Source organism: Crocodylus siamensis, chromosome 7 (assembly GCF_052110815.1).
Source record: "Crocodylus siamensis isolate JL-2025a chromosome 7, ASM5211081v1, whole genome shotgun sequence".
NCBI lineage: Eukaryota > Metazoa > Chordata > Crocodylia > Crocodylidae > Crocodylus > Crocodylus siamensis.
Window position 1 is genome coordinate 40,004,725 of NC_143401.1, and position 121,896 is coordinate 40,126,620.

Below are 121,896 nucleotides of genomic sequence, written 5' to 3' on the forward strand. Positions count from 1 at the left end.
TCTTGTGGCCTTTCTCTGACTCCAGCCTGTACTGCTGCTACTAGCATTCTAACTTGTCTCTTTTCCTTTTCTTCCTTTCTGAGGGTATACGCCCTGTTTGCAGTCTCCAGGATTTGTGCTACAGACATACCCATTAAGTCTTCCCTTTTTTGTAATTTCCACTTTATATCAGGGGCTGCGCGGCTGGTAAAAATACCTTTTATAATCGCCTCCGTCGCCTGGTCATCAGGGTCTGCATTGGTATTTTGCTGAATGGCGTCCCGGATGCGCTGTAGGAACGCAACCGGACTTTCCTTCGGCTCCTGTACTATTTCATATGGCTTTGCCCAGTTATTATGTCGGACAGCCGAGTGCCTGAGCCCATGAATAAGCAGTTCTTTGTAAGAGGTAAGACGGGTATGATCCACAGGGTTGTTAGGGTCCCATCTAGGGTCTGCTAGGGGAACCACATCTGCCGGACCAGGAACATTGACGGGATCCCTTTCATGCCTCCGCTGTGCTTCCTCCCTTGCTTTGGAAATAACTTGATTCCGCTCTACTTCAGATAATAAGATTCGCATAAGGATATTACAATTGTCCCAATCAGGCTTGTGACTAGCGAAACATCCCTCAAAGACGGAGATAAACTTACTCGGGTTAGTTGAAAATTCTCCAGCCTGTGCCTTAAAAGCCGCCAGGTCCACCGGATTAAAAGGTACACGGGTGTATACTTGCATGGTCTGGGCTGCACGCCCATCTGCCCCAGGCCGGGCTATTACAGTTTCAGTAAGTAAAGGGTAAAATCCCACTGAGGGAGGAATCTCTGGAACCGGGGGCATCTGACCTTTATATGGTGGAGGTGTTAAAGCCGAAGGGCACGCCGACTCTAGCATTACAGTAGTTGTGGGGGGAATGCTGAGACTCAACACTAACAACTACTGATCCTGTCGGAGTCAAATTACACTTCTGCAAAATATCGGTCTTATTTCATAAAGACATAAACAATTGCGCATACAAATGTTCATTCCACTTACCCATCCGCTGACAAAACAGGAGTAATTGGAGGATTGTATTATAGTTAATTGACCCTTCCAGAGGCCACCTTTCCTGATCCTCCAGTTGATATTGAGGCCATTCCACTGTACAGAACCTTTTAAGTTTATTTTTAGTCATTAGATCTGACTTAAACAGTTTCCAATTAGTCAGAATGTATTCTAAGGGTGTACACCATGCCCTGCAAACCATACTCTGTCCCTGCCCAGGTCCTACAGGGAGACACTGGGCGTCCCCAAGTCTTAACAGGCAATGCTCAGACTGCTGAGCTTATCCTACCTTGTCCAAGGGACCGGTTCCACACCGTCGCCCACAATCGCTTCTCCACTATTTGAGCGCATTGCACCATTGTGCCCTCCAGGGTCGATCAAACCACGTCTCTGCCAAGGCCCCCGATGAAACCACCGGTGTGCGCTGGGCGTCGGTTGTTGCTGCAAGTCGTCGACCCCAGGAGGGATCTGGGCAAGGCAAAATGTTAGCCTCGAGCCCCACGTTGGGCGCCAAAAACTGTTGCCAGCACAGGGTGCCCGAGGGAGGCAACAATTGGGTTCGTTGCCTGGTGTGCGTCGCACCAATAAATACACTGGGGGGAGAAGTAGACAGAGTTTATCTGAGCTCAAGTAAAAGGCGCAGGGAGACTGTATGGTCTCAAATCCTGCGCGCCTAGCCCTGCAACAGTGTATATTTATACCCTGGTCACTTTCTGCAGTAGTTTTCCACTAGCTGCCCCCCCCTCCCCTTTCCCTCCTCCCTTCTCTCTCTGAGCGGTGCCCTTGCATTCCACAGATAACAGTTTTTAGGGAGTTTCAGCTTGCCTGCTACTCATCCTGTTTTCCAGTATTACAGGAGGTTACAAAAAGTTCAAAGAAAGGGTTACAAAGGTTCAGGAGGGGGGGCGGCCCTGGCTCACCTGGGCCTAGAGCAGAGGGGCTTCATCGACATTCATGGTCTTCCATCCCTCTGAGTTACCTAGGGTTATGCCCAGTGACACCAACACAGCTGTCATCCTGCTGCCCCTTAACACACACCCATGGCACGAGTTTTGCTTGTCCCCAGCTTGGGTTTCAGTTCCCACCAAACCCCTGAATCAATCTTCTTGAAACTTGTCAGGCTTTGTGGCCTCAGTAAGAGCTATGAGCCCTGCAGTTTTGACCCCCGTGTTGTAACACACAGCCGTGACATGAGTTTGGTTTTCAAGAATTTAGGATACAGTTCCCCCCAAACCCCTGCACCGATCTTCTTGAACCTTGGCAATTTTCATGCTCTCTGTGGAGGCTACCACCCCTGCAAGTTTCATCTAAAGCAGACAAAAAACAACAAAGTTATAGATATTTCATTGATTCCCCATTATACTTATGGCTGGATCTCTAAAGCAGCTCCAAAGCTTCTGAGCTGCTTCAGCTGGATCAAGGCAGAAACCTGGTCCAGAGCTCTGGATCAGATCGCTGCCATCCTGCTCAATGCAAATAATTATGATGTTATAGGGATAACAGAGACCTGGTGGGACTCCACCCATGACTGGACCTCAGGTATAGATGGCTATACCCTGTACAGGAGGGATCGTGTAGATAAAAGGGGTGGGGGTGTAGCTCTCTATGTTAAGGAAAGCTACATGTCCCTGCAAGCTGATATTGGTGACCAGGGTGGATGACTGGAGACCCCCTGGGTTAAAATCCATGGGGAACATGGCACAGGGGACACAACAGTGGGAGCCTACTACAGACCTCTCACCCAAAGTCCTGAGCTTGACCAGCAGTTCGCCTGGAAACTGGCTGAGGCCGCATGTTCCAGGACCATGGTTGTCATGGGTGACTTCAATTACCCAGACATCTTGTGGGAGGATCACTCAGCAAAATCCAAGCTGTCACAAAGCTTCCTCTCATGCATGGATGACCTCTACCTGACTCAAGAAGTCTATGGGCCAACAAGAGGCAAAAGCACTGCTCGACCTGGTACTGGTTACAAGGGATGACCTAATTGGTGACCTAGTGATCGATGGGAAGTTGAGTGACAGTGACCATGAGCTGATCTTCACCATCCACCGTAAAGCTGGCAAGTCAGTCAGCAACACAGAAGTCCTTGACTTCAGAAAAGCTGACTTTGACAAGCTCAGGAGGCTTGTCAGTCAGGCCCTAAGGAATCATGATCCCAGGGAGAGGGGAGTTGAAGAGGAGTGGTTGCTCCTCAAGGGAGCGATCCTCAATGCACAAGCTAAGTCTGTTCCACCTCAGAGGAAAGGCAGCAAGAGGGCACAGCAGTCCCCCTAGCTCTCCAGGGATCTAGCAGACCTCCTGAGGCTAAAAAGAAAGGCCTACAAAGGATGGAGGGCAGGATTCACCTACAAGGAGGATTATTCTGCACTGTTCCGGTGCTGCAGAGAGCAAACCAGGAAAGCCAAGGCTGCAACTGAACTCAAACTAGCTTTGAGCATCAAGGACAATAAAAAGTCCTTTTTCAGATATGTGGGGAGCTGGAGAAAAAGCAAGGGCAATATTTTTCCCCTTGTACTCGGCCTTGGTGAGGCCACAGCTGGAGTACTGCGTCCAGTTTTGGGCTCCATAATTCAAAAAGGATGTGGAGAAACTTGAGAGAGTCCAGAGGAGAGCCACGCACATGATCAGAGGTCAGGAAAACAGATCTTACGATGACAGGCTGAGAGCCATGGGACTCTTTAGCCTGGAAAAGCGCAGGCTCAGGGGTGATCTGATGGCCACCTATAAGTTTATCAAGGGTGACCACCAGTATCTGGGGGAACGTTTGTTCACCAGAGCGCCCCAAGGGATGATGAGGTCGAACGGTCACAAACTCCTGCAAGACCGTTTCAGGCTGGACATAAGGAAGAATTTCTTTACTGTCTGAGCCCCCAAGGTCTGGAACAGTTTGCCAGTGGAGGTGGTTCAAGCACCTACATTGAACACCTTCAAGAGTAAACTGGATGCTTATCTTGCTGGGATCCTATGACCCCAGCTGACGTCCTGCCCTTTGGGCAGGGGGCTGGACTCGATGATCTCCCGAGGCCCCTTCCAGCCCTAATGTCTATGAAAATCTATGAAATATTGGACCCCTGCTGAACCAGATGGGGCAACTGACAACTGATGCCCAGGAAAAAGCCAACCTATTAAATGGGTACTTTGCATTGGTCTTTCATCAGTCCCATGGGATGCCCTTGCCCGCTACGGGACAGGGTGGTCCTGCCCTCCATTAATGCTGACCTCGTGAAGGAACATCTTGAGAAGCTGGATACCTTCAAGTCAGCCGGCCCTGACAATCTACACCCCAGGGTACTCAACGAGCTGGCAAGCATCATAGCCCAGCCCCTGGCATGGATCTTTGAAAACTCCTGGCACTCTGGTGTAGTGCCTGAAGACTGGAAGAAGGCCAATGTGGTGCCGATCTTCAAGAAAGGGAGGAAAGTGGATCCGGCTAACTATAGGCTCATCAACCTGACTTCTATCCCAGGGAAGAGCGTGGAAAAGTTTATTAAAGAGGCCATCCTTAATGGACTGGCAGATGCCAACATCCGAAGGGATAGCCAGCATGGGTTTGTTGCGGGTACGTCTTGCTTGACCAATCTCATTTCCTTCTATGACCAGGTGACCTATCACCTGGACAAGGGAGAAGAGATTGATGTCATATATCTTGACTTCAAAAAATCTTTCAATCTGGTATCCCATGATCACCTCTTGGCAAAACTGGCCAATTGTGGCCTTGGGTCCACCATGATCCACTGGCTGGGAAACTGGCTCTGTGGTTGGACCCAGAGGGTGGTAATTGATGGCAGTCACTCATCATGTTGTCATGTGGCCAGTGGGGTCCCCCAATGCTCTGTCCTTGGACCCATATTGTTCAACATCTTCATTAATGATGTGGACACTGGAGTCAGGAGCGGACTGGCCAAGTTCACCGATGACACCAGACTTTGGGGCAAACATCCACACCAGAAGATAGGCGGGTGATCCAGACTGACCTGGACAGGCTCAGCAAATGGGCAGATGAGAACCTGATGGTGTTTAACACCGAAAAACGCAAGGTTCTCCTTGGGAAGAAAAACCTGCAGCATCCTTATCGGCTTGGCAGTGCTACGCTGGCCAGTACTACGGAAGTAAGAGACTTGGGGGTCATCATTGACCACAAGATGAACATGAGTCTCCAGTGCGATGCTGCGGCTGGTAAAGTGACCGAAATGCTGGCTTGCATCCATAGACGGTTCTCAAGCAAATCCTGGGACGTCATTCTCCCCCTGTACTCAGCCTTGGTGAGGCCGCAACTGGAGTACTGTGTCTAGTTTTGGGCTCCACAATTCAAAAAGGATGTGGAGAAGCTTGAGAGAGTCCAGAGAAGAGCCACACGCATGATCAGCGGTCAGGAAAACAGACCTTACAACGACAGGCTAAGAGCCATGGGGCTTTTTAGCCTGGAAAAGGACAGGCTCAGGGGTGATCTGATGGCCACCTATAAATTTATCGGGGTGACCACCAGTATCTGGGGCAACGTTTGTTCACCAGAGCGCCCCAGGAGATGTCGAGGTCGAATGGTCATAAACTACTATGAGACCGTTTCAGGCTGGACATAAGGAAGAATTTCTTTACTGTCCGAGCCCCCAAGGTCTGGAACAGCCTGCCATCAGAGGTGGCTCAAGCACCTACATTGAATACCTTCAAAAGCAAATCGGATGCTTATCTTGCTGGATCCTATGACCCCAGCTGACTTCCTGCCCTTTGAGCGGGGGGCTGGACTTGATGATTTTCCAAGGCCCCTTCTAGCCCAAATGTCTATGAAATCTATGAAATCCGAAGCAGCTGGATCTGAAGCCAGATAGGATCGCTGCCAACTCACACAGGCCTACTGGTATACATCTGAACCCACTTCTAGAGATGGATGAAGCCAGGTGTCGTTCTTGGTGTCATTCTTGCTGTATTCTTGGCAGGGGAGTACAGCAAGCTGGTGAAAGACCTACTAATAAGCCTTCAGTGAAATTAACCCAACTAAGCTCCACATAGGTGAAAACAGACTTTCACTAACATCTCCGATTACAGGATGGAGTCCCAGCTATTATCATTGGACTTGGTTGGAAGATGCAATTGTACTTCTGAAGTTTCCAAAAATAAAACCATTTGTCCTTCTACAGGCCTTTGCCAGCAATAAAACAAGGAGAAATAAGTACAGACTATGTTAAAATGGGGCCATGTCCAACTGGCAGTTCTCTTAATCATGGCTGTCCTCATTACACAGGCCTGACATTTTGGTGGGGTGAGGGAGAAGAAGGAAAGTGTTTAAGAAAATATCACAAATATGTTAGGTAGCCTGTAATCTGGCAAGTAGGGCTGATTTGAGAGGCTTCTAATTTCATTTAGTTTATTTGGCCTAGTGGTTCATCCAGGCCTGGCCAACCTTGGCCAAGTACTACAGGTCTCGGTCACTCGTTGGGCAGTTCTTATAGGATTGCTCTTTTGGAATTGTGGGCCTTAGTCATGGCAGAGCTAAATATTCTGCCCACCCATTGAAGTCAATATCAATGGCACCTTGGGAATTATGAGAAACTAACAGAAGATCGAAGGCATCACCTGTATATGTTGTTTCCTATTCAATGCCTACAACCTAGTTTCATATTGTCTGTGCTTAATTCCAAAGTTAAGCTCATGCAGAGAAACAACAAATGAGTTGAGCTGCTTTCTTTTTTTAAAATGGATTGTTTATGAAGGAAAAATTGAGTAACTGGATATTTATTAATAAACGACTAGGGAGGATTATAATAGTATTGCTCAGGCATGCAAGGATGGAGTCAGGAAGGCCAAAGCACAATTGAAGTTGTAGCTAGCAAGGGATGTGAAGGTTAACAAGAAGGGTTTACACAGGTATGTCAGCAACAAGAGGAAGATCAGAGAAAGTGTGGGTCCTTTACTAAATGGGGGCAGCAACCTAGTGACACAATGCATAAAAGGCTGAAATACTCAATGCCTTTTTCACCTCAGGCTTCACAGACAAAGTCAGCTCCAAGACTACTTGGCAGCAGTTTGGGGAGGAGGTGAGCAGCCACCAGTGGGAAAAGGACAGGTTAGGCCTATTTAGAAACACTGGACATGTACATGTTCATGGGACTGAACAGGATGCACCTGAGGGTGCGGAGGGAGTAGGCCGATGCAATTTCAGAACCACTAGCCATCATTTTTGAAACCTCACGGTGATCAAGAGAAGTCCTAGATGATTGGAAAAGGGCAGATCTAGTGCCCATCTTAAAGAAAGGGAAGAAGGAGATCCAGGGAACTATACTAGCCAGCCTCACCTCAGTTCCTGGAAAAATCATGGCGCAGGTCCTCAAGGAATCCATTTCTATGCACTTGGAGGAGAAGGTGATTAAGACCAGTGAGCATGGATTCACCAAGAGCAAGTCATGCCTGATCAACCTGATAGCCTTCTATGATGAGATGAGTGGCTCAGTGGATGCAGGAAGAGCAGTGGTTATGATCTACTTTGACTTTAGCAAGGCTTTTGATAGAGTCTCCCACAACATTCTCTCAGGCAAGCTAAGGAAGTACTGGTTGGATGAATGGATTGTAAGGTGGATAGAAAACTGGCTGGATCACTGGGCTCAGATGGTAGTAAATCAATGGCTTGATGATACCAGCTGCAAGCTAGACAAGTGGAGTGCCCCAAGAGTTGGTTCCGAGGCTGGTTTTGTTCAATATCTTCATCAGTGACCTGGAAGATGAGATGGAATGCACACTCAGCAAGTAAACTCAGCAAGTTTATGGCTGATACCAAGCTCGGGGAGTAGTAGATACACTGGAAGGTAGGGCTAGGATTCAGAAAGACCTCAACAAATTGGAGGGTGGGATCAAAAGGAACCTCATGAGGTTCAATAAATGCTAAATCCTGCACTTGGGACAGAACAATCCAGAAGAGGGCAACAAAAATGGTGAGGGGGCTAGGGCACAAGACTTCTGAGGAGAGGTTGAGGGAACCGGGCTTATTCAGTCTAGAGAAGAGAAGACTGAGAGGAGATTTAATAGCAGACTGTGACTACCTGAAGTGGGTTCAAAAGAGGATGGAGCTAGCCTGTTTTCAGTGGTAGCAGATGACATAACAAGGAGCAATGGTCTCAAGTTGCAGCAAGGGAAGCTTAGGTTGTATATTAGAAAGAATTTTCTTACTAGGAAGGCAGTAAAATATTGGAACAGGTTATCCAAGAGGTGGTGTAATCACTGGGATGATCTAGTTGGGGCTGGTCCTGCTTTGGGCAGGGGATTGGACTAGATGACTTCCTGGAGGTCCCTTCCAACCCTAACTTTTTATGATTCAATGATTCTATAATCTGATGCACAAGTGCAGACCGGGGACCAATGGGTTAAGCAGCAGCTCTGCAGAAAAGAACCTGGGTGTTACAGTGGACAATAAGCTGAATATGAGTCAGTGTGCCCTTGTTGCAAAGAAGGCTGATGGCTTACCGGTTTGCATTAATAGGCGTGTTGCAAGCGGATCAAAGGAAGTGATTATGCCTCTCTATTCAGCACTGGTGAGGCCACATCTGGAGTACTGTGTTCAGTTTCAGGCCCCCTCCCCCCCCACTACAGAAAGGTACGTGGACAAAGTTGGAGAGAGTCCAGCAGAGGGCAACAGAAATGGTTAGGGATCTGGGCACATGGCTTGAGGAAAGGCTGACAGAACTGGGCTTATTTAGTCAAAGAGAAAACTGAGGGGGCATATCTACACAAGGCATTTACTGCACAGTAGACTAGTTAGCTGCACAATAAACATCTCAATGTCTACACATGCACCCATCCTAGGCTGGAGTAAACTCCACATCAGGATAAGTAAATACAAGTAAATATACAGCAGTGTGTATGTAGAGATTGCCTCGGCTGGTTGAGGCATGAGAGCAGGGAGTTGGACTAGATGACCTCCTGATATCCCTTCCAGGGTTTGAATTATGGGGAATCAAGGGCAGGGGGCTAAGGCTCCCCCTCCACTCCACTTACACAAGAGCCTCCCTGTAAGATTTGAAAATCATAACCTGGGGGGAATCTCTGTTTCTATTAGGGCATCATGATGTGCAGCCCAGTTTTTTTGCAGACCCTCCCCCGTCCCAAGAGTCAAAGTGTAATTTGAACCCTGGTCCCTTCCAATCCTAATTTTCTATGATTTATGATTTACAGCTGAGGAGATGCAACACATTCTGTCATTTACCAAGACCCATGTCCCCCACAGCCCCCAACCAGATCTTTCCACAGGGTTTTAAAATTATTTGTTTTGCATTCTAGTCCTGTTTAAAAACACAAGGAAGTGAAGCAGTCATCTTGGCATTTGTTGAAGCTACAGCATATGCCAGAACCAATGTTTTCCATTCTAATCACAATAAAAGCCGAACTTTGTGCCTTATTTTTGTCTTCTATTAAAATCCCAAAGTACCTGTGCATTGATGCACTAAACTGAGGCTGTTTGCAGTGTATCAGATCACTGTATGCAATGCCAAAACCATGTGTTGCTACAGTTAGGATTAACACATTCCCAACTCAAGCTTCTGAAAAAGCTAGCCAAAATTTATAGTTCAGAAGCCTACTTGAGTTCACTTCCACTAGTTATTTTAACAGGATTTGCTGGTGCTACAAGTTTGTTTCCTTTTTTTCAGAACTATGTATAGAAATTTAGAATACCTTCAGGATTTCACAAATATAGCCTCTCACTAGATTTACCAAGGTGTTAGGCATTTGAGCCAACTAAAGACATTAAAAGTAAGGACTATCAGTTCACTAAATTCCTTGATGAAAAGTTAAAAAAACAGTAATTTGGGGTATTTTTGGTCCAGAAGTTTCTCTTGCCTCATCCAAACTAAGTCTCATGTACTGTAGAGTAATGGACACTACCTTGTATTTCCTTGGGGTAAGTAAGAAGTAAAGTGTGAATGGTTCTATCATTCCCAGAATGTGGTTTTCCTATGTTATGGCTGACTGCATCTGCAGAGTATACATAAAGCACAGCAACAAGCGAGCATCAGGCTGACACTATTAAAACACTATAAAATCAGTTTATTCAGAAATCATCCTTTGATCCAAATAGACCAATTCTCAAACGTGCTAGGCCACTGAAAGAGAACGATGAAACAAGCAGGGGAAAAATGCTAGCGTCTTTAGGATGCTAATACAAATGCCCAAAAGAGAAACGGCCAGAAAACAGCCATAAAAATAAATTATTTTTACATATTTATTTATTTATTTTTACATGCAGGGATGGAATTTTTTGTTCAGCGATCATGCCCTGATCTAACAGACAATGAAAATATAAGCCTGCCATTTACCACTTTTATTTCTATGTTAATTTTGTTTTCTACTTTTGCATACACAAAGTGCAAGTGCATTTATCATAGAAATGGGGACACAAATATTTCATGTGGTAGTGAAATGACTTACCCTGTGCAGAGTACAATAAATGGTCCCAGTATTATTTAGCTGGAGCTGACTCTTTCCATTGAAATATGAACTTTAACAACAATGAAAGACTTTGGATCATAGTTACTTACTATCAGCTTAACATTACTATCAGCTGGCTGACTTAAGTTGCAACAGTCTTCAAGCATATATAGAGAATATTAAACAGCAAAAGACAATCCACTTTAATGATTTACAAGCATGTTTGCTGGGAAGAGAAGAAACACAAGGCTGCCTGATTTAAAGGGATGATGTTAAGGTTCATATATGCAAATAATAGGCCTACTCAACTTGGTTTTTGATCTTGGGGCAGTTAAGCACTTCAGCTCATTGGCTATCTGCTTTGGACAAACAGCTTTCCATTATCCTGTTTTCCAGGCAGAGTGGTGAAAAAAAGAAACAAATCCTGGGTATAGGTTTATATTGCTGCTTCTGTGAGCCTGCTGCTCACAGCTGAGAACATTTGACAGGAGTGCTGCTCATTCTGTGAATGTGATCAGCTTCTCAAGGTATGGAGAAGCATGTACTTTATTGGACCAGCTATCTCATTGGAGAGATGTTGCACAAACTCTTGAGCATAAGAGAAGTTACCAAGCAAACCTGGCTTCTTACTTATTCCTAGGCCACCACAGGTAAACTACCACAACTGTACTATGATAAGATCTGTAGGACAGTTACAAATTGAGCACAGGATAAATGCTGGTTTCATCTTAGGGATATCACAGGAAATACAAAAAGAACAGACCTTGCCAAAAACCCAAGCATGCTGTTACCCAAGTGACCTCATGGGTAAGCTACTGATAAAAAGACAGAAGCAGGTCTACAGCCTAACATTTCATTTGCTTGCATCTTAAAACATAAAAACAAATATTTACCCCAAAGTCTATTTGGCTACCCATGAGAGCACAACATAGATTCTCACCAATACTGGCTGGGAAGACTCAAGAGGTGGGAGGAAGGTGGCATGCAAATTGGTAGCAAGTCATCTTGAATTTGCTGAGTTCTCCAAATTTCCCTTCAGCCTATGCCCAATATTTATAGACGGCTGGTTTTAATATTGTAATAAAATGATCTCCGATTGGTTTTATTTACATTTCTTTGTTTCACTGAATCTTTTTGAATTGGACTGAACTGGATCTCCTGTGGACTTGGAAGGTGTCAGTTAGTTGGGATTTACATTCCTGGGAAAGAGGGAAGGTTTATCTTATCTCCTTTCATTCTCCATTGTGGAATACTGTTCCCATTTCTTCTATCCCTTAGCTTATGACAGGAGTGGGCAAAATACAGCTCGCAGATCAGATCCAGTTTGCGAGGTGACTGAATCTAGACTGCAGCTGCCGCCACAGCTTGTGCCAGGGTAGCCTGCACTGCTTTCCCACCAGCGCAGCCAGGAGCTGGAGCCAGAGCCCTATGCATTGGGGCAGGAACTACTCAGCTGAAGCTTCCTGCCCACCCAACCAGGATCAGTGCAGCATGGCACGGTGCAGTGCAGCAGGAGTAGGAGAAGGAGCAGGAGCCACTGCTGGAGGCATGAGGAGCAGACCAGCACCTGGCTACAGCTACGCTGGGAATGGCCACACTGGAAGTTGCTCCTGATCTTGCCCCTGCTACGCTGTGTCGCTCTGGGCAGATGGGCCAGCAGCTTCAGCCAGGTGGCTTTTGCCCCGGTATGTGGAACTCCAACTTCAGCTCCTAGCTGCTTTTCTAGGAGCTAGAGCCAGAGCGCAGCACACTAGGACAGGAGCTGCATGGCTGAAGCTGCCCATCCACCTGTACTCCCCCTCCCGGAGTAGTGCAGCAGGGCAGGGACAACAGGGCAGGAGCTGCTGCTGGAGGCAGGGGGAGAAGAACAGAACCTGGCCAGGCTGGGCCTCAGCCATTTGCAGGAGTGCAGCATGGGCTGCCCCACTGAGAGTGGGTGGGTCTTGGCCCCATGCAGAGTGCCATGGAGGCAGTGCCGACTGAGCAAGCTCTGCTGTATGTGCCCCCTACCCCATTTCCCTCCCTCTCCTCACCCACAGCAGGCTCCCAGTATCTAGTGCCCACTTCCCAGTCAGTCTCCCCACACCTCTCTCTCTCTCTCACACACACACACATACCCCTCCACCCCACATTCCCCAGAGCTATCATTGCCCCACAACCTGGCCTTGTGATCTCAGCCTCACCCTCCTCTCCCACTGCTGAACACTGCTCCCTGTCCACCCACAGCCCCATAGGAAGTTTTGGTGAGTCGTTGCAGCAAGGGACAGGGAGGAAGGAGAGATGACTCAGCCCATGACAAATCATCAAAACTCTCCATGTGACCCTTGGGGGCAAATAATTGCCCACCCCTGGTTTATGGTTTTCTCTGCAAAGGCTTTTGACAAGATTTTTGTTTTTACAAATTATCTAAGCATTTTAACAAACATATATCTGGTATAGCAAAATGGAGAGAAATGCTAGAGGGAATGAAGATTAATCAATCCAAAATGGAATATATGCACTGTAATTTCTCTGAGGTAGCTGATATTGGAAAAGTGCTAATTAATGAGAAAACATGCTCAAAAACTTGACAGATTCAAGTATCTGGGGTCAACCATTCAGTAGAACGTCGAGTTAGACAAAGAGTTAAATTATTGAATAGGATGGACAAACTAGAAATTGGCAATGGGAATATTATGTGACTGGAGAGTATCAGTGAAGTCAGTGGTGATGCGTAGGGGATGCATGTGCCCCCCCTGAGAGTGCTGGTGTACCCCCTGACAGGCCACGCTTCCTGCTTAGGTGATGGGAAGGGGGGGCAGGTGGGATTGCCAGTGCCCCACCCTGAAAGCACCAGCCAGGAAGTGAAAGTGCTGGATGAAGCACTGCGGCCACTTCTGGGAGCACCGTGGCCACATCCTGGTCAGCACGATCAGCCACGGTTGGTGAAGTTGGCTGGGGGGATTCCCACCCCCTCCCACAGTTGCTGACTGCTTGCTGAGGGGGCACATTCCCCTCCACCCCCTCGCCAGCTAAGGTAGCACCAGTCGCCTATGAGTGAAGTTGAAAAGGAAAGTCTACACGACTTGTGCATCCTGTGTTATTGTATGGAGTGGAGACATGACCCTGAAGAAAACTCAAGAAAGGAGACTGAACATAGTAGAGATGAGAATGCTCCAATTGATGTGTGGAGTGATGAAAATGAATAAAGTGAAGAATACCTAGATCAGAGGATCAGTGAAGGTAGTGGAGGCATCTAAGAAAGTACAAGAGAAGACTTGGCTTCGTCCGGGCATGTTCAAAAGGAGTCTGGTAGAATACGTAGGAAAAGAATTTATCAGAATGGCACTACCAGGAAGAAGGAAAGAGGAAGACTGAAGAGGAGATGGAAAGATAGAGTGGAGAAGGAGATGGGAGAGAAGGAGTTGGAAGAAGAAGGTACATATGAGCAAAGCCAGGATCTGCAACAGCAACCCCATTTTGATGGGAAAAGTGAGAGAAGAAAAACAATATCTATAATAGCAAAATAACACCTAATACATTTGGTTACATCAATCGCTACTATTACTATTTTAAGATAAAGCTCTGATATAGTGTATGGTCTTTCCTTATCACCCTTCAGGCCTTATGCTTTGTTTAATTGTGTTTGATGACTTCTGTTGCAGATGTGATAACTAATTTGGTAAGCAAGTAAAGTTTCACACTACTGTCACACAGAAACAGGCTTTGGGCCTTCTGCTTAGCAACACTTTTGCAGCTTACCCCAGACCCTTTGAACATGGTCAGGGCTGGAACAGTGCCCTGGCTCTTCAGGCACTGAATCAAAGCACAAGAAGAAATCCCTCCCGCTTGCTTCCTTGGTGTTCAGACTGGTTGCCGCTAACATTTCAGCCCATCAGCTGCCACAGCAACTAGAGAACTCATCTCACAGAGGTTTATCCCCTTGTACATTTATATTTAGTCCCACCCCCTGCTCAAGCAGGACAATCCCTGACTAGATCATCCCAGTCAAGTCTTTGTCAAGCTGGGCCTTAAAAGCCTTCAAGGATGGAGATTCCACCACCTAAGTAACCTGTTCTTGTGCTTCACCACTGTCCTAGTGAGCATGCTTTCCCTATTATGCAATCTAAGCTTCCTTTGCTGCAACTTGAGTCCATTGCTTCTTGTTCTGTCATTTGCCAACACTGACAAGAGTCTAGCACCATCCTTTTTTGGAATCACCCTTCAGGTAGTTAAAGGCTACTATCAAATCCCCCCTTAATTTTCTCTTCTGCAGGCTAAATAAGTCCAGTTCCCTCAGCCTCTCAAGTCATGTGCCCCAGCCCCTGAACCATTTTTGTTGCCTTCTGCTAGACTCTCTCCAAATTCTCCACATCCTTCCTGTAGTGGGGGGCCCAAAACTGCACACAGGACTTAACAATAAGAATAGAGGGGAATAATTACTACTCTCAATCTGAGAGCAATGCTCCTACCAATGCAGTGTAGTATACTGTTAGACTTCTTGGCAACAAGGGCACACTGACTTACTGTTCACTGTAACGTTTAGGTCCTTTTCTGCAGACCTGCTGCTTAGCCAGCTGGTCCCAAGCCTGCAGTGGTGCATGGGTTTCTTCCATCCTAAGTTCAGGACTTTACACTTGTCCTCACTGAACCTCACGACATTTCTCTTAGCCCAATCCTCCAATTTGTCTAGATGACTCTGAATCCTAGCCCTACCCTCCAGCATATCTACTCCCCACCACCCTGCTCCAGCTTGGCATGATCCATGAACATACAGAGGATGCAATCCATTTCATCTTTCAGGTGGTTGATGACAATATTGAAAGAAAAACTGGCCCCAGGACTGATCCCCAGGGCACTCTATTTAATACCAGCTGCCAGCTATACATCAAGCCATTGATTCATACTTGTTGAGCCTGATGATCCAACCAGCTTTCTATTCACCTTCCAGTCCATTCACCCAACCCATAGTTAACTTTAACTTGCTTGCAAGAATGCTGTAGAAAACCGTATCAAAAGACTTGCTGAAATCAAGATATAGTATTCCTGCTGCTTTCCCCACATCCACAGAGCCAGTTATCTCATCATAGAAGCTAATCAGGTTTGTCAAGTATGACTTGCCCTTGGTGAATCCATGTCAACTTTCTAATCACATTCTCCTCTAAGTGCCCCTCAGTAGCAGGGGAAAAAATGTAGTCAGTAGTATTCTGACATTTAGGGTGTGTAGACCAGTGCTCCATGTATGTTTTACAGTGCTGTAATTTAGAGCACTTTTAAAGGCATTATAATAAGTTACAGCGCTCTTAGACATGACAGATGTGCAGTGTTTGGTGTGTGTGGTGGGGAGTGTCTGAGCCTCCTTGCACCATCCAGGCTAGCAGGCAGGGTGTGCTCCACAGCTCTAAGCCTCTGGGACCACACAGGGTCTCAGGGTGTGTGGGGAGATGGGGGGTGCATAGCAGGGGTGTGTGAAGCTTCAGTCCACGATTCAATTCGGAGAAGATTCAGCCTGATTCAGAGGCCAAATCACCAAATCCAAATCTAATCGGGAGAAGAAAAAAACCTCTGAATTGATTCAGAAGCTCCAAATTGATTGGGAAAAGATTCAGAAGGCAGTTTTTCAGGGGAACAGAAACTGAGAAGAAGGAGGGGGAGCAAGAGCGGAAAGACTAACATCTCTAGCTGGCCAGTGACTGTGTTCTTTCCTTGAATCCCCTTCCAATCATAGTGCTCTGGGGGAAGGATGTAAAAACAGCATATAAACCTCTCTCTGCAGGCTTTCTGAACCTTTTATGAGCTGTTTTTGCCTGAACAACAGCGTTTGAAAGGTACTGGATTGGCTTGGCTTCCTATCTAGTCAGTCTCCTGCTACTTTCTGTTCTTAGATGGGATTGGATATAGCTTACTAACTATAATTCCTCTATTTATCCCTCTCCAATCCATTTCTTTCAATTTATATTTGTTCTTGTTTTGGTTCCCCCCTCCCCCCCAACACTTTTTAAACAGAAATCTGCATATTTCCTGGCAGTGTGATCCATCACTGTGCAGGGAAGCACATACAATACACACACTCACACACACGTCATAGAAGAAGTCAGCTGTTATTAAACAGAACACAACACAGAAGAAGTCGGACAGTTATAGAAGAAGCAGCAACGATTATATTATTATTATTATTAGTTATAGTTACATATAAACTAAAGACAACACAGAAGAGGTCAGATAGAGATTCAGATTAACACAAGTCAGAGAGCCATAGAAGAAGAAGAGATATTATTTTAGTTACACACACAACAGTAAACACAACACGGAATAAGTCAAATGGTCATACATCAGAGAAGAAGAGGAGATATGAAGCATGCTGGAAAGGCAGGTGCCAGGTCTTCTGGCAGGAGAGGGAGAACTAGAGCTGCAAGTCCCTCCCCCCACCCCAAATATAGATGCATCCTTTTTCCTGGCAGCAAGGAGGTGGGAGCAGTACCTGTCCCTGCACATTGCAACACCTTCTCTAACTCCATAGGGGAAATAGGCACCAGCAACAGAATGACAGTCTCCTCCCCTGCAACTTCATCTCCCAGTGAGGGCCACCCATGGCCAGAGAAGGAGATGGATTTGGAATCAGGATTGCCAGAGGAGGAACTGGATCTGGAACCAAGGGACCTGCACTCCCTAGCTAAAGAAAATCTGGGGACTGAGAGGGAATCTAAGTTTGTGCTCCACACCCCTCAGTGTTCTACTAGACCCAGATCTCCTTGCCAGGAAGGCACCTCAGAGGAGGCTGTGGATGCAAGTGGCTCAGCTGAGTCAGCTTCTCCTGTTGTTGTGCCTCTGCCTACTGAGGAGGGGGATAATGCAGGATCCCCACCCTCAACCCAGAAATGGAGGAGTAGTGTAGTGTGGGATCATTCTGAGATGACAGATGATCCCAAGTATGCTATCTGTCAACACTGCCAAAGGCAGATCAGCCGGGGCAAGGAGGTGAAACACTTCACCACCACAGTGATGATGTTGCTGCATCCGAGGAGGCAGCACCCCCTTGCCCTTCTTCCTTCTTAGCCTGGAACCAGCATGAGCTTGCAAAAAGGGAAGTCCCCTGCTCGCTCCAAAGCCCCCATCCCCCGCAAAACAGAGGCAGGCCACCCTGGAGTGGTAGGGGAAAGCTGCAGACAGAGCAGGGCATGTTGCAAGGGTGAGCAAGGTCACCAAGAACACTGGGGAGATGCTTGTTCTGGATAGTCAGCCTTTCTCCCTAGTTGAGCGGCCAGGGTTCAGGCGGCTCATGGCACTCATGGCCCCATCCTACCGAGTTCACACACACCACCTTTAGCAGGATGGTGGTGCCCTCCCTCTGAGACATGCAGGGAGTACTTGAGGGAGGAGCTTTGGAAGGCAGGGCCACAGGTAGCCTTGCACTTCACCTCCAACATCTGGAGCAGCTGGGGTGGAGTTCACACCTACCTCTCCCTAAAAGGCACTAGTGCAATCAGTTAGGCCATTTGTGGGCTCTCCTTCAAGCTGAGGTGATGGATGAGTCCTACACATCAAGGGAGATTATGGTGGTCTTAAACCGCATGGTGCAGGGGTGGTTCTTTGGGCAGGGCAAGCTCACCCACAGGTTCATGGTCACCAACAATGGGGCTAATATGGTCAACGCTGTGTGGCACACAAGCTGCACCTCATAGTCAGGGATGCTTTGAAAGGGGACAGGGCTGCCAATGATGGCACCATCGCTACCACCCAGCTGATTTCAAAATATAGGAAGGTGGTGAGCTATTTCCACCAGAGCATCAAGCGGGGCAAGATGCTGTGGGAGAAACAGGCAGACCTGAGCTTCCCACAGCACAAAATTATACAGGATGCGGAGACTCAATAGAACTTCACATACCTGATACTGGAAAGACTGGTGGAGCAACAGAAGGCCATCTATGATATGGCCTTGCTTGGGGAGATCGGGATCAGCAGTTCCCTTAACAGGGCTGAGTGTGATACCATCCCAGATCTTGGTGGTCCTCAAGCCCTTGCTCAAGGCCACCAAGACCCTCAGCACTGTCGATGCCCTCCTTAGCCAGGTGATCCCCATAGTAAGGGAACTTCAGAGCCAAATGGAGAAGTTTCAGGGGATCAGTGTTCCTGGCTGGGCAAGCTGGTGTCACCAGAGGTGCAGGTACTGGTAAGGTGGCTGAAGGAGGGCATCAGGAAATGGTTGGATCCACTGTGGTCCAATACGATCCACATGCTGGTGGCCATGTGTGACCCGAGGGTGAAGGCGAGTGTGAGCGCCAGCAAAACCCTAGATCACTGGATGGAGGTACTGGAGAACAGAGTCAGGGAGTCAGAAGGGCAGAGATGGGGATGTGGAAAAAGAACCTCTGTCCTGTGCCAGCATTCCATCCAGCAGCCAGTCTCCTCCATGACAAGTGCTGCCAATGTGAGCCAAGGGCACAGCATCGAGGTTGGGGTCCAGAGGCACCAGACCACAGCATCAGGCAGGTAGCGCCAAGTCCTCAGCGACTACCTATCTCACTGAGGAAACAGAGCTGCTGCTCTGTGACCCCTTGGCCCATTGGGCAACCTGCAGCCAGATGGAGCAGGATCTGGCCACAGTTGCCTGCAAACACCTGTCCTGTCCACCAACCAGTGTTCTGAGTGAGAGGGTGTTCAGCATTGCTGGGGATGTGTTGTGACACCCCACCGCACCTGCTTGGATCTTGGTTTGGTGGAGCAGCTGATGTTCCTGAAGGTAAACCTCCCACTGTTGGGGTTCCCCAAGCTCCACATGCAGATGGAGTGAGTACTACCCTCCTCACTCTGTCTGCACCTATTTCCATTTTATTTTTTTTAACCAGTTAATGCCCTGCTCTCTGAGCTGGAGGTGGCACTCGCTACGTCACCAGCCAGCAAGGGAAGACCATGTCCCTACTGAGCTTCTGTGCCAGGGTGAACTTGGAAGTATGGACTGGGGCTATCAGGAAGGAGGAGGCCCCAGGTCCTGGGCATAACCACTAAAACTGCACTCTGCCAGGGTAAGGGAGGCCTGGTGGGACTGCTGGTGACGTGGCAGCCCCAGGAAATGCCACGACCGAGGATCCCCCTGGTGAAAGGTGGGTGGGAGGCACCATAACCTCTAGCCATCACATGCACGCACACAGTCCTGGCTAGGGAAAGCCCAGACTCGTCACGTGCATGTGTGTGCATGGTCCCCTGGTGGTGCCAGGGAGCACTAAGGAAGCTCGAAAAGGCCATAGGATATTGGAAGAACTGCCAGAAATTTGACTAGCATACGGAAGTTATTTTAGGTGCTGTAAAAATACAGTGCTTCAAATTTAATACCTCATTTAACAAGGATTAGTTTAAAATGCTGTACCCCTTCTTAAAAGTAATGTAAAGCCATGCACATCTGTTAAGTCATGGCAATAAAATGCTTTAAATGGCAAAAAAAAGCAACTTCTGTATGTTCCCATGTTTTCTTGTAGTAAAATGGCTATAACAAAAGGCCAGTGGTAAATATCTATAGGTATTTAATCCCCTGAGTCCTTTTTAGTGTTTTCCTTGCTTTGGAGAGCAGGGTTATTGTCCCATTCCGCTGCTGCACTGCCTGCAACAACTACAGCAGGGTATTATTTCTACATATCCAAAAGGCCAAGTATCTAAAATTAATTGATATTGTTCTTGCAAGTCTGAGCTTTCTTGGTATTTGTACTGCCCTTGCAGGTCAAATGCCACTTGTTCCAAAAGGTGCCTTTTCTTTCTTTCAGAACTTTTCCCCACCTCCTCCCTGCTCACAAATCGTCCTCTCACCTCTATGATGCCTTGTATCTCCTCCTCTGGCTTCTTCATTCATCCCAATCACTTCAGCTTAGAGAAGAAGCAAGGGGTGGAAAAGAGGTATTCCAGTCAGGCTTGAAATGCTAAAGTGAATCTGTGAAGTCTGGGAAGTAAATTTAGATAGGGTACCAAAATAATGTGCAATTATTCTGCCAGAGTTGTCAGTGAAGATATTTGCAGTTTCACTGCAAGTGATTCTACACCTGCAAAATAATGTTCCTTTTCCAACAATGCATCTCAAAACATAGTTTTGTCTTAAAGCCATATTTAGAGATGAAAGAATCTGCCTTTATCTGACTAAAATATTGAGTTTCAAGAAACAATTCAGTCCTTATCCTAACAGAACTCTTTTTCAAATGAATTTGTTTTCTCTGTGCATTGCACAATGTGCCAACACTGGCATGTAATGCCATATGCATGTTGAATCAAGAGGAAAATAATCCTGCTTTCAAATAAAAAAAAAATCAAGTTTTGATTAAATGAGATGATAATGGTCAGTTTAACTGTAAACATTTTCACTCTGATATTTATAACAGCTTCATATACCTATGAATACCTGAAAGAATCATACAAATCAGAAGATAAAGGCTCTGCCCGGTAGCTTGTTTCAGTCATATTTTCAGTGCTCGATCCCTCAGGGCCTAAATTCATGCTATATGTCAGCTGTTATTACAGACTACCAGACGGATTGTCAAGGATGGTTAATTTTTACATCCATATGTCAGATTCCAAGCTGGTTAGCATCTTAAGGAGCAGATTATTTAAAAAAAAAAAAAAATTTGAACTGAATGAAATCCTTTTTTGCTTTTGGCCTAACAGCAAGTACAAGTCCCCCAAAATGTCTCTCCCTCTCACCTAAACACTTCCAATTCTCTTTTCATTTACAACCAGAGCCAGGAACCAAACCCACAAGTATTGGAATCCCAGTCCAGCACCTTCACCCCAAGCCCAGCACCTTCACCTCAAGCCCATCCTTCCTCTGCTCCTCTATTCCAACTTTTTTTTTTCCAGCCAGTCTTCCTGCCTCACTAGTGGCAGGCAGGCCTTTATTTCTTCATGCTGCTCCATGAGCCTGGTGCTTCTTTACTTTTCTTCACCCTTTACGTAGATTCTTCCTGGGTATGGATTTCTTCCAACATAAGCAAAGCCGACACTCCTGTTGCAATGTACCATGAGACAGTCACTTTTGTGTGGAAGGCTTCTCTATTTAGTGAGGAAGCACTTTAGCACAGGAATCCTCATCCATAGTGCCAAGAATGCTATAGAAGTCAGCTGTTGGTTACCATATTTATGTATATACCAGATGCCTTGCTTTCCCAGAAATTAGCCCACCAGAACTGGGGTACACAGGGAGGCTGGTTTTCTATCCGGGATAAAAGCAAGGAACAACTACGGCTGCTTCTCTAACTTTCCTCTAGCCATGGGCTGCAGAGGGAGGAATGAAGCCCAGTCTTCAACAGCAGCTAATTTTAACCCTTTTACAACTACTACTGAATTAGCAGTATCTTTTGACCAAAAAATTTTTCCATTTCAGCTGTGGCTGTGACAGGGTTAAAACCACAGATTCTGCCTCAGCAGAAAAGGGAAGGTGAGTGCTCTATCACTGCTCTATGCAACCATGACTTGGGAAAACTCTTTTTTCTCTTCATTCTGTCTTTCTAAAAGAAGATGCATGTCTTATGTGTGCATGTGCGGTATAAGAGCAGTAATTCCCCTTAGAGATAGAATTCTTCAGTACAGGTTAAGACAGAAACATGCATCTAATTTTACCATGTCAAACAGCTACTACATTTTTGTCAAAAATCCTCAACCCTCAAGTTTTCTTCCTGTATCATGGCCTCTTTACCCCAGTAGACCAGCCCTACACATGGGGTCAGTCACATACACATCTCCTTATACACACCCACACATCCCAGGTAGCATTTTCTTCCATTCCTTCCTTCATTTCCAGTTTACCCACTGGTTTAGCAGGAAAGGCCTATTTGCAACCTCTTAGAAAGCAAAAACCAATATTCCTAGTAGTTTTCCCATTTTATTTTCTCCTTTGGAAGCAGTAATTGATGATAATGCTATACAGCTGATGGACTGGTGCCTTGAAGTCAGAACATCTTTCCTTCAAAGGCCTCTAGGTTGAAAGCCGTGTCCAGGAATTTTCTGAGTGACACCATATGAGTGTTCTTGTTACCTGTGGCAGAAGCAGCAGCTGGTTCTCGGCCAACATACCTACACAACGCAAGACACAATTAGATGGATAACAGGAGAGGGAAGAGACAGAATATGCTGAAGCTGCTTTAAAAAGTGAACATGGAAACTAGTTAGCAGCATTTAAGTTTGGGTCCGGGAGATATATGCATTCTATTATGGCCCCTCCTGGATATTCAGTGTTATTGCAGGTTTAAGGCAGAAGACCAGATGAAAACTACTCTGTGGCCTTTGATAGAGCTGATCTATACCAGCTTGGAACCTGTCCCAAGAGGGCTATTCAACAGTACGGGTCTATGTGTAGGTGGCTCTTGCTAGCTGCACACACACAGCCTTACCAAGGATAGCCCAAATCACTCCTCCAGTCACCCTACAGCAGTTCAGGAATAAACAAAAGCTCAGAGAAGAATAATCACATGAGTAGATCATGACCTATTCAACAGCTATCTCCTGTGAGACCCAAGACATGGAATGGAATTTCTACAAGGAAAGACTATTCCTCAAAAACAATGGTAATGCAACAGGGCCAAGAAATATAAAAAAGGCAGAGGAGAAGCAGGAGGTTGTTAGCCTGTTAAGCTGCTATTGATTTTTCTGTACAACTGAAAAATAGCTCAGTGTTACAGATCCTGGGGGGGAAGGGGGGGAGTGGAAATAACAATAAAACGAAAATTTCCAGGCTCTTCCTCTTCAGGATATGAGACTGGATTAGAATATTCTTCTCTACTGCTTAAGCATCCACCAGGTAACAGGAGGTAAGCAATGTGGGTACACACAAACTAGAGGAGGGAGTGTGATGTTTATGTATTGGTGATATAGCTGCTGAAGTGATATAGGGTTTTAATCTCTCCCCTTCCCCTTATATCCCAAACTCAGACCTTTTAAGTTTGGAGGAATTTGATTTTTCCACAACTGGCAGGCAGATTAACCAGTAGTGCAGAAGAGACAGCAGTCATCTAATATTTCATACCATATGGGTCGTGTGTGGTTCACAATAGTGCGGAAACGAGGTTTCACATAGTCATAGAATCCACTGTTTTTGTGCTCCTCCTGACACCAAACTAAATCAGCTCCAGGATATCTCTCAAGCTCTTCCTTTAACAGATCAAAGGGGAATGGAGAGATCTGAAAAGGAGAATGGACACTGAAAGATAAATGGCAAAGATCTTTTCCATGGTCAGATACCACAGAGAAATTTTATCTGTCAAAATTTATGTAGAACTGCTACCCATTTATTAGAAACTACACAGTAGTTACAGCTAGCAGACTGAGTAATAGAGGTTAGAACCAGAAGCTACCAAATTCTAATCTTGCTTTTGCCATTTTTTTCTTGATCCCACAATCCCCATTTTACAGATAGGAAAATTGCTTAATCCTCCTAAGCCCCTTGTGAAGCAGGCAAGCAGTAATGTTTCTGAAAATCTGATTTTATATACAACTGCTACATATCATCATCATGCCAGGCAAGTACAAGCAGTTTAAAAGCTAGCTCAGTTACAATCTGTGGCAGAAAACAAACTTAAAGTCTTCTTTTCAGTAAGGATCAGGACACTCACCTGCTCTAGCCGAGTTAGAGCCACTTGCCCTTCCAAATCTTGGTTTTTCCTCTCTTTAACAAGATCATAATACACTTTCCCCGTACAGAAAATCACCCGCTTAACCTCACTTGGCACTTCCACTGCAATTCCTTCCTCTGGAATCACTCGTCTGAAGCTTGCACCTATTAATACCAAAAGATCTTTTAACATTAGTTATTCTGACACCATTTATTTGAACACACTCCAGAAGGCAGCCCATTACAAGATAAGCAGCTTATCCCAGCTCTCCTGAAACCAGATTTTAAACACCAATTTCTCTTTTGGCATGCACTGGACTGCTGTTTTTACCTACATTTCGTGTGCTGTAGACTAGACTTAATAGCCTTTCATTGCTAACATGGATATATTTTAACAGGGCATGCCGTCAAGTAAGACAAATAGCTGTTAATTCTGCATTTAAGTCTGGAATAAAGAAACACATTTTAGAATGCCTTAAGGTACATTCTCCACATGCCACCCTCTATTTTATATTCCAGTGAAATATTAAGACTATGTTACTAGCCTCTTTGTGTGATCAAAGCCTTTTGTTTGAGACATTAAAAAGGATTATCTGGAAAGAGGAGACAAGAAACCAGTAATGGACATAACTATGTAATACAATTTAGACTGTATATCACAAAACTACCTGACAGTAAGATGTATTCTCCCTCTGGACCCATCTCAAGAGACTTGGTTGAAACTTTTGCTAGGGACCCACAAAACTAGAGTGTACAATAGGGGCAATCCTGCATTGGCAGGGAGATAGACTTGGTCTTACAGGTCTTTTCCATCTTTCACTCCTATAAGTGATTACAGCTGTTCCTGTCTCAACCAGCCATGAGGTGGCAAATAGTAGCATTGACCTCCAAGTCTCAGCCAATGCAACACACCCACATATCAGGAAAATAAAGTCCTGTTTGCACCATTTATCTTACAGAGAAGAATAGATACAAATGCATGAAAAAAACTGATTTATGTCCAACTTATCTAGTCTGACTGAGCAGAGTTCATATTTTAAGACAACTATGAATCTGTGCTTTATGGAGCTAGCCTCCTCCTTTCAGCCTTCACACTTTAATAAAAAAAAGTAAGCAAGGTGGCGAGCTAATATACGTAACCCTTTGTGAAACTAGAGTGTACAATAGGGGCGAGCTAATATACATAACCATTTGTGAAACTAGAGTGTACAATATGTTGTCACTTACAGTAACAACATTCAAGTACATTTATTTGAATATTGAACTAGAACCCTTGGCCACTACCATGGATTAATACAGAATAAGTATGGAAAGTAAATAGTAAGGGGACAGATAAACACCTAACTTGGTTAATTTATATTGGTTTTGTATGCCAAATATAAGTAACACCAAATTAGGAATGGGCACACAAGCAGCTATCCTGGGACAGCTCACAAAGTAAGCATATCTTATTGAATCTCATTACTAGGCACAATAGGAAACACACAGTTGCCTGTTTTCCCTTTAGTAACGGGCTTTTCTGAGATAGATGTATACAACTGACACCAGCAGACACTTACTCTAGAAACAGAATTACTGCAGAAGAGTAATTACAACACATTACCCTGGCTCAGGTTTGGCCCACTTATGGTCAAGTTATTCCTTCCCTTCTGAGAGGTAACTGTAAATGCATTTAAGTTAACTTGTTTAAAGGTACACTGGTATCGTGGTCAAGTGTCTGCTCCCCTAGTCAGTTGGTTTCATCTTCAGCTAGCCCTTTACTCAATGTAAACCAGCTCCTCTTCTACCCAGGGGCCAGGCACTGTAACAAACCTACTGCAAGCGGATAGCTTGGAAAAGCTGATCATGCATCCATTCCTTACCACAGAGAAAATTTAATACAGAGTGGGCATATCTATACATTTAGGTGCACCTACATTTAACATGCATCAAGGCAACTTCTGCTTGCATCTAACCCATGTGCACATTAAAGTGTATTAACACTGTGTACATGGACTGACGTGGAAAGTTAGTCCCACATCAGTCCATATACAGCGTTAATGTATATTAACTTTATATTAACTTTAACGCGTCCACGCAAGTGTAAATGTACTTTAGCTATTTGCGCCTAAATTTGATACTTGCTTTTGCAGGTATAAAATTTAGGCACAAGTAGCCTAAAATTGCCATTTCACGGGGCATTAAGGGCATGCACATGTAGTCACACGCCTTTAATGTGTCTTAAGTCGGCTGTCAGACGTTTAATTCTCCACTTCCCCTGGTTAGTACCTTAATTAAATTTGCAACAGGACAGGAGGTGTCCAGAACTGAAAGTGGAAGCAAGTGACAAGTCACTCCTTGAAAGAAAAATAAAGTGGGGAATTTTTTAGAACAAAGTTACCTTATGAGGACTTTATACAGGCAATTATGAGGTGTTACTGAAAATAAAGAGAAGATTCATTATTTGGATCCAGGCTCTTCCAAAATCCTGAGAGATTTCTTTCCCATGCGCACTTTGTAGTTGCCGTAGAAGTAAGGGGTTTTGATCTCCTAGGAAGTTCATTATCTGTGGAATGAACACCCTGGGTCCTGTATTAAGGATTAACTGCTCATAAATGAATGTGTTCACAAATTTTGTAACTGGACCTACCAGATACCATTTCATCAAAACTGGATTTGGCTTCAGGATGCCTCAGCAGTGACTTGGGTGTCAAAATGATCAGCTGTAAAAACAAATTGTTACAAATCTCAGAGGCTGCTACTAGCTTCATCACCTTCCACACACATGCAATATTAACACTACAAAAATGGTTCTTGCATGTGACACCCTAGAACAGATACTAAGTTAACCCAGTGCATAGGACTAAGCTAAGCAAATAAAAAAGGAAACTATATTCTATGAAAGTCCTTTATTCCACATTAGGATTCTTTAACTCTGGGGTTTTCAAAGAGTCACAAAAGACACTAAAGCTGCAGTTCCATGACTCTTTGGAAATCTTAGCATGGATAAATATTTCCTTTGGGGGACAAAAGACAGTGCATTAAAGTGTGTGGATTAGGGTTGAGAGCCATCATATATTTTAATGCTAAGTATCAGAGTGTGTCTTAGTCTTCAAACTGCAGAGAATCTAAATTAATCCAGAAAGATCCATTCAGTTAAAACTATTTTAACATTTCAGTGCTAGTGGGACAGAACTGACCAAAGTGAGTCACACTAGCCACTGGAGTAATCCACGGGGGCATAGAATGGATCTCAATTCCAACTACCAGGCTCTCCAGTGTAGAAAAGCAAGGCAGTGACAGTGCTGTGCTAGCTTGACCTTGTTCTAGACTGAGAGAGTAGAAATCTCAAACTGAACAAGTGCTTTGGACAAATCTTTTTTCAAATTAATTGTAAGTGTACCAAATCTCAATTCTATGGGCACCCAGGCTGAACTTCACCCAACAGTATTACAGCTACACAAATGGAAATCCCTAATGCAGAAGAACCACTAATGTATGTTACACAGCTGTTCTAGCTGAAGTGGACTGAACCGTACTAGTGCATATCACGAGATGCAAGGAAACAACATCTACCCCAGGTGTCTGCACTGGAGCAAAAACATGTCTGTGCAGATCAGATACAAATGAAAGCCAGGTCAGCAGAAGATGGCACTTTCTGTGCAGACAAATGTGCTTTCCAAGCTCCAGCATCTGTGTCCAGAGGTAGTAGAATTTATACACAGAACCCATGTGAGTAATAGAATCCCTGGAATCAGTGATTAAAAAGCATGCCAGGTGTTTGCACACCTGAAAGGAAAGCTGAACAGAAAACCAAACCTTGCCCCAAAATGTCAGTCTCCAGTTTGCATGCATTCAAGTTTCTTGCTGAAGTCCATCTTCTACTGAGTAGTATGTCAATATAAAAAACAAAACTCTAAATTCAAGTGGCTCACTGTAATTTGAAGGCAGGGTAACTGATCACCTACTGGTTTTCTGAATGGCAGTGAGATCTGTCTTCTGAGGACATGAAAATAATTGGCTGGAGTTGAACAGTTCACCACAATCCAGTTGCACTCGTAGAGCTGGGAAACTTCAAAGTGTTCACTAAACTCCTAAAAAGGGCATTAAAAAGGCATCAAAAGTCTCCCTCCCTTTTCATTCCACCCTCTTTTCTACTTCCTTCCTTGCACACCAAAATCCATAACATTGAAACCTAGGAAATACAGCAGTTTTGGAGCATTAGAGGCTACAAACTCTGCTTTAACAAATGCATAACAAAAAACCTGTTCAATACTTTTTCCCCCATCACTCAAGTTCTAAACAAGAGCCCACGGAAGTCAATGAAAAGCATCCCTTAACCACTGATTTCAGCAGGCCTTGGCTCTTTTTATTTGTATTCAGTAGAAGCTTCTTAGGACTTTAATAACAAAAAACTCTGAGGATTACTTCCCTAGCAAACACATTTGAACTTCTCACTGTTCACTACACTGTTCATATGCTTTCCCCACAGAACAACTGATCGTGTTCCAGCCAGTGGCTATAGGAACAAAACTGAACTTTCTCTACTCCCTGATACTTTGCTACAGCACCAGAATAGGAGGACAGAATAAAATTGCACTTAGATGCGTAAGTCCACTTACATGCTTAATAGGTGGAACAGAATCTGGCCCTGGGACTAGGCAAGGAAGCTGCAATTGGCATTCAGGATTTAATGGTGTGATGGTTATAAATGCTCAAGGGAAGTAGGTCTTGCAAGTGGGTAGAGCCACAGGAGTGAATTCCCCAGTGAAAAAGGACTGGGGTGGAAAAGCATGTTACAAAGCACTGGTAAGTTTGCTTCTGGCGCTCCCCATCTTCTAAGTGCCTGAATTTACAACATTGTAAGTATTTTTAATGCAGTTGCATGTGTGTAATTCTTAACTCCTCCTCACTCTCCCTGCCCATTTTTTTCCAAAGGATCTATCTATTGCATCTCATCGTTAGCTGTAGAATACCATTCTAAAGTCCAATATTTCAACAAGTTGTCCTATAAGAACATTCTCCCTTAGCCAACTTTATTATTTTCTCCCAGAACAGACAGTTAAGTGCTATTTGGTGGCAATAAATAAATATCTCATGTGATAAAGCCAACAAAAACTCTGCTTAAAATAAACCTCTGAAAAGCTGAAAGCCAAAGGAAAGTCATTACTGCTGACAAGTCTACTTACTGGATAAGCATCAGGATCATCATTGCTCATCTGCAGAAATCTTTCAGGCCTGGCTGAAGAATGCTCCGGGCCCTGGTAATCACATTTTAAACACAACAGCCAACAGTTTAGATGTCCAACTAGATCACTCATTACACATATGCCTCCTGTCAGCCTAATCATCACAGAGCAGCACTGGACCAGGCTGCTCCACCCTCTCAAGTGGAGAAGCATTGCAACAGCAACAGCTAGAAAAGAGGGAGGCTTTGAAGAAATGAACAAGAGGCTCCCCTCAATAAAGCCATGATGGTAAATGCTTTAAGCAAGGTTTGGATCAAGCACAGGTACCTGATCCAAGGCAGCTACCAATAATTTCTGTCTTAATTCAACATGTTTGAGCAAAGCAGAGGGGTATCTGTGACAAGAGCCTACTTGCCATTTTAGGAGGGTGACGTGTGGTAGTGAAACCAAACTTATGTTCCCTTAAAAACAAGCAGCATGTACAAGGCATGATGTCTCCAGGGCACCAACAGCTGGAATACAACCTGAACCACCAGTTCCCTGAATCATCTACTGCAATTCATTTTAGCATGATTAAATTTTAGCTGGCACAAGTAAGCTAACTATTCATTAGATATCCTTGATAAGGATTTTGCACTGTGCTAAAGTTCAAATATCTAGCATGTGGATAGTGTTTTCAGGAAATGAAGACACTTTACTGACCAAGTAAGCACAATTAGCTCCACTTCACAATAAAGGAGAGGCACACGGGCCAGAATAAGTCAGAATCTATTGCCCATCCAGCCTCTATTCTGCGCCTTGATTTTAATATATTGCTAATGTTAGTCATCTCTCCTTGTATGGGTGCTCTGGTGAACAGACGTTCTCCCACTTCCTGATGCACACCCCTCATACACTTACAGGCTGCCACCAAGTCACCCCTGAGCCTATGCTTCTCCAGGCTGAAGAGTGACAGGTCTCTCAGCTTCTCCTCATAAGACCTGCCCTCTTGTTCTCTAATCATTCACATGGCTCTCCTCTGGACTGTCCTCAAGCATGACCACGCTAGTGGGGGAGGGAGCTTGGATTCTCCCCAACCACTGCTCCAGCTCCTAGCATGGCAGCCAGGGCTGTTAGCAAGATGCTCATGCCAGGAGCTGGGGGGGAGCTTTCCAGGCCCAGACTGGCTCCTCTCCAAGATTCCAGCAGGGGTACCTTCCCCAACCCCCCTCTCCCTCCTTCCCACACTCCACAGGAAGCAGACTGTCCCCTGTGTGACAGCCCCACAAATGCACAGGGGATATAGGCAGAATCATCCTAAATTAACCCTCACAGGGTACCTGTACACAGGTTCCCTAAGGCGCTGTGCTCTAGAGCAGCGGTCTCCAAAGTGGGGTGTGCACAAGACAATCCATTGGGGTGCGGGAAGAAAATATTAGAACTTCTATTTATATTTATTTTTTATCTAAAAGAAATAAGAAAGAAATTAAGCTTTACTAATATTTAATATACGGATTGACACTGGCGCCCTCACTCAGCCTGTATGTCAGACGGTTACGTGTCATGTAGGGTACACGAAGTATCCTGAGGGAAGAGTGGGAGTTCCACAACGCAGAGGGGTTGACAGTGGCACCCTCACTTGTTCATTCACTTTCCACGTATTGCAATGTATTGCAGTTTACGTGTGCCCGGTTAAGTGGATTTACGGATTACATTATCTAGTTTTAACTAAACTAACCCTCACAAAATGGACAAGTGGCTTAAAAAGATTCCTGAAAAGAAACAGCAGATTGAAGATAATACTAATAATGCAAGCACAAGCGAACAACAAGAAAATGGCAGAGCTAACACTTCTCCTACTCCTAGTACGAGTTCTTCGTCAGCCACATTATGAGGTAAAAACAATGACGAGCAAATCAGATCTGACAAGAAGTCGGCCAAAAAAATTAGAAATTATCAAGAAGACTCTTTGAAATATGGATTTACATCCACTATTGTTAATGATGAACCTCACCCTAAGTGTATATTGTGCCTTGAGATATTAGCCAATGATAGTATGAAGCCATCACGATTAGCAAGACATTTAAAAACTAAGCATCCAGAACATGAAGACAAACCTCTACAATTTTTTCAGCAATGTTTTCATGTGATACTCAATCTAGTACTTTACAAAATTTCACTAAACTTAATGATAAATGTTTGGAAGTCTCTTTTGAGGTTTCTTACTTAATAGCGAGAAACAAAAAGCCACATACCATTGGGGAAACACTTGTTCTTCCTGACGTGGTAAAAATGACTGAAATAATACACGGAAAACAATATGGCAACAAACTAAAATACATTCCTTTGTCAGCAAATACTGTTGGAAGATGCACAGAAAACATTGCTGATGATTTGAAGGAACAAGTATTAGAACAAATTACGCATTGTGGGAGGTTTGCTATACAGTTGGATGAAAGTACAGATATTTATAACATGTCTCAGCTTATGGTATTTGCTAGATTCTGTTTCAATAATGAAATACATGAAGAACTACTTTTTTGTGAGCCACTGAAGGAAAGCTGTACCGAGAAGATATATTCTCAACAGTAAATGACTTCTTTAATAAAAACAATGTTTTATGGAAAAACTGTGCAAGTGTAACCACTGATGAAGCGGCTGCTTTGACTGGAATAAAAAAAGGATTCTGGGGTACGGTTACAGAGATAGCACCACATGTGAAATTCACTCACTGCACCATTCATAGGCAAGCTATTGAAGCAAAGAACTTGGAGCCAGAAGTGCACAAAGTGCTACAGGATGTCATTGATGTGGTTAATTTGATAAAAACAAAACCTTTAAATAGTAGAATCTTTACAATACTTTGTAATGAGATGGGGAGTGACCATGAAAATCTTTTGTACCACACAGAAGTTCACTGGTTATCTCATGGGAAAGTGCTTAAAAGAGTTGTCGAACTTAAAGATGAGTTACACATTTTTCTTTTACAAAAAGACAAGTGTTCGAAATTTGCTGACTTTTTCTGTGATGACAAGTGGCTGTCAGTAGTACGCCACCTAGCAGATATTTTTGAAAAAATAAACACACTTAATCTGTCCGTTCAAGGTAAAGGTGACATTTTAACAATGAGTGAGAGGGTAACTGCTTTTCGAAAGAAACTTGTGCTATGGAGAAAGCATTTTGAAAACAGATGTTTGGAAATGTTTCCATCATTATGAGATTTTGTTGCCGAAAACAATGCAAGCGTGTTGGAAACAGAATTTTCTAACCTGTTTAAAAATCTTCCAAACAAAGAGTTTCAGTGGGTTTTGAACCCATTTGTTAAAAATATAAAATATAAAAATTAATTAATTGATTAATTTGCAACTGACTGACATCAGGGAAAATGGAACTTTACTAGCCAAATTTCAACAAAAACCTTTGCATAATTGGTGGACGGGATTGAAAAATGAGTATCATGATTTAGTAAGAACAGCCAATGATGCACTTCTTCCATTTGGATCCACGTATCTTTGTGAGGTATCTTTTTCAGCTATGACAGCCATTAAAACCAAGTATCGAAATAAACTGAACTTAGAACCAGACCTTCGAATCGCTGTATCACAAAGTGTTAAACCAAGATTTTCAAAAATAATGAAGCATATTCAATCACATTGCTCTCATTAAAAAATATTATTATTAACAATAATATTTTTAGTGACAGCCAAAAGGTTTTTTGTACCATTAATAAATAAAATTAAAAAAATATATTGTTTATTTCATCTTTATCTCATCCTTTTTTAATTTCTATTTTTGTGTATGTTTTATAATGTACATAATATATTAGTACAGTAGTACATGCATATAAATAAATATACATATATTTGGGGTGCATGCTCAAAAATTTTTTAGTGATAAGGGTGCATGATCAAAAAGTTTGAAGACCACTGCTGTAGAGCACCTTCATCTAACAGCTGATTTAATGATGGTTTTTTTTTTCATGGATGAGCTATTTTAAAAGCACTCTGCAGCCATACAGTTATGTTACAGCTGTACAGCACTTTCAAGGGCCTCATCACAGGAAAAATGTAACTTCTGTAAGTGTCCAAACACACACACACACACATTTATATAGCAAAAGAATGCTTTAACATGTCAGCACCACATTCATTTCTCATTAAAAAAAATTAAGGATCATGCATCTACATGTCTATTGCAAAAAGGGAACAGTTCTGTAGCTTTTATTCTACAGTTTTATGTTCATGCATGCTTCCTGCTCCAGCCAGTCAGTGAAAGCCTTACCATTCCTTCCATTCCATGTGGCAAAAGCAGTACAATCCCATTGTGACGAACCCACTTTGCCTGCCCTGAGCTGATAAACTGGTCTATTATGCACTGTGCAGTGTTGTGAAAGTCACCAAACTGAGCTTCCCAGCACACCAGAGCATTGGGACTTGCCATGGCAAAGCCAAGCTCAAAACCTAAGAAAAGGACAAAAGGAAAAGAAACGAACACCCTGGTTAGAGCTATGTTCTGTTTCACATAATTCAGCCCAGTACCTTTATATTGAAGCTATATTACACAGATTGTTCATTTGTCTTCATGATCATTGGCCATGAGGTCCAAAGGACAGTTCAGCATCATTGTGTTGTAGACTATTTAGCATAACTCAGGGTACACCATGAAGAACAGTCTACATTCACCTTATTCTTACAACATACATCCTTCCCCACTAAGAAAACACCTTAACTAAACCATGAAGAGAAAAATAGATGGCACTTCCAAAAGAATGGCTTACCACAAGGCGGCATGGTTGCCCCACTTTTATTCAACATCTACATTAATGATCAGCCACTTCCTGCCGGATGTCTGTTTCATCTGCGCTGACAATTTCTGCATTACCACACAGCAGAAAAGTTTTGAGGACACAAAGAAGATCCTGGAGAGGGCACTGAACATGATGTCAGATTATGACCTAAACAAGGTTTTGTTTTCTCTCAAATCCAACCCTAACAAAACTCAAATTTGTGTTTTTCATCTGAGAAACTTAGCTGCAGAATGACACCTGAATGTCATCTGGAGTTACCAGTCTCTTGAACATCAGAACCACCCAAATTACTTAGGGGTAACACTGGACTGTACACTTAGTTACACAAAATACATATTAAATATCAAAGCCAAGGTCAATACATGAAACAACATTTTGTGCACAATCATCCACCCTATGCACTACTGTTTTAGCACTTTGTTTCTCTGTGGTTGAATATGCCTGTATCACCTGGGCTTGCTCAAGTCACAGTAAACATATTGACACTGCCCTAAACTGATACATGCAGAATTGTAACAGGCTGCCTAAAATCCACCCCTGTTCCCTGCCTATATGCACTATCAGGAAGAAAGTAGCAGGCAGCATTGACTGGCAAATACAAGAGTCAGACGATTGCCACCTGCTATATGGACATCAACCAGCGCACAATTGTCTCTCACCAGCAAACAGCATTTTGTCCTTTACCATGCTATTGACCACATCACTGGAATCACCCAGAATTACCTTCTGTTCACCCCCCAGTTAAGAGTTAGCATCCGGCTCCAATTACAAGTGGCATAGATGGCAGAGCCTGAACTGCTTAAGAGCGGGGCCTCTAAGTAAATGACCAATGTGTTTTTTAGGAGAAGCAACCCATGGATCATCTATTTCCTGAGATGCCCTGAAGCACCATAATGCACCCCACCAGATCTGGCAACAACAACACTGGACACAGTGGCCTGTGCAGAATACTGGGGGCAAACCATATAGAAAGGGTGGACTGGAGAAACGACAAAGAAGCCCTCTCTGTGCATTTGATGGAACTCTACTGGATCTGCACAATACTACACATAAGGCAATCAGCTGGCTGCAAAAGTCAGATATAAAATTGTGAACATTTCTTCTTGCTTTTTAATCACTATCATCATACACTAAATAATAAAAAACATGGATTGCACTCCAGTTTTCTTAAATGTTTCTCCAGAAAGCATATATAATAATGGCCAGATGCCAAGAACAATACATAAAACTTGATATGAGTTTTTTCCTTGTACGAACTCTCATTTTCCATACTTCTTCCAATAATTAGGTTAGTGTCCTTTCCTGCTGCAATAGGTCTGTCCTCAACTCCAGTTTCACAAACCTCCTTCACCAGCCCTTTTTTTGCCTCATTTCACCCTCTTATCCTTCTTTTCTTCACGTTGTATTGACGCCAAACAAATGCTGTTCTATAATGTGTTCTTAAAAATAGAACATTCCAGGCAGAAAGCTACCACATGCATTCAAGAAACTTAAAAACCTAAGATTCAGCCATATATTAGAGTACAAGTGTTAAGAACAGAGATGGGCCTGAGGCAAAACCTTCTGGATGCAGTGTATCCATCTAGATATGGGATGTTAGCTTGAACTCCTTTCCCTCCCCACTCCCCAGCAATATTGGAGAAGTGTTGTAATTGTTACTACACTTCTACTAAAGTACAAGTATAATCTAAAAAAGTATGAGATTTTCAACAGACTATGGACAATTAGGTGTCCAACTCTCATGAACTCTCAACAGAAGCCATGCACCTGACTGACCTCCCAAATACTGTCTCTGGATTTTATCCATACACAGCTGCCCTTTAAATTGAACAACCTATAGAGAAGCCATAAAATAAACATAGAATGGAACCCCTGGAATCATGGTTTCTGGCTGTGATCAAACTTATTAATTATACACCTTTAATTACAAAAGTTTTAGGAACTCTGCAACTCATGCTGACTGACAGAGACCAGCTTGGCATCTTGATATTCTCTGCACACAGTAGGCTCCTGCTTCAAACCTGCAAGTAAGTGCTCCCTGACAGGTCTCATGTACTTGTCATTTGTGATTTACACCATAGTGACTGGAGCCTGGAGTCCCTCCAGGAGAACCTATCCTATGGGAATTTATTGGCTAAATAGATTGCTTCATAGAAGGCTAAAGATATACAGCAACCTAAGCAAGGCAAACCTACACCGGTGGGGTATGAAAGGGGATTTTGCCATCTCTAAAATGTTGCATTCTTACTTCTCTTGTGTGTCAAGTAGTAAATTAGGATTAAAAAACAAGAAAACTGGTCACATGGCAAAAATATATAAAAAGCCAAAAGAGAGCTATGTGCTCCACTTGCAGTATTGGACCTATTTTAAGACCTTCTGCACAGCTGCTTGATCCTGCAATCCACCTCCAGGACTAAATACATCTAAACATCAACCCTTTCCCTCCATTGTTTAGCTTTTATTTCACCACTTCCATTATTGCATTCCAGTTTTCTCCTTATTGCTTTTAGAGCACAAAGCCCTCTGGAAATAAAGGAATTACAACAGTGATCTTATGGAAGCAATTACTAGTCCATACTAAGATTGAGCTCCCCCTGCCACTAGGCACTGTGCATACACATAAAAGATAGCTTATTCAGTTTAAATTTAATTAGATAAGACAGACAAAGACTGGAGGAAAAATAGCCTCCTCCCTTTACAAAGGGAGAACTAAGAACCCCATGGGCAAGAGGGATTAAGTGACTTACCCAAAGTCACCCAGGACATCTGCAGCAGAGCATCAATTTGAACTCAGAATCTCCCTAGTCTCAGTGCCGTGTTTTAAATCAGAAAAGCATTATTTGAAATCAGTTGCATACATGCATAATTATATCTTTGGTTCAACTTTGAATAGCTACTGCCAAAGTCTGGGAAGCCCGGGGAAGAGGGAGGTGTCCTTGGGTCTTTTCTTCAATTTAAGGATGGGTACTAGCACCCTGTAGGAAAGCTAATGAATAGATAAGCACAATTTGAATGCAATAACTGGATGGGAGGAGCAGAAGGGAGTTCTTCCAAATGAATCTGTTTATTCATGAATATATGCAGTCTGGAGCCTGCTTTTATAGAGCGTCTGTTTTCACACACTATTCCCTTGCTAGTTTTATTCCGGATGTTTGGCCACCTTCTCGATGAAAGAAATCTTTGAACCACTAGGTCCCTGTGGTGCTGAACTCTGAACAGCCCATCTGTGACTCCAACAGATGCTCCCGTTCTCTTCCTGTCACAAGAAGGCTGCGGGGTTAGGAGGACTGGTCCCTTGCTCTTAAGTGCGCACAACCCTGGTTCAGGCAGTAAAGGACAGGCTGAGCTTCTCACCCAGCTAGCCATACCCCATCTAGGCTATCTTCAAAATGAATTTTATACCACAGCCCTTCTATTCTTTACTCTTGTTGTCTTTAAAAGCCATTCAAAAAGTGGAAACCTATATAACTCCTTCCCTGAAAGTTCCCAAAGGTATTTAAAAACAGATTTCCCTAGATAGGTTTGAATCCCATTCTAATTTTAAACAAACATTAAGGCACCATTTGTGTTGATTGGGTGGCATGGTTGAGAAAATATGCAATATGGCTAATTTGTTCAAGGCTTATTTGCACATATGCTGCTCTGTATTAGGACAGGGATAGTCTAACTTTTAGATAACACCCAAAACTCAGGTCTTTACTGCTTGTGAATCAAAACACTTCACAGAAGCAGAGAGTTTAAACCCTGTGTCCTAGCCAAGTTTTACTCAAGTCATTACATTCTATACATTTCTATTATCCCTCCTATTTCAGATGAGTGCCCTTTTTCACTTCCTGTATTATCATCATTTAATGTAGGTATGTGCTGTTAATCACTGTTGTATTCTACCACAGAAGATTTAAGAGGTAGATGCATCATGTGTGGATTGTGTGATCCTAATGCATATTAACAATGTCACAGGGGAGCTGAGTGAATGATGTACAACTTGCAAGTTTTAGTTACTATGAAAATTGCTGCATCATACAATGCCTCTGTCTGGCAAGGCCCCAAGCACTTCTCCACTAGAACAGCCCTCCAATGGAGAATAGTTAACCGTAACATCTATACTTCAACCAAATATGGACAACAGAGGGAGGAGCTAGTGTAAACTACTCCTCCTACCTTACTGCAGGAAGGCAACTTCTAAATTATCACATACTGAACAAAGAAATGATGGTCTTAGGGGGAAATACATATAAAAAAACAGACTTAGAGGGGAAAGTTATAGACTGAAATATAGGAAGCTCTGGGCAGGAGAGGGTAAGAGATGAGTTATACTTAAGAGCAAATACTTAAAAGAGTATTTTCTTATCTAGATCTGTGCATTTCTTATGCCACTAAGAATATTAGGAAGCCTGTGCATTCAAGAGTGAACTGTAATCTAGAACTCCCACACAAGTAGAGATAAAGGAAATAGGTGTTTCAACTACATGGAAATCTGAGGGGTCAGCCCTAGTCATGGGGCTAAGTAGCAGGACAACAGGTCCCAGGTCCCAAAAGGATACTCAAAGACCCCAAACCAGAAGTAATGCCTGGAGTCGTTTAGACTCTGAAACTTAAAGCACACCAGAACCAGTGGACAGGGACCAGCAATGTCCAAAATAGGAGAAGCCTAATCATCTGTGAATGAGGCTTAATTTTATTCTTTGAAAAGTACTTTGAGATCCTTGGAAGAAAAGCATGGCAGAAGGGCTAATTTATGCTAGCTCAATTCCTGCTGTGCTCTCTTCCTGTTCTTTTGTCACTATGGCAAGCACAGAAGTGTTCTGAAGCAAAACATCAGCTTGCAGGAACCCATTATTCTGTATATTCCCTCACAGCACTGTGTGAGACGCTCACAAATTACCAGTTTTTTCAAGTAACTTAACTAACACTGCAGCTTAATTCAGTAAGATTTGCAGGTGAGTTATGACAAGAAAATTAAACTATAAGATATAAAAATTAAAATATGATATACAGTTTATTACAGGCTGAGAGAAACCATGAAGAAAAGTTCACCAGTACATTTAATAAAAATTTAAAAGTGGGCACTGGTATTGTGCATACAGCCTTTCACTTTCATGTTACCAAATCTAACCAGAGCTCAGGCAAATAACTGAAATGATTAACTTCTAATTTGGTGTCTGGTTCATGCAGTACAGCAATTCAAATGGCTGTGGGAGTGAAGAAATGCTTCTTGTTAGGGCTGTGCGAAGCTTCAAGTGGCTATTCGATTTGGAAGAGATTTGGCCCGATTCAGTGGCTGAATCTCCGATTCTGAATCAAATCAGGGGACCAATTAAAAGGTCCGAATCGATTCAAAGCTCTCCAACTCTTCAGAAAAGTTTCAGAGCGTTGATGATTCGGAAGGTCCCCGGTAGCTGCAGCAGGGAGCTGCAGCCAGACTCAGAGTCCATAAGTAGGGGGTGGGGGAGGGAAGGATGGAGGGGACCATGGGAGGACCCCTGCCAGGCCCCATCCCCTGCATGCTCCCCCAGCCCTCCTGACCCTGCCTGCTCCCCCTGGCTCCCCCATAGCTGCCCCACCTGCCTCAGCTCCTGCTACTTTAAAAAAGAAAGTCCCATTCACCAGGTGCTGCCAGGCAGGGGGCAATCCCTGCTGCCCCCCACTGCCCCATGCTGAGTGGGGGGTCTGCCACAAGCCCCCTGACCCCCCAGCCCCCCCACAGCTGCCCCACCCACTCCAGCTCCGGCCCTTTAAGAAAAAAAAAAAACCAACAGAAAAACCCTGGGACTCTCAGCTCCTGCAGCAGCCTTGGGGCCTCAGGGAGCTTATGCAGACCCCCACGTGGCATTGGGATCACCTCCCCACTGGCAGAAAAGGGTGAGTCTAGGGGGTTTCCTCAGATTTTTTCTTTTCTTAAAGGGCTAGAGCCGCAGTAGGTGGAGCAGCCATGGGGTGGAGCTGGAACAGCAGGCGGGGGGATTATGCAGAGCCCCCCCATGTCATATGGGTCAGTGGGGATTGCATCTGGCAGTACCTGCTGAGTGGGAGCTTTTTTTTTTTTCAAGTGTCGGGAACTGGGGCAAGCGGGGCAGTCATTGCTGGGCTGGGAGAGAGGTGGGGAATGGGTCTGATCTGGGTTTTTTGGGAAAAATCTATTTGGGACAGTGATTCGAATCACTGTCCCCTGAATTGGCCGAATCCAAAGCAAATACTAGCCGTTTCACACAGGCCTACTTCTTATGCCTTCTCACAGCCAAATGTATGCCCCAGTAAAATCCTGGTCTTAATTCTATTCTTTCTACTTTCCTGTTTCACTTTCAGTCAGATAAAAGTAGCAATATCATCATTCACAACACTACCACGTTATTCTGGATCAGTAATACCATCAGTATGTGGCAACCCAACAATAGTGGTGTGGGAGGCCTTTAGCAAAGCAGTTTAACACTCTTCAGGATCTTTCAGAAAGTTTTGCCTTTTCACAGTAAACAGTGTTGTTCAGAAAGCCTATGGACAAACCTTGTCCCAAATCTATTTATTAGGTTAGTTTCTAGAGCTGAGCAATGGACTCAAACTGCAGCAACGGAAATTTAGGTTGGAGATTAAGAATAACTTCCTTACTATAAACAGTAGTTTAGAATTGGAACAGGCTATCACACAAGAGTTGTGGAATCCCCATCCATGGAAATTTTCAAGATCATGTTAGACCAGGACGGTTTAGTCAGGGATAATCCCGCCTTGAACAGGGGGCTGGATAAAATGACCTCCTCCTGAGGTACCTTCTAAGCCTACTTCTCTATGTCACAGAATCATAAAAAAAGAGTTGGAAGGGACCTCTGGAGGTCATCTAATTCAATGCCCTTCTCAAACCAAGGCCATCCCCAAATATCTCATCCCAGTCAAGGCTTTGTCTAGTCAGGTATTAAAAACCTCCAAGGATGGAGATCCCACGACTTATCTAGGTACTCTGTTCCAGTGCTTTACTACCCTCCTAGTAAGAAAGTTTTTCTTAATATCTAACCTAAACTTTCTCTGATGCAACTTGAGACCATTGCTCCTTGTTCTGTCACCTGCTAGCACTGACAGCAGTCTAGTTCCAGCCTATGATCCTAAATCAAAATGCATTTGGAGCTCTGGGTTTGAAATCAATACTTTTCTTCCCATTTTTGCTATTCACCCAATAAACCTTGCAAACTCCACCCTCAAACCTCAAAGTCCACCAGTCTCAGCTAAGTGAATTGTTATTGTTAAATTTTCAATGTCAGAAGACATTTCCTTTATTAAACGTTATGATTTTTACACAACTCCCAGGCTCCAAGATGCAAAGATGGTTTAATTTAACAGCTATTCAGGTTGGAAGAGAGATGGGAGTTTGCAAAAAAACCAAAACAACCCCCCAAAAAACTTTAAAACAGTTCATTAGTATCCTTTTTATATGAGACCTGTAAATCACTTCTGCTGACCTCCTCTAAGTCTAGACAAAAATTGCTGAAAACTACAGTCTTTCTGTCCATATGACTTCACACAGCAACTCTGGAAGCACAGCTTTACTACAGAAAGCATATGAAACATATAATGCACAAAAACTGCTGTTTAGCTACAACTAGCTGCAATAGTTCCCCTGCAGCTAACAAGATCTATCCAGGGACAGAACAGCTAGAATGTAAAACCTAGCTCTCCACCCAGTAATCTAAACCAAACTACATCCTGAATTGCAAGATAAAAGCAGGACACAGGTCTTTGAGGCAGATCAATTTTGTCAGAATATCATTTCAGTGGAGCAGTTATACCCCAGGTGCTCTTAACAGGCTCTTGGTGCAGAGCTCACAGCTCTGAGCAGGTGTCAGCTCTCTGCTTCTGTACCTGCCAGAGAAATAATCGGTAGTTCTGTCACGCAGAGCTATTCAATCCATTTTACTTAATTAGCTCTAATGCAAGGAAACTAAGGAAATTCCCCAAATACTTCCAAGTTTTTACATGTTTACATGGTCAAATTAAATTCCTTTTTCGTCTTGGTCTCCTTCTCAGGACAACTTCCCCAAATGTGTTTTATTGAAAAGGGTGTATAGCAGGGGTGGGGAATTATTTCGGACAGAGGACCACTTACTGAGTTTTGGCAAGCCATCAAGGGCCACATGACAGGCAGCCAGGGGCAAATAAATATTAATTTTATACATTTTTAGGGGCCCCATGGGTGGACAGAATGGCCTGGTGGGCTTCACCTAGCCTGCAGGCTGCATTTTGCCCACCCCTAGTGTATAGTCATCAGGAAAGAAAAACTTTGACTCTACCCACTCCTCAATCTGCCTCTCAACATAGCAAATCCTCAAACCAAAAATTATACTCTTCCCTCCCACCTTTGGTGTATTTTAGGAAGTGGGCACATCCCAGAAGGAACCCTCTAACCTGAAATACTCTGCAGAGAAATCCCCCCACACTCCAGTTAGTAACCAGGAATATAACCCAGAAGCTAACACACACTCAAATTTCAGCCTCTTTAAGTGAAACAAATAAAATCATTGATGGATATTTGCACCAGTTTATCTAAAACAGATTTAGGTTAAAATGGTGCAATTTAGGGTGCCTTAGTTTAGTAGCTAAAACATCTCTTTGGTGACCATGATGCTTATCTTCACAAATGGCCCTGCTGAAACATCTGGAATGAGTATGTTTATGTCAGAGATTCTCCACCAGGGTGCACCGAGATCCTTAAGAGTGCCACAGGGTGCCATACAATATTAGCACTGTTAAGTGTGCAAACATTTACACACGATTTATCAAATAAACTCAGAGATTTGAAACAGGAATCCATAGGGTCATAAAACATTCTGACCTGTTGTGGTCTGAGTTCTTTACACCAGAAGAATTGCTCTATTATTTTTCCGTAGTCCAAAAAAAGTTTTTTTTAAGTGAAAGCTAACAGCTAGCATTTTCTAAGGATGCTTTCAATCTAAAAAGATTGAGAACCCCTAATCTAGGTTATATAGCAGGGGTGGGCAAAATATGGCCCGTAGGCTAGATATGACCCAGCAACTCATTGGAACTGGACCATTGCAGGGTGCCCGCCAATTGACTGGATCTGGGCCATAGCTGCCCCCATGGCACTCTGCACAGAGCTAAGCTCCACCCAGGGCAGCCTGCACCGCACTCCAGCCCATGCCCACTGGCCTGGCTCTGGCCAGTGCGCAGTTTAACAGCAGCGCTGATCCCTGCTATAATTGTAGAGCATGGCTGCAGCCCCCTGAGGTACTGCTTGGTTCCCCTTGCCTCCAGTGGTGGTTCCTCCTTCAGTTCCTGCTGTGCCACTCTGGACTGGGAAGAAGCTTCAGCCAGGCAGCTCCTACCCCAGCACATGGGGCTCCAGCTCCAGCTCTCAGCTGCCTTCCACCCACCCTGCCCGCCTAGCTAAAGAAATCATTCTTCATGATTTTTATTCAAAGCCAATAAAACTTCAAGATAAATCACAGTGGGCACATCTACTTCAGATGCTTAACTGTGTAGTAGAGCTAATTACCATGTAGTAAGTATCATAATCTAGATGTGCTGACCCTTACTGCAAAGTAATTTGCTCTACTTGGCAGTTAATTTGCTACCTGCAAATGCAAATAGCAAATTAATTGCCAAATAATTACTACACAGTACAGCAAGCATAGATGGTCCACCAGGAACAAATTTGCTCCCAGTCATCTAGGCAGCCGGGACCAGGAGCTGCCTGCTGCCACCTGAGCATAGGTGGGGACTATGCTCCCCTGCCCCAGCAGCAGGCAGCTCCCAGCCACTGCTCTACAATTATAAGAAATTGTTCCCCACCCCAGCTCCACAATCATGATCATGGAGCGGGGACTGTGAAATGGTTCCCAGCCCCTGCTCCATGATCCCCACCCAGCAGCTGCAGGCTCACTGCTACCTGCCCCACTGGCAGATTGGACAGAGGGTTGGGACCTGCCCCCCTCCTGCAGATCTTTCCAAACCCCCTGTCCCCAGTCAGGGAGCCAGAACTGGGACATTGTCCCTGCTTTGGCTCCATCACTGGAGCCCATGCCAGCAGCAGGCGGCTCCCAGAGGCAGGGAAGCAGCTTCTCACACCTGCACCAGAAGAGAACCATCTCTTGGCCCCCTACTCCCTGTCAGCCCCTGGCCTAGAGCTCCCCCTGGCTGGTGCAGAGCCAAAGGGGGCAGAAGCAGACTGGTGCCAGGAGCAGCAAACCTGCTCCCAAATTCCTGCACATGTAGATGCCTGCCCAGGGTGGGCTTACTCTAGAGTAAACCCTCCCTGCAGCATTTGCACATGTAGATGTGCCCAGCATGCATCAGTTTTGCACTCTACATCTCCTCCTTCTGCTAACCTTAATAGAGTGGGTTGAGTTTAGCCATTCACCCTCCAGCTGACCATAAAATGTCTAATGCAAGAGTAAAATCTGAGTCACTATTATTAATCCTATTTGTAACAAAGATTTGTGTTCTCAATATATGTAATATATTTGTAATAGCATTCTATTCTTAGGGATAGGACAGGTTTTTATACCCGTATTCTGAGATATCCTTGATTTTATTTATACCTCTACCTGGCACCCAGTTAAATTTTCAGTGCCAGAACCCAGATAAAATACCTTTTATTAAGTGTATGCCTTCTACAGAACCAAGCTTTGAGATGTAGAAACAATTTATTTTAAGGGGTGTTCAGTTTTCAGGACAGAGGCATTCTACCCCTATCAGTCAGTCTTGTTTAAGACCACTCTACATGTTTTCGCTATAATCTCTGATGCTTCATGTTTTCATATGAAGCTCCTACCCTTCTCCCAAATAGTCAGGTTTTAAGATGAAAGGAACAGAGGTATAGGAAGAGAGGAGCTACACGGTATTTGTGCAGATGTGAGCGGTCATTAACATAGGCACAACCATTATGTTAAAAGGAAAAATTCCCCAATTTCACAGATTTTTAAATAGATGTGAAAAACCAAATCATGGTCTGTTATAGAACAGCAAGATTTGGCTTTGGGGTTACATTAATATTGTTTTAAAAACCTATTTTAATCAAAGAGAACAAGACATGACCACCACAGTATTACTCACAAAACCTTTTCTTTGGGGGGTTCAGCGAAAAGGAAAGTCAGCCATTTTAATTTTAATTCATTTTTATACCATCCAATCAGCTTCCATATCATTTTCATTCCTTCCAGCCTTCCAGTCATTTTCATACTTTCCAACTTCCCTGTTCTAATCAACAGTAAAAGCAGAAGTGCCAAAGCAAAAATGAAAGGCTGCACTTGTCCTATTTCCAGCCAGAATGGAAGTGGGAGAGCGCGTTCTTTCCAGTTTACTAGTTTTTCAAACTAGAAAGAAATACAGATAATTGCAAGAATCTGAACATGAGAAGTATACCTGCAAATTTAAAAGTTCTACCAATCATTAGATTAAAAGTATCCTTCTTAGCAATGAGCTCCCATATTTAATTTGAGACATCTTAACACATGAAAACATGCTAGATATTTTGTGAGACCTACCTAAGACACCATATTCTGAAAGGGAGCTGTTACACACTGTGTACGGGGCTTGCTGCTCCCAGAGGTGATTCATAGGAACACATGTCCTCTTGTCAACTTCTTGATCATGGAGCACATGATGACGATGGCTGTGAATAGTTGGAGAGAATTAAGTTGGCTATAGTTCTGATACATTCTTAAAGATTAAACCTAAGTCTATACTTGAGACATTTTGATTAAAAGAAGTCAAAACCTTAGAAATTATGCCCTGAAAACATCTACAGCTATCACAATTTTAATGGAACTACCTCTCCCATCAGTCATAGTGAATCCTGACAATCTAAGAAACAGAACTGTACAGCACAACATAGTATCCATGTGACACTGAACAGTCTTTCACTGGCTATTCAGGGCTGGTTTTAATTCACTCAAGGATTAAGTTGTGAAAGTATATCAGCAACATTAAAAGAATAGAGTCCTTTTGGTGAAAGATTAGGGTAAAAAAACCATCATGCCTTCTATGTCAAACAGTATGTGAAATAAGAAATCAGGATAGCCTTCAATAAAGGGCAGCCATTACCTAACTCGGAAGTAATTGTGGAATACTATTAGTCACCTCCTTAGGATGACTAACTGTGGTTAGTCTTTTATACCAGATGTTTTCTTATCAAGGATTTTTCAGGACCAAGACCTAGGAAGGTAGCATCCTCCTTCTCCATACCACCCCATTCACACTGTTTACAGCTTTCTAGAACTTCATTAATCAGCATTAGAATGGTGCACCAAGGAACAACATCAAAACAGAGATGACTGAAGTAATTACTGTAATCTATTAACTCCCTGAGCAAGACTAACTGAGTGAATCACACCAATATGTTCAGCTCTACAGCCACTAACGTAAGGAAGGCTATTATCCTGATAACAGCTATTATGTGTTGCGTAGCTGCCAGTACTGAACAAATTAAAGATAATTTTTCTGTCTCCCTCTCTGCTATAATATATCTTAGCACAAAACAGCTCTGAAATCTATACAGAAATGAATAGCATAAGATCAGGAACAGGCAGGGTCTTTGAGAAACAGCACAGAAAGAAAAAAACCCAAAAGAAAAGAGTATTTAAGATATCTCCCCTTATTTTCAAAACCACAAAAATTAAAGAAACCTAACCCCACATCCAGCCTCCCTCCAACCAAAGGATAAAGTCAGCTTCTTGAAAAAGTGGAGATCACTTTCTTAGCAGAGCTGGGTTACCATATGCATAGCTTGAGTCAATTCAGAGCTACAGACACAGAAAAACCAGGTGTTGATCAGGTCTTACACTAACCCTAGACAGTGTCACCTAAATTCAGCATATCGGAGCAAGTTCCTCCCCAATCCTGGAGGATAGAGGAAAGATGCATTCTTACCTGTAACAATACCTAGTTTCCTTCCTACTGCTAATTTAAGTGACATGGAACATGCAGGAAAAAGGAAATGACTCACTAAACTCCATCCCATTCAGGAGACCAGAAGAAGTGATCTGTATATAATAGGGGGGGAAACAAACATTATATTACATCCTTTCAGAGAAGAGTTCTGTAATTCGTAAGATGATGGGGATCCTTTGTGAAGGCTGTGTGAACAGTCAGCACCCAGTTAGCTTTCTCCATTTATCCGACTAATCTCTTCCACAAAGACTACTAATATAAACAAGACAGTCCCAAAAATATTGTTGACTGTTGTACAGGTACTACTTTAGGACACTCTGAGAGTAGACTAGTAAAATCCCCCACTTCTTGATGTTTACCTTATGGCAGTACTGCACCTCTAGGTTCTCCCAAATACTTATCTCAAATTTTACCTCCTCATATTTTTACAGTAATCCAAAATTGAAGAGAGGGTACAACACTGCTCATTCTTCAGTCTTGCGGAGCAGCTTGTTCTCATTATCAATGCACTGGAATTTTTGACTCACTCCTGTTAACAGTTATGGGAGTTACACGCATATATTATGCATCAATTTGAGAGGCAACACTGTAATCAGTGAAGAGTAGACAAGCTTTATTTAGAACTGCACAGTCTCTTAGATGTGCCTCCATCCTGAGTTAATGTTTCTGCCTCATTCCCTTGATGAAAATCAGTCTGAATATTACACATTAAGCCTTACAAATTTCTACAGAGTTCTCTCCTAATACCATAGCTTGACATAGCTTGGTTTGCACAAGTTTCTGGCAGCACTTTAATTTCATCCCTTATTGTTCAGCTGCCCCTAAACAATTGCAATTAAGATTTACAATCACTCCACTCCAGCAAGTGTTTTGTAGGCCCTCCTCATTGCCGCAGGCACACACAAACCCAACAATATAGCAAGAAAAGGTTGCTATAAAATCAAATAGCTAAGATTAAGGAAGGCTCCACTGCTCCATTCCACAAGCATTTATCTTACAGCATTTGTGTTTATTTTTCAAAAAGGCCAATGTATCTGATTAACAACAAAAACAGAAAACAAAAGGAGACTGCTGGGAATCTTCTGCATTAATCTGACTGCTATTTTTATATTTTAAATTTAAACTATAAAATAAAAATGCATTTATTTAATGGTATATTTAAAGTTAAAATGTATAATTTAAAAATGTATAACATTTATTTTGTTTTTATAAAATATTGCTTGGTTTTTGAAAAACTATAAAGTGAAATAATTTACATTTTACGTTACTGCCTTCTATTTAGAATTCCTACTCCCTACAAGTTCATTCATAGCATCTGATGAAGCAAACTGTTGCTTATGAAATCATATGGCTCTCCAAATTAGTTAATCTTTAATGTATCACTCTGGCCTGCCTTCTGCCAGACTTCGGATTAACATGATTAACTACCCCTGCCTAATCTTAGCACAATCAAGTTACTTCTCATAAGCAAGGAGATTGTTTGTGTTCCTCTGAACAGAGTGAGTTATCTATTTCCTTATACTTCCCTTCCCACATTCACCAGCCTTTTTGTTCTTAAAAATACCCCTTTTTGTTCTTAAAAATACTCACCAGCTCTTCCATAAACTAAATTAGGGAACCAGGATTATGAAGTGACAGTATGACACTTATTTTTGCATGCTGTCCCTGTAGATTACTGTGTGCATCAGTCAACACTAACTTCCCTTGCAGTAAGTGAACAATGAACATGCTGTGCACTGCCCCTGGACACGCAAGACAAAAATTTAACTTAACAATGGAGCTAAGAAATTCCCTCGAAAGGTCTTAGTTTTGAGAGCTCATATATGGCTGCTAAAATGGCATTAAAGATGAAGAAGAGAGGAACGCCCAAAAGGTCCAAAACTAAATGAAGCTCACCAAAGAAATGTAGAGCTGCGTAGCAGAAACAAACAGCTGAAACAGACCAATGTTCATCATTACCTTCTGCAGGCAATCACAATGAAGCATAGGACCACTAGTTCATCCACAACCCGTAATGGTCTTCGCATCAAAGGGTTCAATTAAATACATCATTAAGATTTTACTCCACTGAGAGTGAGGTGAGGATAGGAGGCCCCACTTTTATTTGCAAAGCAGTAAGATTCCACAGTCATTCAGACATGCCCTATATTCATTTAGCATTTCAGCATAAGAGATCTTATTTACTTTTAGAGCTTTGCCATTTGGCATTTTTGTTAAAATAAATTTACAGCTCTAAGCAACTACCATCTGAACAATTTAAAATGTCTCTCAGAATGTCACTGGTTACCAGAGTAGCAAAAAACCTTTCCTTCCCTCCATACAGCCCAGCAGCTTAAGGCCAAACAAAAAAACAGTAATACTAGATAAAAATAGATAAAAATGTATCCCTTCTAGAGGCAAGAATATGAGAAGGAAAGTTAAGTTGGAGAGGGGGAGTGGTGAGGAGACGGGAAGGAACAGCAGCTACTTACCCTACAGTAACGGTGGTGCTGTCTTCATTCCATCTCAGGTGCACAGGATTGGATTCTTTTTGTTTAGTTATGTCTACTGTGGGGACACTTGCGAGCTAATGTTCTTGTATCCCACCCCACTGCCAAACACACAGACGGAGGTCAAAGTAACCTAACAGTTCTTCTTTAGGCAAAGAAGGTTGTGAAATACATTTGGACAACATATCCAAGAGCCATGCAGTCATTTTGCTCCAAGTAACCTTCCTTTCCTGAACACCCCACATGGATTCCACTCTTGGTGATTAGAAAGTTATCATTGTTTAAAGAAGGACTCCTACTATCCCAAATAGAGTTGGACCCCCAGGTACACGGTTCTGAGTTGCACTTTATATAACGTGACGACGTTTCAAATTACATGATACCCTGCTTCACGTTTACACTGTTTGCAGTAGAGTGGTTGTTAGTTTGAAATCGGCTTACACAGCATTAGCATTACTTGTCATCTCCTCCAAGAATGTCCATCATTTTTGGTTACATTAACTCCTGAATATTTGTGAAAATGGTATCAAAGAAAGCCTTTGATGTTGTGCCCAAAAGAGCACATAAGTCTATCACCCTGGCCCAGAAAACAGAAATCCTTGATAAATTAAGAGAAGGCAATAGTGCTACATTGATTGCTTGCCAATACAGTTTAAGTGAATCGACTGTGCGTACCATTAAAAAAGTGAGCAAAAAATTAGAGACTGTGTGAAAATGACAACCCCTGTGAGTTCAGGAGTGTCATTGGTGACTAGAATTCCTCATTTAGATAAGGTTGAGAAACTCTTTAATCTCTAGATCAATTAAATGACCAATACAAAAGGAGCAGTAGTCAACAGTATGGCAATTAGGGCCAAAGCTTTGTCTCTGTATGAGCATGTAGCTGGGAATAAAGGTTTTAATAAGGCTACTAATTCCATTATTTTGTGTTTAAATATCCTTTTATTATGAAATATTGTTATCAAATCTTGATCTCAGGTCTCTATTCCCATGTTTTCCATTGACTTAATGCCTCAAATTACACAGTTTCAACCTGCACGGTGTTTTTCAGGAATGTATCCTACGCGTAACTTGGGGTCTGACTGTACTACTGCCCAGCAGACAATTATGTTTGTCCTGTCAAGATGTCAATTTCTCTAGAGTTCCTTAGGGAGCCTTAATATAGACTGAAACAGCCTGTGCTAGTCTTAGTTGTATTTGGAGAGAGGAGGCAGAAAAATAAGCCACCTTCATATGGAGCCAGGTTGATGAGTAGAATAAGCAACTTAGCGATCCAGTTTCTTTGGATCCCTATCTGCTGGAACGCTGTCAGAGATTTAGAAGGCCCCTGTTTTGCTTTCTCTTGACCTTAAGTCACTAAAGGAAAATCCACTGGAAGACGAGAATAAAAACATTCAAATCCCTTTTCAAGGAACCAATACATCCCAACAGTTTGTCTGAGGGTGGCTAAAATGAATGCAAATGTTGGACATGTGTTTTGGGGTTTCCAGTAGTCCTTCATTGGGCCAGGCAAGCTCTCCTGGAGTAGCATATAGGACATTTCCATCATAGGCTGCATACTAAGTTGGGAAGACAGGCTCTATGAGCCCTAAGTCTCTTTTTCACCCTTCATGGACTCCTTTGTAGAATTCCTTACTTGCACTGTTTTACCCAGGAATGGGAGGGTGGACTCACAGAGTCTAAGGGTCCATATGCCCAGAGAAGTTTACAACCTCTATTCTATTAAGTGTGTTCTGCCTCCCTGTGAAGATGTATCCCAGTATCCCAGGTAGAAAAGGTATTCTACTATGGACAAGTACCAAGATTGTTTACACCTGAGAGGAAGTCAGTACCCTGGTGGTTGGAACTGGAACTGCAATTCTAAAGATGCTCTGCAGCACCTTGTACTGATTTGAAAGTCAAAACCATGGCACCAGAAGGTGGGTTTTTTTCATTTTGCCTGGTCTTAGATAATTGAGCCTAAACACAAATCAAATTACTTAAATCTCACCTTGCTAGATGCTGGTGATGGCAACTTGGCTCATCTCTTAAGCAATGCTTCTTTTCATCCTATCAAAACTCAGCATCAATGCTGGAAAAAGGTACTTTAACAGGTGTGGTCTAGGACCCAGGATGGGATCCCTGCTTGTAAGGCACCAACAGAAAGATGACTAAAAGGCTGAGGCCTGTTTACTGCTTTTGTCAGTGCCAGAGACAGCTTACAACTTTCCCTTGAGACAGGGGAATCAGCTTCATGCAGACTCCCCTAAATTTGTGGTGGGGTGGATGGGGGGAGCGGACGTGAAAGTGATTCATGGAAGGTGGTTCTAGCCCAGAGCTGTCCAACTTTGGTGTGGCTGGGGACCCACAAGCAGCCCCCAGGCAATGCCAGCAGTGTGTGGGCAGTGGTAGTGGCAGATTTAGGGACCTCACATGCCACCAGTTGAATAGACCTGCTCTAGGCTATTGTCTCTCTCTTAAAGTAGGCACTACAAGTGCTTGTTACCAGTATAAAAATGTCTTGCAAGGAAATCTTCCAGAAATGTATATTTAGTCCATGTTACTTGCAGTCTAGCAGGAAAGGTTCTAGTCTAACATGTCCTCCCTTTGGTACCATCACTTTCCTCTCTTGGCTTCCCTGGTCACTCTTACAAGTCCTCTAGTGGTCCTTCTGCACCCTTGTGCCACCTTCCACATAAGCCCCAGGGCTCCATCATTTGCACCCCCTTTCTCCCCATTCCCACTCAGGATGAAATGATAGACGCATATGAAATCAATTACCATATTATTACATCACTGCTCACAGATCTACCTTCCCACTTGCCTGACCACTCTCACTGAACCCCAAGTCTCAACTTAATATGTTGAGGCTAAAAGTACTCATTTACAGCTAATTTCATATTCTTCTGTCTTATAAGAAGTTATGACTTATTTTTCAAAAGATAATCATATACTTGTATCTTCCACCGCACCCTCAACCTGTTGCACAGCAAACACTACAAGTATAGCGTAACGGCAAATGATTGTACAATTCCTTCCAAACTTCAGATAGCAATATAACATGTAAAATGAACGCCTAGTTATGCTCCTATGTAGTCTTCCATCCAATAGTATTTGTCAGCAGTCAGGCTGGTACTTACCTAAAAGTGCCCCTTTCCACATCCTGTCCACTCAGTCGAACATGGATCCCTTCTTTCAGCAAAGATCCAAATGCCATATATTCTGCTAAGGCCCAGTCAACAACTCTATTCTTCGTCATTTCCATACGGGCTTTCAAAATGCGAGAGAGTCCTATATTGAGGCAAGTCAGAAAGTAGTGAGACTACTTCACAAATGGTTTGCACGCATATTACATTAATCTCTCTCCCTCTAGCTCCACAAAGAAAACAAAGACAGGCCCATGGAGACAAGTCAAGATGGATGGAACATCCCCTCCCCTCAGTTTTGGGGCTTACCCAAAGTCATTAGTAAATCCAGACCAAGGGCAGCAAATATTTATATATATATATATATATGAGACCATGCTTTAAATGCTGGCAATCAGGAAGTGTACAATGTTAAGTAGAGGGGGGCAGGACAGGGGATATAGATAGCATTCTTAGTTTAGCAGGAGAAAATAAAAAGATAGGAGTTTGTCAAAGACTATTTTGCAGCAGTACAAAAATAGGATATTCAGATCCAAATTTATTTTCAAGTCTGCACTGCGTGGTGCTATTTAGTAAACAACAAAGTCAGATTAGGGCTGGTTGTAGTTATCTATTTATTTATTTGACTTTTTTGGACTTTGGGGGATGCTGCAAAAAAAGCAGTGGAGGGTGGAGAAGAGGCAGAATTAAAAAAAGAAACCCAAAAACCAGAAATGTGGAGAGAACAGAGTAAACCAGCTAAGTGTACCTATTGTTTCTGAATTTTAAATGGGATGTGGATTCTCAAATGGGAACTTCATGCATCAGCAGCTTTCCATGGGGAAGTTCTCATTACTTCTGGAGTCTTTACAGTTTCCTTGAAACTGGAAATTAGAGTTCAAGGTGCATGACTTTCACAGGGATTAAAACTGCACACAGTGCACCTCAAATGAAAACACTATAAGCTTTTCCAGCTGCGAGTCATTTTATTCCGGTCTCTTTCTGCCTCTGCACCAGTGCTGCGGCCTAAAAATCCTAACGTCCCTCCTTACAAAATATGCAAATCATTCCCCATTCCTACCACCAGAACTTTGTCCTTGCCAAAGCTACAACGGTCTTCTGAATATCCAAAGGTTTGATACAAAAATTATACTTTCCTGTTCTCTTCTTTGTCTCCTGCCACTGTTCAAGATACATGACTCAATTGTTCCCTTAGTCTTATTCCATCTCCAAGTTGTCTTTCATGATGTTTACTCTACGTGACTATTTTAAGACCCCTTTAACTGTATCAGTCTGCCAGGTTTTAACTCAATAGTCTCTTTCTTCAAAAAAGAACCTTTTCTAGAATATCTATATGGGAACTAACTAGAAAAGCATTCCCCCACTACAGCAGTGGTAGTCGCTCAACCTCAGTTACATAGATGTGATACCTTCCAACCTACATCACTAATTTCTAACCATGAAGTCTTCAGAGAGTGATCTCATCTTTCACACCTGCCTGAATAGTATGATGTTGACAGTGTAAACACATAACCAGTTTTATTCAACTTGTGATATTTAAATCCACATCAAAACAAGATGGTTGCATGCTAAATGGAGAACATGATTATATCTGAGGAATGAATGCTGTATGGGACTCCTACATCTAATCCTTGATGACAGATTATAGTTAAACATCATTTATATTATATTAGAAATCATTTACATTAATTAATCAACAGTTGAACACATGCATTTAAGATGCTTGAAAGTAATTAAATCTTATTTACATAAACACAGTCCCACTCAAACATGAGTGTCAGATAACAAATATTACTTCAGCTCTGAAAACAGCCATGTGGTGATTTACATTAAAGCAACATGGTGTGGCACTAAACATCCTAGGTCAAAAATGAACATTCCCAGGTAAAAGATCATCTGTCCATTAGAGTTCAGACAGGTTGGCTGGTTATTTCTCCAAAAGAGGAAGGCATTCACCTATTGATTTTATCCTGGAGAAAGGACACTGACAATATCTTCATGGTGCGCCCTCCATTTTAACTCCCCAACCAACCAACTTCTCCATTTTGGTGGCCTTTTCAACAACGTGAAAGTTCACAGATTAAGACCTACTATCTGTAGGGAACCACTAATCCCTCAAAAAATGCAAAGTTGTGTGTTATATTGTGTGTTACTTACGGTATGTCTATACCAGTGGTTCTCAACCTTCTAAAACTCAAGGCGTCCCTTGCAAAATGCCAGCTCTTGCTTTGTCTTGTTTTTTGAGAATGGAAAAAAACCCCAAAGCCTGGATAGCGCAGTTAGCAGTGCATTACACTTTTTGGAGACAGAATGTTCTCTGTTGCTGTAGGGGAGAGGGCTACAAGCAATAGCTTCAAACTGCAGTACAGGAAATTTAGGTTGGAGATTTGAAAGAACTTCCTAACTATATGGTTGGTCAAGCATTAAAACAGGTTACCTTGAGAAACTGTGGAATCTCCAGCTCTGAAAATTTTCAAGAGCAGGTTACACAGGCACTTGACTGGTATGATTTATTCAGGGTTGATCGTACCTTGTGCAAAGGGCTGGACTAGATGACCTCATGAAGTCCCTTCCAGCTGTACATTCCTATGAGCCTATAACCTTAAATCTTCTATTGCCAAGAACTCAGAAACACCACAATAGGTTAAAGTATTTTGGAAATAATGTATTACTATTTAAAATCTCTAGGCCTATTTCGTGAATCTTAGGCAGCGTGTGCTAAAAGTGACCAGTACTTCACAGCACCCTAGTTGGAAGTCACTGGTTTACACCGATATTAAAGATTGACCTTGACGCTCAGCTTGAGCCACATGAACTACCACTCTCTGCACTGCTGCTGCTGGGGCTGGATTTGGGCCATGCTCCATGCCTCAGTTTAGAACAGGGATGGAGCAAGTGTAAGGGTGGAGGGATTGAGGAGCAGAGGCTGGGTTGGGGGAGGAGCAGAGACAGGAGGTAAAGAGGAGCCCTGAGGCTGCAAGGAGGGAATAGGGGGCAGACATAAGGGGCGGAAGTGACAGGCAAAAGCAGGGGGCAAACTGCTTGACCTCCCCATACTGAATGTCCCCCCACTACCTGCTCTCTTGCAGCAGTGGCAGGGGTTGAATTAAAGACAACCCCCCAATATTTAGATTCTATACATAGAAAACTATAACCAATTTATACATTTTCCATGTGTAGAATCTAATTATTGGGGTGTCATCTTAAATTCAGACTCATGTTAGATTTGAGTAAATATGATATCACAGAGTTCTCTGTATGGCTCTTCTAAAGAATCAGTTCAGCAGAGTATGGACTAACAGCATGACTTTAAGGCTGATCCTAACAGTTGGTGTAGATACAGTTTTAGAGCTATCAAGGATTAATCAAGTTAGTCTGGTTTCCAAAAGGAGATGAACATTCTTGTCAGGTGTACAATCAGTATTTTAAAATTAAATATCTGGTTAATATTAATTAAAAAATTAAACAGTGTCACAACAATCCAGGGCCTCTTCCACAAGTGCAATGCAGACTTTTAAAAGTTAATATTATAATTGCTTCTGTTTAATATGCCTGCAAGTGAGAATTAGGAAACCCATTACCACCGCTTGTTACAACATTTAGTATGCCTGAAGGCACACCAGCACATACAAAGACCTATTCCAAATTCTGATATTATAAGGCTGTAAAATATGTATTTATTTCTTCTTTTTTTTTTGGAGGGGTAAGTAGGAAAGGGAAGGCAATTATCTAGGCAGGTAGTCCAAGATAGTCCCAGTCTTGCCTAAAAGTATTTAGGCAGATGAACATTACAAAGATCATTTCAGTTCCCTCAAAACTACAAGGTTCCAAAGAAAAGTATTTCTTTTAAAAAAGAAAGGACAGAAGTATTGTGATAAAGGAATATTAAATTGGTAGACAGAAGTCAGTAGACCCTTTGTTGCCACCTTCCCATAAAATCTCATGTACTGCTTTTACACAAATTGCAGACAAACCTAAATTTAAGACAACCCCCCAACTATCAGATTTCAGACATGGAAAATTGGTGGGGGAAAATAACCTGCCCTATGCCCTTTGTCCCTCCCCACAACCTTGTCCCTTGATCCTCCATGTCTACCCGTCACCGCTTGCCAGTGCTTTCTTGTGCCTCCTACCACTCACTCCCCTTTTGTGCTTGCCACCCCACCCCCCTTACCTTTGCACCTTCTCTTGCTCTGTCTCCACTGGAAGCATGGAACATCCAGCTGGGCCAGGTAGTAACAGTGGTTCCAGCTTCAGCCCCTTGCCCAGCACTGCATACCCTTCTCCAGAGCTTCCCTTATACCGCATGCCCTTTCCCTGTGCTCCCTCTTGCACCATACACCCCTTCCCCACATGGGAGAAAGGGTATGCAGTGCTGGGGGGAAAATACAGTTGAAGAGGTGTGGGGGAAGGGATACTCCACATATCCCTTCCCCTGTGCCATTTCCCTGTGCTCCACGTGTCCCTTTCCCTGGGCCTCCCCTTACTCTGTACCATCCTTTCCCCCTCACAATCCTCCCTCTGCCTTTTCCCATGCTCCTCCCACACCATGCGCACTTCCCCATGCTCTCCCATGCACCCCCTACCTGCCACATAAACCATCCTAACTCACTTCAGGACCGCATCAGCTGCCTGCCTGGCCCATATTGGAATCACAGAATCATAGAAGTAGGGTCGAAAGGGACCTTGTAGATCTTCAAGTCCGACCCCCTGCCTGGGCAGGAGAAAAACTGGGCTCAAATGACTCCAGCCAGGTAGGCATCAAGCCTCTTCTTAAAGACCCCCAAGGGTAGGAGCCAGCACCACCTCCCTTGGAAGTCGGTTCCAGATCCTAGCCACCCTAACTGTGAAGTAGGTCTTACAGATGTCTAATCTAAACCTACTCTCCAACAACTCGTGGCCGTTATTCCTTGTTATGGAATATAAGATGAGAGATTCCCTTCCACCATATTGAAGGGGGGGGGGACTCAGCTTATATTCAAGTAAATACAGTATTAATTGCAAAGAAAGGTAACATGCTCCTTCCTCCCTTTTATCAGTTAATACACTTCAGAAGAGTGATTGATCAGGAGCTTATGTTCAGAAACTTAAGTATGAACAGAAAGTACCAATACTACATTAGAAATAAGAACTCCAGCTGACCTGTATGTATTTTGAAATCTTCAAGTGGCACAGAGCTGGCTACACTGCCAATGTGAGTCAGCATGTCTTCTGCAATGCCAGTAGGAGTACAAGTCATGCTTTTTGGTTCTCCATCCAAATTAAAGAAGCCTGGAAGGAGAAATTTTGTAAAACATTCCAAATGCTTGTTATTAAAATGAGCTAATTCTTAAGAAGTCTGCTTTTCATTTGTATTATTTTACATACTATAAGACCTGTTTTTTAAAAAAATCAATGTCTGTAATGGTCAAGAGCCATTTTTCTAGCTTTTAAAATTAAATAAGAGGCTCGATTTAAAAGGTCTTCCATGAAATGAAACTTGATCACACATGCACCCGATAGCTCCATTTTGCTTCCTTTTTAATTTACAATGGGTGTAATTCACTTATCTCCAAAGGGCCAGCCAACACAGGGCATAGGCTCACTTTAGCTCACCAAAATATCTTTGGGAATGGGCAACTTCCCCCACTCCCACAAGGCATGTACCCCTACAGGAAAGTCATTTTTTCTTAACAGCACTGACTGGGGGGAAAGGAAGAGGAGGTCCTCCTCCCTCCCAAAAAGTAGTAGTGAATTGCTCTGGGCACACCCAGATTTAAAGATCTGCTGACAAATGCACTCTGCCCAACTCATCTGATATGCTATGTTTCAGTCAGCATAAGTAAACAAGTGCTTCACTCAGCACAAGCACTGCCTCAGTAAGAGTTGCAGGAATTTGGCACAAAATGGAAGTACAAATGTTTCACTAACAAAGGCAGTAGGTTGTTTGAAAGAACATATCTTACCAGGCCAAGGTGAATCAAGCCAGTGCTTAATATGTAGAATTTTTTTATCTTTAGATCTTGTATAAGCTTCTTCACAGATTCTATCATACTTTGCAATTTCTTCCTACAGGACAAATAATCTCCATATGAAGCAGACAGAGAATAAGCCCCTACTGTTTACAGAAATTGTATATTGTTCAAGTGTGAGAAAACCTTTTCATAATAGAGAGCTATTTACAAAATTCTAGTTTCTGTTCCCAATTACACCAGCTAAGAAATTCTCCGAGAGTCACTGCAGTTTATCTAGGACCAAACTCTGGTTCAGGCCTCCTAAGTATATTTATCCAATGCACAAGCTAACAGTTCAGTACTTAGGACAGATGCTACTGAATAAAAGTTCAGCACTAAAACAACAGGTGGTATTCCAGACGAAAATAAAATAAGAACAACCAGACACATACATGGCTTGTAGTCATGCATATGCAAATCAAACTAAATCTCATGCTTCAAGATGTAGCATCACCACAGGAATTGAAAGTTTCACAAACACTCAATGGATCTTAGCTGCACTGCTTGGGTAACCTGAAATGGTTGACACAATTCACACCTTAAGGCACAATACCAAGCTGTGAGTTTACCTACACTGAAAGCTAGAGATCCAATGACAGACTTGAATTAACTTAGCTAGCTATGGTATGGAGAACTGCACAGCTGCAGCAGCCTCTAGATAGGTTTGTGTAGCCCATCCTGCAGATGCTATACTGCTGTCTAGCTTAAAGACAACTTGAGTACATTTAGATGGGTTGCAGTAAGGGCCCTGGGATTGCAGCATTAACTCCTACTCATTGGGCAAGTCTACACTAGATGTTTTACTGCGCAGTAGCCTAATCTACTGTGCAGCAAAGTGTCACCATATAACCATGTGTAACAGCTACTGCACAGTAAATTAAGCTAACGCGCAGTTTTCTACTACCTGTAAATAGAAGTAGTAAATTAACTCTGCATTAGCTACTATACAATACTGACTGTGCAGACAACTGAAAGGGAGGAAACTGCTCCTGGTCAGCCCAAGTAGCAGGGGGGAGGGGTACCTGTCCCCTCCCCCACAGCTGTTTCCCAGCTTCCTACCCTAATCGGCCAATTGGGGCACAGGGCTGGGAAACAGCTGTGGGGGAGGGGACACTTTCCCATCCCTGGGGCATGGGGCTGGGAAATGGCTGCCCTAGAGGTGGGACATTTCCCTCCTCCTCCCCACCCCCCTCCTCACCCCTGTAGAGACCAGGCCTAACCACGGTGCCCCGTCAGCCTGGGGCTGGCACCCAGGGGAGCCTAGAGCTCCCTCGGCATGCTGTAGAAGGGGTAGGGGAGCAGGGCAGGAGTAGCTCTGCTTCAAGCTGCTCCCAATGGGCACACATGTAGATGCACTCTGTTACCTGTCAGCCCTGTGTTCCTGAGGGAGTCCTGGCACCCAGCTTGCTGAACTTACAAATGACTTTTTCTATTCTCCCACACACACACACCTCATCTACCCAGAACTAAGCAGAAGAAAAGTTTAATAGGTATCTGGGGCTGTACGTTCCATAGATACATCACAAGCAGGTCCAGGGAGGTGATTCTTCCCCTCTATGCAGCGCTGGTCAGACCACAGTTGGAGTACTGTGTCCAGTTCTGGGGCCGCACTTCAAGAAGGATGTGGCTAGCATAGACAGCCTCCAGAAGAGGGCCACTCACATGGTCAAGGGGCAATAGGTCAGGTCCTATGAAGAGAGGCTAAAGGGCCTGAATCTATTCAGCCTCCGTAAGAGAAGGCTGAGAGGGTATCTGGTGGCCGTTTACAAGCTCACCAGGGGGTCCAGCCGAAATTGGGCAAGACTGTTCCCCTGGGCACCACCGGGGGTTACTAGGAATAATGGCCACAAATTTTTAGAAAGAAGGTTCAGGCTGAATATCAGGAGGCATTACTTCAGTTAGGGCTGCCAGGCTCTGGAACGGAGTCCCAAGGAAGGTGGTGCGCTCTCCTACCTTGGGGGTCTTCAAGGAGGAGGCTAGATAGATATCTGTCTGGGGTGTTATGACCCTGGCACTTGTTCATGCCCAGGGCAGGGGAATCGGACCTGATGATCTGTTTAGGTCCCTTCCGATCCTAAGCACTATGATACTACAGTTATAGACAGTACAGATGCAGGCCCATGTGCTCCTGAAGATTTTGCTGCATCTCCACATGCAAAGCTGTGTTTGCTGCTGCTATGGTTAATTCAGTTCATGAGCACAAGATTTACTTCCAAACACAAAGAGAAAAAAACAACACACAAAACCAACTTAATGAGTTTAATTCTAGCCTGCAAAACAGTTTATTTTTTAAAACTTTGACAGTGGTTTAAATAAGTCTAGGCATAATAATTTGTTTTACTACTCTGACAGGTAAGTAAACAGAGCCTATTGCATACAGCTGCTACTTTTAGATGTGGCAACAAGCAGCTCCTATGATTAACATGCAGTGTACACAATAATGAACATTCAGATATCACTTGACTGGACACTACCTGAATGGTATACTTTTAAGATCATGCCAGAAAGGGTAATTTGGATTCTCTGCTTCTTCCCTCTTAGTCCTAACTCACTGTTTGTCAGTCTAAGGATAGAGGAGAACATGTTTTTCTAGTTAGTGTGCGTTACTGAAATGCTATGTAGCACATGGGGCAAACAGTGACCATGCAACAGGAGGACTTCATCATAAATGTTCTAGCTTCAATTAGAGATAAATCTGCCTCTTTTTCAGTACTGAATTTAAAGATGGCGAACATCTCTTTGGACACTTTTTTCCCCAATAATTGGATTTTCAATTTTATGCAAGACATAACTAAAGTAAGTCAGAAAAAGTCAATAAGAGAAGGCAAAGAAGTCAAGGAAGAAGTAGTTAAGCTAACAGCATGTAATGAAACAGTCACTTCTTTCTGAAAACAGCATCACAAACAGCCTTCCACTCTGCTGACATATTGTACCTCAAACTCCTGCAGTGTTACAGTCCCATCTGCAATCAGTTTGTCAGCATATTTCTTCAGCACTGGCACCTGCTTGTGGATCTGCTTGTACATCAGGGGCTGGGTGAACATGGGTTCATCCATTTCATTGTGGCCTCTCCTTCGGTAACAGACCTGCAGAGAGAGGGCAGTAAGGAATCTAAGCTATTCACACGTACTGCTTTCTTGATATGTGTTTAGGACATTAAAATAACAGCTTCTGCAGAAGCTAAGAGATATTCACATTAGTATTAATTTCTAAGAAGGCAGTATCTGGTACAATGGGACCTTTGTCTTGAGGCCTCTAAGCAGTACTGCTATATAGGGTGAGGAAATTCTTATTGCTCACATCTGCTCAGTAATATGTAAAGCTGACAGTCATTAACCAGTTTGATGATATTTATGTACTGTAATTAACACAGTAAAAAGTTAAGACTAATCCACTACTTACTAAGTCTACAACCACATCTTTATTGAATGTATTTCTCCATTCTGCAGCTACGTTGCACACATACATCACTGCTTCAGGGTCATCAGCATTCACATGGAAAATGGGTGCATTGACTACACGAGCAACATCAGTGGGGTACGGAGAGGAGCGGGCCATTCGGGGATCTGTGGTGAAGCCAATCTAAAAAGAGGAGAGCCAACAAGGCAGAAAAGGAAACCAAGTTATTAGCCTTCAATGTTTTTGCTCTAATCTAAAGCATCTGAGGTTTGAATTTAATACGGTGAACTTATTTACCCAACAGTATCACATGCTTTCTGTCAGATAAAAAGCAAGTTAGTTTAAAGGCTGGTTTTAATGTTGTGACAGTTTCTAATGAGCTTATTTTCTTCCCATGAAGTTTGTATCTCCTCTCCCAAGCACCACGGTAACAGGGACTCAGGCAGGAGCCCTGTTAGTTAGACAGAGTCTGGCAGGATTGACCTGACAATGAACTCTGTCAGGTGGTGGACATTACACACCTGGAAAAGTTTTGCGTGATTAGCCTGTGAAAATCGGGAGGGGGGGAATAAAAGACAGCAGCGGGGCATTGATTTTTGCCTTTGGGCACAAGAAGATAAATGAGGAGTGACAGAGACTCCAGAGGGGAAAGAAGAAACCGACCTGCAATCCAGAAGAATGCCAGGAGCGCAGGACTTCAGGAGCAGCAGCAGGTCAATCTTAGAGGGAGATTACTTTGCGGAGAAACTGAGCTGCACTGGTGAATGCAGGAAGACACTGAGGGACCAGGAGGCGGGTGCCGGGAACTGAGATAGATAAAGATAGAGAAAGAGGGATAGAGCCCTCAGATAAAGTACAGGGTGCGGGTAGAAGCTAACCTCAAGCCTTGACCCCACTGGGACAATTATAACCAAAGATTGAGAGACAGGTTGGGAGAGAGCAGCAGGAAATCACTCTTGGCAAGAGAGGCCTACAGAGAAAGAGAGATGTGGAAAATGCTCACCACCAATGAGGTAATTAGTGCCAGACACTGTTTGCAAAGTAGCTACAAAGTATCTAGCGCAGAGATTCTTCATTTGTAACACAGATGTCCCTCACCAATGAAGTAATTGGTGACATTGCTATTGCTGTACCACTTTACTTTACTTTACAACTAAACTAACACTGTGAGCTTTAACACCGGGGTGGCATTTATCTATCGCAACCATCAAAAAACACTGATCTCCTTGCTTTTCTTCCCAATCCAAGTCATGGCAGGCAAGTACAAAGGGGAGACAAAGATAAAAATGCAGAACCCTCTCACAAAGTGGTGCATTGGCCGGGAACATCTTCAATTATCCCAGGAATAATTTTCAGACACTTCCAGGCAGGATAGAGTCCATGGATACTGTTAGGGGCTCCTTTTTTAACAGGGGTAGGTGAGTAACTCACTAGTCACGCACCAAGTAAAACTCAAGTGCCATTCTTTATTATAAGGAAAAGTTAATAACATACATAAAAATGATTATAACAAGTTTTGAGCTGCACGTATGTCGGGCTGGAGGAAAGGCACTTCACACCTTATCCCCAGTTGTTACCTGATAGGTTTTGGGAATCCCACCCTGCGTCCAGGGTGGCGAGACTGCCTTCTTTATTGGGTTCTTAGCCTTGTCCTCCTCAAAGCAGTTTCAGTTGGGACCTTTCTTTAACTTAAGTACCTTGCAACGGATGCATTAGGTCATAGCCTCCAGGTTCTGCAACCCCTTTTTGGGGTGTCAGGTTGGCCTCCTTCCAGAGGCCTTTTTGGGTTAGGCCTGATTTGGGCCTAACAATTCTCCCGTGAACAGTTGCATCTGCATATATTTGTGCTGATTAAAATTGCGCAAGGTAACGTACCAGTTGACATAATTCGTTGGACCTTTGATTTTTTTAATACAATTTTTGAGCATAGCAAGTAATCATGTATATTAGCATACATAAAACTATAATACATAACAGCACAATTACTACAGGCTATATTATTAGATTTATTAATCTTGTTCAGGTAGGGCTATATTTTAAGAAAATATTATATTAGTGATGTTTGGATACTGATTTTAATTTTGTAAGTTAATTTTAGGAGTTCATCCTTTTGATGGACGATATGCAGACTTGCTTGCTTTTTTTACTTAGAGTATTATTATAGGCTTTAAGTATTTTTTAAAATGTGTTTAATTGCTGATACACAGCTTTTTAAGATGGATTTAATTAAACTGTTTAATTTACTGGAAACATTTTTGCCATTGCTTGTGACCAGGAATAAGTTGGTTGGGCATAAATATGCTCTATACTTTTAACTGTTGTTGCATTGTAGCGATACTTTTTTACGGGAGGCTGGGAAACGTTTTTATTGTTCTAGGTCACAGGGCTTACTGAAGCTATACACAAGCACCCAATGGCATTATTGATTACCACGGTACTTTGATTGAAAATACTATTTAACACGCAATTATCAACAGTATCTTGGTGCAGCCAACAAGGGTCTATCAAGAAGTTTTTTTGATAATGCATTTACTTATTTCGTCCCCATCGTTTATATTTTCTAGGGTTTAGAAGTTTTCTCAACTGAGTTAATTATTTGGCCGTAGATTGAGGGGCCTAAATTTTTCCTGCTAATACTATGGGGACGGGAATGTACTCATATAGAAGCCAAACTTCCGTTTCTATTTTTACTGATTTGACATGGATATACTCTTTTAGTGGTGTTTTGATTCTTGATGATATTACTTTAGCAAAGAGAGGTTTACACTTTGGGCACTATTTTACATAAGAATTTGAAATGACTGCTGGATCTCCAGATTTAACTTAAGAGTGTTTGTTTTTTATATTGGTGTAACGCGAAAGTTTGCTTGGTAATACAAGCTATAGCTTGTTTCATTTGCAAGGTTCTTATTGCTTTTAGGATGGACTGCATTTGTCTGAGGGGTTGTACTGCCATGGTTAGTGTTTTGACGTGGTTCTCTTGGTATTCTGTATTTGCCACAATTTGGCTTTTTAGCACCTGTTGCGTAAGTTGTCCCATTTTGGTAAGCTTATTTCTTACAACTTTTATATTTATTGAATTTAGTGCTGCTTCTGCTGTTCCTAGTGTTCTCAGGATGGTAGAAGCGTCTCTCCGGACCCTGCAATGGGTACCGGAGGTTTTTGGCCAAGCAGAGAGAACGGGTTCCACTCATTTATTGCACCGGGGTGCAATTTGGTAACATTGACTTTTTTTATTGTAAGATTATAAATTTTTTTTTAAGAATACCGAGGGAAACGCTACAAAAGTTTTTGGGACTTTAGACCCCATGGTGGTGGGGATCTCTTCTGGGTAGGTGAGATTTACTGAAATTTAAAAAGAGATTACTTCTTTATTTGTTAACTTTTGTTTTTGCCCATCTGTTAAGTTTTTTTTTCTTTTCCTTTTTACTACACAAAGTGTCTCATACCTTTGTTGGGATGGGGCACATTTCGGGTCAACAATTTTTGATAGATTTTACAATTTCGGCAAACATTAACACAAAATTTACTTTGAGTCCACTGCATGCGGTATGTTTGTAGTTGCCTTTAGTGAAGCTTTGAGTGCCTTTTGCCCCGGTGTGTCAAAATTTTTTGATTTCGGTGACATAGTCTTTATCATGGGTCAATAAAGACTAATTAGTTCCTGGAAGAGCTGAGATTTTATAGTGGAATGTGATTTTTTTTTGGGAGTTAGAGACATGTATTTCCCAGTGGGTGTTTCCCCAGATCTGGGGTCTTTTAGTCTTGGTGGTGTTAACCAACATGTACCAGTGTGCTTTGTAGGGACTCTGGATGGAGCCAGCCAGTTTCTAAACTGAAAGCCAATTGGTGTAATTAGGTTTTATAGTAGCATTTTAGATTTTATACAAAAGCATTTTTTATACAAATCCTTGATGGGCCATGGGGGGGGCAAGAGACATTGGGCCAGGTAGCTAGTAGCGACTGCATTTCGGTGGCCACGTTTTAGTACTTTTTTTAATGTTCGTTCTTTCATCATTCAGAACCAGAGGGGTGATTTCAAAATTGTATTCAGGAGTTTGGACTTACTGGCTTTTTAGGAGAGTTGGGGAGGGGGTTTTGGAAGGGGTTACTTACTGGGTCAGCTGCTTCTAACTTTATTAGTTTTATTACAAGCAGTAGTACTTTGGCCTTCATGGTGATTTTTGGAAAACAACTGTTTGGTTAGCTGGAATTCAATATTTAGTGGTAGGGGTTCCTACCAATACCATGTTTCTCTGGCTCCAGGCTAGAACTAGGCTTTTTAAATTTTTTTTTTTTTGTCCTGGACGGACATGAAATTTTACTTGAGTTCTTACTGGAGGTCAGTGAGATTGGTTCAAATCTTTAAGCCCAGCTCCGCTTTTTTTTTTTTTTACACTGATATTTGGGGGTCGGCCCATTATTTAGGTGAAAGGGCTTGTTCTCCATGTCTATCCTTGAGTTCGTAGGTCCCGTAGTACCCAGGGGACTTGCCAAACTCATTTTTTTTAAAAACTTTTTGAGCGATATTCAATTTTCTTTTTATTTCTTGATTTAAGCACTCCACTTTTTCCTGACCTTGTGGATGGGTAGGGAATAACGAAGCAGTGCTTTATATTTCTTTTTTTACACTACTGCGCTACTCCGGAATTTTTCAAGTGAGACCTATTGTTTGTTTTTAAACGGTGAGGTTTTCCAAAACGAACTTTTAACTCTCTCAGAGTTCACAGTACTATATCTTCAGTAGTCTATGGGCCTATAGGCTGTAGGCCACATTTTTGGCCAGCCTGTGGCTACATCCACTGCTACCAAGATATATATATATTTTGTTACTGGGTTTTAGCGGGCCTATAAAATCCATTTGCCACTCCTCCCCAGGCTTTAGTACCTGAACATTTGCTCTTCCTGTTCCAGGGTATGGGGATTGTCGGTGGGTGCTGCAGGCCAGACATTTTTTTTTATGGCTTGCTGTACCTCCGACTTGGTAGCATTTTTCTCTTCTTGCTGGAGCCTTTTTCACATTCCCTTTTTTCCCTCATGGGCAAACGCATGCACTGCCTGTGTCTCTTCCAGAGAACTAACGATGGAAGGGCGAGTTAAGGAGTTTGCCTTCTGATTGAGGCCACCTTGATTTGGTCCTTCATTTTTTTAACTGTGTTGCCAAATTTCCACTTTTTAGACTGGCCTTCTCTTTAAATGCCAGCCAGCCTTTTCCCAATAGGGGATTCATTCACTAGCTCCCTTGGCGCACACCCAACTATCAGTGTACACCTTTACTTCTTCTTAACCTTACCCGATTTCATAGACAATTGCTTTTTTTTACTGCTTTCAACTCCACAAGCTGAGTGCTCGAACCCCTTAATATCCCTTCTTTTATGTTTTTTTGAGAAAGGGCAATACCAGGCTTAAATTGCTACTAGGCCTTCAGCTGCCCCGTTGGTAAACAGGGCATGGGGGTCGGTTGGGTCAAAGCTCTCAGCAAGCTTTATGCAGTTTATAGTTTCTTCATCCGCAGGGGCTTTTAACCATGGGAGTACGGGGTTCTTTAGTATACCCCCCGCCTTTCCGTATGGGTACTTTGCCAGTTGTAAGCTTCACTTTAACCACCAAGTTTGGTGGGGGATCCCACAGGTGGGCCTTTTTTTAGGGCCGTTAGAATCCTAGGTCACACTAGAATCTGTAAAGGAGCTTCTCTTACCAATCTTTTTCCCTTTTTTAATTCAAAAACTACTGCCAACATTTTCTTTTGCAAAGGCTTGTAATGAGTCTTCACATTGAATAAAACCCAACTTCAGGCCCCCAACAATTTCCACTTATCTTATTTTCATTGGCTTCGCTGGTATAGCACTGTGCTGATGGTGTTCTCCCAGACTTCTGCCTCTAAATACTTAGGGGTGCTGGGGTCTGGAGCAGGTGGGCTTTCTAATATGGCATGCAGCATTTCCTGACTGAGTCCTTCGATTTTCTCCCCCCACTTTCACTGCTTATCTTTGACTTTCAGCGCTTCATATAGCGGGTGGGCCAATGCTGCAAAATCGGGGACCACCACTTGGCACCAACGCATCAGAACCAGTTGGGACTGTAGCTTTTTTGGAGAACGGGGCGGGGGGAGTTGGGCTAATGCCTCCTTGGTCTGTTCCAAGATCCTCAAACCCTGGGCATCTAGCTGCATTCTTAGGTATGACTGCATTCTTAAGATACAACTGAGCATTGAACCCTTTTCAGAGTTTGCAGCACCCTGTGAGAAATATCCACACACTCTTCAGGACTGTTTGACCAAATTAGTATGTCATCCACGTAGCTTTGAACCTGTGGCTGGGACTTTAGTGCCTTTTGCACTTGCTGGTGTGCCAAGATCGGCAAGTTGCACCACCCTTGTGGTAGGCGCAACAGCTGGTACTGTTTTTCTCTAAACATAAAAGCAAAAATATCCCAATCATTTTCCCACATGCAGATTGCCCAGAAACAGTTTGAAATGTTAATTATTGTGAAATGGGAGGCACCTGCTTTTTGGGCTGTGTCCCGCATTTTGGGCAGAGTGCTTACTACTGGACCTAGTTTCTTTGTTTTCTTATTTACTTTTTGATAGTTTATTACCATCCTCCATTTTTTACTAGCCTTACGCACTGACTATAAAGGGGAGTTTCACTGGGAGATAGTGGGCTCCACTAACCCAGCTTGCAATAGCCTTTGAAGCATCTTTCTTACTTTCTCTTCAGCCTCAGGCCTCAGGGGGTAAGGGCACACAAAATGTGGTTTTATTTCCTTCTCCAATTTAACTTGGACCTCCTTTCCAGTATTTTCCATATCTCATTTTGATTGAACCCACGGCCCAATCTTTGACATTGGGTCTACCTTTCCAACGGCCATCACCCTCCGGTGAGGGCCATTTATTATACAATGGCTCGGGACAGTGGTTCCCAATATTCATAGTGAATGGCGAGTAGTGGTCATGACTGTGAAGACCTCTCGCCTTAGCTTCACTACCGCTTCAATTTCTCTTTCCCGGATTGCCCCTTCCCCTACTTCCTTTAGTACAACAGGGCGCCCCCTTGAGGGGGGTGCTTTTACTGGAAAATTGTGACTTCGGTTCCTGTGTCCATGAGGAACCACCTGGCTATCTGGGCCCCTTGAACCTGAATTGGAGCAGACAAATACCCCCTTGAATCCTCAGGGACTAGCCCAATCAAGATTGAGGGAGGGGGTGTCCCTTGTCTCTCCTCCCCGGGGCCTGCCTATGTTAAATCTAGGAGCAAGTTTTTTAACTCAGGATATAGCCCAGTTTGTGTAATCAAGCTCCTCAGCGGGGGGAGCTGTAGGGACAGTCGGGGCCATAGCTGGGGTAACAGCTGCAACCTCACAGCTGTTTTTTATCCTTCCCCCTGAGGTTTTTCTCTTTCTAAAGTCGATATAATTTACCAGTGGGCTTCCCATCAATTTGTTCTAATGGGATGCCTGCCTTTCTAAGCTTGCTTCAAAGTTGGCGATGGGGAATCATCTTCTTCTTTACTGATATTTCTTCTACTATCGCTACCTGTTTTGATTTAGGGTATTCCCCGGCCAAATTGATCACAGTTTGCAACTTCCGGATAATGTCTTTCACTGAACGGTTGATCTAATTATCATAACATTGAATCAAGAGACCATGCAAGGGACCTGTCCCCTTGCAAAGGGTACTTGCCCAGGTGGTCTTCATTTACAATAACTTTTGGGGGGAGTTGTTCAACTGATAGTAAAATGCTGCTTCAATGAATGCATTTCCACTCAATTGGCATATAGCTTTTTCCTAGTTTACTCATTTTGGTTTTCTTGAATGTTGATCTTTGAACAATTTTTAATGATCTAATGTTTTTATGGCAAAGCTTATTAACTGATAGGCATAATGCCCAGTTTTATGCCCATCTATTACGATCTACTGTTGCAGAGGCTTGGGGAGACTTGTACCATTTTTTGGGGAAAATTTTGGCTAGCACTGCTTGTGATTTTTAGGGAGCGAAGAATTTTTCCAACTCCTGGGAAGCTACTTTGCTAGCTCACTGGCCTTAGCTCTTTTTTGCACTTTTTGTCCAGATGGCCAGTTCAGTTTGGAGGCCTGTCGGTTTTCAGGGGACCACCACTCACTCTTGTCCAGCAGTCCTTCCATCAGGCCCCAGGACTGCATAACTGCACTTACCCCTGGCTCATCCAGCGGAGTTTTTTGTACCACAATTTCCGCAGGAGGAGGGGTGGTCGGCCAGTCGTTCTGTTCCACGACCTGATTAAGCACCGCCACCTCGTCTCTTCTCTGACTTTGGGTCCTCTAAAGGCAACAAGACTCCCACCAAATCCCATAAGAAAAAGATGGCACCTTCTAACAATGCCATCTTCCCAGGCTTTCTACCTGTTTGCCATTGGGCAAAAACTCCCTCTACCGCAGCAAGGGACCTGAGGTCCCTTACTCCAAAGAGGGACCATGGATGCACCTTCTTGCTGAGTTCAGAAAGACTTATGGTTTTATCCCGGCATGTGAACATGGCTTCCCAATCCTTGAGTCCAGCTGGCCACGCTGTCTCAAAGAGGGGTCTTTGCCCACATTCTCCACCACTTGTTAGGGGCTCCCTCCCTTCCCAACAGGGGTAGGTGAGTAACCCACCAGTCACACGCCAAGTAAAACTCAAGTGCCACTCTTTATTACAAGGAAAAGTCAATAAAATACATAGAAATCATCATAACAAGTTTTGAGCTGCAAACGAGTCAGGCTGGAGGAAAGGCACTACACACCCTATCCCCAGTTGTTACCTGATAGGTCTCAGGAACCCCACCCTGCATCCAGGGTGGCGAGACTGCCTCCTTTATTGGGTCCTCAGCCTTGTCCTCCCCAAAGCAGTTCCAACTGGGACCTAACTCCCTTCAACTTAAGTACCTTTCCTCTCCCTCTTGTTCCCCCTTGTTCACTTTTTGCCTTACTGCCTTTTCTGGGATTAGAGCCAAGCCATTATTTCATTTTGCAAGCAGTTATTTTTCAATTTCAATTTTTACAACCTTCACATCCGAAAAGTCCCGGACTTGGCAGGGCCAGAGGGTCGGCTCAGGGCAGTTCCCCTTTTCTGTGGTGACGAATTGCAACAGATGCATTAGGTCATAGCCTCCGGGTTCCATGACACTGACCCCCTCCCCACCCAGGGTGTCAGGTTGGCCTCCTCCCAGAGGCCTTTTCGGGTTAGGCCTAATTTGGGCCTGACAGATACACACGGTCCCACCGACTGACAGCAGGCTCATAGTGTTACCCTGCAACTTCTACAGGGACATCAAGCCCAGCTGGAAGAGATAGTGCAAATGAGGACTCAAGAGGTGGAAGCAAGGATCTGGCTTTTCTCTCGCCAACAAGATTTATGCAAGAAAGTTGAGGCAAAACAGATGTCACTGGGGAGAGAAGGAGATGGAACCAGGTTGCCTCATGTGTCTCCAGATAATGATATTGAAGCATACCTAGAAGCCTTTGAAAGGATAGCTACAGCTGCAAAATGGGACCTGGGAAGCTGGGCAGCTCAAATAGCACCTCTTCTTATTGAACCAGCACAAGCAGCTTACCATGCCCTCAACAGGACAGAGGCTAGAGATTACCAGAAGGTAAAGGTGACAATATTATATCAATTAGAGATTTTCTCCAAGACTTAATCACCAGAGATTTTGGGCTAATAAGAGCCCTGAGGGGACTCGACCCCATCTACTGGCTCAAATGCTAAGAGATCTGGCAGAAAGATGGTTGCAGCCTGAGACAAATATTCTCTCAGAAGCAATAGATGTTATAGTACTAGAGCAATTCCTTACTGATCTTAGCAGTAGTTCCCAGCGATGGGTACAATGCCATCAACCTAAGACTGTAGTAAAAGCTCTAAGACTTGCTGAAGATTATGCTGCAGCAGAAGGAGAGGGCAAGGCCCCTAGGAGAGACCGCTCAGGAGGTCCAACATCTGGGGCCCAGGAAGGAACATCTAACCAGTCACGGTGGGGAGAGAATACTCAGAATTTGGGTCGGGAACTTTGAACCTGGGAAGTTCCCAGGGAAGTACTTGAGAGAAGTAGCATGCTACAGATGTGGGGAAAAAGGGCACGTCTTATATTTCTGTCCACAAAAAGTCCAGACTGAAACTGCCGGAGATAATATTCATATTGAAAAAATTAATTGCAGTTTCGGCTGGCATAAGGGGCTGGGCCATCAAAACAAACCGTGGTAGAAGTAAGAATAGAAGACACTATCATACCTGCAGTGATCGATACTGGTTGTTCCCAGTCACAATGATTTGGGCTACTCTTTTTCCATTTCATCTAGGGAACCTGGAGAACCCAGTAAGCATGATCTGTATTCATGGGGCTTCATACACTTACGAATGAAGGAGGGTTCAGCTGATGGTACTTGGTCGCACAGAAGAAATTGCCATGGGCCCACCTGAAACATTACCTTGCCCCATGCTCTTAGGAGTAGATTGGCAATATCTAGAAGAAGTCCTTGTACGAGTCATCACCAAGAAAGGGGGTGAGTGGGAAAGGGACCCCGGAACAGCCTGCTTCAGAGATCCACAGAAGGATGAACAAGATGACCTAGATATAGAGCAACTGATAGGTGAGGGGTATTTTTATGATGAGCAAGGACAAGTACCTGCATTCCAAAATATGCAGGTACTTTAGCCAGTCTCAACTGGCTAAAGATGAAGAAAAAATAGTGGATCTACAACTGAGTGAGAATGTTTAGCTATCCAGTGGGGAATAGAATTGTTCCATTATTGTCTCCTCGAGGGGGAAGTTGTGTTGATAACTGACCACCCGCCCCTTCTCTGGTTGAGGACAGCAAAGCTAGATAATGCTAGGCTAATGCTAGGTCCCTGGCCTTACAACCCTTTTGTTTTATAGTAAGACATCGTGCAGGGAAACTGAGCGGGAACGTTGAATACAGAGGGCAGACAAAGATAAAAGTGCAGAACCCTCTCACAAGCACCATTTTTGGGTTATAACAATTCTACTGCGGGTGAGGGGTCTGAAAGAAAGACAAACATATCCAGTCCATTATGAACAAAGTAGTACCACTAGAAGATATTCATTCATCACACCCAAATTGCTTTGGGAATTCACTGCTAAATCACCTGGTTGTTGACCACAACATGAATAGTGCCATTTGTAGTATAAGATGGCAGATCACTGAGATGAAAGGTTTCATACACCACTCCCTGTCCAGCAAAGGCAGCATCTCCATGTAGCAATATGGACATGACCTGAAATAAAAGAGTAATTAAAGTAGCAAGAATTGCAACTGTAAGATTCTCAGGGAAAAGAACTGTGTTTTTGGTATGTGTTTCTATAGTGCCTAGCCCAACAGCATCCAAGTCTATAATGCGGTAATTCCTAGAAACTGTGAAATTCAAATAATAGAGTAAGACAGTCATAAACCACATGTTTGTCTGTGCTTACTGCCTTGTTCAATTCCCAGCTGAGTTGGTTCCAATTTATTTGATTGCTTCTAAATTCTAACTTAATCAACCTACCAATCAGTCCGATTCAGGAAGCTTGTTAGTAGGAAGAAGGTACCACTTGTCTGCAGACTAATTTGAAATGAGTAGTTCTATTGTTTCAAAGTGACATTACCAATTATAAAAGAGCTTCAGTCTTCAAAAATAATTCACCCACTTTTACAGCACAAAAGTTCTGTTACTGATCCGTTGAAAACAAAGTTAAAGCTGATAGCTCAAGCCAAAGTTATTGCCACATCCAAGTAATATTTACCTTTTTCCCTTCTGTATCTCCTCGGTAGAACTGTTCTGCTTTGGTCTTTCCCTGTACAACAGGGTCCACTGCTTCCAAATGAGATGGGTTAGCCACAAGCGAAAGGGTGATTTTCTTATTTGTTGCTCGGTTGATCCTCTCATGGTACATTCCCAAATGATATTTTACATCCCCAGATCCCTAATAGACAAGAGGCAGTGAAGGCTCATGCATGCCATTCATACAAGCTACTTCCAATTCAACATGTCTAAAATCTAAAAAATGAATCTGGCTTGTGTCTCAGTCTATGCTATAGTTTTGACAACAATTTCAAATTTTAAATAGTTCAGTGCTTATTTAATGTTAACCAAATACAGACATCATGCTTGGCTCCAAGCAAAACAGAAGATGTCAAAAGCTTTCAAACTAGATTAGATAGATATACTGGGACTTGGATATCCACAGTTATCATTCAGAGCAGGAATGTAAAAGACATGTCATCTGGCCTGCAGGACAGGAAATTTGGTGGTGGGGCAAAGTAATAGCAGCATTAAATGGTATGGCTCAGAGCTACGACTGCTACCACTCACTCTACATCAAATTTCTGACCCATGGACAGCCCCACAGACCACATCTGGAGCGCAGCACTGCATCATCTGGCTCACAGAGCTACCTGTGGGTTGGGAATTTGGTGCAGAGATGAGCAATGGCTCTGGGAGCCACAGTAATTAACACTGCCACCATTCGACTCACCACTAAATTCCCAGCCCCACGGGCCAGATAATATACCTTGATGCTCTAGATCTAGCCTCATGCTCTGGGACTAGCCCATGGACTAGCCCCATATTGCTCGTCAATCCCACAGGGCTGGATGAGTTTCACACACCTGATTTAGAGTTATAGTTCATAGAAAAGTTAATTCCTATGACTCCTGCATTTGAGCACATAATACAGCGTTTTGAGCACATAATACAGCGTTTTGTAAAGAGTAAATCTGCTACTGAATTTCACAAATTCACACTGAAAACACAAAATACAGACTCCATCCTTTAAACTGCATCTAATTCTGTTCACACTATATGGGCAAGAGAATTTTTGCCCTCTCACTAATGAAGATGGATCTAACCTCATCAGCTGCCTCAAGTTTAGGATCAAACTGACAGAAGATCTGCTCCAGTTCCTTCCGAATAACGTTGGCCAACACATTTAGCCTGCCTCTAAAACAAGCCAAAAAATACATTTAAATCACAAGCCAAAAATATATTTAATCAGAAAATTAATTTATCAAAGTTTACAAAAAACAATCAAATCAGGAGTATAAGCTACAGGCCTTAAATGCATCTTACACTTTATATTACATTAAACATCTAAAAGCACCAATTCACTAAAGATCTTTTTAACCTCCTTCCAAACACACCAGACTGTCTCCACTGCATTTCCAGGGTGCAACATGCAGTTGATTGCTGTAAGTTTCCTTATTTCTAAGAATTTCTTTCCTAGTCTTAATATACCAAGAACACAGAATTATCTTGACCAGCTAATCAACAATTCTCAGACAAGAGCACGGAATTTTTCTTAGTTTAGCTATTTATGGGAGCCAGGTGGGCATATTTTGTCACCTGCAGGTACACAAGTGCAGGCAAGAGGTGGCCCTTTGAAAATTCTTTTAAATTAATGATTATAGCAACAGGCACAGCAGGCTGTGCATTAGCTAGCTGCTGGTGTTTACTTCAGATTTGTTGTAAAGGAGAGGGCCAGAAATTTAATAACTTCAGCTACCAAGGATGCAACAGTAGATAAATGCACACACTATCCTGAGTAGCAAGCTGCAATATAACCGCCTTTTACACAGCTTAAATTTTATATTAAAAAAAGGGCAGGTGGCAGTTTTATATTTTTCTGCTGCTGTAAGAAGTAGTTCCCAGTTAAAACAGCAAGAAATACCATGGCACAATTATGACCTCTTCTCCTGCTACAGCTTGTATTACATTACTTTATCCTAACAGAATTTCCCTGGGCTTTAAGTACCAATTCTCTCATGTATTAGAAAGGTGACTGTACTTTCAACAAGAGTTATGCAGCTCAGTCATACTCAACTCTCAAAAAAAAGACAGCCAAGTCTACTGCTGTCTGTAACATGTAAATTCAAACTAGAGAACAAAAAAAAGTCACACAAACAAATGAGAGTCTTGTTTAAGGAAAGATGAATATCACTTTAAGTGGATTCTTTTTTAATCTATTATTCATCGACACAGTCCTTTCCCATTCCTGGCCCTGCCTATCTGACTATAAATGGGTACAATCCTCCTTGTCAATTGCAGGCTCTCTCCACAGGAGGATAAGTATCGCATCTGTCAGACTTGCTTGCTTTTTCAAACTAGGTCTTCAACTGACCTCCAATTGTGAAAGCTTTACCCTCTCACTGACGGGCAGCTCTCTCAGGACCCTACTTCTGTTGTTCAATGCATCTTTTAGTAGGCATAACTGACCTCTGCTTCAGCAGCCTCTATAATCCCAGTCTTTTTAACAATGTGAAAAGTGTCTGAATATCCTCAGGAAGCAAGCGCATTTTCAATCACCTTTTTTACTTAAATAAAAGTTACCTGTGAGGCATCCCCATTATTACATATTCAATTCCCATCTCACTGGATTTATCAATGATGGTCTTAAGGGCAGGGATCATTACTTCACAACCTTCCAAACCAAAGCGCTTCTCTGAAGACCATTTGCGGGCAAGGAAATCTTCAAATCTTCTCAAAAGGATGAGAGAAAAAACAGTAAGCTAAGGAAACTGCAGATTATGAGTTAAACATCAACTGAAGCACATTCATCGAAATAAGCAGCATGGTTTTAGAGAATTCCCAATACAGGTTCAATCATAGAATCATAGAGTTTGGGTTGGAAGGGACCTCAGGAGGTCATCTAGTGCAACCCCCTGCTCAGGACCAGCCCCAGCTAGATCATCCCAGCCAAAGCTTTGTCTAGCCAGGTTTGGAAAACCCCCAAGGATGGAGCTTCTATCACCTCTCTGGGTAACCTGTTCGAGTGTTTTACTATCCTCCTAGTGAGAAAATTTTTCCTAACATCTAATCTAAACTTCCCTTGCTGCAATTTGAGACCATGCTCCTTGTTCTGTCATCTGCCACCACTGAGAACAGTCTAGCTCCATCCTCTTTGGAACCCCCCTTAAAGTAGTTGAAGACTGCTATTAAGTCTCCTCTTCTCTAGACTAAACAAGCTCAGTTCCCCCAGTCTTTCCTCATAAGTCATGTCTCCCAGCCCCCTCACCATTTTTGTCACTCTCCGCTGGACTCTCTCTAATTTGTCTGTCCACATCATTTTGGAGTGTGTGTGTGTGGGGGGGGGGGGGGCGGCGGCGGGGAGGGGACCCAAAGCTGTACTCCAGATGTGGTCTCACCAATTCTGAATAGAGAGGAATAATTACTTCCCTTGACCTACTGGCAACACACTTTCCAATGCAGCCCAGTATGCTGTTAGCCTTCTTGGCAACTAAGGCATACTGCTGGCTCACATTCAGCATATTCACTGTAACCCCCAGGTCCTTTTCTACAGAGCTATTGTCCAGCCAGTCCGCCCCCAGCCTGTACTCGTGCATGGGATTGTTCCATCCTAAGTGCAGGACTTTGTACTTGTCCTTGTTGAACCTCGTGAGATTCCTTTTGGCCCAATCCTCCAATTTGTTTAGGTCACTCCAAATTCTAGCCCTACTCTCCAGAGTATCTACTACTCCCCACAGCTTAGTGTCACCTGCCAACTTGCTCGGCATAAATTTTAGTAGGGAATAAGAAAAAGGATTTCTCTCCCATCACCTCAACTTCTCCTTTAAGAATGGCCACACCTGGACATTGAGAACTGATCCTTACATTTTTAAATTAGAAATGTAATTAGCCATGTTAGTCTGAAGTCAGGCAGGGCAGGGTGGCACTTTAAAAACTCATTTGTCCAGAAAGGCATGTACTTTCATAGTCTACATCTTACTTGAACTGCAGAGAGCAGATGTACTAAACAGAAAGGAATATAATAATTTGAATACAAAGTATGCAGAAAGAAAAAAGAAAGGATGGCAGAGTGAGCACTGCAAGAATGGAAGGTGAGTTGAAGAGATCAAGATGAATAAACAAACCAGCTAATCCACTGAGAGACATAAGGGTTATAAAAACTAGACGGGGTACATGTTTGGGATGTACCTGGGATAAGAATCTAGAATTAAGCACAGGAAGAGGTTTCTTCCCTGTAGTAAAATTCACCTCTCAGGGCTACTGATTTAAGTGATGACTCTAAATACTCTGCTGCTCCTCCATATGTAAAACTCCCACTGACCTGTGGGAAAGCCTCAAAGTCCAAAGTAATCCATCCAGTAGATCCAAGAGGGGACAGCAGGAAGTCCAATATTTTCCAGAAGTAGCACAATGCCTAATTATGGGGATAGTCATCATAAAACATGCAGTTCCAGGGGAAACCTCACTGAAATGATGTAACAGCAGCTAAATGTGCCAAAAGCCACTACAATGGAATCGCTGCCTCAAGAATGAGTAACTATAGAAATAAAAGATAAAAGAAATCTGTCCTTTGCTGACAGTTCTAGTCTGTTTCATTCATTAATGGATTTCACCTGGAGGCACTGCCGAGTTAAAGTGGCTTTTAACAAAACACTAAAAGGGTCATTTATAAAAGCCTGAGGATATTGAATACAAAGTTATTTTTATGAAGACTTTACAGGCTACACCAATGTAATACAAGGGTCGATAATGTTGCAATGCCAAGGTCTCCACATATTGTCCGAATGCTTAAGTTTACAGTTTTAAATGCAGAGCTTCAAGTCCCAAATCTTTTTCAGTCCACAAGAGTGCCGTACTTATTGAATGCAGAGGGGTATTGCAGTGGGACACACCCCTAGCTACTGTAAATTGACATAACTCTGTTGAAGTTAGTGGAATCATACCTATTTAGATCAGCTGGGGACGGGGGGGGTACTGGTTCCATGTGAATCAAAAGCCATAAGGGCAATGGGAAAAATAAAAGCTGTACGACAGGGCACATCTCCCGCTCTAAGCCCGGCTTGCACCTGGAGCCACAGGTGCCAAGGATTTGGGGCGGGGGGGAGACTCAGGGGTCCCATCTAGCCAAGCTCCAGCTCTGTCAACCCAGCCCGGGATTGGCTCTGGGGCTTCCACCCCCCATCCCAGTGTGGCATCCCCTGCTTTCCCTCATCGCCAGCCTTAACTTGCCCACCTGCAGCCTGAGCCCATTGCTCCTTGTCCTGTGACTTGAAAGTTAATCATTCATAGCTGTCTAACTTTTTTTTTTTTGAAACAGCATCAACTTTGTAGTATTTCCAGTACATGAAAGGGGCATCTTGCATGTCATCAAAAATATTTGCCACTATACCATCGCATTTCCAGTGTACAACACCTTGCCCAGCATTGGTTACTATGTGCACGATGTGCTTGTAGACTAGTTAGCCCCTTTAAAGAGAAAGGCCTCTGGAAGGAGGTACAGACAGAGACTCTGGTTACATAGTTTTAGAAACAGGTGATCATCTAAATGGCTATCAAAACAAATTATTATTGCTCCAAAGCAGGTAAACAATAAGCAGGAAAAGCTGATGAATCTTGTTCACCATAAATTAAAGCCTTTACTGATAAAGTAAAAGTAAAAATAAGCAATATCAAAAGACTTATCCTCCCAGCCATTCTTCCCACTGTCCATACAACAAAATCCTGAGAAACAAAACCTCTTTTTTGCCTTAACTGTAAAATTTTAGTCTCAAAAGCTGAAAAGCCAAAGCATTTGTTGCACATGTGAATAGCCCTAATAAGGAAGAGTCAGAGGGGCAAAGACCAAATGGCATCGATAGAAAAAGACTTGTTTATCACAGCTAGAAGCTAGTATTTTGATTTAAAAAAAAAAAAATCCTCCAATCAGTATCACTTCGACAAATAAAAAGGAGTATATTGCCTTGTGCCTAACAATTCAGAAACTGACCTCTAGCCCAAAATTTAAAGCCAACCATGCTAGACAGTGGCAACATATAGGGAGTGCACCAGGGAGCACATGCACCCCCTAAGAGCACTGGCCAGGGAATGGAGATGCCAGGAGAAGCAATCAACCGTGGTCCCCCAACAGCCCATCACACCAACCTGGAAGTGCCAGCGGCATTCCAGGGTTGGTACAATCAGCTGCAAGAGAATCCCCCTCCTTCCCAGTCGGCGCAACCAGCCATGGGGGGGATCCCCCCCCAGGGGCACTGACTGGTCGCTGTGGGGCAAGTGCCGCCCCTGACTCAGGAGGTACCAGTCACCCATGATGCTGGAAGCTCCCGAAAATGGTCAGGGCTTACACTAAAAGTATCAGACTCTTAAAAAGGATGACAACAACTGATTTAGAGAAAAATTAAGTTAAAGTTTCATCAAAAGCAATCACAGACCTCTGTCACAGGCAATCAGTTTTCATTATCTAAATGTTCTGCCCTCCTTATTGTGAAACTAAGCACTGTAGCCTCATGCATGAGGAGAAATTAAGAACAAACCTAAATTGTTATTAGCAACACACAAAAGAAACATACATTTTACAAGATAAAAAATTCATAACCAGGATAATGTCCCTTTGAGTAGCAAGCCAAAAAACCAAAACAAAAGATGAGGCAGGTCTGTGCAGGAACAAATTAAGCACTTTTGATTCAGCAAATACTTCCTCCCACCCTACATTATCCATGAACATTTTGGTAAGATATGTCTGACTTTTTCCAGATGCTCTAATACAGGTTTTTCCCTAGCATACATAGGCTGAAGTAGTAGTGCAAATTCTTAAATGAAGAAACTTCATGGTGATGGACTGTTTAACAATCTGCCACTCAAGCACCATGTTTACCTGATTTAAGTATCTGACTGGATTTCCTCTTAATTAAAACCTAAAATTAGACAAATGGCATGCTGCCGTCTCCTGAAATTTCACACAAAACACATAGGCTAGAGACAGAAGTTACACATAAACTAGTCTAAGTGATCAGAAACTGGTTTAAACCTGGAACAGAACAGAAGTTCAGTACACATAAACCAGTTTCAAAATGGCTGAAACTGGTTTAAACATAAACCTGGTTAAACATAGTATCAAGACTTAACTTATTTGGGTCAAACCGGTTTATAAAACTTCTGTCCAAGACCCTGTCCTGGTTCAAGTTAAATCACAATCCCCCAGCATGCTTTCCAGCCCTGGGCTGGTCTGTGCTATCTGCTCCAGACAGCAGGACTGACCCCTCCCCTCTTTGCTCCCTAGCTGGGAGCTGAGGGCTGGCTGACTGGGAGAGCAAACCCAGCTGGGGATGCAGCCCAGTCTACAGTGTCTGGAGTCAGGGAAAGGGGGTTAAACACCTCTTTCCCCACTCAAACATACTGCCGGCTGCAACTGTGGAGTACAAATCCCAGATGCACCTGGAAGCAGGAAGAGGAAGTGATGAGCAACCCTGCAGAGTCCTGCTGCTTTAATTCTGGACTGAAAATCCCAGAGACCTCAGGGGCAGCAGGAAGAGGAAGTGAACGTACAGCCAGAGAGCCATGCTTTAGTTAGTACCCCCCAGCTTCTGGCTTGAGCCCTGACAGGCATGTGGCTGCATTTCTTGAATCAAAGGTAAATGTTTGTTCACTTCCGTTTCAATTTAATCTGTGCATCTTAGACTAACTTGCAAAGACTGAATCAATTCAGCCTCGGGCTTTTTGACTGTCTGTACCTAGCCATAGAAACAATGCTTTCAGTATGTTCTCTTGGAGTTTCTTTTTTAACAGCTCTCCACAGCCTTGATCAAAAAGAAAACTAATAAAGAAGCACATTCCCTTAAACACACTCTAAATCAGTCCAAAATAAGCCTCTGTGCTTGAGGACTGAAGGATAGCCGGTGTAACACCCACCTTTAAAAACAGACACCAGAGGGAATTCATGGGACTAGTCAGGTGAACCTAACAGAAACAACAGCTAACAACAGCAACACTTAATGGCATTAGTATTACTACTACCACCACTGCTAGAACTGTGCATCACATGAATGAACAGGACTTGCTGGGAAAGACTCCACAGCTGCATCCAGATATGCTCAGCCATGTGTTCTGTGGCACTCCAAACCATGCAGCTGTTCTCAGTGCTGCTAGGCAGCCCAAATAAGGCTTCTGGGTCCAGCTCAGTGCTGGCCCCAGCTTTCCCTACCCCATCCATGGTAACCTGGTACACCAAAGGGCGTGTGGCACAGGTGTTCCCCAGGGACAATTTGCAACAGCACAAGGTGTATCGCTGATTCTTGTCCCCAGGGAAACAAATGTGATGCACCGATCTCCTACAGTTCTTTGAGGGCAACAAGCACGTGGATCAGGTTGATGCAGTATATCTGGACTTTCAAAAAACTTTTAGAATAGTTCTGCACCAAAAGCCCTTACTTAAATGAGACTGTCATGGCAGAGATAAGAGTTATTCATGGATCAGTAACAGGATAAAGGACAGGAAGCAAAGAGTAGGTTAAACAGCCAGTGTTCACAAAGGATAGGGAGGTAAGCAGTGGGATCCTCTAAGGGCCTATGCTGGGGCATCTACTGTTTAACATATTCATAAATATGCCCAGGGCTGGACAAGCCCTGCTGCAGCTCCACACCCCACTGTGGGCACAGAAATCTTGGGGGGCACATGCCCCCCCCCCCACCATGTCACCTTGGCCACCCACTGCTTCACCTGTGCACCCTTCCTCCTCCCCCCCCCATAAAAGGGAGCTACAGTTGTTCTTAACCACCCTGCCTGGCTGCTGCAAGAATGTGCACGAGAGCACACACATGTGGCACCCCTGCATCCCACTCTCCCCAGCCCCAAGCAGCCCCCTGCAGGCTGGAACACTGCCAGGCTGCAAGGAGAAATGCATGGTTTCCCATGCTTTTCCCATTAAACGAGAAAATGCACATTTTTTCACAGCAAATGGAAAACCCAGATCCTGATGATCAGGCAGGGAGCAGGGAGTGAGGTGGGTCTCCTCCCCATTGCTACTGTTCCCAGCTGAGCCCAGCTCTCTGTGCATCTGCTCACAGAAGCTCCTGGCTAGAGCGGGGCAGGAGTGGCCCTCAGACTTCTCCTGACCCCGAGTCAGTCAATCCCTGCTTCCTATACCCAGAGGCAAATTCTGCTGCAGAGGGGAAGATGAGAAATGGGAGGGAGTGGAGAACCTGCTGAGTGCTGGGGGGAGGAAATGCCCAGAGCTAGGGAGTGTGGAGGTCATACCTGCTTTGGGGATTCAAAAAAGTCCCTAGCAACTCCTGCCACCACCCGTCAGCCAACTCAGGGAAGCATGGGGGAAAGGGGGTGACAGCAACCCCCCTGCACCTCCAGTCAGAACTCCTACACCCTCCCTTTTTCAAATCTAGATCCAGCAGTGGATGATACCAAATTATTCTGGGTGCTAATAAACTAAGCTGAATGAAAAAGTTACAGAAGGATCTTGTAAAAATGTATGTATGGACAAACTGACCCATTATGTTCAAGGTTGCTAAGTGCAAAGTGATGCACATGGGTGGGAACCAAGACATACGTACATAACAATGAGCCCTCACCTTGAACTGCATGCAGTCCTGGTCCCCAACCCCCAACCTCCAGAAAGGACAGAGTAAAGGTAGAAACCGAACAGGGTAACAAAAATGGTATAGAGAGACTTCAGTATTATGACAAACTAACTCAAGCTGGGACTTTTCTGCTTAGAGAAATGAAAATTGAGAGGGCATATGACAAAGAGCTAATAAAATCAAGAATTGCATGGAAAAGTAAATGGGCACTTATTATTTACTAGGGGGAAGGGACTTAACAGTGGGGGTCTACTACAGACCACCCAACCAGGGAGAAGAGCTAGACTGGGAATCATAGAATCAATGAGTCAGAAGGGACCTAGACAGATCATCTAGTCCGACCCCCTGCCATGGGCAGGAAGGAGCACTGGGGGTGGCAAGGGTCATAAGACCCCAGCCAGGTGCCTATCCAGTCTCCTCTTGAAGATTTCCAGGGAAGGTGAGAGCACCACCTCTCTGGGAAGCCTATTCCAGGCTCTGGCCACCCTTACCGTGAAGTAGTTCTTCCTAATAGCTAACCTAAACCTATCCTCCCTCAGCTTGTGGCCATTGTTCCTGGTGACTCCAAGGGGGGCCCTGCTGAACAGACCTTCCCTGAGTCCCTGCTGGTGGCCCCTGATAAAGTTGTAGGCAGCCACAAGATCCCCCCGCAGTCTCCTCTTGTGGAAACTGAAGAGATCAGGTCCCTTAGCCTCTCCTCATAGGGCTGGCCACAGAGGCCCTTAGGTCACGGAATTCTCAGGTCAGCTTGCGAAGGTAGTTAAGTCAAAGGATATGGTCATCATGAGTGACCTAAACTATCTGAACATTTTCTGGGATTGAGGAGCCAGGTCTGACCACTCATGTAGGTTTCTAGCCATGTTACAGGACCTCCATCTAACCCAAGAGGTGCACAGTCCCACCAGGGGAAATGCCTTGTTAGATCTGATCCTGGTCACAAGTGACAACCTGGTGAGGGGACTGCGGGTGCTCGACGACTTGAGTGATAGCAATCATCACCTATTGGAATTCACCATCTAGTGCAGAGTGGCAAAGGCCTTTAGCAAGACAGCAGCCCTGGGCTTCAGAAGGGTAGATTTCATTGAGCTAAGGAGACTAACCAGGGAGGCACTGAGGTCCCGGAGGGGTGGGGAGTTGGGAGTCCAAGAAGAGTGTTCAGTCCTGAAGGAGATGATCTTCTAAGCCCAAAGGGTGGCAATCCCAACACGGATCAAAGGGGGCAAGAGTGCTCAAAAGCCCCCATGGTTCACCAAAAGCATCCAGGAATGTTTCAAAGCTAAGGAGGCGGCATACACCCAATGGAAAGGAGGGGCCATCACCAGGGAGGACTATATCTCCGTTGCTTGAGATTATAGGGGGGCTGTTAGGAAGGCCAAGGCAGAGATGGAACTGGGACTAGCAACCTGGATGAAGGATAACAAGAAATGCTTTTATAATATAAATACATAGGGGGTAAAAAGAAGGTTCCAGGTAACATGGGGCCTCTGCAGGACACGCTAGGAAATCCTGTGGTCTCACCAGATGACAAAGCTAACCTATTTAACAATTTCTTTGCCTCCATTTTCCTGAGCAGGGACCAGGTCATCCCCTCCACCAAGATCCCCGATGGTCCCAGGGGAGGCATAGTCAGGCCCAGGGCCAGAGAGGACCTAGTCAGGGAACTTCTGGTGGGACTAGATGTGTTCAAATCAGCAGGTCCTGACGATCTCCACCCCAGAGTGCTAAGGAAATTAGCAGAGGTCACTGCGGGACCCCTGGCTCAGTTTTATGAGTACTCATGGTGCTCTGGCAAGGTGCCAGAGGACTGGAAAAGGGCCAATGTGGTCCCCATTTTGAAAAAAGGGAGGAAGGAGGACCCAGGAAAGTATAGGCCTGTTTGTCTCACCTCAGTCCTGGGGAAGCTCTTTGAGAAAATTATCCAGGTGCACATCTGTGAGGGGCAAGCAAGGGAGATTATGCTTAGTGGCAACCCACATGGATTCATTTGAAGCAGGTTCTGTCAGACCAACCTGGCCTTCTATGACCAGGTCACAAAATCCTTGGACACAGGTGTCGTGGTGGACATAGTCTTTCTGGACTTTAGGAAGGCCTTTGACACCATCTCTCACCCCACTCTTGTTAAAAGATTAGGAGATTGTGGCACTGATGCCTACACAGTCAGATGGGTTGCCAATTGGCTGGAGGGCCACACCCAGAGAGTGGTGGTGGATGAGTCATTTTCACCCTGGAGGGATGTAGGCAGTGGGGTCCCCCAGGGCTCGGTCCTTGGGACAGCACCGTTCAACATCTTCATCAGCAACTTGGACAAGGTGGTGAAAAGCACCTTGTTCAAATTTGCAGATGACACTAAGATGTGGGGAGAAGTGGGCAATTTCATCTGGGCAGGTCACAGGGGTGGGCGGATGAGAATAAGATGGGATTCAATACTGACAAGTGCAGGGTACTGCACCTAGGGAGAAAGAACCAGCAGCATACCTACAGGCTGGGGAACTCCCTTCTCGTCAGCGCAAAGGCAGAAAAGGATCTTGGAATCATTATAGACTCCAAGATGAGCATGGGCCACCAATGTGGGGATGTAGTCAGGAAGGTTAACCGCACCTTGTCATGCATCCACAGATACATCACGAGCAAGTCCAAGGAGATGATCCTCCCCCTCTATATGACATTGGTCAGGGTCGCAGTTAGAGTACTGCGTCCAGTTCTGGACACTGCACTTCAGGAGGGATGGACAACATGGACACAGCATAAGGACTGGGTCTCCAACTGGGCCAGAGCTGCCTCTCCTGCTAGGCTGATAATCAGCTAATTATCAGGCTCACACCAAGAGAGACCTAACGGTAGGTGTATACTACAGACAACCAAACCAGGGGGAGGAGCACAATCTGGAGTTCTCTCGAGAACTGAGAGGCCATGCACGCATGGGTCATGGTCGTCATGGGTGACCTCAATTACCCAGACATCTCTTGGGAGGAACACTCGGCTAAGTCATTCAATACCGATAAATGTAAGGTACTCTACCTCAGGGGGTAAAAAAACCCTGCAGCATGCTATAGGCTTGGCAGTGCTACACTTGCTAGCACCACTGCTGAAAGAGACTTGGGGGTCATGACGAATCACAAGATGAACATGAACCACCAATGTGAAGCCGCAGCTTGTAAAACTAACCAAGCTCTGGCTTGCATCCATAGATGCTTCTCAAGTAAATCTCAGGATGTCATTCTCCCACTGTTCTTGGCCTTGCTGAAGCCACAGCTGGAATACTGCATCCAATTCTGGGTGCCTGAATTCAAGAAGGATGTTGAGAAGCTTTAGAGAGCCCAGAGGAGAGCCACACACATGATCAGAGGGCAAGAGAATAGGCCTTATGAAGAGAGGCTGAGAGCCATGGGACTCTTCAGTCTGAAAAAGCACAGGCTCAGGGGGAACTAATGGCTGCCTGTAAGTACATAAGGGGTGTAGATCAGGATCTGGGAGAATATCTGTTCACCTGAGCACACGAAGGTAAAACAAGGACCAATGGTCATAAGCTCCTCTAAGACAGTTTCACGCTGGACATAAGAAAAAATGTCATTACTGTCCAAGCCCCCAAGACTAGAACAGACTCCTCCAGAAGTGGTGCAGGCACCTACTCTGGACTCTTTCAAGAAACGTTTGGATGCTTATCTTGCTGGGATCCTTTCACCCTAGCTGACTTCCTGCCCCTGGGGTAGGGGACTGGACTTGATGATCTTCGAGGTCCCTTCCAGCCCTAACATCTATGAAAGTCGGATCAGTCATGTTGCTTCCTGACTTGTATTAAAGAGCTCTACCTGACTCAGGAAGTTCACAGGCCAGCAAGAGTAAACGCCCTCCTAGACTTGGTCTTGGCCAAAGGAAACTATCTGGTGAGTGACCTGAATATAGAGGGTAGCCTGGGCAACAGCAACCACAAAACCATCACATTCTCTGTCTGTCGCAAGACAGGCAAATCAGATAGCAGGGTTGAAGTTTTGGACTTCAAAAAATTGAATTTCAACAGGCTCAGAGCAATAGTAGGGGAAGCACTGCGGGACCAGGGACCAACGGTGAAAGGAATGCATGAAAAGTGGTCATTCCTCAAGGACATGATCCTCAAAGCCCAGTAGAAGTCCATTCCCATGCAAACAAAGGGTAGCAGAAGGGCTGGCCAGCCCTCTTGGTTTAATAGGGATATCACTGTCGTCTTTAAAAAGAAGAAAGAGGCATAGAAACAATGGAAGCTTGGGACAGTCCCCAAGGAGGTCTATACAACAACAGCCCGCACTTGTAGGGAGCAGATTACAAAGGCTAAGGTGGTGACTGAATTTAAACTAGCAACAGAAATCAAGGACAATAAGAAATCTTTCTTTAGGTATGTGGGAAACAGGAGGAAAACAAATGGAAGCAAGGGGCCTTTGCTTAACAACTCAGGACAGCTGGTTACCAACACTCAGGAGAAAGCTGAACTCCTGAATGAGTACTTTGCTTCGGTATTTCACCAGACTAAGGGGAAAATCATACTAGATAAGGTTCAGAATGGGCATGGTGGGAATGACCAGCTTCCTACTGTTGACGTTCCATAGTTTCTAGGGTCAGAAGGGACCTGAGCAGATCTTCTAGTCCGACCCCCTGCCATGGCAGGAAAGAATACTGGAGTCAAACGACCCCAGCAAGGTATTCATCTAACCTCCTCTTAAAACCCCCCAGGGTAGAAGCCTGCACCATTCCTCTTGGAAGTTGGTTCCAGACCCTAGCCGCCCTGACTGTGAAGTAGCGTCTCCTGATATCTAACCTAAACCTACCCTCTGCCAGCTTGTGACCGTTATTCCTGGTCACTCCTGGTGGTGCTCGGGGGAACAGTGACTCCCCCAATGCCTGCTGATCCCCCCTGACAAGATGAACATGGGCGTTCCTAACTGCCTCCCCACACTGCTGGCCCATGTTCATCTTGGAGTCAATGATGACCCCCAGATCCCTTTCCGCCTCTGTGCTGACAAGAGGGGAGTTCCCTAACCTGTAGGTCTGGTGCCAGTTGTTCCTCCCAAGGTGCATCACCTTGCACTTGTCTGTGTTGAAACCCACCCTATTCTCATCCGCCCACCCTTGTAACCTGTCTAGGTCTGATTGTAGCCTGTTGCATCCTTCCAGTGTGCCCATGTCCTCCCACATCTTAGTTTCATCAGCAAATTTGAACAGGGTGCTTTTTACCCCCTCATCCAAATCACTGATGAAGATATTGAACAGCGCAGGCCCGAGGACCGAGCACTGTGGAACCCCACTGCCCACGTCCTTCCAGGTTCAGAAGGACCCATCCACTACCACCCTCTGTGTGCGGCCCTCCAGCCAGTTGACGACCCATTTGACTGTGTGGGTGTCTACACCACAGCCCCCCACTTTCTTAATGGGAACGGGGTGAGAGACAGTGTCAAAAGCCTTCCGGAAGTCCAGGAAGACTATATCCACTGCTACCCCTGCATCTAATGATCTGGTGATCTGATCATAAAAGGCCACCAGGTTGGTCTGACAGGACCTGCCACTGATGAACCTGTGTTGGTTGCCCCTAAGCATGCAGTCTCCTGCTAGCCCCTCCTGGATATGTGCCAGCATAATTTTTTCAAACAGCTTGCCTAGGATCGAGGTAAGACTAACCGGCCTATAGTTTCCCGAGTCCTCCTTCCTGTCTTTTTTGAAGATGGGAACCACGTTGGCCCTCTTCCAGTCCTCTGGTACCTCACCAGAGCACCACGAGTGCTCGTAAAGCCGTGCCAGGAGACTTGCAATGAACTCGGCCAGTTTCTTTAGAACTCTAGGGTGGAGATCATCCGGACCGGCTGACTTGAATACGTCCAACCCCTCCAGAAGCTCCCTAACTAAATCCTCGCTAACCCGTGGCCCAGGTGTGCCTCCCCCGGGGCCCGAGGGGGGCCCAGCAGGGAGGCGGCTGTTCTGGTCCCTACTTAGGAAGACGGAGGCAAAGAAATTGTTAAACACGTTAGCTTTGCCGTCTGGTGCGACGACCAAATTTTCCAACACGTCCTGCAAGGGCCCCACGTTACCCGGGACCTTCTTTTTATCCCCTATGTATTTAAAAAAGGACTTCTTATTGTCCTTAATCTGGGAAGCTAGTCCCAGTTCCATCTCTGCCTTGGCCTTCCTAACTACCCCCCTACATCCCTAAGCAACTACAGAATAGTCCTCCCTGGTGATGGCCCCTTCTTTCCATTGGGTGTAAGCCTCCTTTTTAGCAAGGAGATATTCCCGGATGCTTTTGGTGAGCCATGGAGGCTTGTGTGCACTCCTGCTCCCTTTGATCCTCGTTGGGATTACCTTCCTTTGGGCTTGGAGGATCGCCTCCTTAAGGAGTGACCACTCTCCTTGGACACCTGGCTCCCCTCCCCTCCAGGACATTGAGCTCGTGCATGATCAGTTAAAAAAGTTAGACATTTATCTGGTCCTGCTGACTTATGAACTTCAACCAAGAGTGCTGAAGGAGCTGGCTGAAGTCATCATGGGCCCTCTGGTGAAACTCTTCCAAAACTTGTGGTGCTTGGGGGAGGTCCCTAAAGACTGGAAGAGGGTTAATGTTGTGCCCATCTTCAAGAAGGGGAAGAGAGAGGACCTAGGCAACTATAGGTCAATTAGCTTAACTTCTATCCCAGGGAAATTCCTGGAAAAATTCATTAAGGAGTCTACATACGATATGCTTGCAAAAGGTAGGATTCGGAATGACAGTCAACATGGCTTTGTTGCAGGCAGGTCTTGTCTAACCAACCTCATCTCCTTCTACAACCAGGTAACTTGCCACCTGGATAGAAGAGGTCAACATTGTATACCTAGACTTTCTAAAGGCCTTTGATCTGGTATCCCATGAGGTTCTCACAGGAAAACTGGAGGATTGCAGGCTTAAATGCTTAACAGTTAGGTGGGTAAGAATCTGGCTGAGGAGTAGGACCCAGAGAGTTCCAATGAACAGATCTGCATCGTCCTGAAGAGAAGTGGCCAGTGGTGTCCCTCAGGGGTCCATGCTTGGTCCAATGCTTTTCAACATTTTTATCAATGATTTGGATGTGGGGGTGAAGAGCTCACTGACCAAGTTTGCACATAACACCAAGTTATGGGGGAGTGTGATCATGATTGAAAATAGGCTGCAGATACAGGTGGACCTAGACAGGCTGGCAAGTTGGGCAGATCGGAACCAGATGAAGTCAACATTGAGAAGTGTAAAGTGCTCCATCTGGGGACAAACAAATCTCCAACATACTTACAGGCTCGGTGGTACCAAACTGACAAGTACCACAACTGGAAGGGACCTAAGGGTAATAATAGAGCATAATATGAACATGAGCCATCAGTGTGATCCAGCAAGGCAAACAATACTCTGGCATGCATCAGCTAATGTATCTCAAGCAAAACCAAGGAAGTGGGTTCTGGGTGCTGCACTTTTCAACAAGGGTGTGGAAAAGCTTGAGAGAGTCCAAAGAAGGGCCACCCATATGATCAGCAATTTGCAAGGCAAGCCATATGAGGAAAGGCTGAGGGACTTGGGTCTCTTAAGCCTAAAAAAGAGAGGGCTGAGAGGGGACCTGGTAGCAGCTTACCACTATATTAGTGGAATACACCAAGGGCTCAGTGAACAACTGTTCACCAGGGCTTCCTTAGGGAAAACCAGGAGTAATGGCCACAAACGCCTGGAAGACTGTTTCAGGATTAACACTAAGAAAACTTCTTCACAGTTAGGGTGTCCAGACTGTGGAATAGACTCCCTCCAGAGGTGGTGCAACCACCTACCCTTGAAATCTTCCAGAGGAGACTGGACAGTCACCTCACTGGGTGTTACCTGACCCCAGTTATCTTTCCTGCCTAGTGCAGGGGAGTTGGACCTGATCTTGTGAGGTCCCTTCCAGCCCCTTACAATCTATGTATCATGCTGAAGATCTGGTATGCCCTTTCTATTTAAGAACCTATTTAAACAAACAAACAAATAAATAAATAAATCACAAAAACATTCCACATATATTATATGTGGAACACCTTTGCAGCTGGTTTGCCATTTCATGGTACCACAAAGAGGCTGAACTTGCACTATGTTGCCATTATGGCACATTTAACATATTAATCATGCCATAAATTTAACATCTCATGGGAGAATCCATTGGCTCCATCTCCTAGAGATTCTCCCTACCTAAAGGAAATCCTAAAGATACAGTTAATCTGAATTTGGAGTCACTGGGCTACTAGTCAGATGCAAAGGATCAAATACCTCAACCAGATACAAAAGGTTCTGACAGAATCTGAAGCCACTCTTCACGTAGGTCATGTAGTTAAGCCATTCTTCCAGTTGCCATATATCAACCAAACACCCTGCTTGCCCTACCATTAAAACCATGGAAATAATCAGAGAATCCAACCTTTTCTCCTCACCCCTCAGTAAAGGAAAAAGTCAAATGCCTATTTGTTTCTGAACAAATTTCAATATCCCTCTACAAGGGCAGCAGCCCCACTCATCCCAAGCATACCTCATTGAGCGCACCAGCCTAGCCAATAAAGTCCTTTTTTCCTCATTTGTAAATTTCATGACACCAGGAGTCTCAAACTTCTGCCGGATCCACTGGCATTGCTCAACATCATTGATAAACATGAACTCCAGTCCAACGTGCTGACAATATGTGCTCTGAGAGGGCAAATACAATCCAGAAATTCAGAACTTAATGAGCTAGACAGCATTAAAAAGGCAGCTATTTTAAAATTAAAATCTGTTCCTTTATATTAATCAATCAGATGGCACTTGAACACAAGGCAATTTCCCGCTCCCCCCCACCTCTTTTCTAGAAGTTTGCAGGTCAAGGGTTTTTGGCTGGGGGGTGGGGGGGAGGAGTTTAGCTAAGCCCCAACTATTCCAGAAATCTTAGGTGAGGGTCACTTCTCGCGTCACATTAACTGCCCTGTTAACAGCTTGAATGGATTATTGTTGTAGTTAGGAACTGTCAACAACTGGGAACAATCTGATTCGATATGATTTGTCCAGATAAAAGTAGTTATACAACAATTGCCACACTAACCTCCAACCGCTTGATGATTTCTCGTAGAGAAAGCGTTGCCTCATTTCCTCCTATGAAGGTGGTGGTAGGCAATCTGAAAACCTTGTCCAGGTCAGATTCATGCAAACCATAAAACCCTGCAGGGTATTCATTGATGAGTGGAAAGGCATGAGAAAGGCAAAAAGTACAAAACAGAATCATTATATGAATGTCAAGACAGCTTAAAAAGAAACATCTCAGCACTGGGGAATGAAGGGCTAACAAAAGTACTGTACGTGTTAAAATTATAAATCTGGCATTTTTAAACCACATCCCCTACCGCATTTTTAAATAGGAAATGCATACTTCGATGGACTATGGGGTTTATTGTAATATTTCTATTAACTGGTTGGATTGTAATAATATTGTGTGCCTCAATTTCCTATTAACTTAAAGCCTTCAATCTGGTATCCCACGATCACCTCCTCTTGGCAAAGCTGGCCAACTGCGGCCTCGGGTCCACCACGATCCCCTGGCTGGGGAATTGGCTCCGTGGTCAGACCCAGAAGGTGGTGGTTGATGGAAGTCAATCGTCATGGTGCCCTGTGACCAGTGGGGACGTTGGAGTCAGAAGTGGACTGGCCAAGTTCACCGATGACACCAAACTTTGGAGCAAAGCATCCACACCGGAAGACAGGAGGGCGATCCAGGCTGACCTGGACAGTCTCAGCAAATGGGCAGATGAGAACCTGACGGTGTTTAATGCTGAAAAATGCAAGGTTCTCCACCTTGGGAGGAAAAACCTGCAGCATCCTTATAGGCTCAGCAATACTACACTGGCTAGCACTACAGAAGAAAGAGACTTGGGGGTCATCATTGACCACAAGATGAACATGAGCCTGCAATGCGATGCTGCGGCTAGTAAAGTGAGCAAAACGCTGGCTTGTATCCATAGATGCTTCTCGAGCAAATCCCGGGACGTCATTCTCCCACTGTACTTGGCTTTGGTGAGGCTGCAGCTGGAGTACTGCGTCCAGTTTTGGGCCCCACAATTCAAAAGGTATGTGGAGAAGCTTGAGAGAGTCCACAGAAGAGCCATGCACATGATCAGAGGTCAGGAAAACAGACCTTAAAACAACAGGCTCAGAGTTATGAGACTCTTTAGCCTGGAAAAGCGCAGGCTTAGGGGTGACCTGATGGCTACCTATAAGTTTCAGGGGTATTCACCAGGATCTGAGGGAACGATTGTTCAGAGCATCCCAAGAGATGACAAGATCAAATAGTTATAAACTCCTGCAAGACCGTTTCAGGCTGGACATAAGGAAGAATTTCAAGGATTTAATTAATCAACCTTATTATTTACAGGGTGTCAGCATTTGAAAATATATTACTAAGAGCATGTCAAACTCAGTAAATGTCCACTGTGTTTTCTGGCTGGCATTTTACTCTAATTAAAGATGTCATCATGCAAAAAGAGAAATCACAGTGCATAAGTGCTTCTTCATTTATATATTTGAATGCTACATTTTGTGTGTCTTTCCTAATAACCAGATCTAGAAGAAGCAGAACGAGAGGGATTACAAGCATAATTAAGCAAATATCTGTTAGAATACTACTATTCACTCTTTGTGCCATTGCTATGTCTAGCATTTAGGAAGCTTTGGGCCAAAGAAAACCAATTTAAATTTCTTTACCTAGTTCCCTTATGGATTATTGGTGGGCTCTAATACTGATAAACATTGCCCATCCGGTGCTCTTTATTCTAATATATCCTTAAATTTTCAATACAATAGGAATTATATTGATCATATTCTGGCATCTCTCACAATGATGCTATCTAACAGATGAAGGTATTCCTGAATACTTCCAAGATAGGGTCAAGCAATGTTTGCAAGACTTGAGATTAGTCTTCAGAATACTGACTATTCTATTTTTCTTTTTAAAAGATTTAGCTTAGACTTCATATTAAGAAAGCAAGAGGGAACTTGCATTTGCAGGACTCTGACACTAATTTGGGCACCTCTACAGTTGCCATGTTGTCAGATGAAAAACTATTTAATGCATAGTTCATCATCCACAGAAAGATTCACTCACAAAAACACATTCTCCAAAGCTTCCTAGGAGCAGTTATGATAGAACAGCATGAATCACTGAACTACAAAATTGGGAATTTTAGCAGCTGAAAAATAAAAGCTCTCTATTACATAGGACTAAGATAACCCAGTGATGAGCAATATAGACATACCTACTAATATTTATTGGTTTAGATGTGGTCTAGAACTCTGAACTGTATATGACAATTCCCTATATTTTTTTATATACAAGTAATAAGCATTACCTGTTCACTTATTGTATACCTGGGTCACCATTCCACCATCCTTCAGTTTCACCCATCCTGTCCAAACCCTCTGTTCGTCAATTAAAGAAAATACCATATGGTGTCACCAGGATGGAAAGGAGGAAACTTTATTAGAAGGTTTTAGCCACCATACTATAATCCAGCCACAGACAACTGCCACATGCACATTATAAGTTACTGTGTCCTCAGTCAGGCCTCTCAGTTCCTGAATGTTATGAACCATGCTTGATCTCCCCAAACTTCTGCACAAGAGCACCAGAACATAATTGTTGCTTCTACAGATGTTTTTACTTGAATTAACTGTAAGTAGTACAAGTATGAGGGAATGTTCTGTTCTCAGAGTTTCCATGTGGGTGGTCACTCTAGATTCACATAAAATGCATCATAATACAAAGTTGAAAGAATTTCTTGTAAAATATCACAAAAAAGCAAGAAGAGCATTTAATTAATTATGAGTTGTTCTATCCAAGCAAAGGTAATATTAAATTATTTTATAGTAATCTTCCCTACCGACTGTGACACCAGGGCACAGCTCACCTAAACATATGGATTTAATATACAGTTCTCACCCAGTTTATCAATAGTGGTGATTAAGTCAGATGGAACAAATGAATCCAAGTCAGCATCCAGAATTCCTAGGGGATCCAACTGAGCCACATGATGCCCACGGATCTGAAGAGAAGAAAAAATGTAATTAAATAAAAGAAATCGGATTGACAAAACTGGTCAAAGGAGAGAGTTTGGTGACACTTTTGCCTATAACACACACACACCTCCTGGGATCAAAGGAAGTCAAGATAACACTAATCCCAAAAAGGAGGAGTGTGTTATTGGATATACTCACTGAGTTTTTCTATTATAAAACACTGAACCTTACTAATGTGTAGGTGTAACCAACTACATTATCTTTCTTACATCCATTTCACTTTAATTTCACTTTAAAATATAAATAAGCATTCCTTTTCTATTTGTGGTCTATAAAGCTCTGGAAAAATTTAAGAAACTTTGTCCAGTTTATAGTAGTAACTTAAAATGTTCTTTGGCTATGTAAATGACAATGCAGAGCTATAATCATACAGTCCTAAGATAAAGATACCAAAATGTTGGTGGAACAGATATTACCACTGAAAGACTAGAGCTGTACTGCTAGTATTAAAGAAAATCCATGTCAGATAGGAAAAGAAGTTACAAATACTGTACAAGTCCTCCCAGTTCTACTTCAAGAAGCTTTGAGCAGCCCAATTACATAAAATCAAGATGAAGCTAACAGCAGTTGAGTGCCACTTTCAAATTCAAGACCATTCTGAGTTAGGTGTTTAAGAACTGCCATTGGCAATATTTGCCAAAAGTTACTTGACTCACTGCAGTATCTCAGAGATACAGTATTTAAAATGCTTCAAATAGCAAACACTATTCTCTCCATGCTGTGTAAAAATGGCTTTGTTTAGACATTGTTTATAATGTATTTCTCACTTTCACAACAACACTCAACTATTTTACACAGATATTACTTTTTATTAAAGAATTAATTAAATTTGCTATGCTAAGGGCTAAAGTGTGGCTTTAGTGCACAAGGGAATAACCAAACATTTCTCCAAGGTACAGTTCTAGTCTAAAAAGGCACTTTTAAAAAGTGACTTGTAGAGTTCTAAAAGTACATCGATTTCTACATCAGGTGGGCTCCACTTACAAATAAAAGACTGTAAGTCCTGTAAGTAGAGCCTGGGCTCTGACAGTCAAGCCACGGTTCTTCACATCTGGATGCATTGTCACCAGCAGCAAAATTTCTTCAGGCCAAATTAAGCCCTGTGCAAGATCACTGTTTACAATGATATAACTGGGATGATTTAATTGAGGATGGTCCCGCTTTGAACAGGGGGTTGGACTAGATGACCTCCTGAGGTCCCTTCCAACCCTAATTTTCTATGATTCTAGGATTACACAAATGCATGCAATTGGAATTGAGCAAACAATTCTGTTGGTAATGCTCGTGTCAGTAGAGAGCCTTCAACTCCCTCAGCTATGTTTTCTCTGCAGTATTAGCAGAAGTAGTCAAAGTACCTTATTTTAGGCAAAATCAGATATAACTCCACATACAAACAGAGGATCTCAAAATCACAACACTGCCATTTTTACATACAACTTTACAATGAAGCCATATAACAAGAAGTGCTAATTGCCCAGGAAATTCTTTGCATGCCAGAAATAAAAATTCAGCGCTCCATTTTTCCAGCATCTGTAAGAATACATAATTTGTTCAATATTTACAGGTATATTAATGATTATGTATGGAACAATGTCTGGAACTATGACAACTATATTGGACATAGCAATCAAAACATGCTGGAGGTATTTTGTACTTTTTTCTTCTATTTCTATATCACTAATTTAGTTTACAGTATACAAAACAAGAGGCAGCTTTGGGTTCAAAGCTACAGATCTAGTCAAGGATGGCCTGGTTGGGGAGTGAGGAAGGGAGGGAAAGAAACAGAACTATCTTCACTAACAGGGAGCCAGATAATAATAAACCATGTTCCGATTCCAGAACCGTCATTAGTGGCCATGATGAATGAAGCCAAAAGGAAGAAAAATTGATCCTTGTGTGACAGCCTGCACCCTTCAAGCATTGCAAGGAAAAAGAACAAAAAGCTATTTCATTTAAAACTTAACATGACAAGTCAAATGGCAAAAGCCTGGAAGTGGACATGCGAGCCCCACAATTTGCAAGCAAAGTTGGGTTTTCTTATCAAAGATTCAGTGGAAGACAAGACATATTGTAGAGATTTGGCCTTAATACCAAGGTTTCAAGATAGTTTTTTTAGTAAGACCATCCTAAAACTGTAAAGTTTCACCTTGTTCTGCAACAGGTACCCCACTTGACATAGCTAGTATCCATTTATATATGGATATAAATCTATACAAAAATTTCTGCTCTCCAGGACAGTAGGATTTTTGAATTCCTGGTCTGTAACCTGTATATAGAGATTCACAGAAATGACATGCACCAGTTTCTAGAAGAAGCTTCGTTGTCCATCTGCCCAAAAGAATGGCAAGGAAATTCAGCAGAAATAGATTCGGAAACTTGAAAAACTGACGAGAAGCAACTAATATTCTGAACAGGATATGATGCTGCCAGATCAATGACTTAATTCATTAAATAAGTGAAGATTTAACTTAAACAGGTCTTCCTCAACAAGGTGCTCTGACTATGCAGAAGGTTCATAAGTCTGGTAGTGGCTTGGAGTTAGCATATTGGGGTCTCCTAACTTAGAAAGTGGCGATTTCTATTTTAAGTCCCAGCAATCTCAGGCTCAGTGTCTACTATAAACAAAAATTACCAAAAAGGCCCTTTAAATGAACATCTAATTGTTCATTAGTCTGGCAGCATTTTAGTAAAAAAAATAAATGAAGGGAAAAGTAAAAACTGTCAGAAAAAAGATGTACAGGGTAGAAAATCAGGGGGAAGGACTGTCAACTTAAAAACATACAAAAGTAGGGATGGAAGGGACCTCACAAGGTCATCCAGTCGAGCTCCTGCTCAAGGCAGGAACATCCCAGACTAAACCAACTCGGCCAAGTGTCTGTATAACCCGTTCTTGAAAACTTCCAAGGATGGAGATTCCACAATTTTTCTTGGTAGCCTGTTTCAATGCTTGAACACCCTCATAGTCTGAAAGTTCCTCCTAATCTCCAACCTAAATTTCCCCAGCTGCAGTTTGAAGCCATTGCTCCTAATCTAGGCCCCTACAGCCACAGAGAAAAGCCCACCTCCACTCTCTATAATCACCCTTCAGCTACTTAAAGACAGTTATCAAGTCATACATCTCTCTTCTCTTCTGCAGGCTAAATAACTCTAGTTCTTTCAGCTTTTCCGCATAAGTCTTGCCCCCCAGGCACCGAATCAGTTCTGTTCCTCTGCACTGGACTCTTTCCAATCTATCCACATTCTTCTTCATGTGTGGGGCCCAAAGCTGGACACAGAAGTTCAGGTGAGGCCTCACCAGTGCTGAATAGAGCAGAAAAATCACTTCCCTTGATTTACAATCAATATTCCTGTTGATACAACCTGGTATGCTGTTGACTTTTTTGGCAACAAGAGCACACTCTTGGCTCATATTCAGCTAATGGTCTACTGTAACCCTTGTTTTCTCCCCAGTACTGCAGGCTAGACCAATCTGCATCTGTGCATGAAATTATTCTATTCCAAGTGTAAGACTTTGCACTTGTCCCTGTTGAATCTCATCTGATTGATTGTGGACCATTTCTCCAGTCCATCCATTTCATTCTGGATCTTATCCCTTCTCTCCAGAGTGTCTGCTGCTCCACCCAACTTGGTGCCATCTGCAAATTTGATACGTATGTACTCAATCCCACTGTCCAAATCATTACATTAAGATATTAAAAAATTCCTGACCGAGGAGAACCCCACTTGAAACCTCCTCCCAACTAGACATTGAGCCATTTATGACTACACATTGAAAGCAAGTGCCCTACCAGTTATGTATCCACATTACATAACGTGACTAGAACTTCATCTAGTCCGTGTTTTCTTAGCTTGTTAATGAGAATGTTATGGGAGACTGTCAAAAGCTTTGCTAAATCAAGCTTTGCCAAATTAGCTGCTTGCTCCCCTATCCATAGAGCGTGTTACCTTATTATAGAAGGAATTCAGGTTGATCAGGCATAACTTGCTCTTGGTGAATCTATGCTGACTGTCTGAACAACTTGTTCTCCTCTAGGTGTTTCACAACTGACTCCTTGAGGACTTGCTCCATGATCTTTCCAGGGAACAGTCAGACTGCTAGCTCTGTAATTCTTCAGATCCTCATTTTCCCTTTCCAAGCATCTGGGACCTCATCTGAACGCTGCAAGTTCTCGAAGAGTATAACCAATGGCTTTGAAACTAGCTCAGCCAATTTCTTCAGTACTTTATGGTGTATTCCATACAGCCATGCCAACTTGAAATCATCTAGCTTCTCTAAGTAATCGCTAACCTATTATTCTACTACTCTAGGCTATTTGTCTCTCCCTTATCTTTGCTGCCAGCTAAACTTATCATCCAGTATCTGCCCCATTGTGAAGGCTGAAGTAAGAGAGATATTAAACACTTCAGTTTTCTCACCATCATCTGTAACCAGACTGCCTTCTGCATTCCATAAGGGATGTAGTTTCATTGGTCTTCCGCTTGACATATCGGTACCTATAAAATCCCTTTTTACGTCCTTGCCAGCAGCATCTCAAATTGTGTCTTGGCTTTTTGTTATATACTACCCTCATACTGTGACTGACTTTCTACATCTTGCAGGATTCATTTTTTAGTTCATCTCATAGAAGAGATTCCTGCCTAGCCTGGCTGGCATCTTGTTGCACTTCCCATTCTTCAGTCACATCAGCATAGCTTACTCCTGTATTCTTAAAAGGGTCTCCTTAAAAGTACAGCCAACTCTTCTAGACTCCTCGTCCCTTTAGACTTGCCTCCCAGGAGATCCTGCCCACCACTTCCTGGAGTTTGTTAAAATCTGCTTTTCTGAAGTCAAAGGCCTTTATTCTGCTGCTCTCCTTCCTTCCTCCCCTTAGGATCTTGAACCCTATCATTTCATGATCAGTCATCTAAATTACCTTCTACCTTCATATTCTCAACCAATTCCTCCATGTTTGTGAACAGGAAGTTAAAAGCTTTCCCTCCTTGTTTGCTTCTCTAGCATCTAAATCAGAAAGTTACCCCACACATACTCAAAGAATTACTTGGGCTGCTTGTGTACTTCTTTGTTTCCCTCCAAAGAGATGTCCTGATAATTAAAGACCCATATGAGAACCAAGTCCTGTGATCTGGAAGCTTCTGTAAGTTATTTAAAGAAGACATCATCTACCTCTTTCTCCTGATTTGGAGGCTTGTGTGTATATATGTGTATATATGTGCAACACCTCTTCCTTCCTATCCTTCCTGAACAAGCTATAACCATCCAGGATTATACTCTAGTCATGTGAACTATCCAATCACGCTCTGTAATCCTAATTACAGCAGAATTTTGCAATTTGTACTAGGAGCTCAAATTCTTCCCATTTTTACCCCCGTGCTTCTTACATTGATATATAAACATATTTTATGGGCACTTACACACATGCAGGGAGGCTGGTCCAATGTGCTGTAAATCTAGAGTGTCAATTAATTGAGTCTGCTGGAGCGTGGAAATTAACGTGCTCCAGTGGCCTCCAGCCTCATGTGTATCAGTGTCCCTGTGCTGAAAAATGGCAGCAGGGTGCTTTGAACTAAAGCTTGTTGAACAAGCTTTAGTTCAAAGTGCCTTGCTGTCATTTTTTTCAATGCAGGGATGCTAATACACATGATGCTTTGGGCACTTTTAATTAGAGTGGTTCGCAAATTAAATCACACCACCCCGCCTCCCAGAGCACATGTATAAACACTCTATTATGGTAAATAATCTTATCTGCATTAATGATGGTAATCAATATGTCCTGTTGGTACTGAGTGCAGAATTGAATCCATAAAGATATTTCCATTGGGTGTTACTCATTTTCTGTCATTCACAGTGTTTAGCCCAATCAGCTGTATTAACTAAGAGGAAAGGGGAAAAAGCAAAGGAACAAAGGCAAAAGGAAACAACAATTCTCTCTGGATATCAACATTCAGTTATCTTTGCTAACTAATTTTTGTAACAGATAACTGTTCTGTAGTCTCAGAACAAGTCTCATGTTCAGTGTAAGAGTAAAAGTATTAAAGTCATCAGGCTAAAAAGAAAAAAAAAAGAGAAAGAAATTTAATTGCTACAAGCAGAGACAGAAGATGTCAAGGGAGATTTACAGTACTTCTGCACCACACTTAGATTTATCATTTGGCCAGCATTTTGCAGCTCCTGGCAAAACAGCTTCATTACTTTCTCCTCTCTTGTTTTAAAACTTGTATTTAGAGACTTGTGTAAATCATAAACTGTCAACATTCCTAGACTGCCAACTTTTAATATTTAAAAGAGGAAAAAGTTGTTAAAAATGGTTACTAGATTCATCATATTTGGAGAACAATAATTTAGAAAACACTGATTTTTATTCACCAATTTAATACTTCACATACCACTGCAGTAGTGAAGGCAAGCAGGAGGCCATTCTTTTTAAAGGTCATTCTTTCAATTAATGGAAAATTCCAACCCACCAATACAAGCTTCATCCATTCTAGTTTTAAAATAACTCAGATTCTCCAGTTATTTTATTCTGCATGTCTGCACACTCTCCCCTCCCTCCCCCCACCATTTTACAAACCACAGTGGTCTACTGCTCAAGGCAACTCCATCCACCATAGCTGGAAAACCACTTAAAAAGATACAGTGTGGCAAAAGACTACATGAGAACCAGTGGTTTCGTGATTTTGGTTTTAATACATTTGGCGACTTTTTAAATTTTTGCTCAAGGATTTCATCAAACTATATCTTGCTCTGAGAACCCATTCCTCCCTACTGATGCATCTGTGAGGACACAAGTCAAACCTTTGAATGGAGAGAAAAAGTTACACAAGAAAAATCATTGTTGCCCTCAGTTCAAATATGGTAAACATGCAAAATACACAGATTTATAATCTATTTATTTTCCTTGCATCTTCACACTCAGAACTACATGGCTTAACATTAGGTATTGTGGAAATAGATCAGAAAATCTGCATTACCCATAGTGTGATAGAAGTCAGGAAGTTTAGATTTAAAATGTCAGAGCTAATACCAAACAGAGTTCAGTATTACAGAAAGTTGTAGATTAGTGGTCTTTTGGTAAAGTAGGAGTCTACTGCAAAAAGCACAAAAACTGGCAAATCTAAGAAAAGAAAATTCTGTATTTTTCTCTATTAGATTTAGTTATCAGGGAGAAGCTGCTTACAAACTGACGGCAGCCATTCAGTGTAGCAATCAAAAGACTACATATGTTTAAAGGCAGCAAGGTGCCTTAGATAGTCCTTTCATTGTTTGTCACAGAGGCACAGACTCTTGCCATGTGCAGATATTTCTGTTCCATTGATCAAATCAGATAACACCCACTTTCAAATAAAGGGGAAGTCACTCTCTTCCAGCATTCTGCTTCCAACAGTTTTTTTAGAAGCACAACAGCTAAACTTTTTGTTATAGTCACTCTTATTTAAGAGTTTTGCTACAAATTTCAGTGCCAACCAAAGTACATCAGGCTAGCCTGAAAGCGAAAGTGTTTTCTGAATAGACTACTGGTTAAGCGGCGCCTGTAATTATATATTACCTTTCACCTATCTACCATACAATGCTACACATTTGAGTTATCAAGACTGATACTGGGTCATTCTCAATACCAAGATAAGCATGATACTATGCAAACAAATGATGCTGTGGTACAAGCAAAACAGTGCAGAATCAATTTGGGGAGTGGGGTGGGGCATCTATTCCCAGTAACAAGGATTCACAATTAATACAGCTGGAATAATTACAATTTTTTTCAGTCTGGCCACTTCTCTAGAACAACTCAAAAATATTTTTGGTTCACATAAAGCCAAGCCAAAATTTGTCAGATTTGAAAAATGTATTTTTGGTCATATCAGAGAACACTGTTTTCTGCTTTCAGGTTCCCCTTTGTTTAAAGTTACATCTATTTTAAACAAAAAGTCTGTCGCTAAATAAAATGTATGCAAGAGAAAGGGTCTAAATGAAACATTTCAGAGTTCCAAAAAGTTTCATTTAGGCATTTTTTAAAATTTCATTCCCCCCCCCCAAAGTTATTCAGCAAAATTCACATAAATTCACAAAAGTGTTTAAATTCCCCTAAAACTTCATTTTTAGCCAATTTGCCATTGGTCAAGTAGGTTGTGTCAAGCTCTACAATCCATTCTGATTTATTTGGGAATTCCAGTGTATTCCTTCCCTTTTCCCATAGAAAGAGAATTTGGTGCTAATGAAAATATAACTGGACATTGAGCACTGTTTTCCTTGGTCTGAAAACAAATTCAGGTGAAAAAGTCCACTATGGAATATGATCAGAAGTTTCACTTTACTGCACACATCTACTTAAGATATATACACATATTCACTAGATTAAAGAAAAAGCTAGTTCACAATATGAAGTAACTCTGTGGCAATTCTATCATCATTCACACTCAAAAGATTCTAGCAAATGGAGCATATGGATTTCAGAGAAACATTACTTTATTTTCCCAACCAAAAATCAGTAAATACCTGCACAGAAAAAGCTCCCAGTAGAACACTGAATACTTTATATACTTACTTGATAAGCCCTGATCAAAGACTGCACAGCTAGGTGGTCCTCAACTAGTTTTTCGGCTTTATATGCTGTCTGGGTCAGTCCATGGCTCTGAAGCAGTGATGAATGGTCTGGTAAGTACGCCTGACCAGAAGGAGCCCCAGCATTGCCATTTTGAAAAAACAAATCCCAAGACTGGATAGCAGTATAGAAAAGAAAGGAACAAATAAAACTCACAATGACAAAAGGAGCAGCTAGACATGACAATGAATGACATCACACCATTGCAGAATCAAAATCAACTAGTTGATAGCCTTTGTCATATTTCAATACATGCACAATTTCTGTGGCAAATTAATGGCTCTCTGTGAATGTAAGTTTATTGTTCATTATAAGTTTATTGTTCTGAATGCAAGCATTTGCCATGATGGAGAGCTTTCTGTTAGAAGAAAAATACCAGTGTAAGTTCAAATTCAGGTGTGTGTTTTTCTGAATGAGTTGGTCAGTATCGTTCCTATTCCTCATCATCCTGGAACATTATATTAATCTAGACGTCAGGGTGTTTGTAAACTTGTAATCTGCCATAACTACAAAAATCTAATTAAACCACAAGTGTCGCTACTTAAGTCATGATACCTAGTTCCCTCTGAGTAACAAAGCTGGAAGTCAATCTTTGGTTTATTGACAAGCTTTAGATCTACTCAGTGGGGACCAGAGGCAGACAGTGTATCCCAAAAGTCTGACAAGAAAAACTGGCCAGAGTATCCTGAATCTGTGTATTCCTAACTGCCTAAGCCAGAGTTTCAAAGTGCTCCAGTTTCAAGTTACAGCTTCTCTCTTCCAGCAGCAAAAGGCTTGGGCACCAAGAGTACAGGCACTATATACCATCCTAAGGAATAAATTCCCTTCCTTTGTTCATTGAGCATTATTAAGAACGCTCCTTTCTTACCTCAATACAGACATGCACGTCTTGGTGAACATCAGCCCTCTCCCTTGTAAAATGGCAATGCTGCCATGCTCACAGGGGTTTCATAATATTCTATATTTATGGAAGCACTTTAAGGGTTTATGACAAAAGGTGCTAATGAAGCACCAAGTGTCATCGAATCACTTCAGTGGACACAGCTGAAACTGGAACAATAGTTAGACTCAGTTGTTTAAAGACCTAAAGTTTTAGAACATATTTTGTTCTTTATTCTTATTTACATCTATTTTAAAAGCTTAGCAAAGTGCTATAGAATTGTCTCTCCCATTTAGTAGCTTTGGTGCGTTCTTCCAGGGAACCTGCATAACTGAAAGTTCTGTCCCATCCACATGTGTCATCCTGAACTGGCACAGATCACAGCAACCTGGTTATGTTGACAGCCTGCTCTCTTCCTATCACTCTACTGAAAACTTGGTTCCCCACTTCCCAGAGAACTTTTTATGCAGGAAAAAAATTATGTATCAAGAGATTTCAAAACCTTACTCTTCTTGAAACAGATATTCTGAAGCTCAGCTAAAGAAGCTCTTCAGTCAGTCACTTGTACTGCACAAAACTGACAGCAAGAGAGCTAGGTTTCCACTGTTTTCAATGGGTATCAAACAAGGGGACACAACTATTCAAATCTAGTGTCAGGTTCACACTTTGTTAACTGCTTAAAGTTACTCAGATGCCAGAGCTCTGAATGTCTTCCTCCCTATGTCAGATTTTAAATCTTTTATTTGCATGTCTCCACAGTGATACTTAAGGCCTTCAGAGCAGAGGAATTATTTTGGTAATTCAAAATGAAAGATCATTATTACATTAAAAAAATCCAAATATCTTATTAATTCAAATGTGTAGCTTCCAGAGGAGATCTGACATGAATTCAAAGTTATATTTTCAAGTAATCCAGGCAAAATGTTAATTATGTCCAGCCCCCATCACTCTCATTTTTTTTTTTTGAGACTGAGTAGTGAGCAAGCAATATAATATAACTTCCTGTCAAATGCCAAGAGACTGTACTTTTAGATGCTATAGTGCAGCATAGGCCGTCTCACAGGCAATGGAACAACACTGCCTTTGGCAGAAGTTGGCAGTCTTGTTAATAAAATCTGAATAGAAGTTTTGAAGATGTACAACTATGAGGCTCTAACCAACTTCTGAAAGGCTACATTTGAAGGCATATGTGGATGGAGGGAAGGAATCTCATGCATTTCACTTTGCTATCAATGTTCTTGAACGTATTGATTTGTTGAACAGGTTTGACATTTAATCAGAGGGGAGGGAAAATACATCATTTGGCTAAAGAAAATTAGTTTTTCCTAGACACACATCCATCAACTTTCAGGAACTTATATGGCATCTTTCAAGATTGATACCAGAGTACAGTCTTTTGGAGTTCTTGTATCAGTGTCTATCTCTGCTAATAATGCTTGCTATGCAACTGAAGGCATAAAAGACCCACTCAGTTTCACAACTTTCTCAGTAGAATGAATAGTCTCTCAGTTCTTTCTTTATTCAACAGAGATCTGACTACATTGGGCTGAGTTATACCAAGGAATAGGAGACTGTCAATGGCATAGGGACATAAGCTATAAACAAGAATTATAAAAGAAAAAACGGATGTTGATCCCCAGTGGTTGATCCTCTGTTGTGAGCAAACTTCCATCTTCCCACAGAAGCAAATCCATTAGATACCGATGCCTGAGCTTTTAATTTCAAAATAAGTCAAAATGTCAAAAGATACGATGACATTTCGTTATCACATATTATGCAGTACTACAAAACTAATCTGAAATAGGTTATTTACACTATAACATCACTGGAGGAAACTTAAAGCAGTTTTGTCCTCTCAAGTAAGGCAGAAACACGCAACCTGAGCTAATTTTATAGCATCACTGTTCATACAAAACAAGCTTGTTTTTATAACACCAATTTCCAAGTATACAATATAAGGAAGGAATTAAATACTCACAGTAGAATGGCTGCATACAGGAAACCATGGTTACCATTATGTACTCAATACTCAACCATGCCGTTTTGCAATTAATCTTGTGATAGTAATAACTGAGCCTTGTCAAGCCCCTTCCCTATGATCTATGGCCCTGACATCATCCTATGAGCAGAAATAATGATGCCTTTTTCAGAGCTCATGTCACATTTTATTCCCAAAGCTGTTTTGGATGCTACTTTCAGAAGAAGGAAGACAAATGCAGAAGCAGAGATGCTTCAAAAGGAAAGTATCAAGTGGAGATGAGGTGGGGAAGCGGGAATATAGGAGAAATTCCTTCTGTAACCTACCATCTAACCAGGTTTAATCTCTCCTTAGCTTTGCAGAAGTTTCCTTAATATCTACATATTCAGGGAAGTACTTCTAAGGTCAAAACACTAATGATGCTGGAATCTAAACCTGAAACAAAGTCACCTTGTATGTTAAACGAGTGAGCAACCAAATTTTTCAATCTTATGAGAAAGTAAAATACTGTTGAGACCCATGGTTTGTGGACATTTAAAAATAAAGTTTTTAAAAAAAAGGGGAGACAGGGGAATTTGTTTTAAAAGTTGAAACAAAAGATGCAAGTTGACAAGATACATCTGAGCAGAATAGCAGAATGTCCAAAGGGAAGTGAAATAACTAGGGCTATCAATTAATCGCCATTAACATGTTAATTGGTTCTTGCATTTTTTTTTAACCAATTAACCGCACACATGATTTTGAAGCCCACACCTGGGCTCCACTCAGCCATCATCACCACTGCCTCCAGACTCCTACAGCAGGCTAGCGGTGGCAGCACAGAGGACCGAAGGGCAGCCCAGGCACGGACTCTGGGCTGCTGCAGCAGGAAGGCTGGGGTGGAGGCGGGGAGGTGCATGCACAGACAAACACATAAGAGCAGCAACAGCATGCATGAGGTCAGGAACACAACCAGGCAGCATGTACAGCAGTGCCCAGCAGGTAAGTCTGTGGAGGTAAAGGGGCAGGGAGAGACAGAGGGAAGGGGCGGTGGCAAATTGAGGGCCCATACAGTGAGGGAGGTAGCAGGGCAGTTCATGAGACAGAGCCGCAGGCAACTCAGCCACAGAGCAGGCAGGGGATGCAGCATGGCCAGTGCGCAGCTCCCGGAGCAAAGGCAGCAGGGCACAGAGGCTCAGCCTGCACCCCTGGACAACCCTCCTGTGGCTCCGTCCTATGACCTGCCCCAGCCCCAGGGCCTCATACACCCTTCCCCCTCCCCCCACTCCTCCCCATCCACAGACTTAGCTGCTGGGTGCTGCTCTACACCCTGCCATGCTGCGTTCTTGTAGGGTTACCAGATTTCCAGTTTTAAAGTATATCATGATTGCAACAACTAATATAGAGGAAATTAGATTCATATTTATTCATTTTATAAAATTCCCTAATAAAAAGTTTGGTTTAAGATGACCAACAAGAGTGGAATCAATCTATACTTAATCTTACTAGTATCATTTTGTATTAATATTTAGCTTACCTTATGAACACTTTTAGGGTTTTCAAGCCATGCATAATACATTTCTTCCACATAATTTGAATTACTTCCACTCAGGAATGGTTCTGTGGCTCCGGATGAAACATAAAGTCGGTTCTGTAGAAATACCTTTCTGGCCACATCTTGATTTTTCAAAAATTGAATGCCAGGATGTTTTAAGGTAGCTGCAAGCAACCTCAAAAGACTCATGGTTAATAGAAGATCCAAGCCTAATAAAACAAAACAAATTCAAATCAAGAGAATGGCTAATGCATTACAGATGTCTTGCAATGAAAACTGTGGTATAAAGCTAGAACTGTTTTTTAAACAGAACAGAAAAGCCCACTGATCATTTATAGAGTCTGCATATACAGATGTTGATAACAGTGATGATCACCCATTACCACCTATCAAACCCAGAAACATTTCAGAGTTGGGAACCAAAGATATCATTAAGGTTTCTAAAGTAGGAGTAGCCCCCTACTTTTAGATACATTCCTTTGAAACCCAGGCAACAGAAATCACATTAACCCACTCACTCTTCCTGGTACTACTGAGATCTGTTGCTGCTGTTACTCAGTTTTTGTTTTTGTTTTTTAAAGAGTCAACCTTTCTAGTAGCTCTCCTGGAGGGTTTCAGCCACAGAATCCTTCTGAGAAGAAAAGGGAAGACTGGTATGTCAATTTATTTTGCCATATAGGGTAGAAATAAAAACATGAAACATTATGGTGGGCTTTGACTGGGCACTAGGCTTAAGACCAGATTACAGCAGGGGTGATTTAGTTCAAGCTGTATAGTGATGGAGCTATCCTGTTGTGCTCCCAAAGGCCATTTAGTTTCCAGGCTCACTTTTTAACTGGGTAAGTGCCCTGAAACTTTAAAATGTGACAAAAAGGAAAGTGCTAGATTCAGAGAAGTCTTGAGCACTAGTAACTTCTAATGTTATCACAGGACATTGAAGCATTTCTAAATGTAAGCTACAGTTTGAAACCTAGCCAAAAAAGCAACCATTATGTTAATAAAAATCAAACTCGCAAAAAAAGCAATATGAAAATAAAAACAAATCATCTGAAAAACAATGCATTAACCAATAAAAGTTAGAAAACTTGAAGTTAATCCTGGCACATCTTCCATAAGAGTATGGAAAGTGGGTCATTTAAATTACATCAATCAGTTACCATTACAAATTCATCCACAATGGGACAGTTGGTTAAAACTGGTGTAATAACAATGTATTTGTGTACATACACATCACTGAAGGGAGCATTCACATAGATCCAAGATGCAGAACATGTACCATCAGACATAGCAAAAGAAGAGGAAATGTTATCCCGGTGCAGCCCTATTTTACTAAGCCACATTATATGGATCTCCTCTGTTGAAAGTCATGAAAGTTTTGCATAATTGAGGCCATGGAAGGGACACGCAGTTGAAGAACTCTGAATCCCACTTCAAATTTGACACACTTCAGCAATATGCATTTTCCCCAAAGTTTCCTGTGCATTTCAGAAGCAACACTGCTCTCCAGTTAGATCTCTGGAGGCTCCAGAGGATAGCCAAGCACTCACTTGCCATCCATCCAACTCTCCTTCCCTTCCCTGTAAGCACTTAAAATATGTTCCTTCTCCCCCTTTCTTCCCCAGGATCATTTCTGAAAGTGCTTCTTTACCCATGGATGCCTGCACCCTTGTTGTCTGAAGCACACCAAAGTAGAAATGAAAAGTTAATCATTTAACCAATAAGCCCAGTGGTAACCAGTTAGCTTACCAGTTATTGTTTCATGTGGGGCAGGGCACAGTCTGTCAGGGAAGGGAAGAAAGGGAAGCCACACAGTATCCCAGCAGGAACTGGAAGACAGGAGGCACAAGGGGGACTAGTACCCATAGCCTATGAAGTTTTAAGAGTAAAACAAACAGTGGCCTGACTCATCAGTTAAGCAATTAGCTGCTCATTCACAGGTGCTCCTCCCTTTCAAGGAAGGGCTTCATGTTGGGTTTGCTCTCTGGCTAGGCTTGTGACCACCTTCTTCCCCCCACCCCCCAACACCAAAGGGCCTGGGAAGCAGCTCCCAGCACCAACTGTGTTCCAGCTGCTGTGTTATCAGTTAACCACTTAACCAATATAATTAAAGGAGGCTAAACAGAGAATTTTTTTTAACAATATTTACATCCAAAGGCACTTGCAGCGCTTCAAACAGCATATATGTTCAATAACCATCACAGGTGGGCAGAGGGTAGATTCAGGCTATATATTATATATTCACTGTCAGGGCAGCTAGGATTTGGAACCAACTTTCAAGAGAAGCGGTGGTGGCTCCTACCCTGGGGGTCTTTAAAAGGAGGCTGGATGAACACCTTGCCAAGGTCATTTGACCCCAGTACTCTTTCCTGCCATGGCAGGGGGTCAGACTTGGTGATCTGCTCAGGTCCCTTCCAACCCTACCAACTATGAAACTATGACCCAAGTCTGGAAGGCAACTTTGATTTTTAATCTTAGTTTGGCTCTCCTCACTTATAAAATGGTTAAGCAGAGAGGTACACCAATATATTGGTCGCATATGAGATCAGTACCAATAAAAGGAAAATACATATTATTGGCTATCAGCTTTCTTTGGCCAGTGCAGCTACTACCAGTAATGCGACTGATAAATACTCCTTTCATGTGCACAGCTACACGCATACACGCAGCCAGGAATGCAGCCTGGCAGCTTGGAGAGCAGCGTGCTGCTGATAAACCTGTTGGGCGAAAGAGACATAAAGGAGGGCAGGGGTGTGGAGAGGGGGCAGATCGAGAACCCCACAGTGAGGAAGAGAGTGGGTCAGGGGCTGCCCAGCCAGGTTGGTAAATGGGACCCTGGGGCCAGGAGCAGGATGGAGCTGCAGGCAGCTTTTCCAGGCAGCATGGGGAAGGGGGCAGCTCCTCACTGCTGTGCACACCCCCAGGGGAGGCATGGGGGGGGCCTGTGCCCTCCCAGATTTGTGACCTCACTGCAGTCTTGGGGCCAGAAACTACGCCCAACTCTTCCTGGAGGGGGACTGGGCTGGGGCTGGGCTTGGAGCAGACTGGAGCAGGGTGGGATGGCCGCAGCAGCAGTGCTGGGAGGGGTGGCTATGAGGGAGGGCCCTTGGGAAATTTTTGGGTGTCTACAGCCCTCCAAACCTCCGCCTAGCACCACCTGTTTGGGGCCGCTCTGCTGCCTTTTCCTGAAATGGCCCTGCACTGGCCATGCATCCCCTGGCTGCCCTGTAGCGGGGGGTTCATGAGGGAAAGGCAGCAGAGCAGAGTGCCCTGAGCAGGTGCAGCACTGGGGAGAAGGGGGTTGGGAAGCTATAGCCAGCCCTCCCAGGACCACCATCACCCATCCCATGCATCTGATCCCACCCTACTCCTGCTCTGAGCCCAGCCCTGGCCCAGACCCCCAACCAGGAAGAGGCTGGTGCCACCCCTGGCCCTGAGCCCAGTGGGCAGCCCACCCTCCCCTCATACACAAGTCTGGGGACACACCTGCCCCCCATGCCTCCCCCAGGGGTGTGCGCAGCAGCAAGGAGCTACCCCCTCCACCACCCCACACCCCCTGGATGAGTAGCCTGTGGCTCCACCCCACGCCCTGCCCCAGAATCTCATTCACCATCCTGGCAGGGCAACATCTACTGCAGCCCCAGCCCCACTCCCTCCCTCACTGTGGGGGCCTCGATCTGCACCCCCCTTCACAGCCTTACCAGCAGGATGCTGCTCTCCAAGCTGCCAGGCTGCTTTTCTGTAAATTGGCTATTGAGTCAGTAACAGCAAATATGGCTGGTTAATAATCAACCAAGAAAATCTTTATTGGGGCACCCCTAGTTAGATTGTAGTTCTTTCACAAGATAATAACAAAGAAAAATTACTGTTTGAATAACACTTTGGAACAATTCAATGCAAACTCACTTTAAAATTCAGGATTGAAAACAGCTTTCCTAGGAAACCTTCTTTTATTATTTAAATACATCTAGCAACACAGCATCACTACAGTGAGCCTCTCATAAGAGTAGAGATGGCACACTGAAACTAGCCCTGACAGCCTAAACCCAAAGGGGAAAAAAAAAAATCAAAATCTAATGTCTTGGATCAGAATTCAAGAAATGGATGCAGATACACTATGGAAACCCTCAAATCAGGTCAACAAATAGGAATATTTGGCTATAAAGACAGCAAAAATGTTGGCTGTGTAAAATTAGAGTCATTTCAGAAACAGCATCCTAGCCAAAAAGGGTTTTGCCACTTTTCAGTTACTACTTAGGTAGCAGAGCATATGTTAAAATAACAGGTGAACTAGTTACAAGATGCTAGCTCTACAACACACAATATATGTGTTACAGCTGCTAGCACAGATTGTATGCAGTGGAGCATATTCCCAACATATTTGAAAAATCACAGCTAGGTCTTTCCAATTCTTTCAGCATTCCATTTTGAGACATTCCTATCTAGCCATACAGCGAAGCAACTTGTCCAGTCTTATACTATTACATCAGATCCTGGCTTCCACAAAAGCAGCTGTCAGACTCGTCTTATTTCAGAACACTAATGTAAAGATCACTTTCCTTCTTCACTTTGACTGTATCAACCCTCCATGAGGACCCTCCTTCATTATCATGACAAGTGGTGTCTTTCACAGAAGTGGCCAAACTGCAGCTCACAAGCCACATGCAGCTTGCCAGCATGGTTTCATAGCTTCTAGGGTCGAAAGGGACCTTAACAGATCATCAAGTCTGACCCCCTGCCCTAGTCAGGAATGCTGGGTACCATAATATCCCAGCCAGGAATGCTGGGTACCATAATATCCCAGCCAGATATCTATTCAACCTCCTCTTGAAGACCCCCAAGATAGGGGAGAGCAGCACCACTTCCCTTGAGAGCCCATTCCAGAGCCTGGCAGGCCTAACCATAAAGTAATGCCTCCTGATATCAAGCCTGAACCTACTCTCAATCAATTTGTGGCCATTTTTCTTTCTCCCAGGTGGTAAAGCATGTAAGGAGCAGATCACACCTCTGCTCCAGGCCTAGAACCAGGCTCTGGCCCTGTGCTGTCACCACCCTACTATTCCAATCCCAGCCCCAGGCCTACCCATCCATCCTGCTCCCAGTCACCACTTCCCACCCATCTGAAGCCCCATCCCATCCAGGCCAGTCTCCATGGAGATCCCAGGATCACTGAGGGGTGACAGCATGAGGCTCCCAGGTCAGAGCTGTGATTCACTCCTTTCATGGCCCTGCCTGTAGAACTGGTACCCATTGCAGGGGCATACAGGAAACGGATTGCAGCTCTGCCGGCCCTATGCTGAAACCACCCAGCAATCCCGATCCCAGCCCCTGCTCCCTGGCCCCACCTGCCTGTCCCACTCCCAGATGCCGGTCCCAGCCTGCCTGCTATGCCATCCGAGTGATACATATATAGCACTTGCTTTTTGTGAACTCAAGTTCACTTTATCCAAATTGTTAGGTGTCACTGTGGAAGACAAACCAAGTCTAATGTAGTTGTCCACAGAAGTCTAGTGAAATCCAGCCTAGTCTAGACAAAAAGCAATTGTAAAAAAAAAATGACAGAAACTTCAAAACATGTTATGAAGTTCCACTGCATAAGCCCTCCTTACCCAACCCCAAAGTCCCCTTCAGTTCAAAGTTAGAGTGCAAACTGGATTTAGCCAAGCAAAGCAGCAGCTTATTGGCATTTCCAATGTGATGGAAGAACCAGGCCCCTGCTCTTCACTTTTAAGGCACTCTGAAAAAACAGGAAGAGAGCAGAACAGGAAGAATGCCACTTTTGACACAAGAAACCCAAGTGCCAGGTAACTATAAGCTAGTTACCCTGATGCCAACTCAGGGAAAGCACCAGAAAGCTCATAATGGATTTCATTAGTAAAGAATTATTGGACAGAAATATAATTCATGGCCGTTGGCATAATTTTATGGAAAACAGGTCCTGGCACAAACTTTATTCTTTGACAAGTTTTAGTGGATAAAAAAGCTGTATAGATGGCCTTGGACTATTCACTATTTTCATCAGTGACTGGACAATATAAAAATCAATGCAGTTGAGGACTCCAAGTGGTACAAAGATTTTCTGAACAGTAAAAAAAATTAAAACAGAGCAGTCACACATAGCAGACGATCACTTGGTATACTGAGACATTTTAAACTAAGTGAATAATACTACCAAATGCAAAAAACTTGTGTCTCTCCCAATTTTCCCAGCTCAGGCACCAGGCTGCTGAGGCAGGAGCTGCAGCTGTGCCACATATCCCAGGACATGCTCCCCACAGGGAAAACCATACTAGCATGACACTGTGGCACTGGGGGGGTAGGGGTGTGAAGGGGGGGGGGTCACCTCCACTCCAGGTTGCTTAGCACCCTCTTCTACACATTTGCCCTTCCCCCCCACTCTTCAGCTCTTGAATTTCCATGGAGAATTGGATGTGGCTCCCAGGGTGAGTAACTCTGGCCACCCCTGATTTATCATCTCCCATTCACTGTTAAGATGCAAATTCCTGCCTCTGTCTGCCTCACAGTGCCGGCCTCCACTGTCCACTTAAGTTTTCAAACCAACACCTATGTGCTTTCTCTCATTCTGTCCCTAAAGCTTGGAAGGCATCCCCCCACGACAAAGCTAAGGGCATAGACATACAAACTGTCTACAAACAGGGGAAAAGGGAGAAAGCTAGACCACAGTAAACTTGCACCATCTTCCTTGAGAGCTAAGTTATCACAAGATAGTTGGGCACACAGGTATTTACTGAAGAGTAGCTGACACAAGGTAAAGCTTTAGCGTCTTCTACCCTGCAGTACAGTGTTCCTACATCCATAAAACATCAGACCCTCCTTGCCAGCATAAAGGCCACTGGTGTGCCAAGACCACTGCCTATCATGCTGAGCAGTATTTGTCTCCACTTCCTCAATCTCCTGTGTTCATCTGCTTTCTCCTGCCTATTGTGCAAATTCCAAGATCTTTGGGCAGAGACCATCTTTCTGTTCTGTATTCATATACTATCTAGTCCTTACTACAATACAAGTAATCACCGCCAAGTACAGTACTTTGGAAACAGCCTATTATGTCATACGAAATCCAGAATAATACCAGGCAATGCTGAGCACACTCAATAGTTTTTCTAGTCCTGGTATTTTTCTCTGGATAAAGTATTTCTTTTAAATGTAATGGTGTTAATAACAATGGAAATGCTACAGCATAACACGATACCAGGGTGCTATCACAAAAGGACAAAAGATGTCATAATGCTACTTAGGACCAGCAAGCTGAAGTGGGATAAATAACTGCACAATACATTTTTTCTCAATAGCAATAAATAGCTTCTTAAACACATGCTCCAAAGGCAGCCTGTTTAACCTCACTGGAGACAAAAGCATTCAAAATACAAAGAGAGTTCATTCCTAAAGTGTAACTGACAACTTAACAACATTTATGCCTGTGCTCTACCATTGCTACAATAAAGAATAGGAGGAGAGGAGAAAGACAGAGAAAGGGCTACCCGGACAGTACCCCCTCCCTCCCAAAATTAACAAACTTTCTCTTTTACAGTTAGCTTCCCTGCTACATGAGAATCTCTTACAGTTAAAAAAAAAAAAAAAAGAAAAAAAGAGCAATGGTATTTAAATTAATCACAGATGTGGTAAGCAACATCCTAGGTCATAGGGAAATCTAGAAACTCACATTTTTCCTTAAAAAGACAAGATTTCCAATTTCACCAGAAAACAGAAACAAGGAGCCTGTAAGTGAAACCAAGCCATTTTCTTCTAGTTCCATTTAAAATTTTAATATGGGGTCAGTGCCCCAGATTAAGAGTTAATCCAATTACTAAACACACAATCTAGAAAGGTGAAAAACAGATTATTTCACTCCTATAAGTGTACAAAGATTATTACTGTGGCAAATTGGTACCAGATATGTTATCCCTGCCTCATAAAAAAGTAATGCCTCAATTTATGCAGGCATGAAACAAATAGACAAAGCCATTGCTGGCATAACTTCAGATTTATACAAAGGATTAATTTTGCTCAGTAATCTAACTTCTTCCTAATTCTTCCTTTGTACTTGCGGCCCTTCAGCAGAGATGTCAGCCATCAGCATCAGAACTAGACAAATTAGAGACCACTGGCTTGATTACAAAGCACTCCAACCTACTCAGCCCTGAACCTGTCATTCAAAACCAGCACAAAGGGCAACAGACAGAATCAAGAAGCAGTTAGAATTGTTTCAGTTCACACCATCTCCCAAATAAGCTCTCAAATGGCAAAGGGTGCACTGAGATAGGAGCACCGAAACGAAAGTAAAGAATTAAAATCTATGAGATAGAAAAATGAGGAAGAATGACCTGGAAGGAAGGGTAATTTTACATTCACTAACAGTATATTACAGCAGCATTAAAATGATGGAGGAAAACTGAAAGCTCTAGGGGATTTACACGGCCAAAAGCAAGAGGTGCGCAGGTCATTGTTAACCAACTGGGAAACTGTGAGAACCAGCCAGAGGTGCCGCAGCATTGCCACCATAGGGTGAAATTCCCTATGCATCTCTTTTTACAAGGCATGTGGAGCCAAACTGGGAAGAAGCTGCAGCAGAAAGGTGTGCCTGCCTGGATTAAGCGGGATAGCTCTACCTGGGGGAGCAGCATTTACATTCAAGTTGCTATTGCCACCAGGCATAAGCATCCCACATGCCTCCATTTTCATGTTAGAAATGGAATATTGTTAGAAATGGAGTATTGTTAGAAATGCACAGCTTGCATCTTGCACCTGATAAGAAAGAAACACTGCCAAGGACTTTTCTCCTTGCCCAGCCTTGCCACAGCTCCTCTTATACTAAATCACAGACTCTCCCCCAGTGCCTGATAAGGAAGAAACACTGCCAAGGACTTTTCTCCTTGCCCAGCCTTGCCACAGCTCTTCTTATACTAAATCACAGACTCTCCCCCAGCTTCTCCTAACCTTTCTCATGCAGATTACAGAAGCTGGAATTCAACTGACTGTGTCCTTGAAAGAGGGGGAGTGTTAAACTCTTGGTGACCTATAGAACTTTCTGAGCATGCTCAATTAGCTGATGCATATTTACCTCTCCGCCCTGCATACTTAAGTAGTTAATTATAATGTACATGCGATGGATGTAGTGATGTAACCACATATATGTTTGTATGAAATGGAAATGAGCTGTAAGAGTTCCTGTTTTTGCACACGTGCCCAGGAGGAAAAAGATAAATACAGCCTGCAAAAATTCCTTGGTGGATTCAGAGTAATCTGAGTTTTTGACTCTGCTCTGACCCTATTTGCAAATACACCTTTTGTGCTGCTAAATGTATGTGTGTCTGTGATTTTAGTGGCCTCCAAGAAATGGACTGCAATTTTCTGCAACATTCAGAAGGCAAGGTTCTTTGAGTAGATGTCCTATGTTTTATTAGACTAAGTAAGCAGTTGGAAAAAAGTTCTTGGCAAGCTTTCAGGCACAGTCACCCTTATCCATTTTCGGGAGGCATATCAGAACCAAACTGGGAAGAGCTGCAGCAAAAATGGCACATTTGCAGGCATGGCATAATGCAAGCAAGTGCAGCTTTCTCCAGCAGCCACTTCTCAAGTCTGGTTACAACGCCTCCTGAAAACAAGAGATGTGTAGGTGTATGGGCCACATGTTTTCATTTCCACAAGACACTGTGCTGGGTAGGAACTGGAAAGGCTGCAGCAGGAGCACATGCCCCTGCTACAGTTTCTTTCCACGCTGGCTCTGCAGGAGGTACACCATATTGCGGTGGGTTGAATATAATATTAATTATATAATCTAATCCAGTGGTTCTCAACCATTTTAGACCCAAGGCACCTGTGGACAGACTCAAAACACCCCTCAAAAATCCATAGTTGTGGTGTTCTCGAGTTCTTTGCAACTAAAAAACTGCTCTATTTTTCTGTAGTCGAAAAGAGTGAAAAAACTAAGCTGGCATTTTCTATACAAAATTCCTGGGTTTATTATGTGAATCATACTTGTAAACCGAATAGTGCTAACATTGTGTGGCACCCTGTGGAACTCTTCAAAGGATCTCCAGGCACCCGGGTTGAGAATCACCAACCTAATCAATTACTAACATACTAATTAATATCAATTACAACATTTATATTATAATGTGCAAGATATATTTAAAGTTAGTTCTTTAAGTGGCCATACTAAATTCTGAACAGTTTTGGATGGGTGCCTTGAATCTAAAATGGTTCAGAACCACTGCCATACTGCACAGGCCTCAACTACAGCACAGCCTGAGGCACTCAACAAGCAAATGAGCAGATTTTCAACCCATGTCTAAGAAAGCATCATGGTGAACTGACCATCTTGTCACAGTCAGAGTCATTGAGGCTGGAAGGTCACTTGTCCAGAGGCTACCTAGTCCAACCCCCTGTCTGAGGCCGGATGATCCCTATCCAAGCCACCCCACACAATCCATGATCTAAACGCTACATAAAACTACCCTCAACTCCAGCACAACACAGACCTAACACCCTAACCTGCCACTGGTAACACAGGGGAACCACAGCAACCAATGTACTACTTCTATAAAATGCTGTCAATATATGGTCAAGCGATCGTAGAAAGAGGGCCATGCCCCCCACTACAGAGCAAGGCAAAAACCCTGCAGCTCATACTAATATGACCATGGGGTAAAATTCCTTCCTGACCCCATACATGATGTTGGTCTGGCTCTGAGTGAAGGGGAAAGACCCTCTAGGCAGGAAACCCTGGCTTTGGCATCAGTACAAGGACTGGCACTTGCCTGCGCTGGATGTAGCCAACACCCAATGCCTGTGGGAAGGCTTTAAGGTTGTGAGCTACCACAACCCCATATTCAGTTTTTCTTCTAGAAGTCCTGGTTTTCCATCCAGATGTCACACTTGTTTTTAGAAAGAAGGAAGGAAGGAAAGGAGGAAAGAAAATTTCCCAAGCTCGGGGCTGCCCCACATAGACTGAGCCTCGTCTTCAGCTGCTTCCCCGGGGCTGGACCCGGGCAGGTGGCAGCTGGGAGACCTCCCCGGGAAAGGCCGCTTGATTAATCGAGCATGAGAAGAGGGACAGGCCGGTTAATGCCTCCGCGGTGAAAAGCCGGAGCCATTAAGTCAAGCGACTCCCTCAGGTGCTGCGGGCCCCGCTCCAGCCCGGGAGCACCTGCTGCCACCGGAGTGTGCGGGCGGGGGCGGGCCGCTGGCACCCTGGGGCGGCGCACGACTGGCCGCGCTCGGCGACCGCGAAGCAGGACCGACACAAGCCGAGCTGGCCCGGCCCGGCCCTCGCGGCTCTCCCGCGCCTGGCTGAAGACAGCCCCCCGCCCCCCACCGTGAGGGCGGCAGCTCCTAAGCAGCATCAGCGCTCGCCTCCACGCCAGGCCCCGGCCCGCCCTGACGCGCCGCCAACGGCCGCCCCGCCTCACCCTGCACCGAGCCCCGCGGTCACAGCAGGCGGAGCGGAGTGCGAGAAAGGGGCCGGGCCTGGGTACCTCGGTCACGTGGCGCAGCAGCCTCGCGCGGGACCGGGGCCAGGGCGGGACGCTGTGGCGCGCGGCAGGCGCTGTCCGCGCCGCGGTGCTGGAGCGGGGCCGGAACCAGGCTCCTCCCCGCGGGCCCCCGCACGCATGCGCCGGGTCCCGCGGGCTCCCTGCGCCCCCAACCCCGAGGACCGCCCCCCTTCCCTGCCTGTGCTACCAGGGGCGGTCCCACTGCCGGCCCCAGCAGCCCAAGGCCCTTCCCGGAGGCCAGGCAGGCACCTGTGCACCGCTGCCAAGCCCAGCTGCGGGGGCGCCATGGTTCAGCCTGCTAGTCTGGACTGGCCCAGCTCCCTGTGCCCGAGCCATAGTTCAGGAGCCCGACAAGCCCCCGCCACAAAGACAGCCTGAAAACTTGTCCGTTTTCTAGCCCTCCCCTGCCCCTAGGTTGGTGGCATCGGCAGGCCCAGGTGAGAGACCCCCAAGTAGCCATTCCTCAAGAACTATCTTGGGGCACCCCCAGACCTCGTCCCGCAGCGCCCGACCCTGCATGCTCTGTGCCTGCCCCGCCGCTGGCAGCCCCAAGCAGCCCAACACAGTACAACAAAGAAAGGAAAGAGAGAGGAAACCCTCCTAGACCGTGAAACAAATTACAAGATCCATTTTAGGAAATTAATATAAACAGGTACTCATTATCCTCATGCTATGTGTATAAGCTAGCATGGCATCAGGATTTTAATTTTCCTTTGGCAGTCTTCATTTTCTGGTGAGCACAGCCTTCTGCCTTCAGTTTCTTTAAGCTTTAGGTACTTGCCTTGATTATGTATAAAATTAAGCATTATTTCTGTTGTCCTAAATCAAACTACAGCATAACATACAACCAAGATCAGTCATCTACACAGTTTACCAAAATTGCTACTTCAGTTAATGAGTGCCACCACGGCATAAAATGTCAATATGTTTCATAATTTTCTAGGAACAGAAGAAGAAAGGAATAATGGAAAAATTGTACTTGAACTAGAAAGGGAGGAGGAGAGTGAGGGAGCCATAGTTTATTACAGGCAAAGAGTAAGTAACAAAAATGACCTAAATCAGAATTAACTTGGCTACAGGACTAAGCAAAATCTTAGATGGGAAGGAACACTGGCAGGTCTCAAGTGTTTGTATAATAATGCACCTTAGATTTAAATCTAAGGTTTGAATCTATGATAACCCATGGTTATCTTATTGATAGTCACTCTAATTTAGCTAAGTGTTTTATTATATTTTATTATAAGAATATGTTGTTATAAGGCTCATATTTTTTCTAAGAAAAAATTATCATTATCATCTTACCTGTTCTTCTACCAAGAATCTGAGTAGCCTTCCAGCAACTGTCAAATTTTACTTGGTTGATATTGCCTAACTTGCTGTTATAAAATGATCTTTACATTTGGGGATATTGCCCAGATGAAGTGTACTCAGAGCAGCACATGAAGAATTGTACTCTAGGATGTTCTGTCTCACAGCCAGGAAGGAGGAGAACCCTGTACATGGGATAGGAAATATTGCAAAACAAAGATTCAGCTGAAGACAGTTGTGTGCTAATCTAACCTACTGGCCAACAGAGAAACATTTTTGGTGCCATAGTTACTAAGGTTTAATCTTATTGCAAGGAGACACAAACCATCTTCAGAGCCAATCATGTCAAACTAACTGATTATAAACTCAGTTAGAAATTGTAGCGATCTTGCAGAACTCTCAGTTACTTCAGAAAGAAACATATATGCATAATAGGTGCTTGGATTCCATGGTGGTGAATCTATTACGTAGGCACAGATAGATACTAAGAGGATGAATATATTTAAGGGACAGAGCCACAAAAGCAATTAAGCACCAGATGAGTGATCCAGAAGCAGGCCTTCACATGTCATTGTTTCACTTTGCTTAAGTTTCCCACAGTCTTTAGGTACAAGGTGTAATTACTGGCTTCCCTGTCACTTTTACATACCTCTCCTTGTAGGCATTAATGTCTTCCATTGCCTACCCCTATTCCCTCTTGAAGGTTTCCTTGCTGTCACTTCTTTTCCTTTATCTTTTTATCTTGTTTCATGAGTCCACCAAACTGGTCCTCTGGGTGTGTGTGTTAATACTGACCCCTGGTTCTCTGAGAACTCCTA

The 121,896-nt window shown here is 43.4% G+C and overlaps 1 protein-coding gene across 2 annotated transcripts; it reads right to left on the reverse strand.

The window, feature by feature from the left end:
• Nucleotides 1-22,221: 22,221 nt before the first annotated feature.
• OGDHL (oxoglutarate dehydrogenase L) lies at nt 22,222-119,855 on the reverse strand. 2 transcript variants are annotated; one of them, XM_090058055.1, is made up of 23 exons: nt 119,753-119,855; nt 108,243-108,469; nt 103,812-103,982; nt 95,135-95,237; nt 92,249-92,364; nt 91,706-91,860; nt 76,188-76,334; nt 74,711-74,801; nt 73,606-73,785; nt 72,969-73,097; nt 61,852-62,031; nt 61,383-61,535; nt 58,402-58,504; nt 57,599-57,727; nt 52,451-52,601; nt 45,438-45,565; nt 33,426-33,604; nt 29,166-29,237; nt 27,945-28,070; nt 26,627-26,699; nt 23,999-24,162; nt 23,413-23,567; nt 22,222-22,463 (listed from the first exon to the last, which is right to left on the reverse strand). In XM_090058055.1, exons 2-23 carry the CDS (start codon nt 108,447-108,449, stop codon nt 22,340-22,342), a joined length of 3,036 nt encoding a protein of 1,011 aa, XP_089914181.1. In that variant the 5' UTR covers nt 108,450-108,469; nt 119,753-119,855; the 3' UTR covers nt 22,222-22,339. The 2 variants fall into 2 exon arrangements, with proteins under 2 accessions (XP_089914181.1, XP_089914180.1); XM_090058054.1 differs by having other exon boundaries at nt 119,687-119,767.
• Nucleotides 119,856-121,896: the final 2,041 nt, after the last annotated feature.

Coding starts and splice junctions, on each gene's coding strand:
- OGDHL (XM_090058055.1), bottom strand. CDS start 108,449: ATGAGTCTTTTGAGGTTGCTTGCAGCTACCTTAAAACATCCTGGCATT. Junction 57,728..58,401: donor GCTTGATTCACCTTGGCCTG/GTAAGATATGTT, acceptor TTCTCCTTCCAG/GCTTCTTTAATTTGGATGGA. Junction 45,566..52,450: donor GTGGAAAGGGGCACTTTTAG/GTAAGTACCAGC, acceptor AACTATTCACAG/CCATCGTCATCATGTGCTCC.